Source organism: Oreochromis aureus, linkage group 1, assembly GCF_013358895.1.
Source record: "Oreochromis aureus strain Israel breed Guangdong linkage group 1, ZZ_aureus, whole genome shotgun sequence".
Classification (NCBI taxonomy): Eukaryota; Metazoa; Chordata; class Actinopteri; order Cichliformes; family Cichlidae; genus Oreochromis; species Oreochromis aureus.
In genome coordinates this window covers 28,685,137-28,820,253 of record NC_052942.1, presented here as the reverse complement: position 1 = coordinate 28,820,253, position 135,117 = coordinate 28,685,137, and the positions used below count along the sequence as shown (strand labels likewise).

Sequence of the window (135,117 nt, the reverse complement as noted above, 5' to 3'; positions counted from 1 at the left end):
CAAATATTGGGCCTGTCTGCAATTGACACTGAAACTGAGGTCAAGTGAGGAGAGCAGTTTTCCATTTATATTTGGAACAGATCAGATCCCAAGCCTACCGTTGCTTTTCAGCTTCTGCTTTGTTCAAATTATTTCCTGTTAAATATCCCACGAGGCATCATCTATGGTACTGGTTGATCAGTGTTAACTATGCACATAGTTGCGAAGCAGGTTAGCAACACTGACTTTCATTTCACAATGTCCAGAGGATAATATAGCCTATCCCAGGGGTGGTCATACTTCTGCAGACTGGAGCTCCAAATTAGTTTTTTAATCTTGCCCTGGGAGTCTGACTCATGAATTATTCTGGTAGTCTTATCAGGTGGGAATGAGACAAAAACCAGATTGCTGTAGTGCCAGATTTTTTTTCCCTGGACCCTTTTTCTAACACAATAGAGGCATTCAGCTGCTACAGATGATATATAACTGAATAATCCTAAAGCAACAAGCAGTGTTGGGTCCTAAAATGATGCATTACTTATTGGAAAAGCCTAGCTATACCAAAAATGCCATACTAAAATAATTAATGTTATTACATTTTTGAGTATATATTAAAACAAGTCTCAGTCAAAGTATATTGCATTTTCTTGCCTTTTCCTGACCTTCCAGGACCTCTAGCAAAACAAAAAAGCCTGAATGTCTAGAATATTGCAAATTACAAATAATCCTGTTATTTGTTGATTCTCTGTTCAATATGTTAGTTTTTGAATGCCAGTTTTAATTTACTTTTTAAAAACTATCTTTAGAAGACTGAAATACTTTGGATAAAAATGATGCTGACCAAATTTTGAAATATAGATATATATTTAAACCAAACAAAATAGACAGATCTTACACAGATAGAGAGAGATGTAAGGACAATAGGAATACAAGGCATGTAAAACCACCCAGGAGATTGTACCTAGCATGTGTTAATTGAGCACTACAATAAATAAGCACGTCTCAGATGAGGCGTTCGCATTCAGGCGTTGATCAGCAACGGGAGAGTGATGAGAATCGACTGAGAGTCTCAATTTCCAATAGCAATCACAGTGTGACATCTCTTTCTCCAATTAGGACTGGAGAGAAGGAGAGATGAATCTACTGGGAGCTGGTGCAGCTTTGAATAAGTTGTCTACTTTAATAGTCTCTCTCTTTATTTCTGTGACCTGTAAATGATCCAGACACCGTTGAGCCCATGAACACATTCTGCCAGCAACTATTCTCTGCTGCTGCGTGAATTACATACCACATGTAGTGCTACTCTCAAATAAGTCTTGCATTTATTTGACTTGAACTGTAAACAATTCGGCATCTTGGTGGGAACATGTCATCCATGAAGACTGGAAGCAGGTTTCTTTTTAGAACTAACTTTGAAAGAAGTTTCTGGGTTTAAATAAATGTGAAAAAAGCAAGATGTTGAGGACAAATGGTTTATTTTTTTATTTAATTTAATTCAATTTTGTTTTATTTATATGGCACCACTACACTAAAGGTAAGGTAAAAGGTAAAGACCCTGCAATAATAGAGAGGAAAATCCCAACCATCAACTGACTCCCTATGAGCGAGTACTTGGCAACAGGGGGAAGAAAAAAGTCCCGTTTAATGAGACGACACCTCTAGCAGAACCAGGCTCAAGGAGGGGCAGCCATCTGCTTCAACTGGTTTGGAGTGAAAGGAAAAGAAGAGAGCAGAGGGAGAAATTCCTTTTGTTTAACAATCAACTAACATTTTATGGTACCAACAGCATCCATATATATTACCGAAAGGGTGAAATTACCCTTTGTCATCACTCTTTGACATGATTTAGTATTCCTTTCTATTGCACGTTTGTGTGGGTTCTCTTCTTGGTTAAGACCAGTGTTGGTCAAGTTACTTGAAAAAAGTAATTAGTTACTAATTAATGATTAGGTGCTTGCTCAGATTTGAAGTTTAATTGTTGTCTTCCAACGCAGAGTCGACAGTGGACCCTAATGTTTTTGTCCCTTTTACGGAATCAAACTCAAAGTAATGTAAGTACTTCCAGGCTTTAAACGCTGCATGGTCGTACTCTCTCCCGCACTCCATATTATCCATTGTTGATCTACACATGTCTGTTGGTGCCGCGGACGTTACACGCTCGTATGTCATTGTCATGAGACACGCATATAAAATCACAGTTTAGTAATGCAGTAAGACAGCAGCAGCTTATGGGAACGTAACAATAATCTAATTAGTTTTTTGCAATAGTAATCCCTTACTTTACTCATTACTTGAAAAAAGTAATCTGATTACAGTAAAGTGTTACTTGTAACACGTTACTGCCTATCTCTGGTTAAGACATTTTCTTCTTACAGTACTCAGTGTTATTCTTCCATTGGGAGTTAAACGCATACACACATTTCTTTTTGGGTACATCTTGCTAGCGCTGGGTTGGACCCCCTTTTGCCTTTAGAACTGCTTTAATTTTTCATGCCACAGGTTGAGCAAAGTGCTGGAAACATCACACGATTGCTGCAGACTGAAACATCATGATGCAAGTCTCCTGTTATCTCAGAAGTGCTTGACTAGAATGAGATCTGGGTTAGACTGTGAAGGCCATTTAAGTGCAGTAAACTCATTGCCATTATCAGTTTGAGATGATTTTTCACAAAATCATCTCAAGCTGGCTGTTGAAAGCAGCCATCAGATGATGAGTAAACTTTGGTCCTAAAGGGATGGGCATTATCAGTAACAATACTCAGGTTGGCCGTGGCATTTAATGATGCTCGGTTGGTATTAAGAGGCTCTTATTACCAACTGGCCAGTCAATACCCCCCAACCACCACCACCACCATCTTGAGCCGTTGATAAAAGTAATGATCGCTGCATGTTTTCATTTCGTTTACACCAAATTCTAATTCTTCCATCTGTTCCAGCATAAATCAAGACTCATTAGACCAGGTGATGCATTTTCAATCTTCTACTTCTTCTATAGTTGAATCCATGCAAACTATATCTTCACTTTTCTGTTGTCAGCTTATAGGAGTGGCATCCAGTGTGGTCTTCTGCTGCTGTCAACCATCTGCTTCAAGGTTCAGTGTGCATTCAGAGATGTTCTTCTGCATTCCTTGCCTGCAACAAGTGGTTATGAGGTTTACTGATGATTTCTCATCAGCTTGAAGCAGTCTGATCATTGTCCTCGGAACTATGTGTTAAAAAGGGATTTTCACTAAGAGAACTGCTGCTCGCTAGATATTTTCTCACTTTTGGATGATTATTTGTAAACCCTAGAGATGGTTATGTGGCAAAATTCCAGTAGATTGACAGTTTCTGAAATACTCACACTAGCCCATCTGGCATCAACATTCTGATGCTCAGTCTTGACCATGTGCACATGCCTAAAAGCATTAATTTGCTGTGATGTTCTTGGCAGATTAGATATTGTGTTAACAAGCCATTGAACAGATGTACCTGTTGAAGTGTCCAGTGAGTGTGTATTACACTTATTACCTACAGTACAATCTTCTGAATTTACCACCTAAGTAAAAGTAGCTTCTTAAAATAAAGACACCCATTTAATAAGAAAAATCACTGAGGGAAAAACAACAAAATGTTTTATCACAACCAGAGTTGTGATAAAAACAGAGTAATAACAATTTAACTTCATTGATCAGAATATGATGGAAATTTTGAGAATTTAAAATGGAGATGAACCTGAAACAGTGTTAGCGCTGTAAACCACGGAAAAAATATGTGTTTCAGTCCAAATATCCTGAGGCATGGAAGTAGGTAAAAGCTGAACAGAAGTTTATTTAAGGTTGGAAAAAGGTTATCAAATTGAATGGTAGAATCAGGCTGGCAGATGAACATTGTGAGCATGGGAAGACATGATCCAAAACCAGGCAAGGAAAAAAACACTTACACTATAAAACAAGATCTTGACAACAAGGGTTACAATCCGTCAAAACTAAGGATGAACGTACTAGGGTTGTGGAATTTTTTAAAAAGTGTGATTAATTGGGAAACTGCAATAAAGTTTGAGAGGACAACCACAAAGCCAGCTACAAAGGTGGAACCTTTCTGCAGACTGGGTAGAATGCATGGGAGGATAGCAGCAAACCATACCTTACCCCAACTTACATATTGTATTTGTATGTTGTTTTTATGTCTCCTCCCCAGTGTTGTGTCATAGAAATGACAGCTCTGTAATTATTTTATTTTTCATTAGCACTTTCCATTCAGACTAAAAATGTAAGAGCAACTGCTCTTTGTCTTTGTCCTCACCCCTCTCTGAAAGACCTATTTGAGACAGACGAAGCATTGTGTAAGCCGCTCACTGCACTGTGTAAGAGGCTGCAGAGAAGGTTTTCAGGTGTTCTTCATTTTCAAAACAGCTATTCACTCACTCCCTGCTGACTCTATACTTACATGACGTGTATACACTTCTCACTGTCTGTCTCTGTGTGTGTGTGTGTGTGTGTGTGTGTGTGTGTGTGTGTGTGTGTGTGTGTGTGTGTGTGTGTGACCTACAAAAGAAAAAGAAGGGAGAGAGAACAGAGTTGCATCTGAGAGACATGCAGGTCACAGCAGCAGGTAGAAATCTTGTTTTCCTTTTTGAGTAGTCATTTAGTTTCCAAGGTAACCTTAAACTTGCTTTCTCTAAAAATTTTGTAGAAATCGCTCAACAGTGTCTCAGTGGGCATTAAAAATGAATAGACTATCCCAATCTCATAATAGGCTCATGGAAATATGTAGAAAATATGGGCTTCAAGTGTTTAGTTCAACATGCAGTGTTGTTCTGTTAGATAAGCATTTTCAGTTGTGCTACAAGAAAAAAAAACTGTGGAAAAAGAATTTGCCAGATGTGCCAGGGTTTCTTTAAGGAACTTTTGGTATCTGAATTTATTATGTTCTCAGTTGTGTCCCTGACATTGGCAATTCACTCACATAGCTCAATGCTACCATCATCATGACTCTATTGATGTATTAGCTGACGAACAATCGCTGGTTGTTCAACATATATGCTGACTGTAGTTCTGCCCAGAGTGGTCAGCTTTTGTCTCATCACATCAGAGAATCATTTTCCCCATATCCCGGGGATCTCATGTCTTTCACTGCAAGTTGCTTCCACTTAGCTGCTTTACCAAAAAAAAGCCTAAATGATGAAATGCTGGAGAGTTGTACCATCTTGTCTTCTTGCTTGTCACTCTGATCAAAGTTGTTCAGTTACTCAGTTTGGCCCAACAAACAACTCTTTGAGGAGTCCTGGTGGCTTCAAATATCTCTGATTTAATATTTACTGAGGTCACTGTGGTCCTGGGAACAGTCAGACCCTTAGAAGTGGTTTTATACCCATGTCTTGATCTATGCTTCACTGCATGGGGGTCTACAGACAGTTACTTAGACCCAATGGCATGTAGTGACTTTTACAGAAAGGCAAGCAGATGAAAAACAAAGCAAACACACACACACAAAATGAGAAAATAATAATAATAATTTTAAAAAAACATTTTCTTGGACCACATTAAAATACACCGTTCTGACAGCCTCCTATTGCACTCTTCGTGGGTGTCTTCACCTTTCTGCACTCCTTCTTGGCTGGATAATTATAAAATCTTATTACTCCTATAATTATCATCTAAATATTTATGTTAGCTCGTACTGATAGCCAGTAAACACATTTTTAGAACATTCCTATAGCAAAAGTAGCAATAAAACACTTTTTGGATCCGTATTACTGCTGTAGATGTCTGAGGTTAAGCTTACTATGAACATTTTATATTTGTTTTTTGTAGAATGAGAATTCTGCAACCAGATCAACACTTGCATTCATGTTTGTTTGGTTAAAAAATGACTGAGAGCAAGAATTTCACCTGTTGTCATGATGTCAGCATAGATACTTAAACTAATAACTACTAAGTTCTAGTTAATTTTTCACTAGATGATGACTCATCTGGTGATTATAAAGCTATTTCAAGCCTAACGCTGAGATCTACTCCAGAGTTCTGTTAAGCATAAACAAGTAAACTTTCAAACTTACAAAAGTAAGTTTACTTACAAACATATTTAGAGACCATTTCTTTTTGCACGGTGTTGTGAAATTAAATAATACGATTACAGTTTTTCCCTCTGCCCAGTCAGGTTCACCAAGCTACGACCACAAAGTGAAAAAGTTGGCAAATTTCTGCAAATGGAAAAAAGAAAACAATACTGAAATCTTCCCATCATATTCAGACTAGCAATGTTGTAATCTGTAGAAGTAAGTCCCTCTAGGCCTTACAAGCCCAGTTTTAGTTTATCCCAACTTTCATCAGTTTGCATGAGTAGCAATTGTAAATTGCCATTTTCAAGTCTGCCCACAGAAGTCATATGGGGTGGACTTCTCAAATAAAGACTTGCTTGTGTGCGCTCTGGGGCAGACTTTCTTTAAGGAACTTTTTGGTATCTGAATTGCTTACGTCTTCAGTTCTGACAAGTGTCTGTGTCCCTGACACTGGCAATGCACTCACATAGCTCAATGCTATCATCATCATGACTCTATTGATGTATTAGCTGACGAACAATCGCTGGTTGTTCAACATATATGCTGACTGTAGTTCTGCCCAGAGTGGTCAGCTTTTGTCTCATCACATCAGAGAATTATTTTCCCCATATCTCGGGGATCTCATGTCTTTCACTGCAAGTTGCTTCCACTTAGCTGCTTTACCAAAAAAAAGCCTAAATAATGAAATTCTGGTGAGTTGTACCATCTTGTCTTCTTGCTTGTCACTCTGACTCTGTTCAGTTACTCAGTTTGGCCCAACAAACAACTCTTTGAGGAGTCCTGGTTGTTTCAAATATCTCTGATTTAGTATTTACTGAGGTCACTGTGGTCCTGGGAACAGTCAGACCCCTAGTGGTTTAGAACATTCCTATAGCAAACGCAGCAATAAAACACTATGAAGCATCTTACTACACAAAAAACTGTGTTATTGGCAAATTGCTTTATCTACTGTTGCAGATGTTTGAGACTGAGCTCACTATAAACATTTTATATTCATTCTAATCCATGGTAATACATCAAGCGATATCTATACAATCATATGCTTGTAGTATGGTTGTCCTGTGAGAATTACATACGTCTAAAAACAGTTTTTGATGTTAAACTCTTTTGATAGTCTGTTGATCTTGAACAGTTCTACGCATTCCAGCATCCATGTGTGGAGCTTTGAGTCATGGGCTTTCTTATAGTCAATCCAGCCGCTGCACAGGTCGGTCAGTCTGGTCTTCCAGTCTCGAGCATCTGCTCAGTCTACCAGTAGCTGGTGTTTCGCACTTCTAGTATTCCTGCCAATTCCTTTCTGTGCTCCACTCATGTACTGAACCATGTTCATCTTAGCTGCTATGATGCCTGACAGGAGCTTCCATGTGGTACTGGCGCAGATTATTGGTCAGTAGTTGGATAGGACCAGTCTCTTTTGGGTATCCTTGGAGATCAGTGGTGTCCAACTCTTGTTTACTTGCTAATGTTGTTGTAAACAGGACACGGCATGCCCATGAGAATGCCTAACCTGTACGGATTTCGGCGGCTTCATTATCAAGCCACATTAATTGTGCTTCCAAAGACAACAGCCAATAGGGTTCAAAAGATAGCAGTGATGTAAAAAATGAATGTAAACAAGCACGAGTGAATCTTCATGACAGAATGTTGTTTGAGATGAAAGAAGAGAGATCATTTTACTTTGGTATGTTTAAATTAATTTTATGTATGTATTTTTATGTTTCACCTAAGCACTGCTTGCCTTGCTTGCCCTGATGGAACAACACTGCCTAGATCTGCTTTTCTAAACTTTGTGCATATCATTAAAGTCTAACCCCATCTATTTAGCACAGGTGAACTAAAATCAAGTTCTAGATACATATGAAGGGACCCTTTTCTTTTTGTTTATTTTATTGCTCCTCTCTCCTCCATTCTCCTACTTGTGACCCAGAGATCATCCTCTGTGTTTTGAAAGAGGGGAGGCTTGCTGGGAGCACTCTAAGTGGTGATGCACAGGTGTAGCCTTTGGAGAATTCTTTTTTAAATGTGACTTATAAAAGAGGTATATAACACATAGCTGCAACATTAAAAAAAAACAAAACAAATTATAGCAGCAGCAGGGCTCTGTTTCTGTCTGTTTCTTCCTTGCCTCTTTCACTCGAGTTTCAATTGGGAAGGACTAAGATGCAAGGCGAGAAAGAGGAGAAAGGTATCAAAGATATAAAAACTGAGAAATTGTACAGTAGAAACTAAGTAGACAGAAAGGATTTATCTGTATATATGTGAACTATATTTTGTGATTAATTTCAATACAATTCATTAAAAGTATTGTTCCCTATTTGTACTGCAATGTATGCTTTACTATAGAAAAGAAATGTCAGTCTCCTTTAGTCGCTGTATAAACTGGCGGTTTTCTCTCTTAAACCCAACCTGAACTGTCTAATATTATGGATCATCCTGGATAAATACATTTACTTTCACACTTGCTTCCCTCTCAGTCCTGTTACCAAACAGACAGAGCAAACATACCAGCAGTAGTGTAATATTACAACAATTAAGAATTCCAGTACTGCTACATTGAATTTATGTTTCTGTCTCTGCCTCTTGCAGATGCAATGGTGCTGGGTGTCATTGGGAAATTTTTATCACTGCCTCTGTAATGGAATCAGAAGCAAGGTAGGAGGGGTCTGAGAGATTGTGTTGTCAGAGTTTCCTGACAGACGAGCTCCGGTTTTCCTTGCAGACCCTTCACATTCTCATCCAATCCCCCATACTCCTGATCCCTACTCCATTTCAGATCAATGAGCTTTGTTGGAAGGAAATAATGATTAAAAAGCAATTACGTACAACAGAGCTATCATTCAGACAATGATTAGATCTTTTGAATTTCTGTCAGGGTTTAAAAAACATTTAAAAAACAGAACAATAAAAAAATAAAGCAAAATGACAATTTATTAAGAATAACTTTCATGTTTTGCTCAAACGGCTTTCTCTCTGGCTCTCTGGCATGTGCTAATATATTTTTCTGCCTTCCGGGCACTGAAATGATTTTCTTTTTTCTTCCAAGGTGCTATTGAATTATAAATTGGTCAACGGATGTATCAAATTCTTTGCATTTGCAGCATTATTGTACTAAGGAATTTGATCATTACTCTATTACATATTTTCTTGGAACAAAAAAAATTTGTATTTTTTATTTTATTTTATAGGCAGAAATGACTTTTTTTTCTTGCTTTTATTGGACTGTGTAATAAGGTTGTGGTTAATGAGTCTGCATAGTTAATATTTTACAGTTTAAATTAGCTCGCTGGTCTGGTAGTCTGTTCAATTGTCTTTATAGATGAATACCACTGAATTTTGATGAGTTTCTTACTATAATTTGGTGGAGGGCTAAGGGACCAACAAGCTTAGAAGACTTCTCTCATAATTAACTATCTGGAAAGAGAATTTTGTAATGTCTATAATAAAAAAAATATGTACAGGAACAGCATTGAGAACGATCAGATATGGAAATGAACAATAAATTAATTATTTTTTAAAAAAAAGAACAATAAATGATCTACTGTTATTGTAATATACAATGTAGTAACAATGTTTAAGAAAACTATTCAACAATTTGAAAGAGTGTCATTTGCTCTAATGAGGGTGGAGAGAAAGAGAACTTTTACCTATGTGCATCTCTTTGCTCTTCTTTATGGTTGAATTTTAGTTTCCTCTTAGTTCTGTGGCCTGCAACTTTACCATTTTAGTTTACAGTTAGCAAGGAAGATGATGAACATAGTGAAGAATTTAGCACCTAAGATGCCAGGTATTTTCCTCAGGAGTTGGTAAAGAACAAAATCAGATCTTTACCAACTCCAAAATTATGTCTTCATCTTCTCCTTTTCTCCTATCCATTTGTGAGGCTTGTTCTCTCATTTGTACCATGCTTGCATCAGAAAAAGTGAGGAAAAGGACCCAGCCCAAAAATACCCTGCAGTGTAATCTGCAGTGAAAACAATAGGCATATTGCCAAAGCACTTTAATATGCTTTAGCGATAATGTGTGGTCATAAATGGTACCTGCTCAGCTCACTAATTCCTGATGTGATTAGAGGGATGTTATTATTTATGACCTTCGATTATTCTCAAACATTTGTGCAGGCAGCTGATAAAGGACAATATATCAAAGACAAAAACCTACACTATACAAAAAAAGACAGAGATTTAGCAGGTTCATAAAGATGGTTTCCTAACATCACTGGTGAGGCACATGTCACCTATGTTTACTGTTGCTTTATCATGACAAATGTTTGCTCTGCTTAGTAGTTTTTAAAAGCTCAGTTTTTGTTGATCAAAAATACTAACTCGGTGTGAAGCTTTGTTTTCAGATCTATATTTTACTTTGTGTGTGTGTGTGTGTGTGTTTACATACAGAGAAACTCAGTGGTAGCCTCTCTGTCCTCTAAAGTGGTTAGATTAGCTCCAGATAAGGATAGCAGTGTGTGTGAGAGAGATTATGGAAATGCCAACAAGGGCAAAGAGATGGTGAGAGTGGAAACAGAAATAGTGCAAACAGAAAAGAGAGGAACTCTCTCTCTCTCTCTCTCTCTCTCTCTCTCACGCTCTGTGTGTGTGTGTATACGGATTCTTACTATCTTGGTAGGGACCAAAATATGACATTTACTATACTGGTGGGGACCAATAGCTCTTGTGGGGACCAAAATCCAGGTCCCCATGGGGTTGAAGGCATTTTTCAGACTCAAAATGTGGTTTTAGTGTCAGGGTTACAATTAGGTTATGGTTAGACATTCATTTTTGATGGTTGGGGTTAGGGTAAGTGGCTAGGGAAAGCATTATGTCAATGGGATGTCCCCACGAAGATAGCAAACCAGACGTGTGTGTGTGTGTGTGTGTGTGTGTGTGTGTGTGTGTGTGTGTGTGTGTGTGTGTGTGTGTGTGTGTGTGTGTGTGTGTGTGTGTGTGTGTGTGTGTGTGTGTGGGCACACAGCTTGGATGTGTTTAATTTTGCAAAATGTTGAATAGCATTTCTTATACCATCAAACTTATGATGTATTTCTTAACATTTACAAAGCAGTTTTCTGAATGTAGAGTGTAATTTTTAGTATCTGGCAATACCTACTATTAAAGGAAGGGGATAATGATTAGATGTGTCAAAGAAAGTAAACACACATTATACTTCAAGTATTTTAATGTAGTTTCCTTCATAGTATTGTAGATGCATTAAAAAAATCAGTTCATCGTTTCATGGTAATTACACAATACTTTTAGGAAGCATGGTGTAATAGATGTTAGTCATTGTATTGTATGTACAATTGTACAGTACATATACAGATCCCCTCCAAAGAAATGGAAGTGGGAGTCATGGCCTGGCCTAAAGTACAACATCAGTTCAGAAAAATGACATAGTAAAAGCTAGCAAATGACAGCATTGCTCATGAGCTATATTATGAAATGTCTAAATGTGTGCATGGTTGAGAACAGTGCAGTAAAGGTTGTGAGGTATAGTTTTAGGACAATTTTACATTTCAAAGATAGCAGAAGCATCTAAAAAATGAAACGCTCAAGCTGATATTTGCAGACATAAAAAATTTGAAGACCATATATACAAAAAGAGCACATGTGTTTACATACAACGAGACATCGAGGTGCACATACAATACGTGGACAAAGAGTCTGTGAAGTTTATTCTGGATAATGTAAGATCGCACTTGTTTGTTTATTTAACCATGATTATGGTTACCTATTTAATAGAGAAAGCAACCTAAGTCAATAATAATTAATAAATACCTACATATGGCTTCCTTAGCTAAAACTTTGTATTTCTGTTAAAGTATTTTTTATCAGTGTGGTATCTTGAAAAAAAAAATGCTGGTAATAGCAAAGAACTCTTGATTTAGCTGTGTCTGAGTGTATGTAGTCTGAGTCAAACTTATTGGATTTAGCTCTAAAGTAACATCATCTGTCTAAAGAAAGAGTAAAGAATTGCTTTTGTTTATTTCACAGCTTCACATGGGTTATGATAATTCGCAAAGGGACTTTTTCCCCTCTCAGTAGCTCCCCACACAAAATGCATGATTGTAATTTGACGTGAAAGTGCTGACATTTTGCTAATCACCAGCAGGATTCCCCAGACAAAGTAAAATGCAAAAGAGTTTTAATTTTTTAAGCTGTTATTTATTTATTAATATGAGATTTTTTTAAAAAAATGATTTTTGTGAATAACAAAAGTCAGAGAGGGCTACCACATTCCACCCGAAATAAAGACATTAACTTTTTGGTAAGCCAGAATCAAGATAATATTGAATAATATTTGTGTTTTGAGGATCTGGTAAATCGAATTTAAAGTGAAATTAATATTATAGCAGACACACGCTGTTTTCATATTTTATCAAGTAATATAATGACTCTGATAACAATAGTTTCTCCTCTACAACTTTTTCAACTTCTCATTGTTCTAAAGGAACGTGTTCCCTGAGCTGCATCCATTTATCTCAAATAAGAAACCTGGTATTTCTCTATCAAAAAGGAATGAATTTAAAAGGGATCTATGTGTGACTCAAATGCTGTACGCCAGTGTAAAAAGGAGCATGTTTTAAATGGGGGAAAAAAAGCAATGCTAATAAATAACTCCACTGTTTATCTATTTGTTTTTGTTGGAGGCTGTTGAATTTGAATTATGTGTTGAAGTTCAATGTATGAACAAAATACTTAAGTAAAATAAGAATGTAATGAATCTAAACTGTTTCAGTAGAATATGTAGGCGGAACTTTGTAATTCACACAGTCACAATCACTCACATAAAGTGTGATAGTGGTTACATAGATTTTGTATACAACTTGGTAACAAATGTCAAGATGTAACTCATGAACAGATGCATATTTGTAATGCATTTAGGAAATAGTAATCCTATTAAAAAAAGGGAAAAACAATTTGCAGTATGGGATCATAACCACACACATGACATTCATACATGTGTGTTTCCGTTATTTTAAAAAATCCAAGAATGTGGAGTCTGTGTGAAGTGTAGAGCCAGTATTCCCAGTCAGCTGGTGATGTTCTTTTAACAAGGCTATGGCTCTGTGTGCACTGCCACGCTTCCACTCTGAATATCTGTCATGCTTTCTCAAGGTTGTGAATTTGGACACCCGTGTCAGAATCAACAAACAGCATGATGTTTGTATCCTGCCCCTGTCAGAGCTCCACAACAAAGTGTCTTCTCTAGATATTGAACCCGGTACAGCTTAACTTAGCTCAAAGCTCGCAGGATTGTGTCTGCCTGGACTCTGCGGGTGTTTTTTTGTGTTAAAGTCTCAGACCCTACCAGTCTTTGTTTCATCTACAGCTTCTATTAAAGTTACTTTTGTTTATACTTCCTACCTCAGTGTCTGGCATCCTCTGTTTGGGTACACCTTCCTGATCTCAATAAAATGATGTTCAACAAATAACATTTCAAGGTTTAGTGCACTGATAAACCACTTAATTAAATTTAAGTGGATCATTTTCACTTGAATTACTTATTTGTTTTTTAATTATAGTCAGCTTGTTGGTGATGCAGCCATGGCAGGTCACTTATTTTAGTTTAGACTGGTATATCTCATCTATGGTGGGGTTGCTGCAAAATGTGGCTCCTCTTAATTGAATATACCAGTCATGCACGCTTGTCAAAAAAGGGGGTATTTCCCATTAGAAAAACACTGCAGTCCTAAATCCACTGAAGCACAAAATGGTCAGAATGCTGTAGATGTCAAAGCAGCTTCTCAAATCCAAACTGAAGTCAACCTCTGTGTCTTGGAAACAGACTCAGAAGTAGAGCAGAACACTACATTCCCCATCTGTGTTACACTGAGCAACAAGGAGTGGGAAAGGGATTGTTTAGAGTTAAAGGAAGACAAAGGATGGGTTATGGGACCGGGCAAGAGGCAGAACCAGAGTGGAGTGATGCAGAAAAGCTACTCAACTGGCAGTTTAAAAAGAACTGAGAAAGTGAAAATCAATATTGGTATAGCACAAATGATGAATGTATTAATAGCAAAAGAGCTGTTTTGAACTAAGTAGATGTCATCTTATGCTGTGGGCTATTTGTAGAACGAAAAGCAGGGATGCAAAAGAATGAGTGTTTGAAGAAAGAAAATATGAAATCAATTTCCAAGAGATCCTAAGCAGAATGTAGCCTTAAAACTTGTAGTCAAACTTATTTTTTCAACGGACACTGACATAGGTGAGTTGAAAGTTCTCAATAGAGTGCACACAACTCTCTCTGGGGCCATGAAACGCTCTTTTACATAGTCAGTACTAGGGTGCATTTTTTTAGCAAACCACTCTGTTTGAAAAACGTCAAATTGCAGGTAGTCATGTTAATAAATTTAGATTTGTGAAACTGAGCACACTGGAGGACATCATGGATTAATGAGTGTGTATGGCTATGATTAATGTTTGAGATCAGTTTAAAAATTTGAAACCCTCTCTTGCTTGCCATCTATTACAGGCTCTCAGTGTAATACAGACCTCCAAATTCACCGGTAATTTTTCATTAAATTCCCATCCTCTTACTCTTTACTTTTCTTTGTTGGAGTCAGCCAGCAATTGAAAAGAAGTGTGCTGTCAGCTTCTTCCTTAAAGGTCACATGGAAAAAAATGTCAGACAGACAGTTATGGCTATATTGGGATTGAATCTGCCACCGTTGCTGCTAATTTCTTCTTAAACCTGACCAAATGTCAGCAGCATGCCTGTTTGAGGTTTCTGCAGAATAAAGTCACTTTGTGGTGGTTAAAGATCATTGGATGGTGCTGGAGTCTATGGCTCGATAGGTATAGTGACTATAGAAACTTAAAAATCAAAGAATGAAAACATGTGCTTTCAATACATGGCCTATTCATGCTGATGGCTTACTGTAATAACATCAGCAGAAATATGGTGGGGGTGCTGAAAGGGATTGGTAATGTTGCCTTTTTAACAACAACAAGAAACTAGTTAAGTAGCACAGACATAAAGAGCACATACACACACATATGCTTTATACTGCTGCCTCAGACGCACATAACCACATTTTGTGTTTGTCATATTATTTTTAACTCTATAAGGCAAATGTATAAGCAAACATCTGTTATTTACCCTGCAGTAGAATATATAACACTGCCACACAATCAGTATTCGCTCACAGTTTTGCACTACTGTGCAGAGGCCTTGAGATTGCCCTAATTTCAGTATATTTTGCTACGAAAAGCGGAAAAAGCTGCAGCAATTTATTGGAACATGTGCAAAGATACATGGAAATAAAGTATATAAGGCAGAAAACCCTACTTTCATTCTTCTGCCAAGCCTGAAACACCTTTTTGGTGATAAATTACTAAATAATACTAAAATAATCCTAAAATGCTATTTTTTGTAGATTAGAGAAATGGGAACAAATTGTGTGTTGTTGCAACAGGCTGTTAGTAACAAAGTATAACAACATGCCAAAAGCTCCTATTTTAAAACAGGTTCTTTGCCAAGTTTCCCTTTTATCTGCAGACACAACAGTGGTTCATCTCTTGAGTTAGATTGATAGTTTGGTAATTAGTGGCTAAACAAACCTCTTCCTTCAGCTGCTCCCTTTATCAGTCGCCACAGCAGATTATTTGCCTCTTCTGTCACACCAACCCTCTGCATGTCCTTCGTTACCACTTTATCCTCTGAGTCTTCCGCTTTTCCTCCTGAAAGCTCCATATTCAACATCCTTCCACTGTCCCTCCTTTGCACATGTCCAAACCAACGCAGACTTGCCTCTCTTTGTCTCTAAATTAAAAAAAAAAAATGGCTAACCAAATAAACAAAATGACTAAAATAAATAAATAAATAAATCCTCTGAAAATATTGAGGTATAAGGGCTAGACCAATGACTGTAGAAAAGTCATGAAAAAGCAGCCAGCATCCAAAGAAACCACCAAAAAGCCTTCAGAAAGCCTGCACAACTATTGCACAGGAGCACTTTAGAAATTACAAGAAAGTCTGCATGAATCTCTGAATTCATCACTGTGAATGGCCATTTTCACATTAAGCATAGTCATTTCATTCAGTCTTATAAAAACATCCTGGACATATGGATTTTTTTAAAAACATGTTTTTAAAATTATATGAAGTATATAATCTGCTTCCTCAAAAATCTGTCATGAGTTGTCCGCCAGTATCATTTATTTGAATTATAAATAAGGAATCCTCTGTCTTTAAGTGGCTGTAATGCATCAGATGTAATTACAGACATGCTTTCACACCAATGAGTGCTCATCAAATGTAATCAGACTAATAAGTGACTTTACAATTATATTGAATATCCAGCTCTGCCTGGAAAACAGCCTCATCAGACATTAAATTCATTATCCTTTATTGCATTTACTGTATATCTGAGATTATTCTTTCACTAAACTCTTGTTCAAACTGCTGCCTGCTCTTTAAAGCAGGAACAAACACGTCAGCGCTTTCCTAACTTGTGAGTGCTTCTGAGACACAGAGAGAAAGTGATATCAGTCGAAACATGAAGACACAGGGAGAGGCGCGGAGAGCAAGCATTTAACAAGGCAATAGTCAATACAAGGATGGTGTATATAACAGTTGGAAGCCAATGGAGGTGGAAAGAACTGCAGGCTTCCTTGTTTGTTGAGCTGTAAGGAGATTACTTACCACCGGCCACAACATCTTATCCTCTAAATCCCTCTCTAACACCAGGCAGCCTGCAGCGAATACAGATCTTATGCTCCTTGTTGCCACCCAATCCAGGAACTTTATCCATCTAGGGTGCAGGATTTAATCAGCACAATATAAAACTAGAAGAAAAGTATAGACCCTGCCAAACTTAAATAAAAAAATAAAAAACATAAATATATAACAAGGCTTTGGGGGGGCTTAAAAGATTACAAATCAAAACAATGTACTTGAGCCAAATCCAAAAGAATGACAAGCAGCAAAATAACTATTAACTTGAGGCTCCTGCAATACTGAACTGAATGTAAAATTAACATTTTGGAATACTAAAGATGAGGTAAACTGCGAGTGATTTATAAAGTTTTTAAGCAGTTTTTTTTTTTAAAAATTCACTTATTTTGACAGAGAAGAAACTCCTCACACCTACTTCACATTAGGTGCTATCTCACATAGTTTTGACTCCCTTTGAGTGAGAGTAGGATAAGAGATTACACTCAGACTGGCGGCTGATCAACTTGAACATCTGAAGATTTCTTTTGATCATAGCGGCATGTTTTCTTTTTCTTAAACTACATTAATTAGTTCAGCCAACCCACAAGACTCACCGCTGCCATCAGAGGCCTCTTTAGTTAAAATTCTCCATTAGCCACACACAAGCGAATGTGCACAGATCTATAGCAGCTCTCTGTCAGCAGTAAACAGATATTTATATTATAAAAACTAGCAGCATGTTTGGAAGTGAAAGAGAGCTAACCTAACACATGAAGCCTTAACCAACTTCATCTCAAACAAGCACTGCCAGTTATCTATATATAGTGAATTCGAATTTCCTTTTACGATGTGATTACAATAACGTGATTCTAAAATATATACACTCACTGGCCACTTTATTAAGTACACCTAACCACATCAGCCAAAAAAAGCAAACTGAGGCTAAACAAGGGCTCACCAAAAGATTGAAAAACGAAATATTGGCTGGTCTGATGCATCTCAGTTTCTGCTGTGACATTTGGATGGTATGTAAGAATTTGGAGGAAGCATGAAAGCGTGGCTCCATCCTGCCTTGTACCAACAGGCTGGTGGTGTGGTGGATATTTTCTTGAGACACATTGGCCCCCTTAATACCAACAAAGCATCGTCTAAATACCACAGCAGTGCTGCTGACCATGTCCGTTCCTTGTTTTCGTCTGATGGTTGTTTCCAGCAGGATAAAAACACCATGACACAAAACTCAAATAATTTCAAACTGGTTTCTTTAACATGACAGTTCACTGTACTCGAATGGCCTCAACAGTCATCAGATCTCAATCCAATAGACCACTGTCATGATGCGGTGTAACCAGAGATTTGCATCTTGGATGCGGAGCGAACAAATCTGCAGCAACAGCGTGATGCCATCATGTCAAAATGGAACAAAGTCTCTGAGGAATGTTTCCAGCATCTTGTTGAATCTATGGCACAAAGCATTAAGGTAGCTCTGAAGGCAAAAAGGCAAGATGTACCTGATATATAACACTCCTAAGCCAGTAAAGACACCAAAGATTGCTGTATTTTGTCTAATCCAGTTTATTCTTCTTCAATAAAACAAAAAAGGGTGAAGAGGAGAAGCAAACAGTAAAGCAAAAGAAAAATTATAGAATTTTACATAAGTGACCTTCTCGCTTGATATCTTAACAACCAAAAGAAAATTCAGCTCTAAACTTCAGTGTAAGTTTGAAATGCAAAATGTTAACAAGGTTAAATAAGTTTTTATTTAGGATACCAAATATTCATTCATTACGCATTCTCTTTTCATTTTTTCTACACTCCATCTGGAAAACCTTTGAAAGGTAATTATTTACTGATTTTAACTTTCAGCACACTTACTCCAGACCTATGCCCTCCATCTACAGCACAACAGGAAAGAGGGATAACGAATGAAACGAGAGAAAATAGAGCAATCAATACAGGGAAGGATGAGAAAACCAAAGAGAAGCACAGGAAGAGGAGAATGCATGTGATCTCATCATGCTAGCTAGAAATCGCAACTTATAGTAAGGGATATTAAAGTACTGGTAAAAGGAATCAAATACACCCACACAAAATCTTGCTTCAAAGCTGGGAACAAAGATAACTAAAAACATGATGAGACCCAGACTGCCATCAGAAACCAAAAAAAAGAACTTTTTTGGTTTGCTACTGCAGCTTCAGATCAAATTATGTGTACAGCAATGTTAGATTTTACCTGTTTGTGCTCAATGTGAACAACAGCTGAGCGCATAAAATATCACCAGAGTCAAACTGTGTATGATAGCAAAAGTACAGTAATGTGTAACAATGCAGACATTCCAGGTCCAAGTCCAAATCATAAGACCGCTTTATCCCTCACATCCTGTAAATTTTGTCGTGCTGAAGTTTGTACACATCCTGAAAAAGATTATGGATGTGAAGAGGAAATGTCTTTATGTGGAAGGTTTGCACATAATAAAGAGATAAGAGAGACAAAAAGAGGAAGACAAAATCTTCAAGTCTTCCTCAGTCACATCCTGACACTGAAGACGGGTCTCAGTTATTCAAGGACAAACGGTTTACGGTTCCCACCACCACTGTGTGTGTCTGAGTCCAAGACACCCTGCAAGTTCTGAATATATGGACTTAGACTTCCACCAACAGTTTTATCATCCACAGTGGCAGAAACAGCCTCACACAATCCTAAATGAATGGAGAAAATTGTGTTGTGTAGAGTAGGAGAGAAGGATGGAAGTTGATGGGAGGAGGGAAGACTGAGCTTCAGTATCCTGAGGTGGATGATTTTAACAGGTGTTTGTGTTTCTAGAGGTTAAGGGTTATGGGTGATCGATGGCCAGGGGGTAAGACACTGAATTAAACTGAGGCTCGCTTGCTCGTTTGCTTCACAAAGTCCGTGCTTGGCGCAGAGTACAAAGCAGCTCTGGTCTGATTTTGAGGTAAAGAGCACAGTCTATAAACAGCGCCAAAGCCAAGGAGTACATGAAAGATAACCTTTTCTTTCTCCTCCTCCTCCTCAGTTTCTTCCTTTCCTTTTCTGAGGTAAAGAGTAAAGTCTGGCTTCCAAGAAAAACACTTGTATAAAGCATTGCATTTCTTGTCTTATTCATGTCATCTTACTTCATTCATTTTTATGAAGTCGAGAGTTTGCAACAAAAGGGAACAAACTGTATATTTCCTTTGCTCTTTATTGTTTTGTCTTTCCTTGGTTTGTTTTTTTCCAAAAGGCAGCAGGGATATAATCAAGCCAACAAAAGCAGAAAACAACCAAGATAGGTGATAGTGGAATTCAAAAAGAGCAAGCATAGTTTTAAGAGAAAAAAGGTGGAGGTTTGTATCTCCACTCTCACAAAAAAAAGCAAAAATCTCGAGGAAAAAAAAAAAGACAAGAAAATAATATCCCTGTTAAAGATTCTTCTGAGGGAACGACTATTCAAGAGCACTCTTCCCCGATGCGCTGGCATGAGCGGCCCACCTTGCGGTCTAGCTTAACCATTTTGAGGACGGCCTCCTGACGTCCACGGCCCATGTGGTCAAACAGACACTCGTGCTGCTCTGGAAGCCGATGGAGCATACAGAAGACATAACCTAAAGGACGGGTTTGGGGTTGTGGATAAAAGAGACAAGGAGGGATTAATTTGTTGCCTTAAGTAAATGCACAAATATTGCAGTTGTAACTGTACCCACTGCAGTTAATACATGAACTAAAGAAAAAAAGATTTAGCTACATAAAGCACACCTAAAACAATTTAACTAGAAAAAAAAAATCAAAAGAGTAGCACTACTTTTAGATGCCAGTAAAGGTCGATAAACATTTAGTCTTTAGATATACTTTTTAAATGGTCAAGGGCAGATAACATGTACTACTTGCCACAGTGCCTGTGTGTCAAAGAAGACATTCTACTTGATCGCTTCCTCTTTCGATGCCATTCCTTTTTCAGTAGATAACATTTCCTCCCTCTAACTACTGTACCACTTTCAACAAAAGGCCCTGCCAATGGTGGAGGCTCGTTAAGCTCAGGGAAGCTCGTTAGCTTTCATCATCTTAAATTCATTCATTAATACACATAATAACGCTGCTGGCATTTAATAAGTAGTGATTAAAGGCCCAGTTTAACATCTGGTTTCTAGGCAATTAAAACCTATACAATTACAGCACACGCGAGTGGATTAGAAGGGAGGAAAGTTGTGTCATGTTGGACAGAATATTCCCCCTATTAGAAACCACAAATCAAAAATTTTCTCCCCTGCTCACTGCTGGTATTCTCTAACAAAATGGTGAACTGAGTTCTTTTGTAAAATTAATGAGCTGGGAAGAAACGTTGTGACTTGAGAATGTTTTTTGCATCACAAAATACAATCTGTGAGTGTACTGTAAGTTTCAAAGATTTTACAGCTAAAATCCAACATGTCTAAAATATTTATTTTACGTAGAGGCAAAAATGAATACAGGATGAGGAAGAACTGATGTGTGCACACACGCTGTAAAGGAAACCCTTAAACATATCCAGTTATATGCCTGGAAAATGTCAGACTGCAGGTATAATAACAGCTTGTGTGTCTGGACCTGTCAATCCCTGCTTCTGTACACCAAAAACAGACCTGCACTGCCTCTTTACCAAGGCCCAACCTGTCTCTTGCACCCGCAGCATACCACCCTTGGTTAGAAACACAGCAGATGAAGACCTTCACCTGTGGGGTTCTTCTCTGGATAACATCTATGTTTTGGTCTAGGGTGCTTCCTCCTAATCTAACCTCTAAATCTAATTGCCAGTGAGTAAGTCACCAGTTATTGTATGGCAGACATTAATTAATAGGCTAATTATTTACAAAGTGTTTTCCCCGTTGCTTTACAACATGCAGCAGGATAGCAAGGTCAAACAAACTGTAGCCACTGTGTGATTAAACTGTGCTGTATGCCCAGATTAATAATTACTTAAACCACAGCTTACTGTCAGGTTTTGAAGTAAGGTCAGAAGGCCAACAAGAAATCAAGTTTTAAAGTTGTAGTACTCCCTGTTCTCATCATCTGTTGATTGTCTTTCTGACTTTAGAAGAATTTTACATTTTAGCCACACATATAAATAATTGAGAGAGATTTCCCATTTTCCCCATTATGAGAAAATCACAGAAGTAATGTTTAGAAATTAGCAGGACCACTGTTATTAGGGTAAAAGGAAATGCTTTGGTTCCTTCATCTGTTAGGTCTCCACATTAAAAGATATGATATAATTAGCTGTTCAATTCCAGTGCCTTCACTCTGTTATATTAACACCTAGTACGATAAATAGCAACTGTGTAAAAACAGAAAACTACTGAGACTGACAGCATCGGATCAGATTCACTACTTGAGCTATCTTTCCGCCCCCAATACAATCTGAAAAGCATTCATCCTTTCAACTCATTATCAGACCTTCTTGGCTTACACTGTGGAACATTCTGCAGAACCATTAGCAAAGTAATCTGCAATTACTGCAACAGTCAGAAATCACTATAATTGCCACCATTTTCCCTTTCAGTCTGTAAAAAGCATGTTTTCATAGTAAGCACTGGACTATTAAGGATGGATAGCCCGTGTATTAAGCAGCGCCTGGTGGGAAAAAAAAAGGCAAGTCAATTTCCAATTTAGAAATTATTGCATTGGTTTAAGCAGATTGGTCTTTAAGCAGTGAAGAGCTCTGACTTTTCAAGTACTTTAATTTGTATGCAAACAAGTTGATTAGCAAGCCAAGTACTGGTTTGAACTACATTAGTGTTTGTGGTAATTGGCTTATGTTTTATGTGCAATGTGAAACATTGAGGCTTTTCTGTAATGGTCCCTCAAGGCTTGCAAAAGCAGTCATATATATTTTTTTTTCAACACACAAAGAAATGTCCAGGTAACGTTGCTGTGCTGGAAACATAATTCACAAAACTATTACTAAGTTAACCGAAGTGTACTTATGCATGTATCTGCATATTAACATAAGGTAATAACATGGTCTAAGGTGAGATATTTATGAAGCTACCTGTATTATGCATGTACTTAATGATTATGCCCCTTTGTGTAAGTGTTCATGTGATGCGCATGTTAATACTGTATATATGAAAATGTGTCATCATACCACAGCGACAGGAACCCAGCTCTTGCTGTACCAGCTCCAGTTTGGTTTGGCAGCGATGGCAACGCTTACGGCTCCGCTGTTTAGAGCCACTGCGAGACGAGGATGAAGACGATGATGATGATGAAGACTCCTCACCCTCTGGGATCCCACCTACTCTCACTCGCTTTTCAGGTGAAACGTCACTTTCTGAATCTGAGGCTTAGAAGACAGAAAAAAAATTAGTTAAAAAAACCCAAAACATTTGGCTACAACTGTTGTGCTTAATTGTTGTTTTTGGGGGGGGTTTAGATCAGGCATTGCCAGTTAGAGCCCTGCAACAAAGGAATTGAACTTAAACTCAGCTTTTCATTTAGTGTGTATTTTGTAGCCATGTTTTAAATAGTGCTAAAGAAATAAAATTTATTATCATTTTAAATTTTATACATCTAAGAAAAATCGTTTCTAGAGATTCTCTTATTGCAATGAAACACTGAAAGTCTGGAGCTACATTAAACTGACTTTCAGCAAAATGAATAGCAATATTGTAATAGCTTAAGAGTATTTTGCATCTTTACTCTGCTTCTATCGAGTTAAATCAGACTAGACCATGATTACATTACATATAAAAATTCAATAAATGAAAATTAATCTGTTTTGTGCTGGAGACACAAAAATGCGAAGTGTAACAAATTTAAAATGGTTTGAAATAATAAATCTGACAAAACAACTGAAGCCAAAATCCTTCTTTACTTTTTATTACCATGAAATAAACAATACAAGACCTGAGGAACCTAAGGAAAACTCCAACACACCATTCTCAGAATTGGTCTATTCTGCAACTGGGATTGCATAGATGATGACAAACTGGAACTAAACTCTTCTTTGTGTTAAATTTTTTTTAAAAAGAAAAGAAAAAAAAGAGCAAGATTGATAGTTCTCCTGCATTAAATTACGTGCAGCCCAGCACCTGAGACAGCAAGAGAATGTAGCAAGGTTTCACTGGTTGGCTAGAATTTCAACTCAGCTTTTCTCATCAATCCTGCAGACTTTTTCACTGGCCTGGCCGAAATGCAGATCAGCGCTCAATAAATCTCTGAGAACTAGGCCAAGCTGAACAGTTAGATCCCCTCCTAGCCTGCTCCATCGATCCCTTTGTGTGTATGTGTGTCTGCACATGTGCAATTGCATGTTGTGGAAAAAAAATTCATTCTTGCCTGCTTTTTGTTATCCTAGAAGATCTCGGCAGCCAATTTAGCAAGCTGTAACATCAAATTTAAATGTAAGTGAACAACTACTAAGTTAAAGGAGGAAAATATGTGAAGGCAGGGCATTTGCACTGTAAACTGATGAGCGGTTGGTTGACTTAATGTCGTTTTAATTCAAGATTAAATATTGTACAAAAGGTAAAGTCAAAGTGTATCCAGTGTCTAAAATGAAATACAGATAGCCCCAATTTAGAGAGACTGTAAAAAGTGGAATGTCAACTCAACCAACAGTAAAAGGTTTAAATGACGCTGTGTGAGTATGTGTGTTGCTAGACATGATCCCACTTTTTTAGACAAGGGATCAGCATGTTCACGCACCTTTACTGAGCCTATCCTACTCTGTACTAGACATTGTCGTGTGTGAGTGTGCACGCATGAGTTTAGCAAGTTGTGCCACCTGAGGGTGAAAGGACAATAAAAGCAATCTGCAATAGGAAATAGTCTGGCTGTTTTATAGACCTCATTCAGTAGATTCCCATTAGTGCTAATGATAATGCTGTCCTTCACAGATGCACATGTGGTGTGCTACTGTGACCCATTTCCTCTTCATTAATCAAAATCTATGTTTTTAATCTATAGAATCAAATGAAGATGCTGCTAACAATGAAGCTACAATTCTCTTTCTATGTGACTTTTGCCATTTAAATCTCCATACTGCATGTCGATGTTATCATTCCGTGCAACAACTATATGTGGATATACTACATATTCATTGTGTTCATTCACTCTAGTACAGCATGATTGGCTTTACATTTGCTTTGGCATGTTCTGTTGCATCAGTAATATCCTGCTGTCCGCTACTTGTCCTGGAAGAACAATTAACCCAGCCATGTTGGATCAGTTCAATGCTGTTGATGCTAATGGGTGCTCCAATTTGAACTTTCTAAGTGCACATGACTAAAACATAGTGCAAAATACAACAGTGTATATTGTAGTAGTGTAGAACCGAGGTATACCTGACTCAAATGTACGTTTTGTCGGAGTGGAGAATGAACCCAAGACTGTGTCGTTGCTGGATGTTCCTGAGGCAGAAATGTAGTTAAAAAAAACAAAAGAAGGGAAAGAGATCAAAATGAGTAAAAGAACCAAAAAAAAAGGAAAAGAAGATTAGTTTCTTACTTTAATGTGATTTTTCAACTGAAAAATTATTTATTCAGCAATTTAAAAAAAATTGTAAATAAATCTGCAATTAAAGATCAAAATTACTCATTGTATCAATATCTTTCAAATGTATGCGCCCACACATAGAAAATCATACACACAAATAAATGCAGATGCCTAATATTTTAGCCCTTTAGACATGTAAATAAATGTTTAAACTGTATTAGTTTGACAGACTAGGTCATGTGTTACAGGGACACTGTTAGGCCCAGAGTTTAAAACCCTAAGAGGCTGAGGACAAAAGCTGTCGAGGAATCTGCTGGTGGTTGCCCAGATACTCGGGTACCATCGTCAATATGGAAGCAGGATGAAAAGACCGTGACTGAGGCGTGCGAAATCCTTTATTATGCAATGAGGTTTTTTTTTCCTCCTTGCAGCAACTATGATAGATATCTATGAAGGAAAGACCGCAGTGTGCATGTGTACAGGCTGGAGTCAGCCAAGAGGCAGTGTGGCTGTGGGTGGTAAAAAGATAAAGAGTTGCACCAAATATGTGTTATATGATCCACCTGTTCCTGATATAGTTTTAAAGAGTTTATAAAAAGTGTGTAACACTAGAAATGCAACCGAGTCAAATATCTTGACTTTTTCAAGAATGGTGACATTAAACACTTTCCTAGCTAGTAATGTGGTATTATTTACTCAGTCTAATCATCCAAATGATTTTCTGCTGTGAAGCCAAATATTTGAGCATCAGTTTCAGGCATTAAATTGAAATACATTCAGTCACTGGTCAGAAGAGTATAATTTGTTAATGGCAGATAAATAAGGGATCAAACCAGGAGTTTGTGAAGTTTTTAATAGCCAGATCGAAGAGTTATATGTACATGTTACATGTACAAATGTTTAGAAAAAAAAAAAAAATCATATATGCATGTGCTTTAGTATTTTATTAAAATACAATTAAAATGTTGGTCTTTTATTAAAATAATAAAAGAACAGGTTAATGTGGCATTGTTTAATACCATTTCTGCACATCCGTTTTGTAGCCACTTTATTTTTCTGTTATGAATTGGCCTCCACAAATAACCTTGTCACTGTATAGCAATGACTGATGCCCTGGCAATTGTAGGTGTCCTCTTAAAACCTTCACTTCTGAATAGATGCCCTTTCCTATCATTCTATCTGTGCCATGAGGACAAATATAGCCAGGGCAGGGATACTGCAGCTGCTGCTTGAGCTGGCAGAATCTACTAACAGTCTTCCACAGAAAAATGCTCTCATCTAAAAGCTCTGGTTTTGACAACTCAATTTTATAAAGGCACACATTAACTCACTTCTAAATTTGAAATCCACGAATCATAAATTGTTTCCATGTGTAGGGCGCACATTACAAATTACACACATTATATTACCAAGCCTTTAAGTTCATAATATTTTAAAGTGTAAATGTTCACTACCCACAGATCCAAAGGCAAAACTTGCTGATTGTCTTACCGTCCTGAACAGGTACAGATGTCACTCCTATCTCTCCGGGCAAAGGGTCTTCTGATATGAGGGACTGACTAATGCTGTTGTTTGTTTCATTACAGAACATGTCTGCTTGACTGGTGTTAGAGTTTGAAGAGGCCTTTGGAGCACAGTCGTCGTTTGGCTGTTTCTTTTGAGTGTCTATGGAAACATGGACATGAGGACATTTTCTTTGTGTGGAGGTTTTAAGACAGAAAAATCAGTCAACAAACTCCCACTAAAACAATAACTTACCTGCAAAACATTTTGAGCAGAGATTCATGGTTTTGCTTGACCTGAGGAAAAGGAAGGGAACACAATTGTGTTAAAAGAGCAGTCTGAGTGTTAAAAACAGTTTTGCAGTAAAAGGTATAAGATAAAACAGACAAGAGGCTAAGATAAAAGTGAGAGTGAGCGGTGAAATGTATCTTTTCGGCTATATATTTCTCATGTACACTTACAAAAATATAAATTCCAATTAGAAATCCTAGACTGCATTTTTATTTTTTTCTTGATTAATTCAATTTTAAACACATTTCATCCACCCATCCAATTTTCAAAACTCAAGAAAACAAACCTGTCACACATAGTGTCTGTACAATGTAAAATAAACTGATTTGTTGTAGTACAAACTAAAGAATGGATTATTGCTACAAGTACAGGGCGTATCAAAAAGAATCTTCTGATTTCAAAGTACTTTAATTCTGCAGACGTTCACCAGTAACAATCGAAACACGTACTGTTAGAAAGAGAGGCTTTCTGAGTTTCATCTGGTTCCCAGTATATAGCATAACAGCATCATCTTTGACATCCTTGCAAAAGTATGAGTTTGATGAGTTTGATTGTATGGACATAAGTGCGTCTGGGGGGGACATATTGAGCAGCTGTGAATACAAAACAGTATACAAGTTTTGTATGTAAAACTTCATATTTTTATGTTCATTACCTAAAGAAATTGGTTAATTCTTTTTGATACACACTGGACACGCCAGTCCTGCAACATATTTAGCATATTTAGCAGAACAATCTGAACAGTTAATGGGGATACAGACTCAAAGCTAGTGGTTAGCAGTAAGGCTTAAAGTATCAGTGTGGTAGTTTGAGTTTTCTAAACATACTTTTCCTTCCTGAAGGCAGATAAAGACTTTTGATATAAGTTATCTATTGTAATGGAGCCTTGCTGATTTCAGTGGCACAGCTCTTTCACAACAGATGGCTCTGGCTTTAGTCTGAGAAAAGCTCCTCTCATTTCCTCTCCAGCCTTCGTCCTTACTGTCTGTGCACTGAGCGTGACGGTCGCTGCTATCAGTCACATTCTATTTATTTTGGGCGCTCCATTGCACACCTTTGTCCTCATTTCTAAATGTGGGGTCAGCTGCAGTCAACCTGAGGGCTTTCTGTCAGTCTCCTGGTGTGTAGTCTCAGGTATAAAAGGGAAAGGATGAAGCAAGAAGTTAGGATAGAGGAGAAACCTCATCATTACACGCAGGCAGGGAGGAAGCCAATGCTGGGTAAACATCAAGTCATATCCTCTTATCAACCTTACAATCAGAGGTAATCAAACTACAGATTCATTAAGGAAATTAAAAGGATGAGGAAGGGTGAGAAAAACTATGCAGGAGAAAAAACAGCTCCATGGCTGTTAAGCTGACTGAAGCCTGAACAGAGTGCACACAACATGTCTATTTCATAGTTGGCCTACTGCTGTTACTAATGAGAATATCTGATTGGAACAGACAGGAAGACAGGCTCCACTGCCTCTGTGATTCAGTCTGAGTGACACAAAGGAGTGAGATATTGGAAGGGTGATAAATGTTTTGAAGAAATTAGTCTTTAATAAATGCTCCTGACATGAGCAGGTAAATGAAAGACAACATAAATACAGCTAGAACTCAGGCGATAGAAAGCAATCAAAGCATAGTATCACCAGTGCATGTGGCTCAATTACTTTTAAGATGATAGTATACCTTTACTGGGGGTAAAAGAGTAATGGCAAAGGACTGAACTGTTTTAGTTTTATGTTACTGGGGAAGCAGACATACCATGCAGTTCTTCATGTGCGCTAGAAATACCTATTTTAATTTTGTTTGTCGATGAGTTTCTCAAAAGAAAGTGTAAGGGTGGCACATTATCAAACAAACACCCAATTTGAATTCAAACGGTAATCTTAAATACACTAAAATTGAAGGTCATACCTTGGAAAGAATAGCTCTTAGGTTGCCTAAAGGATTTTTAATGTTTTGCTCAATGCTAATTTCCATAATTATGCTTTTTTTTCCTCCTCATCTTCTTACACACACAGAAAAATGCCTGGAGAGAACACTGACCTGAACAGTTTAAAAAAAACTAGCTTATTGACATTTCAAAAAAAAAAAAAACTTAGCATTACCCTTACAACTTACACAGTTGAGCAGTCAACTGGAACATAGACGGATAAGCAGATCAGGTGGCTGCTTGTGAGTAGATCTCACAAATAAGAAGAAAGTTAAATAGAAAGGGACATCTGATGCTAAACTATGGAGTTTGGATACATCATTGCTGACTTTTTTTAACATCCTATTATAGCACCGAACAGCTTGTTCTCTGCTTTGGCTTTCTTTCTGAAAATGACAAAATCTACTAACTACTGTGAGGTACACAATCGGTGCTTGTATTGATCCAAAATGTTTTGGTGTGGATAGCAATACAGCACAAGTTATTAAACTAAGTGACTGGATAATTACTTGACTAATCCAGTCATTTTGCACAGCCTTGTCAACAGCGATCGCATTATACATCTTTCCTGCTAATATGAAATCTTTAAAATGGGCTGGTGCTAACATGATTTTGCCATTCAGTTCAAATAAAATGTTTTAGATCCATGTGGGTACATGACGATATAAAATATTGATTCAATAAGTGAATTATTGTTCATGTGCAAGGCAACCTTGGGTTTAACTTAAACACTGCTTTCCCAAATCTGTTAAATTAAATGTGGCCAAGTTGAAGTTCACTCTGTCATTGCAGCCTCATTAAAATATGTTTCTCACAGCTTAAGTGCAAAATTTAGAAAATTATTCATTAGTAAAATAATAAAATGATCAAAAAGCACAAAATAAATGTGCCCTTTTTTGCATCTACTAACACACGAACTACAAGTGGAGGTCACGGAAATGGGTGAAGTGCTGACGACAACATGCTATGTTACCATAAATGTACTAAAAGCTTAAGTCAGTGTTGACTTATTCCTTGTCAGTTTAATCAAATACCTCGCACCTGACCTTCTCAAATTTGTCTGAGAAAAAAAAATTAAAAAAACTTTGAACTTTTTAGAAAGAGCAAGTGTCTGATATTAATTGTGACAGTATTCACTTTCATTTTCCCAATATGAACTTTTGGAATACTCATATTTATGTATGGCAGCCAAATATTTTCAGTGCAATACGTTTCAATCAATTTATGCATCCTCGCGACCCAGCAAACAGTTATTTCTGGCCACAATATATGGCTGTGTCCTTGGTGCCATTACAACGGATACCACCACTGGTAGCAGATAAGTTGTTGAGGATGGCATTTTAAAAAAAAAATAGGTCTAAATAAATAATACTAGCTATCCAAGTAACAGAACTTATGCAGTCCACACTCATAATTGTTGGTACTTATTAACTTGTTTTTAAAGCAAATCTGTGGTCTACTTAAAACACTGAAAAAAATTAAAGACATCTGATGCACTAAAAAATAAAATATTGAGTCATCATGCTTAGTTTTGGTACTGTAACAAACCCTTTTAAATGCTTCTCCCAAAGCCAAGGCGGTATGGATATGATTATTTGTGTGCCAACTCCACAGATATTTAAATGCTTCGTAAACTCTAGTCAGGTAGAAAAAACTGATGCCTTTGGTCATTTGGTCATCATTCTCTGATGAGATCTGGTGACTGACATTGCAGTGTCTTTTGTATTGTACGTCACTTCCATACTAATCCAAAGGTTAGTGAATAAAGTGGCATTTTTGTAAAATATACACAAACGGAATGAGGTACTTGTGAGTTCCAATAGCCTCATTTCACTTTGTGAGAACTAATTTTGGGATCCTCTGTTGTCTCGCTAAGTGCTACATTTCTCTGATTCTTTACCACTGAGCTGAAAACTGAAGACTACAAATGTTAATAAATGCCTATCATAAATACGTCCACTAAAGTACAATATTTTGCATCCATTTTTTCCTAAAATACAACAATGTGGGCTACTTTTTAAAATCCGACATTTGTAGAACTAGCCAACAAGTGATAATACTAACACATTTTTCAACCGGTCCATATTACAAAACCTAATTTGGGCTCATATGTGTTGCAAAGTGAACATATGCCTCAACACACATGAATCAAATTGTACACATCAGGATTATTGCACAGTGTCAGTTTGTCTGTGCAACCCCGGCACATTCAGTTTAGAGTACCAGTTGCTCGTTTCTTTCAGCTAGAGTCTGGTTCATGGAGACACTTTGATGTCTTTAACTGCTTCGTGCATGAACTTAACACGTTAACTATCCAGTTGATTAACACTGTCACACCTGTCGCGTTACCTGGAAGGCTTACCCCAGATTCCCTACCCTTCTTCCTTCCTTTACAGGAAAAGGTTACCGAGGCCAACTGGTGTTAGCTAGTAGCTAATGCTACAAAACAATGGGGAGGGGGTAATAAGGAGAAAAGCAGCTCATCCCTGTTTGAGCTGCTAATGCTAGTGGCTATCGACTCTGCTAGCTACTGGCAGAGAAAGAAAGCGTTAGAAAGCGAGACGTTTGACAGGTTATTCTGCTTACCCCCAGAACCCACAGGGGCAGCGAGGGGGTATAACGTTAACGTTACTCGGAGGCTTGCTGCCCTCGCTCCCCGTGTCGCCCATGTCTGTCTCCCGTGTCAAGCTGTCGGTGTAGCAGGTGAATCCGTGGATGGAGTGAGGGCCTCGTATTTGCGTTTAGATCCCCTTGGCTTTGATAAGCATACAACCGTCACTCTGCCCAAATAATTCTTCCGAGTTGCAGTGTAGGGTGGATAATTTGACGACACAAGCCGCCACCAAGTCCGTCAAATTAAAGTAGTTGAAGTCGACGTTAAGACGCTGGGGCCGTCAAAGCCAGCAACGGACGGAACCACCGGGGATCCTGGGCCGATCAGCTGGAGTGAGGAACGAACCACTAGCAGAGAGGGGGAAGTGTGTGAGGAACACGAAAGACAAAAGTTAGATTGACGTGTTTGTACAAACTGTTAAGGGATAAGGAATAACGACATAATAATTGTTAGCATTGTTCATACAGAAATGACATTTGAACTCGGTAAATGACTCATTTAAAATAATTCATTTTGGAAGCGTTATCATGGTATGATCCAGACAAAACCGCAGTTAAAAAGCCCAGAGCTCTGAAAGTGTAGTGTTTTGTTCACTTTGTTCACTTAAAAACAAAGTTATCCTCCCAGGATGTAGCTTAGAAATGTAAAATGATGTGACAGGCTGTGACAGACCCTTTTCACTGGACATATTTTGACGTGTCTCGGTAGCAGTTAAAAAACAAAAAAGGTAAACAAACCCCCAAAAAACATGTATAAACAAAATTAAAGCTGTAGTATACATAGTTATTAGAAAGGAATGTTTAAAACACAAACAAAAACAGCTGAATTTAAAAATCTACATAGATAAATAGATAAGGCTTTATTTTTAAGATGTTGGAATAGCACAAAATGTAAGGAAAACGATAATAATAATAAACAACTTAACTTCACATAAGAGAGAAAAAGAGGCATGCGGTTATTTAATCCCACCCTTTGCCACTTTTTAGTAAATAATAATCTCTATTATTAATTAATCTTTCTTATTTAGTAAATAATAATTATCGCTTTAACTTCCGGTTTGTGTCCTGTCCTATCATCAATCCTTATTTACATTTTGCAACATATATTTGGTTTTGTAACCCTTTAACATATCAAGGGATATATTGACATTAACAGATTTACATATATATGTACACATTGCTTCCACAGCTTCACTCCATATACAAAAGTACAAAAAGTTCATCAGATTGGTAACCTTTAATCTTTTTTGATTTCAAGAATAGTTAATTTGCATGATTTCTGTCAGAAGTATTATCGCTTCATATAGGCTAAAAGTAAGTCAGTGCTTCATGTGTACTTGAAACATGTGAGGAAAAAAAGTCAGTTCCTGATCAAAAATGTTGAGTCATTGGCTCCATTTTGTAAAGCATGAAAATAGAAGATGATGCTGAATTCCTTAAAGGTTAGTTTTTAGGGCCATGGTAATGTGCATGCTGGCTTAAAGTCATTCTTATACTCATATTGAGTACAAGGCAGAAACTGTTAGTATTAATAGTAACCACTGTTACTATTACAACAAGTTTTGAGATATATTGCTCAAAAATGCAATAAATGGCTACTACACCTAATTATTATCAAGTAACATGATATGTTTTCATCATAAATCAAAAGTATGCAGTGAGTCAAATTCAAGGTTTATAATTTCAAATGGTGGACAAAAATGCATGCCTCCCTGCAGGATTAATATTACAAATTATGTATTTAATGTTTTTCATTCTTTGTAGCATTACCTGAACATTAAGCTTACTTCTTAGCCATCATCAAAAATTATTTTCCCTGTCTGAAACCTTTTTTTATTAATCACATCTGTGTTTTATCTCTTTTTGGCAAGACACGGCACCTGTTGTTGTTTTTTATGCTGATGTTAGCTCATTAGCATGTGCACAACTTTATTTTTTCCTTTCAAGGTAATCTCAAGTAAGCTTTCTTTCTTTTTTTTTCTTTTTTTTTGCTGACATGAAGTATCATTGCAGACTTTGCTGGGAATTGAGTTGTTTTATGTACTCGTGACTTGATGGTGCCAAGAAGTAACATTACTGAATTCTTTTTCTCACTTTAAAGTGACTTTCAGAAAAAGACAACACTTTACTAGAGCCAGGAGGCTTGAATTCCCCTCAGCAAGACCTGCCAAGAAGTAGCTACTCTCTGCAGGGAAGGACAAGTGGGCCTTGGGTGGAATGAAGATAGATAGATGATAGTTCATTAGCTAGGTAGGCACAGGGAGGGTGATGCCGCAGAGAATTGCAGAATCTCGTTTTTCAGTGTTGCTTAGAGCATTTATTCCAGTGGAGAATGTAACAATAGCTAGCACGGATTAGTTGTTTGTTGTAGTTTTGTCTCACCCAAAACTAAATAGTTTTGACTGGCATTTTACTATCTTAAGACGCTGTATTTCCGATGGGATGCTTTATTTCAAATAAACAGGTAATAGTGAAAGTTCAGTGCTGCAAACATGGTCATGACAGGCCCCAGTTTTGGCCTCACAGGGAAAAAGCAGTTGTTGCTTCTCTCCAAAGCCTCAGTCCAGCCTCAAGCTTAGCTGTCCTCTAGAGATTTGGTGTACACCACATCAAAGAACGATCCCCTCTCCTCACATGCCATATATCCTCTCTCCCCTCCCCTGCAATAAACACAAGAACTTAAGGAATTAATTAGACACTAAATCAAGCATGGGTTAGAAAATTCAGCTCACTTAAAATATCCATAACAGTGAAGTCACATGTAAACCCTTGTACCCCTTGTTATGGATTATCTTTGATATGCATGTAGATCCAGTAAGATAACATGCATTTGTAGTCTCTTGACCCCTCTTCAATTCACTGAGGGATATGGATTGGGTATTTTGCAGGCTTTGCTCGTCACATAACATGATTGCCCTGTAAAAATGCAATGAGGAACGTCCTTGATACGGCTTGGCTCCTTGAAGGGCTGTTCTTTAAAGAAAGTTCTAGTCACAAAGGAAGTTTTAAAATGTATTTTCACTTCAAAGCAGAAGTCAGGATAATCTGTGAATCTTCACAGAGTTCGATTAGAGGTGAAGGTTCATTAATTTTGCAGTACATCTAATTTTTGGAATGTGAGTGTGAATGATTGTCTGTCACTCTCTGTGTTAGCCCTGTGACAGACGGGCAACCTGTCCAGGATATACCCTGCATCTCGCCCTATGACAGCTGGGACAGGCTCCAGCACCCTCATGACCCTGAACAGGATAAATAGTTAAGAAAACAGATGTGTTGGGGGTAAACCAGTATAATCTAATATCTCAAATTTCATACCCCTTGTGTAACCAATGTAATACCTTTGTTTATAGGTATAGTAACAAATCACTGCCATAACAATATGCTGATTAACCAGCTGGACTTGCATTAGCCCATGTGTCGATAAAGGGAGTTGATTCATGACTTCTATTATGAGAGACAGGCCCTCTACAAGATGGATTGTATGGGAAATCTATGTGAATACATTTGTACATAAATGAGTCTTTGTTATCTTTTAATGACATCCCCAGATAGGCAGGCTGGCTGTTACTGACTGGAGACAAGCAGCCTGTTAAGCTTGTAGTGTGAGGGGTGTATCAAAAAACACAATTACAGTTTAGTCAACAGCATTATTGATTTGTGTAAGCACTGTGCACCATCTTGAGTTTGAACACTGGTTCTTTTACGGGATGTCTGTCTGTGATATTTACAGTTGCAAAGTTTTGGGGAAGTTTTATAATTGCGCAATGACATAAACACTACTAACTAAAGATCTGTAGTGAAAAAGAGCTGGCGCACTCTTCCTATTATTTCAATGTGAGTCTGTCACATCATTCCTTGCGGTGAACTTTCAGCAAAACACTTGGTAATGCAGTGTAATATATTGCACTTGCTGTGTGCTGATTGAAGTCGGTCAAATGACACTGAGTGCAAATGCCTTTTTAGCAATGTGCAGTTTTCAGCTGCACAAACGCTCATTGACAGACGAGGAAAAACACCTTTGACAACAAGCTGAGAGATCAGAACTTGGCTGTGAAGCAGCGGTGACTGTAGGCAGTGTTTAGAAGTATACACAGCGAGGATAAACATCAGAGAGGACCCTGCCAGGCAGCCAGTAAAAACAATGCGCACTACCTATCCGAGTCCCCCACCCCACAATTGTTTTTCTTATTATGTCTCTTTTCCTCTCTTTCACTTACTGTCTTTCTTTAGTTAAATATCTCTTCCTCTTTCCTTTTCTGTCTCTGACACACATTCATTATGCCTGCACACACTCGCATGCACACACACACATGCTAAAAGTCCAGCCTCCCACTGTGTGCAGAATGTGTAGTGAAGCCACCCGTGTATCAGGCGGGGAATCCAGCATAGGCAGCCTTCCTACTATCTCATCTGTTGATCAAAGAGCTGCTAAACAGACAGAAACTACAGTGGGTGCAAAAGGAGAGCATGCACAGCAATACAATTAGCAAGCAGCTTTCCACTTTTTTTTTTCTTTTTACATGTTGAATTCCACTCCCTACCCCAGACACTTTCAGATGCAAACGCAGTTATGTGCATACAAATGTGGAAAATATAAACATGCAAATATGTCTGCTTATTCCAAATATTTTTAACGCACACATATAAGTATAATCAACTGTGGTTTCACCTTTGAGTGACTGCTCATGATAGCATCAGCCACTGATCTTTAAGTTGCTCAATTAAAGTGAGTGAAGAGCCTCAGCAGAGCAACGACTGGAGAGGAAGAAGAAGATCAAAGGAAATATATTTTAAAAAATCATTGCTAGAAAAACAGGGAGAGAAAAGGGACGTGTGAGAAAGTGCACAGAGAGAGATCATGATAGGAATAGGAGCTAAGAAGGCTCAGAAGAGGTTAAGGAGAGCACAGTGGAAAACACAGTTAGGCTATCCATCTTACCCATCTTATCCACTGTCGTCTTCTTATATTGATGGAAGAACAATAGCTTGCATGCAAAAACAGATAAGACATAGCAGTATGAAAAAAATAAGTTGAGAGGCAATTGTCTCTCTGCTGGCACCACATTTTTATCCCCAAATTGACAATCGTTTCTCCACTAAGTGATTTTTTTTTTTATCGTTTGACCCTGTTGAGCTGTCAGAGAAAGCAGAGGTCAGTTCATGTCATTAACAGCTGATTAACAGCAGCGCTCCCATCTACAGCAGAAACCGTATGAAGCACGAAGCAAATGGAAAACATGTCTTTATGAGATAAGAATGATGAACATGTGAAGGGCAACTCAAGATGCCAAGTGGTGCAGAGTCAAAACAATGCTGAGTGCCAGAGAGTTTAAATAATTACAAAACAGATATTTCAATTTAAATTTAGTACTGACTTTTATTAGGACTTCTTACATACAGTTGGACTAAAAAAATAGAGGAGAAACTCTTGTGCAAACCACACCCTGTTGTGCTTTTAATTGTATTTTGCTGCTTAAGTTTGGGTCTGCTTGCTCCTTAAAGGAAAGGGTCACTTAAAATCAATATAAAGTTGCTGATCACCTTTATCATGGGATTAAAGATTTATAGCCTGATGGGAATGCAAGGTTCCCATCTATAGGTCAGAAGAGGTATGAAAATTAATCATATGCTAAGCACTTATGGGAGATTTTGGACTGACAGCAACGTCTAACAGCATCATTAAAACAACAAATGAGGGAAAATCCTATAGAAGACCTGTGCTCCTGACAATCATGCCAAGATATATTAAAGCTGTTCTGGGGCCATCTTTTTTGTAAGACTCATTAGCAATGTGAAATATACTTTACTTTTGGAACCTTTTTACAGTACCTGACATTCAAACTACAGCCTCAATGTATAAGATATAAAACAAACACTTGACTGTAACAGTCTCACGTGGTTGCTAACATAATGTACGGCTGCTAAAATGATCAAACTTAATCACTGGTATTACTGTATCTGACATGACTGAGTTGATTCACTGGATTTAATAATCTTAGATACTTGTGCTGTTAAACTGCAAAATTACGAAATGACACTTGTAAGTAATCAGCAGCAGGATGGGAAAAAAAGAAAGACATCCATGATGACAAGTGAAAGGCTATTAAGCAAAGCTATTAATGGGACATTTGTAAGAGAATAATCATTTGAAACCTAATAATTAAAATGAAAATCTTGTTCTGAAAACTATGTTCTTAACATTAAAACACAGTCCTGGAAAATTTCTGGGAGCAGTGCCAGGTGGGGATAAGTCACAAATCTACAGGGATGTGTTCAAATGTGAATAGAACAAATATGTAAAAAGGTCGACATGTGCATGTTGTGGTTTGGGTTCCCTTCGCTGCCTCTGTTTATTCAAGTGTGCCCTCCAATGGAGGAAAACAGGTCATGTTGACATAATAGACTCCTATGCTGGCAGTTTAAGTGATACTTGGTTCTATTTCAGTGTTTCTCTGGCTTCTGTGTTTGGACTCTTCAGCAAAGTTAAATTTCACCGTGACTTTTCTCTGCCCGTAGGTGCCCAAATAAGTGAGCTGAGTGCATTTTCTAGAGGTGCTTTAGAGTTAAACTTGGACATTACTATCGGATCTAACCATTAAGCCACATTCAACATCACAAAATACTCTGTGAAGCAGATAGTGAATAAGTCAAGCCAGATATTATGAATAAATATCTGATAAATATTTAGATAAATTTAAACTCAAAAACTCAAAACTTTTTAATATTAAAATAAGCAACCAAATACTTTTCTCCCCAAATTCATAAAGTATTATTTCTGATAATCCAAAAGCCTTCAGAACAAGCACAGACTTCATTTGTAGCATATGTTCATTAGCAACACATTATAATGTAGTTTTTCGAAAGGTCGCTGGATGATTGCGAGGTTCTAATCCAAATGCTAATTCAGTAACTGATTGGAAAAGCACAGTAATGTGATGATAATGATATGCAGATGAGTTCTCATCAGAGCTGTCTATCCATTAATGAGATGATATTTGAGTGCAATGGGTGTGTGTGTGTGTGTGTGTGCGGGCAGTTGAATGTCTATGCACCAGACTTGTGTATATAACAGTGCACATTCAATTTCATCAGACTATTTGGCATATTAATGTTCAATCAATCTATCACAGGACTAATGCAAAGTTTGATTAAGACATGCCATAGTCGGCAATTAACAGACTGAAGAAACTGCACTTGAATATATCACTACAAGTTTACAGGACCAGAGAAACCCTTTTTTTTTATCTGCACAGAGTTTGAGCTCCCCCTTTTTTCCATGAGTACAAGAAAAACTATGTCGCTCAATGTGATGTACAGTGATCAGGTGCCCTACTTCAGGTGGAACTACAGCTTTTTTATCCCAACAATGTAATCAAAACACCACTTTCCAGTGTGCCCAAGTTTTAATTTGTTTGCCTCCTATATGTAAATCTAAAGTAGTGGGTGAAAAGTAAACATTTTAAAAATGTTGTACTTTGCCTGTTTTGTGTCTTATAACCCTTCTACTCCCCTACATTTTAATGCAGGATTATTTGTTACTTAATTTAAAAAAAATTCTAAAAGTCAATACACCGATAGAATTTAACCCAAGGTTTTCAGCTATTTTACTTATCTCCACTTATGAATACAATCTTGGATCTCTCTACTATGTTTTAAATGTCTAATATATTGGCACTTCCTTCAAAGAGACTAAAATTGGTTTTTGATAAATATCAAAATAAACCAGATACACTATGGCTCAAAAGGTTTATAACACTCCAATTTGTTACAGGTTTTTATTGAAGGTTATGCAGTTTAATGTCTCATTGCACTCTGAAATGAAAGCATACTACAAATAAGCAATTGGAGTTAAAAAAGAAAACATGAAATCAATTTATAGATCAAAATGTATTCTAAATTTTGGACTCATCAAAGTAGCTACCTTTCACTCTTCTGTCCAGTTCATCCCAAACCAGCTCAATGGGGTTTATGTCTGGAGACTGCGCTGGCCACTCCATGTTTTCAAGCTTACCATCTTGTTCTCATTTCCTGAGGTAGTTCTGGCATAGCTTGGACTTGTGTTTTGGGTCATTATCTTGCTGCAGGATGAACCCCTGACCAACTAGGTGCATATCAGAGAGTACTGCATGCCACCGCAGAATGCTGTGGTAGTGTTTGGTTCAGGGTGCCTCTCACTCTGGATCCAGCAAAACAGCCACAGACCATCACACTTCCTTCTCAGTGTTTGACAGTTGACCACGCACTGTGTAACCATCTTTTTGCCGACTCGACAGCATACAAAGATCCTGAGTGATGAACCAAAGATTTCAAATTTTGACTCATCAGTCCATAATACCTTCTTCGAGTCTTCAGTAGTCCGATTGTGGTGTTTCATGGCCGAGGCAAGCCTCTTTGTCTTATTCTGTCGTCTTAGCAATGGCTTTCTTGCTGCAACTCGTGCTGTCAAACCTGCAGCTCAAAGTCTTCGAACTCTTTTTTTAACCTCTGACAGCTCACCACTTACCTTTGTACCATTTCAGGCATTTCATTGGACTTGAATGACTTAAATTACAATAAATAACTGAAAAAATTGGGGAGTTCTAAAACTTTTTACCAGCAGTGTATATCGTTGTATTCCTTTTATAATAGAAGAAAAGGGTACATTTTGCTTTTTTGTTGTTGTTGGGGTTTTTTCTCCCCTACAATCCCAATTCTGAAAAAAGCAAGATTTCAAGACAAAAATTGCTCATTTTGAATTTCCTGGCAACACATCTCAAAAAGCTGGGAGAGATATACCATTGCATGGTAGCTCTTCATCTTTTAAGAACAGTCTGTAAATAAGGAGAACTGGACCTTGGGAGAGGACTGTTGTCCCATTCTCATCTGTATCTTGTCTTCTAGCTGATCAACAGTCTTGGGTCTTCTTTGTCATATTTTTCATTTCATGACGTGCCAATTATTCTAAAAATACAAAATGTCAATTAATTGTGCTTTTGTCTGCTGGACATATGACAATGTCAAAGCAGTAAAACACAATTTGTATGCAGTTGATCTTTTTAGTAGGCTTGTATTCATGACTTTGCACTGAGAAGTAAACTGCTTAATGTGTCTAGCCACCTTGCCAGCAGCATCATGATAAATGATGCTTTGTTTTGTCAGTTACACATATACAACAGAACCACAAATCAAATCTTTGTGTTATCTGAGGGAGTGTAGTATGGATGTCTCTTGATGTCACTTGACCCATTCTTTAATGGCGTCAAATCCCTAAACACCACTCAAACGTCAGCACCATTTCAAGCTCACTAACACTACATAAAGGCAGAACTTATTCTGAATTCAGATTGGTCAGCTTTACTTTTTCTGCCCATTACCCAAATGAAAAATGTTGTTTCTTTCACTCTGGGACCCCATGCCCATTAAAGAGTGATGAAACACAACGTAACTGCTCGTCTCTGCTTCATATTAGTTTCATCCCCCAAATTCAGGAAGAAAATATATGATGGAATAAGCCTGTTGAATTCTATTTAATGGCTATGTGCACTGAATCATAATCTTATCTATTTCCAGGAGAGTCATGTGTTTTGTCAACATTTATTTCTCTTTATGTGGAACCTGTTGAGTTGATTCTGCAGGATAACATCCTGCTGTAACATGTGCATTTAAACAGAGCCAAATACAGCAGGCTACACAGCCAGCATGCTGATCCTACAGTCAGTTCCAACCCGTCTTGGCAGAAGTTAGTTATCAGCTTCCCTGCAAAAATCCTACTGCCCAGAGCCAATTCAGATTTACCGGCCCTTCTGGAAAAAAAACAACTTAAATTTTACACCAAAAGACAGGACAATGTTGGCCAGTAGAGGGCAACAAAGACCAAACTAAGTTTCTGCATGAGCCTGTTCTTTCAAGTAATTCATACCTCATTAGTAAGAAACGCCTTTAACTTAGATGTCCACATCCTTTTATCTCTAATCACTACTTATTTTTTTTATCAGTTATTAAAATAACATTAACAATGACATGTACCATTCCTCATTCTTTTCACTATTAATGCAACTGTGCAGCTGACTATACTCCCAATATTTCAAACACACAAAATTAGTGGAAATATTCAATATACATAATGCATATGAGGGGTATTAGTGTCATGACACAGACCCTCTCTATAGTTGTAGTTATATAAACATATTAGTGCTGTACTGACATCTGGTGGACAATTAAGTGGAGACAGGCCAGTCACTCTGCAATCTGCTAATGATTAACAGTGAATGTTAGGGGAAAAAAGGATGTTTGATTTGCAATTCATTGGTGTAAAGTAATAGTTCTTAGTGTTGTTACTGGCATTCTCATCCATGTAATAATTCACAAGTTGCTTGCTTGACTTCCTTCCCTTGAAATAGCCATGAACTTTCATCTATCGATTCCTGGAATCAAATTTTAGTTATTTTTGGCTTTCCTCAACATTATTTTTATATCCTGGAAAACAATTACTCATCAGTTGGCTCTGCATAGATACTGATCTATGTACTGATCAGTGTCTGCGTACACAAAATAAAATACTTACCTCTTTTAAGAAACATTTGGACTTTGGAGGAGGGAATCATTTGGTTTAGACATTAAAATGTTGTTAAAGTTATGCATTAAAGCTATTAAAGGACTTGGCTTTTTGGGAAAATTTTTTGAGTTCTTAATGCCAAAGTGGGCCCAAGCCTGTACAAGAAAGTTTTACCTAAAAAAAAAAAAAAAACTGTCCACTGAACGTATTTTTCATATTAAAAGAAAGAAACACTTTTTCATGACCATCTGATGAGAACTGAAGGTTCCCACAAGGAGTCGACCAAGATGCAGACACAACATACCGGGGAACTATTTACAAGAGTCTTTATTAAAAAGTGGAGGTTAAAGGGAAGTGATGGTCTAGTTAGGTATGGCAATGGGGAAATGGCGACTGGAACAGGAGAAGGGGGGGCCCTAGGAACAGGATCACAGAGGGCGTCGCAGCGAGGAGGGAGGAAGGACTTCTATTAAATGAAAGGTGACTATATCTTAGAATCACTGTTTGCTATCCATCAACTGTAATTATGCGATACACCATATCAGACTATATTTATGCAGTTTCTCAAAAGACAGTTAGTTAAAGTAGCAAACAGATGAAAAAGATCAGAACAGGTATTTGCTGTAATCACAAACTGTTTATTTATATGTGTATTTCATGACCAGTAAGATGAAAAATTTAATTAGCCATCATGTAAACACAATACAGCCTCATTACAGTATAACTCAGGGGGGGAAGCACTGTTAAAAATGCATGCACAAACATTAACAAATCCTTGATGTTTTGGAACAACAAGAAAAGTTCCACATCTTTCAAGATGTTCATGCGCTTCTGTCGTTTACAACACAATTGAAATGTTTACAATTCCCTTTGCTCAAGTGCTGATTCAAACTGATTCACTGAGAATTCCATTAGGTTTACATGAAGTGATCTTTGACCAAATAAAAACACATTTTGCAGGGTGGCCAAATAAAACAATTGCTTGTACAGTGATTGCTCAGCGCAAGCATTGAGCAATCACTGTACAAGCAATTGTACACACACACACACACACACACACACACACACACACACACACACACACACATATATATATATATATATATATATATATATATATATATATATATATATATATATATATATATATATATATATATGTGTGTGTGTGTGTGTGTGTGTGTATATTTGAATATTTTTAAAGGTACCCTTTCATCTGTTTTTACTTTATATTTCATATACTTCTGAAATATCCTGCAGGTACTGCCACTGTGTCCTGCAGTGGGAGTCATTCTATATAAACACAATTTCTGAGCCCTGAACCAACAAATTTAAATTATTTCATTTTATCCTGCTTTTGCAGAGAAGTGAGCTCTAAAATGGCTCTAACCCTTTGAGCACACTTCCTGTTTCCAAAACTAGACAGAACATTTTTCATTACCCTGTAGACACCGAAACGTGTTATCCCTTCTCATTCAGTTTTCTCAGGAGGAGCTACATCCATTAGCAGCTGGAGATGCATAGTGATGGGCCCTATGAGGAAACAGAAGTTAGAGGTAAAATCAACACAAGCACTTAAGTAATCATTATTTCATATTCATATTTGATCATATAATTCTACGTTTCTTCTCAACAGATACATTTTAAATTTTTACAGTCAAAAATGTAAACTTACTCATGATTTTGCGCCCCCAGTTCACTTTTCGGTAGACAAATGGGTAGTAAAGGATAAGACCACTGAAGATGAAGATGGTACAGTAAAGGTATGCCAGCTCTGGCTTATCAATGATGGGTGCCAAGACCAGGTAGCAGGACACCAGGACCATTATGCCTGCTAAGACCACCGGTATCTTCAAGTGAACAGAGAAATACATAGGAAGTATTTGAGTGTCTAATATTTGATGTTGTAACACATCATAAAAATAATGACTTTTACTACTACATTTTGAGACAAAAGCTAAATATGGCTGACTAACAAACAAAACAGAAACTACTGTTGACTGCACAGATGAGTCAAAACTGATAAAAATGTTTTCTAAAAAACTGATAAAGCTTTCTAAAACCAAGTATATATTTGATTTTCTGTTACTGATCACAACTATTCTGTTAACTAGGTATTGTTAAAATAAATAAAATAAATCCTCATCTCAAGGCTTCATTGGGATCATTTTTGTATGATATGGTTTGTCAATCCAAATTAACAAGGAATCAAAATGAATAAAATGATCTTTTGTGCCAAACACCATAAAAGATAAACTAGCCTCACCTTAACTGGTCTGTCCAGGTCCTTTCTAGTGAAGCGCATGACTATGAGAGCCAATGCTGTCAGCCCATAGAAAAACCACTGAGCAAAGCTGAAGTAGTTAATGAGGGTGTTGATATCTGCTGGAATAGTGTAGAAAATAGCCAAAACACCCTAAAACAGAGACAAATTAAACAGTGAAATGTCATGTAGTGAAACAACACAGTGTATTGTTTATCTGAGAATCCATGTAAAATTTATAGGACTTGAAATGACACTAGTTTTTGGGCTCATTAAAACTTTTACAGTCTGTAATCAACACACCGTGAAATGATATATAAAGTTTTAAACAATAAATGGCTGATCATCTGAGGCCAAATTAGAATGCATACAGAATGAGTCATTAAATGCGTAAGACTCACATTGAATATAAGAGCAGGAGCAGGAGTGTAGCGTTTCACATTAATGTAGGATAAGATTTTCACCATGTGTCCTTCTCTGCCAGATGCATAGACCAATCTGTAGAGCAAAAAACATTAGGTTTACATTATTAATTTTTTTCTTTTTGCTATAAATTGGTTGCATTTTTTTTATTTGCTTTTTCGTTCCAGCCCCTTCAGGATTCTAACTTTCATTTTCAGATGTTGTTTCATTTTTACACATACACCGCTTTAAAGCTACTGACAGAAATAATCTAGATTACGCCAAACTATCAGCATGACATGCAATATGTAATAGATGTCTCTTTTACCTGCCAGCAGTGAAGCAGCTTCCATTGGCAGAACCAAATGTGGAGAAGACAACAAAGAGAGGAACAATCCAAGATGCTGGGTAAAGGACTCTGTCTCCGAAAGTCTAAAAAAATACAAACTAATGTTTCAGAAAATACAAGGTATGAAAACAAGGGGCTATTATGCTCATCTACAACTGTCATAAATAAATAAAATTTAGGCATACTACATGTGGATTAATAACTAGGTCTTTTGGGGATGTTCTCATTTATGTCTGTTAAAATTTGATATCAGTAATAAGTTATTACAGACTGAATTAAAATTTAAAAGTTAGCGCCTCTCAGCTATTTTAACTTTTAATGATTGACAAAAGATATTTGTATTTGCTACTGGAACTTCAGACCAGCTCTTTATCAGCTTTTTTTTTTTTTTTTTTACAGTAATTCAAGATATGAAGCTTGATTTTGACACTTTAATATCAATATTATGTATCACTATGTCTAATTTTCTCCCACCAAAATAAACATACGAACGTAATACAATCTCTTCCTTTTATTTCAGACGGTGTTGTAATAAAGCTCCTTGGTTTTTTGCATCCATCCTTTATATTACAGTTGTCTTGTTCCTGCAGTCAGCTATTGTTGCAGAAAGCTTGTTTTGTACTCAGAGAAAACTTAGCTGTTTCCATTTTACAAGCATGTCCATCTCCCATTAATGCTGACTTAAGCTGGGCAAGCTTAGAAGTCAGCAGCTTTTCAGGATTAACACAAAAACAAACCTTCTTTGATTTTCTCCAAAAGTTGATTCTGTTCATCTGGACGTAGCGTTTTGTGGCTACTGACCAAAACCCAAACCCCCAAATCACAAAATCAAATCACAGTGCTGTGATTGCAGCCATTCCCCAACTCTCTGTGAATGGTACTCATGGCCATTGATCAGTGGTCTTTGATCAGTGGGTTTTGGTCAGTGATTGTTGATCAATGGTCATGAGAATTTGCATAATTATGATTAAGGAACTGACCTCACAGCCCATTGTTCCTTCAGTGGGCTGGTTTCAGTCATTATGCAAATGTACTGTTTATAAGATTTGGGGAAACCTGCAGTCAGCTGAGACTGAAGAAGTCACTTGGATGAGTGACGAAACGTTTCTCCCACAAAACGCTACGTCCAGATGAACAGAATCAACTTTTAGAGATTTACTTTCCTGAATGATTGAGAATGCATCAAGACCTTCTTTGATTTTGTCTTCACTTTTCTCGAAACCAAACATTTTTTTTTCTTAAATTCTGAAACACATCACCCTTTCTGTCCAGTTACTGTAACTGTCAAATACTTGAAACATCATACCTAAAAACTAATATTACTAGCTAGATAAAAATGGTTATCAGATTTGCAGTGGCTAATTAAACATTTGTTAAAGTACAGGTGAGTGAATCCCAGTAGCAAGATGCTTATTGACCAGTGTTATCCTTACCACAGCAACCGCTGGAGACAAAAGCAGTTCAGTTGTGGTCATAACAGTGAAGTAAGCAACATTGACCAAAACATAGCACACAGTAACCAAAGGGATCCCAATAACAATCGCCAGTGGCAAGTTCCTGAAATTAATCAACAAAAGAAAAAATATTTTAAAAAATTCAACGCCTTCTGAATTATTGCTTAACACTAGAGTTTCTTTAGGGCAAGTTTTTACCTGAATGGGTTTTTTAGCTCCTCTGTGATGAAATTTAGTTGGTTCCTGTGAAAGTAATGAAATAGAAAATATATGACACATACTTCTCAGTAGAGCACTGGACTGAAATGTATATGCGCATACTCAGTAACCCATTTAAGTCCAGTTTTTCTGGCCTGATAAACAGGAAAAGAGTTAGTGCTACCAAAAATGCTGAAGAGGCTAATTTATTTTTTTATGTCTTTTATGTTTTATTTGCCCTTTAAATACAACCTCAGATGAATGACACTAAATAATGTTTTCCATGGAAATTAAAAGGTTTAATGTGCTGCTAATAAACTACACTGCAGTGATCACTGGCAGTTTTGGCAGTTTTCTAGTCTGGATCATTCAGGTGTGTGTTAACACAGAGGCAAGGAGGAAAGATAGTAAAGATAGAAGTTAGTAAAGATACTGGAGAAACAACTTTACTATTCATCAATCTCAGAAGAGTTGTAAGGCATGTAGACATTTAAAAGCAAGCAAGCAATTTGAACTTCATGAATCTATAGTGGGAAACATTCAAGACAAGTGCCAATATTCCCAGGATTACAGAAGTTGCCAAAAACCAAAGAGTTACATTTCAGACTCTGCAGGCCTTAGTTAGCATGTTCAATGTTAAAGTTGATGACAGTACAAATAGAAAAATACTGAACAAGTATGGTTTTGCTTGGAAGGGTTGCCAGAAAAATGTCTCAGTTCTCTAATAAAATATGGTAGCAAGGTTTGCAAATACATCTGAAAAAACCACAAGATTCCTGGAAGTTTTTTCTTCTCAAAGATGAGACCAAAGGGGAGATGTATTTGGCAAAAACAAAAGAAATTATATCAGCACAAACACCTCACACCAACTGCCATGGAAGGTGGTAGACGGGTAATGATTTGTGCTCGTTTTGCAGTCACAGGACCTGGGCACCTTGCAGTCATTGAGTTGACCATTAATTCCTCTATATATCAAAGTAGTGTAGAATCAAATATGAGACCATTTATCCAACAACTAAAATTGGCTAAATTGGATCATGCAAGAGAGCAGTGATCCCAACCACACCAGCAAAGCTACAACAGAATGAGTGAAAAATACAAATAAAAAATCTAGGTATATCAGTGACTCGGTCAAAATTCAGCCATTACGAACTGAAAAGCTGTGGTAGGAGCCGTGCATAAACAAATGCCCAAAGCCTCATTGAATTGAAGCAGTATTGCAAAAACAGTGGGCCAAAAATCCTCCATAATGATGAAGGAAACTGAGAGTCATAGAAGAAAGTTAATTTATTACTGCCAAAAGGGGTTTTTACAAACTACTGAATCATGGAGTGTATTCCAGTTTTTATACACTGCTCCTGCATTTTGACATAACTATTTCATCATGAGGTTGTAATTTAATGTTTTCAGATCTAGTAAGATCTAGATGATTTTTTGCTCATCTCCTGTTATGTAAAACCTTAGAAAGAGGGTAAACTTTTTCACATGGTTGTACGAGCAATGTAATGCAGAAATGCATAACTAAAAACAACATACTCAACCAGTGCATCATCTGTAATTGTATAGAAAGCTAAAATGGTTTCACAGATTCATCATCAAGGCCCACGTTTCTACCTTCAAAGGTTATGGTATCTGCTTACTAAAAATATTTTATTGTAATTTTTTGAATACTGCCTGATCTGGATACATCAGTAAGGTAATTTAAGATAAAATGCAAGCATTTTGAAATATATAATTTTTGAAAACAAAGATGTAAAACAGTTTTGTTCTTTTCTTTTCTGAATGCTGAGGATGGTTACAGTACCCCTTATTTGAATTCAGACGAGCAGTACTCATCATATTATCACAAATAACCTGAGAAAGTATAAAACCAAGTAAATAATTACCATCCATCATAAGCCCAAAGCCCATTATAAAATGCAAGTCCAATTGCCCCAAAAGATGTTGCAGTGCCATCAAAAGAATTTGAAAAATTCTCTGTTTTTCCTGGACACAAATACATAATATACAATAATGTTAGTGGTTAAAGGTTGGTTAACATTTATTAACACAAACATTTAAAGACAGAGTTGTATGTAAATATACTGATATCTGAAAGAAGACTGACCTTGTGCCAACATAACGATTCCAGCTACAACTATGACAAGAATGATTAAAAGTTTGGCTGCAGTAAAGAAGTTCTGCACATAACTTGCCAGTTTGACACTTAAACAGTTGATGGATGTGATGACCACTGCAAAAAAAAACAGAAAATGTAATCATATAATTTCCCACCTATACATTTAACATTAAATGGATTTTTCAAAGAAGACTTGGTATTAGGGGTTAGTTTAACTGATAATTCTAAATTGCCCACAGATGTGAATGTGAGTGCGAATGGTTGTCTGTCTCTTTGTGTTAGCCTTGCGACAGACTGGCGACCTGCCCAGGGTGTACCTTGCCTCTCGCCCTATGGTAGCTGGCATAGGCTCCAGCCCGCACATGACCCTGACAAGGATAAGCAGAAGAGAATGGATGGATGGACACAAACCGTGCAGCTGGTTTATCTGCTGGCACAGATGGTGGCAGCTGAAATGGCTGTGATGCACGTGGAGCAAGCAGCGGGGGGCAAAGAGAGCAGCTGTGGAGACTTCAGGACCAGACCGAGCATCAGACAGAGATGTTGGAGAGGTTGGTGAGGGTCACTTTGCCGCCGCCCCCTCGTCCACTGGCGGTGGCGATATACTGGATGGGGGAGGGTGACGACCCTTGGGTCTTCCTGGAGGCATTCAGAGCCACAGGTGTAACAGTGGCCAGTGGCAGAGTGGCTCAGAAGGCAGCTCTGAGCCTGCCGCCGCCCTCGCGACGGAGCTTCAAGGACATCTGCCGGGCTGTCATCGATAACTTGGGCCTCTACCCGGAAGACTATCACCAGCAGTTCCGGGACAGTCAAATGATGGCAGAGGACCAGCTGTTCACGTGGGCCTGGAGCAGTTCATGGACGGCCTGGAAATGGCACGATGGGTCCGCTGCCATCGGTCAGCAAGCTTGGAAGTCACGGTTACCCTTGCAGAGGACCACCTGGCTGCACGGAGCGAAGGAGCAGAGAGCCACAGCCAGCCAGGAGACCACAACTCATGCAAGCACTGAGATAGAGGCTCCCCGGCCCCTCCTCAGTGGAGAAGCCACTGCTACTTTGGGCCACAAACCATTGTGGTTACCTGGTCCGCTTGACAAGGCCCTGGAAGGAGCAGGGAATGTATCCAAGCCACGGTGGGTGGCACAGACACAATTGTTGGGCACTAAATCTGTTTCTACCTGCATCTATCACCTTCAAACTGACGGGTTGGTGAAGTAACTGAATAAGACTTTAAATTCCATGATTCGCAAGTTCATTTACGAGGATGAATGCAGTTGGGATCACTGGTTAAACCCTTTGTTATTTGCAGTGAGGAAGGCTTCCCAGGGCTCCACAGGACTTTCAGCCTTTGAGCTACTGCTCGGCAGAAAGGCAGGGGGGTGTTGCACCTGATTAAAGAAAACTGTTAGAAAGGTCCAAGCCAAAAAAGAGATTCAATACATCGTGGAGCTGAGTGCAAAGCTGCACACTTTGAGGAGGTTATCAGGGGAAAATTTGCTCCAGATACGGGAACGTCAACATCGTTGACTCAGGCAGTTTTTACCGAGAGACAAAGTGCTTGCATTACTTCCTTCTTTAAGCTGAACGTTGCTCACCAAGTGACAAGGACCCTTTGTGGTCACACGACGAGTGGGGGATGTTAACTATGAGGTGGTGCGGTCGGGTAGGAGCCACACAAATATGTCACCTCAACATTGTGAAAGCATGAAGAGAGGTGGAAACCGCTTCTCTGGTGAGCCTGGTTAAGAAAAGGCTCAGATGTTGCTGCTAGCAACATCAGTTTGCAGATGTGTTTTCCCCCTGCCCGGCTGTATGCCTCTCTCATAGAGCACCATTTTGAAACTCAGCCTGGTGTGACGGTGCGTTCACAGCCATACAGGTTACCTGAACATAATTGATTGAAATGCTGGGGTAATAGAAGACACTACGTGGTGTAGCCCCATAGTTCTTGTGGTGAAAAAAGATGGAACTATATGGTACTGCAAAGAGAACGAAGTGTCATGGTGTGATGCCTACTCCATGCCCCAGGACAACGAGCTTCTGGACCAGTCAGGCACAGCTGAATTTTTCATGCCACTGGATTTAACCAAGGGCTACTGGCAAATTCCCTTATCTGCAGAGTCCAAGAAAAATATGGCCTTCTCCACTCTATAAGGGTTGTACCAATTCGTCACACTTCCGTTTGACTTATTCAGTGCCCCAGCCACCTTCCAGCACCTCATGGATCCAACCTGAAGAAGTGGGAGGCAGCTGAACAGAGGGAGGTCTAGTATTTGGGGTACCACTTTGGGGGCAGAGAGATGCACCCAAAGATGGAGAGAACAGCATCCATCACAGCCTGCCCGTGTCCCAAGACCAAGAAGGAGGTGAAGCGGTTCAACCAGATCTGGTCCAGTGGATGGAGTGGTGTCAGGCAGCATTTGTGTAGGTGAAGAAGCCCTTCTGTGGGGAGGTCCCCACACCAAACTTTTCCCTCCCTTTTTGTCCTGCAAACGGACACCTCGAATGGAGGGCTGGCTGTTTTGTCCCTGCAGGTAAGGGGGGATAGACTGACCGATCTTGTACATCAGCCAGAAGCTGACAGAGCGAGAAGGAGCTGGTGACGGGAGAGTAGAGTCAGCTGGAAAGCTGACTCCTTTTGCCCCGAAACACTGTGGAAGCGCAAAAAACAAAAGAAACCCATAACAAGAATACTGTGTGGTCTGTGTCATGTGTAGGCATCAGAGTTGGCTTTATTAATTTTTAATTTCAATAAAAGTATTTTTTTACATCTGCACATTGGAGAGTGACATTGTTCTGGAAACCTTACAAAGTAAGGCACACATTAGCTTGAAATGGCTAATGTGGCCTGAAAACCGATTGTCTTCACAATCATTTTGTGGTTACCATTGTAAAGTATAGTCATGTATGAACTTATAAAGTGACTCTGTACTTGTGTATAGTTTATTGCTGTCAAGCATGAACTTACATATAGCCGCTGCTGCTAGACACTTGGTGACAATTAAAGGTGGAGAGCAGCCAGGGTAGAAAGGAGTGGAGGCATATTCTGCAAAGCTCAGTGTGATGATAGCAAAGGATGAAGGCTTTAACACCATAATAGTTGTCCAGGAGTAAAGGTAGGCAACAATAGAGCCAAAAGCCTCCATTAAATAGGGGTACTCGCCGCCTGATTTGGTGATCATGGTTCCAAGTTCAGCATAACACAGTGCTCCTATGCAGCCACACATAAAATCACAAAAACACAGAAAAGAAAGTTGTAAAACAACATATAAGAAGGGAATTTCAAAACTTGAGTCCATGCATTCAAAGCAGTGGTAAGAAACCTTGCATGTCTGTGACACTTATATATGCTTGGCACACTCAATCGCTGTCGTTGTATCTCCCTTGCTTCTTATGCTCTCATTTTCAATCCTGTTTACCTCTCATTTTAGTTTTAATAAGCTCAAAAGAAATGGTTTCAAATTTGTTTATTTCTAAATTTTTGTGTTACATTGCAGGTGCTTGTGCTTCCGGAAATAAATGTGATATATAAATGTAATATACATATATATGTATATATTTTTTATATTTATTATATGCATTTATATAGTGCTTTTCTAGTCTTTTCTAGTACGGACCACTCAAAGTGCTTTTAACTAACGCTTACCATACTGCATACAGTTATACAGCTGCACTTTATAAAGTGTGGTGACAGTCTTGACCACTTCACCAGTGCGCCACCCAATTTCAGGGCTTTCAAGTTAGGTTGACCAGAAAGTATATCCAGTAGATAATAGTTAGATTAAGGAATTCCAGATTAGATGCAACCCATCTTATATAAAACTCTGTCAAACAACTACAATAATCAAAATCTAAATACAACATAACTGAAATACAAACTAAAACCATACTAAATAGAATGTGCTAGTATAAATAGTACGAAATGACTTTGCATTTCAAATAGAAGAAAATCTCAAAAATTTAATTGACTTAGATCAGACATCTTTTGTTATTTTTTCCCCATTTAATTGTTTTCTCACATCAAACAGTTCACAGTGTCTGAGTGATAAACAACGATGTTCTTTACGCTTTTCGGGAACATCTCCTATGTATCTGTGAGCTTTGTGTGATACAGAAGTAATTAATCTGAAGACTATTAACGTGCACTAAAAATCCTCGCAATAATGATTTTGACTTCAACAGCCAGTAAAAACAGTTTCCACAATGAAAAATCATATTCCTGGCAGAAAAACAAAAGGTGATACTGTGTAGAAACATAATTGAACAACATTTCAAGTGAGCTCGTTCCTGTTTTGACCACCGTTATTTGCTTACATGACTAAAAAGAATATTAGATTCCTAATATAGCAACAGAACTGGATGCTGAATAAAATGAAATATGAGTTAAAATGTTGGTCTCACCAAGAGTAGATAACACGCCACAAGCAGTCCAGATTAGGAGGCAAGGTCCCACAGCTCCCGAGTACAGCAAAACAGACTTTGGGGAAATGAAAATGCCTGAGCCAATCATAGTCCCCACAATGAGACAAATGCCACTCAGCAGACCAACCTAAGCAAGCACATTGAAAATAAAAAAGGTTAATGTGTTTTTTTTTTAAGTCATTTAATGCCAGTAACTGTTTTCAGGAAACTATCATTCCCATGTGTTCTATAACATCATAAATATTTCAGCAACACTGGTTAAATGCATTGCTGTGCTTCAGCTCTTGGGATCTGAAATAATAGTGGAAATAGTTGATGCACCATTTCCGTGTCATATTTTAATTTTAAGTTGGTTAACAGCAGCAGTTAACAAACTCAAGAACTGGTTGAATCATACATCATTATGTTGCCACGCTGAGTGAGGCAGAGTAAGCTGCTAAAGACTAAATTAAAGATGAAGAAGTCCATTATCATTAAAGGCAAGATTCTCACATCTCACAACATGTGAAAACAAACAGCAATGCCACTTTTATAGGTAATTTCATTTTTTAGTCACTATAAATAGATCAGGCAAGAGATAAGGGTAAGAATGCACTAAACTCGTACTTTGTCTAAATCACTGCAAAAGTGTTCCAGATCTTTCTGTGGATCTCATACAGCCTTACCCAGTCATGAAAAAAAAGCAGAGCCGCTTGACATCTCTATACTTGTTTAGAAACTTCTCAAGTATCCTTGAGAGGAGTAAAGAGCTGGTTTTCTGTTCCACAACCAGAGTGAAGCCACATTCTTCATTCTGAATCTGAGGTCCAACAAAGGGGCAGACTCTTCTCTTTGTACCCTTGTATGCACCTTGTAAGGGAGACTACAGAGTATGGTCCCGTCTTCATAAAAAGGATGACCACCACCACTTTTGCACATTCAAAGACACCATCTTGACCACAATGTTTCAGAGGCATGTCAGCACACACCCTGATATCCCTTTGTTGGTGTTGATCTGATATCATCATAATAATTTTGGCCAAGGATCAACACAACAATCAATAACCTCTGAGTTTTCAGTTAGTATTTGCCAAGAATTTGGCTAATCCTATTAAATTTTCACAAGTAAACCAGCATGAGTAATGTAAACTGGCTAAAGGCAAACCTAACGTGATCATATATTTATTATATTGTGTTGATTAATAAAGAAATGCAGGAAGGACACCATCCTGGGGTTATTGAATCCAGGTCACTCACCAGCGTCCGTGGCACCAAAGAGATAATTAACTACAGGGAGTGCAGAATTATTAGGCAAGTTGTATTTTTGAGGAATAATCTTATTATTGAACAACAACCATGTTCTCAATGAACCCAAAAAACTCATTAATATCAAAGCTGAATGTTTTTGGAAGTAGTTTTTAGTTTGTTTTTAGTTTTAGCTATTTTAGGGGGATATCTGTGTGTGCAGGTGACTATTACTGTGCATAATTATTAGGCAACTTAACAAAAAACAAATACATACCCATTTCAATTATTTATTTTTACCAGTGAAACCAATATAACATCTCCACATTCACAAATATACATTTCTGACATTCAAAAACAAAACAAAAACAAATCAGCGACCAATATAGCCACCTTTCTTTGCAAGGACACTCAAAAGCCTGCCATCCATGGATTCTGTCAGTGTTTTGATCTGTTCACCATCAACATTGCATGCAGCAGCAACCACAGCCTCCCAGACACTGTTCAGAGAGGTGTACTGTTTTCCCTCCTTGTAAATCTCACATTTGAAGATGGACCACAGGTTCTCAATGGGGTTCAGATCAGGTGAACAAGGAGGCCATGTCATTAGTTTTTCTTCTTTTATACCCTTTCTTGCCAGCCACACTGTGGAGTACTTGGACGCGTGTGATGGAGCATTGTCCTGCATGAAAATCATGTTTTTCTTGAAGGATGCAGACTTCTTCCTGTACCACTGCTTGAAGAAGGTGTCTTCCAGAAACTGGCAGTAGGACTGGGAGTTGAGCTTGACTCCATCCTCAACCCGAAAAGGCCCCACAAGCTCATCTTTGATGATACCAGCCCAAACCAGTACTCCACCTCCACCTTGCTGGCGTCTGAGCCGGACTGGAGCTCTCTGCCCTTTACCAATCCAGCCACGGGCCCATCCATCTGGCCCATCAAGACTCACTCTCATTTCATCAGTCCATAAAACCTTAGAAAAATCAGTCTTGAGATATTTCTTGACCCAATCTTGACGTTTCAGCTTGTGTGTCTTGTTCAGTGGTGGTTGTCTTTCAGCCTTTCTTACCTCGGCCATGTCTCTGAGTATTGCACACCTTGTGCTTTTGGGCACTCCAGTGATGTTGCAGCTCTGAAATATGGCCAAACTGGTGGCAAGTGGCATCTTGGCAGCTGCACACTTGACTTTTCTCAGTTCATGGGCAGTTATTTTGCGCCTTGGTTTTTCCACACGCTTCTTGCGACCCTGTTGACTATTTTGAATGAAACGCTTGATTGTTCGATGATCACGCTTCAGAAGCTTTGCAATTTTAAGACTGCTGCATCCCTCTGCAAGATATCTCACTATTTTTGACTTTTCTGAGCCTGTCAAGTCCTTCTTTTGACCCATTTTGCCAAAGGAAAGGAAGTTGCCTAATAATTATGCACACCTGATATAGGGTGTTGATGTCATTAGACCACACCCCTTCTCATTACAGAGATGCACATCACCTAATATGCTTAATTGGTAGTAGGCTTTCGAGCCTATACAGCTTGGAGTAAGACAACATGCATGAAGAGGATGATGTGGACAAAATACTCATTTGCCTAATAATTCTGCACTCCCTGTAGTTCAGCTTACATTCCACTAACAGTAAGACAACAGGAGGAATGTCACACAGTCAAAGTAAAAAAAATTACACACTCTTTCAATTCTAAGGGGGTTTTTTTGTATCAAAACATAATAGAAAAAAAATCATCTGGTTTAACAAAACATTGCATTATACTTTTTCATGTATTTAACAAAAACTAAGCCAAAAGCAGTGTGTTAAAAAACAAAACAACAACAACAGAAAACTAAGTATCTCATTAAGTGAGAATTGAGTACCAGTCAATTGCCAGTAATCAAATACAGTTGATTAACTGATCATCAGTCATACGTATGACCACTTCTAAATGCAGACGCTTTGTCAAGTTGTGGGTCTGAAGCATTCAAGTGTCTGATAACACAATGCTAAGAAGGAAATACATTAGTAAAAATATTAAAGAAGCAATTATTATTGCCAATAAATCTTAAAAGGGTAATAGGTCCAACTTTCAAGACACTTCCCAATGTTCCCAAGAGTGAATATTCCAGAAAATTCACCCTTAAGGTCAGGCTTTTTAATGCTCGAAAAAAAAACTAAAACAAAAAAAACTAAAACAAGAGCTGTATCTCAGAATCCACAGGCCTCGGCTAGCATGTTAAATGTTGTGGATCATGACAGTGCAATTTGAAAAAGACTATACAAACATGGTTTGTGTAGAAGGTTTGGAAGGACAAAGCCTCTTGTATCTAAAAAGAACATGGCAGCACAGCTAAAGTTTGAAAAGTTGCATGGGTTGCCAAGCAAAATGGTTCGGTAACAATGTCCTTTAGGCACACCATATCAACACAAACAACTTATGCCAACTGTTTAGGAAACTATTGGAGGGGTAATGGCAACCGTTAGCTCCTGTATACCAAAGTATTCTAGAGTCAGATTTATCTGTCCAACAGCTAGCTTGGCCAAAATTGAGTCATGAGCCAGGACAATGATCCCAAAAACATCAGCAAATCTGTAATAAAGTGGCAAAAAAAAAGAAACTAATCAACGTCCTGAAGTGACCCAGTCTAAGTTGAACCTAATTGAAATGGTGCATAAACAAATACCTACAAATTTCAGAGCATTGAAGTAATATTGTAAAGAAAATTAGGTGAGAAATCTTCCACAATGATGTGAGAGACCAATAAGATAATGATTACTTCAAGTTATTGTTAATAAAAGTGGTTCTACAAGATACTGAATCATTGGGTGTACTTAGTTTGTGTTTGTTTGTGTACTGTAAAAAAAAAAAAACTGCTCCTGCATTTTGGCTCAGTTTTTGGTAAATAAATAATGAAACAGTATAATATGCTATGTGTTGTTGTTCATTTAATGTTTATTTAAATCATTTTAGTACCTAGTAAGGACTGGATTTTTTGTTTTTTTACTGTCTTGAATTAGAATTCATGGAGGGTTGCGTTCACCATGACTGTAATGCCGATATAATAAAAGAAGACATGCAGCACAATTAAGAGGCAATAAAAAAGCAATATCACATAAAAACATAAAAACTGATTTTCCAAGCCTTATCTCTTCAGGTAGGTCATTCCAAAGCCTAAGGTGTGGTCACCTTTTAGATTTATGCTTCAAATGTGAGACAGCCTCCCAGAAGGGCCCTACCTGAGGATATAAGGACGCAAACATTGGGTAAAAACCTTAAAAATCTATTAAAATAAACAGCGATCTGGTGGGGCTTGATATGAAGCCAGTGACTTCTCTTTATGCCACAAAGAGAATTACAGAAGTCTGCAGGAAAATATGTGTGAATGGATTTTTCCAGGATGAGAGCAATGATTATCATAATAATCCTATTTTAACCAGTGAAACTCTTTCAGTTCCCATAAGTTTATTTTAGGTCTTATGGAGCTTATTAGGGGTCTGGATTGCACTGCTGAGTGGATGATTGTGGAGTTAATCTGTAGAGACGCTTGTTGTGGTACTGCCTGGTACTCAGTTCAAGGCCCTATTATTGTAAAAAGGTAAGGATGATGATCCTTTAGTGTGAAAATTCAGTGAGACTTGTTCTCAGGAACCTGCATGTATATAAAAGTCAAGCACACTGGTTCATACTCACATCTTTTTGAAGAGCAATGGCCTTCACCACCTCCTTGTTGTCTTCGGTAAGGTCAGTGGAGCCATTCTGTGACTCCTTTCTCTTTCTTATTCCACTTTCATCCATAGCAACACACTGGTCTATGAGGTAACATAAGAATTGACACTCATTACAGACCACTTGCATTAACTTTTACAGGAAACACAGCTTTGTTGTCCCTGTAAAGGTTTTCATGACATGATAAGGGTTAGAGGAAAACTATGCTCTTCCATGGGCAGTAAATGTTCCCTTTCATCAAGATACACAGTGACTCTCAGAAACAAGAGCTCACTAAAATTACACTCAAAGCCAAATCAAAACTAAATTTGTTCACACATTGATTCCCATAATCTTACAGATTTAATTACATTACCAGGAACAGATATGGCTCAACTGCACAAATTTTGATTTTAAAGAGTTTCACTACAGTACACTACAGCACAGTATTAACCTCATCCAGTGATATCTTAGACTAATTATCAATAGAGCAGCTCAAGAACGGCCTTAAAGAGATCACTGAAATATCTTTATAAGGGTTTTGGGTTGATTTTAAGTTTATTATAAGGTGATTCAGCATGTAACGGCCATTGTTTGTGTGGAGCTTTTAAACAAATATAATAGCAATTTTAACACATGTGCCTTAGAGCTGTACTCTTAACTGTAATCCTTAACATTCATTAACTATTTGAGAATCAGTGGGTTAATTTTAGTGACTTTTTGTGATTTGTAAAATACAATTTAAAAGTAGAACATTTGGATTTGGTGCTCTTTAGTGCAGTAATGATCAGTTCATATGCTTCATATGCTTTTAACTGGGAAAAACTGTGAATATATTAGTATTGTAAACATAGACCCCAACTTAAAGTCATATTAGGAGAACTGGTACAGACTGGCAGTAAGTCAAACATTAGAAAAAGACCTGAAATGTCTCTTACTCTGACACTCAGTGATAATATTGAACTACAAATTATAGTATTAATACTTAACATATATCAAATAACAAAAGACTTGTTTAAGAAAGAATTGCTTGAATGTAATTACATTTAACAGTAGCTCTGCATCACATATTACTATCACATACTATGTGATACATGATTATAAAGAAATGCACATTTCAAAACATGGTTTAACTTACTTAACTTACTTGAAGAAAATAAAAACCTTAATGTTGGTCCATGAACCTTGAATGCAGCTTTTTCAAATCCAGGTGCAGTGTTGTGAACACACAAATTATGAAGTTCAGTGAAGTAGAGCAGAAATGTCTGATGAAAATTGAAAAAAAAAAAAAACTCCATGAGACTGAGCAACCCCTCTGGTGGGAGGTTCCCGAATGCGATTGGACAGCTCTACATGAGAAGGGGGATGGGTTAAGGCGAAGTTCTCAAAGTTACACAGCAGATTTTCTTAACTCATGATATTGTGCAATAGCAAAATTTTAAACATATACAGCTCCCCAACTTTGTAAAACAGTAACTAAGAGTAAGAATAGAGTGAGAGTCTAATGGCGATACTATAACCATAAAAAAGAAAATCACATGATAAGTTTTTTTCATTGAATTTATACCTTTTTATTTCTCAAGGGAGATCACTTAATCTGTTACTAAGTGAGCACTCCAAGTAAGAAACTACAAGTGACAGAACCAAAACACCTATTATGTTTTTTTTTGTTTTGTTTTTTGATACTCTGAAAGAATTCCTTCCTTCTGAGTTTACCTAGCCTGACTTCCTTCACAATGCCTCTTTGATAAGGATATGTGACACCCCTGCAGTTGTGTGCTTGAACATTTGTGAGTTTGTGTGCTCATGTTTGACATTCCCTTTCCACTCCTGCTTTCCTCTTTTCTCTTGAGAAAGCCCCGGCCTCTGAAAGAACATGTATTTTAGGCTGTAAAGTTATCTCTGAGCAGGTCACCTTTAAATATACCTACAGATATTATTATACACATCTTTGCTTCAGTATGACATCCACAGATTCTATTACAGACATTAATGGTAAATGGTAAAATGGTAAATGGTCTGCATTTGTATAGCGCTTTACTCAGTCCCTAAGGACCCCAAAGCGCTTTACACTACATTCAGTCATTCACCCATTCACACACACATTCACACACTGGCAATGGCAAGCTACAATATTCAATGAAATGAGAGAATCAAGCTAAAAGTGAGAAAGCTTTGTCTATAGGATCATATTATGTGTTATGTGAATAATCTTGTATGATCTGTGATGTTAATACAAGTGCAAATTCAAACAAATGCTTTAACAAAAGTGCACACTGCAGAACTGTTGTGCCCAGTGATAAGGGCAGACAATGATTTTATGATACTCTAACCTGTTTATTTATCTCGTTTCATACGCATCTGTTTTAAGAGATGATGGACTATGAGTCTTAGAGGATTTGCACACTGTAACAATAATGATAACTGTGGTTCAGATAAGATATGATAAGATCAAATAATCCTTTATTAGCTCCACAGGATGGGGGGGGGGAGTCTTAAAGCGGCACAGAGATAGCCGCATAGAGTCAAATAAAAAATACTAGTACCTGTAAAAAAATAAAATGTGATTGTAGTTGTTGTGGTGGTTGTTGTGGAGGTTGTTGTGGTGGTGGGTGCCATCTCCCTTGAACTTTTACCACATGCTGACTCATTGCATAAATGAATGGGGAAATGCACGTGTTTACGTCAGGCATTCAGTTTTACTGGAATTGTGTCGTCGCCTTGGGAAATGTAGATCCGTGATTCATGACTAAACATCACTTTTATCCGATCATCTGCACTCTGTGACTGTGTTTCTTTAGCCCATTACAAACTTGTTTTCTCTTCTTTAGGTGTTAGTACTGGTTTTGTTTGGCTTTTTTGTATGTAAATCCCTTTAGCCCAAATCTTTCAGTTCTCTCACAAATGTTGAGTACAATTTTTGCGCATTCATTTTTCATTTTTCTGTTGTGCTTGTTTTTCTATTTTCAAAGCATATTCCCATGTCCTACACGACTTTTAGATACAGCTAACTGAGAATTACCAACATATCCATGTTGAATTTTCTTCTTGAAGGACTTGTATATTTAATTTCAATGTTTAAACTGACAGATCTCTTGTTGGAGCAGTACTTCCTTTCATTCAGCGAAGTACAGAAGCTTGTTAAAGTCTGCAAACACTCTTTTTTTAATTTTTATTTTGAGTGGTTTGATTTGTGCAGGCATTGATGCAAATTCAAAGATGACTCCATATTAAATAATTTCATTTTTGTTTTTTGTTTTTCTGTATGTGATCTAGAAAAATATAAGCCATTAATTAAAATGCTTTATCAAGTATTAAATCCATTAACCTCAATCAAGGAAGAGTTGGAGGACTTGTGTCTTCCACCAACAGCACTCCCTGATTGGACTACAGGGAGCCATTTCAACCTTGTTACGTATAAGCCTCACTTTGTTCACGCTTTGGGTGTGTTTATGGGTGTCATCAACATCTCACATAAATAGTAAATTATATTGATGGAGATCACCTAATCTGTTACTCAGTGATAATGATAAGGTAGATTAAGGCATTATAATCCTAAAGTTCCAATTAAACACCTAAAAACCAATCAAATATACTCCCACGTCTCTAATCTTTAGTCCTTCTTAGAACATTGAAGTTTCTCATTTGAGCCCTGTCCACATGTATTTTATTAGTTGTATCTTTTGTGTGTTTTGGCCTGTCGATCCATCAGTGAGATGGAATGATTTTATGTCATTTTTGAGATTTTGTTTGAAATAATAATAACGTGAAAAACCAAACTAACTTCAGATCTGGTTAGAATTATATTTGGTTTTGAGTGAGTTACAAATGTGTATATTTATACTGATTGGGATCCATTATGTGTCTCAACAACTTTAGAAGTTAACACAGGACCAATTATTTATACAAGTTCACACTTCACTGGGTCTTACCGGGAAGGCCAGTATGTGCTTCTTTGTGGTTTATGCAGCACATTGAAACACACTGAAACAATGCTGGTCTGAACATTCAGTCCTCCAGGAGATGTTTAACTCTAACACCGTCAATGTGTCAAAAAACAAAGGTGAGGAGGATTACTGCAACAAGTACAAAGGAATGTACCCTCTAATGACTGATTAAAAATTGTGTTGTCTTCATTGTTCCTGGTACTTGTTGTAACTTTGAAATTGGCAGGATATTAAAAAGGCCTATAATGTTCAACAAAGTTGAGTTGAGCTGAGTTGAGTTGAGTTGGCTCCGCTTGTATGTGATTAACCACATTTTTGGGAAAGCTCAGTTCAATATCACTGCCAAACCTGTTGAAAAAAGAAATCACATAAATAGAACCTGTCTAACAAACTAGTAATTTAAAAGATATCAAAAAGCAACACACCATGCCATGATCTAAAGAATCCCGAGAACAACTGAGTTTTGCATTTTGGGCTACTTTTTGTGAAAGCTTTTGAATTTATCAGAGAGAGAAAAACCATCCCCATCTCAATAATGTTTAATATCTAAGCAAAAATATCTTCAATAAAAGGACTCAACAAATTCCTGGAGGAAGATTGCTGAAACTATCAGAATGGAAGTGAGGGAATTAACCAAGAGGGAAAAACTAGAGAGACAACTATGTTTGCATCTGCAAAAAAATGACCACATAAAAGAGTCCCAGGATTTTATTTCTTTCTATTAGCTGCCACTGCATATAAAACACTGGGACATAACCACAAGGTAATTAACATATCACTAGCAGGAGCAACAGTGTCTGCCAACAACATAGGCTGTAACCCTAATTTCCTTTGGGATTAATAAAGTATTCTGATTCTGATTATGTCCTAATTCTACAAAGATTCCAAGCACAAGGGTAAATCAGGCCTTAGAAGTCAACTCAGAGTATATAGTACTTACATAAACCATTTAAAATGCAAAGAGGGAGAAACTATAGGACAACTTCAAACACTGGCGTCCTCTAGTTCTTGCAGCTTTTGGAGTACCTACGAAATACAAAGGAAATATTTAAAACGCTTCTAGGAGAATTTGAACCTTTGCCGCCGACACAGTTATAATCTGCTAACACAAAAACACACTGGCATATGAACTCAGTAACCCTGAGACCCAGAACTTATGACCACGTTTCAGACACATACAAGGGGGAGGGGGTTTAGGATCTGACTGAGTGAGTTTTCACCAACAAAGTTTAGAACAATTTGTGAGAAAGTAAGAATATTTACTGCAGTGAGACCTTTCAGTTTGACAGACTGGCAGACACTTTCATTCACTGAAACTCCAGAAACAGTCCCTTACTCTCATAAACCTTTATTGGAATACTTGGAAAATCAAAGTTTTAACTCTAAAGTGTTATTGGCTTTTTCATTTTTATGTTGCAAACCCAGATCAGGTAAGTTACCAATATATGATTTACGAGTAGAGCTATGTTGAAAACAAATATTTACAGATATATATGGTTTAAAAAACATTAAAGCTACACAATTCAATAAAAGCTTAATGATTACTAAAGAAGTAAAATGGAATAAAACCACTGTATTGCAGTCTAAAAAAGTACCAGTATATGCAATTTATTGATAATAAAAATTGCTAAAGCAAAAAAAAAAGTGTTTGCATGTGCTGAACGAGAACACCTAGAGACAGTTCCTGTCTTAACCTTTTCAGGGACTCAGTGTAATTTTGAACTAAGCATCACATTAAAATGGCCTGTAATGTTCAAGCTGCTTGAGTTGAGTTAAGTTGGCTGCCCTCCTATGTTCCTCAGCCTGATACAGTTTTTACAGAAAAAAAAAACATAATTAAGTACGGTTCATCGTCCTGGTCGCGGAACACTGGACCAGCTCTTTATCCTCTCAAGGATACTTGAGGGTGCATGGGAGTTTGCCCAACCAGTCTACATGTGTTTTGTGGACTTGGAGAAGGCATTCGACCGTGTCCCTCGGGGTGTCCTGTGGGAGGTGTTGCGGGAGTATGGGGTGTCTGGCCCACTGCTACGGGGGATTCGATCCCTATACAACCGTTGTAAGAGTTTGGTTCGCATTGCCGGCAATAAGTCGGACTCGTTTCCGGTGGGTGATGGGCTCCGCCAGGGCTGCCCTTTATCACCGATTCTGTTCATAATTTTATGGACAGGATTTCTAGGCGCAGCCAAGTGGCGGAGGGCTTTCACTTGGTGGCCTCAGAATCTCATCTCTGCTTTTTGCGGATGATGTGGCTCTGATGGCTTCATCGGTGGGGGCCTCCAGCTTGCACTGGAACGGTTCGCAGCCGAGTGTGAAGCAGCGGGAATGAGGATCAGCACCTCCAAATCTGAGGCCATGGTTCTCAGCCGGAAAAGGGTGGAGTGCCCACTCCGGGTCGGGGATGAGTTCCTGCCCCAAGTGGAGGAGTTTAAGTATCTCGGGTCTTGTTCGCGAGTGATGGGAGAAGGGAGCCGGAGATCGACAGACGGATTGGTGCTGCGGCTGCAGTGATGCGGACGCTGCACCGGTCCGTCGTGGTGAAGAGGGAGCTGAGTGTAAAAGCGAAGCTCTCAATTTACCGGTCGATCGTCCCGACCCTCGCCTATGGCCACGAGCTGTGGGTAGTGACCGAAAGAACGAGATCACGGATACAAGCGGCGAAATGAGCTTCCTCCGAAGGGTGGCTGGCCTCTCCCTTAGAGATAGGGTGAGAAGTTCGGCCATCCGGGAGGGGCTCAGAGTAGAGCCGCTGCTCCTCCACATCGAAAGGAGCCAGTTGAGGTGGTTCGGGCATCTGACAAGGATGCCCCTGGGCGCCTCCTGGGTGAGGTGTTCGGGCATGTCCCACCGAGGAGGCCCTGGGCAGACCCAGGACGCGCTGGAGAGATTATATCTCTCGGCTGGCCTGGGAACGCCTTGGTGTTCCCCCGGATGAGCTGGAGGAGGTGGCTGGGGAGAGGGAGGTCTGGGCTTCTCTGCTTAGGCTGCTGCCCCCGCGACCCGACCTCGGATAAAGCGGATGAGGATGGATGGATGGATAATTATTTCATGTGATTGCCCACATCTTTATAAATAAATACCAGTATTTGCAATATATTTGTATATTTTGTATATAAATTTATTTATTATTATTTATATTTTTTAGAGATTTGCATATTCCGCTATTTGTAGCTTGAAAATGTAGGTAAAACGTGTCACTGGATACTGCATGTGTTTTCTTTTTGTTGTTTTTTGTTTGTTTGTTTCAGAAATAATGCAGTTAGTGCTACATAGTCTATGTGCATCGTGTATGTGTCTAAAAACGGACATAGCAACACTTGCACCAGCTTTATACTTTATACTTTATACAACCACATTTGTGGGAATGGGGGGCGGGGCTATCCAGAAGGACACTGAAGCTTGAAATACTCCAGGCCACTGCTGATTGGTCATGCAACAATGTCACTGTCTGTCGCACAACCTGATCTTTGCTACTTGGCTGGGAGAAATCCATGTGGCGCTGAGAGTACCAGTTTTGGCTCCTTTCCTGTTACGGCCTCTGGCCTCAGGTGGCCCCGCCTTCCTCTATGGAAATCAAAGTGTTCCAGGACTCACGGGGGATTGGCTGGCCCGGACCTATGCCCGCCCCAACTTCATGCAGATCAGAGTGTGCCAGACCACTCACACCATTGGCTGCTGCAGGAGCCTTGAACACGACGGACCAGTGACACGGCTGCCTGCATTTACCGGGGAATATAAAAGGCTGAGGAGCCTTTGTTCGTGGGGGACTTGTTGATTTGAACAGACGGTGCGGATTGTCCCTCCTGCCTTTGCCTTTGTACTGCTGCCCATTTGAGCCTTTGTTTTGGAGTAGCCACCTGTGAGATGTTTAGGTGATTGTCATTAGATGACTAGTTGTGTGGATGCCCTCAAAGGCATCCACACTATTGAGTTCCTGTTTCTCTTTATACTTTATTCTTCAAGTTGCTCCATTCTTTGCCGCTTAACTACTTCCACAATTTTTGTGCAATTTTCACCATTCAAATTTCACAAGATTCTATTTCTGCTCATTCCTGCTATATCTTTTTGTACTTTGAACTATTATACTTTTTAAAATATTAAGCTTTTTATACAATATTTTTGCCCATTGAAATGAATGGAACACATTATCAATGTGGTCGCTTGTTTCTGCTCGCCGGGCTGAGCTGTGTTTTAGCTCAATGAAATGAGCAGCCGTTCTCAGACTGGGAGGCCCGGGTTCAAATCCCGCTTATGGCAACATTTCTTTCAGTTAACAATTAAACTTTTTTAACTCTTTTCGACACAAATTTCAGCTTTTTCACCCCTTTTCAGCAGAATTTTCAGTTTTTTCACCACTTTTGATCACAAATCCGAGCTTTTTCAGCTGTCTTCAGCAAAAACCTCTTTTCAGCAGAAATCTGCTCATTCACCTCTTTTCAGCACAAATTCTGCTTATTCACCTCTTCTGCAAAATTTTCAGCCTTTTCACCTCTTATCAGCACAAATCTCAGCTGTTTTCAGAAAAAAAATCTTTTGAGCAGAAATTCTGCTGATTCATCTCTTTTCAGCACAACTTTCTGCTTCTTTACCTCTTTTCAGCAGAGATTCTGCTAATTTACCTCTTTTCTGCAGAATCTTCAACCATTTCACTTCTTATCATCGTAATTCTGAGCAGCTTCTGCTCATTTCAGCAGAATTGTCAGTCTCTCCATCTCTTTTCTTGTGAGAATGAGTTTGGCTCAGTGAGATGACTAGCCCCCTTTAGACCAGGAGGGTCAGGTTTGAATCCTGCTCAGGGCAAAAAAAAAATTTTCACCACTTTTTAGCAGCAATTTCTCCGTCTTTACCCCTTTCAGTAGAATTTTTGGCTTTTCACCGCTTTTCAGCAAAAAGTCCTGCTTCTTCACCTGTTTTCCGCAGAATTTCCAGTTTCTTCACTGCCATACAATTTTTGCAACTTTTTGTCTTTTTCAGCAGACAGCTTCAGCGTTACGGCATCCACACAGCATTTTCGCAGGAAATGCAAATTTTTCTAGTGTTATATTAGTGTTATTTGAATACATGAGCTGTTTGTTATGTTCGTTTAAAGCCCCCTACTGCCTAGTGAGTTTCACTCACGGTTTTCAGTTGTGTTAATAAACCTTGTGTTTTTCTTTTTATCTAAACCCCTGGTCTCTGGGCTCATTTATGTTACGTCCACTGTCGCCTAGCAGAGCCGGGTCGTAACATTTCCCAATAAAGGATGATGAGTTAACATAGAGAGGAAAAGATTTAGGGCATTACATGTAACATTACATATTTGCTTCTATTTAAAATCATGTTACATTTTGCAATTTAGTTTCCTTTAATCAAGAGACTTTTTTCTAGTTTTACAGCAAAGTAACAACGACACATCATTATAAATGAGATAGATAGATAGATAGATGCTGAAAACTGTTATAAATTGTATTTAAGGATCGTGTTATTTGTTGATCTTCCAGCCTGTAGATGGCGATAACGGCTTCTGTCCCCAGCTCCCCGAATCATGTGACTTCCACCAAAACAAAGCTACCAGCCAGCTGACGGTGAAAGTACAGAGGTCAGTGACTGCAACTTTTAGACTTTTAGACTGAATGAAACCGCTGCTGTTTTAGGATGAACACGACACTGAAGCACTGGAAAGAGGCGGCCACTTTGATTTTAGCTGCAGGACGCGGGCGTGGTTTCACCCCGAGACCACCGCTGACAGGGGAAAGCAGCTCTGGACAGTCACATCTGCACCACAGGTCCCTCTTTGACTACGACGTTTTGCTGCTTAAAAGAAGCGGTAAAAGCGGATTCATGCCCAATGCTTATGTGTTTCCTGGGGGCGTGGTGGACGCGTCGGATTTTTCCAGTGAGTGGCTGGACATTTTCAGATCTTTCACTAACTCCCCCACTTTCGGGTTAAGAAGTGTCAAACAGCATCTGGAGACCAGACCTCCGATCTTTGCTACTGACCGACTGAAACTAGGCTCTCCCATCCCGGGAGAAGTCGCCCTCCGGATCTGCGCGTTGAGGGAAACATTTGAGGAATCTGGCGTACTTCTGGTTGCTCCCAAAATAGAGGAGAAAAAAATGTTAAAAAACATAAAGGACTTTGGTTACATTGAGCACTACGGGGTGAATGATCTGTGCAGCAGTGAGCTCACCAAGTGGAGGGCTCTGGTTAACCAGAACCCTCCAACTTCATCAGGATGTGCAGAGAGCTGCAGGTGTTGCCTAACATCTGGGCTTTACATGAGTGGGGCAACTGGCTGACTCCAGCAAGCCGATATGGGACGACGAGGTTTGACACAGCTTTCTTCATCTGCTGCTTGCAGGAGATCCCGCATACGCTACAAGATGATAAGGAAATTGAGCGTTTTCAGGTAATTACATATATCCAGCCATATTAATTGATGTTATTTATAGACACATGAAACGCACATGTGACCATCAAAACCTGCTTACCAATTCATTAAAAAAGGGGTCAGTAATATAATCCAACAGTATCCCAACTAAAACCCGAAAAAACCATAGGTGGTAAAACACGGGTCATTGCACTGCCCTACAAATGGTCTCACCAAATATTAAAAAGCACTGCAATAATCTCATATGGATACACAACCAACAAACAGCAACAAAGGAGCTGGGACTGTTAGGAATTAGAATTTTAATCAGAATATGAAAATCCCACACTTGCCTTGCAGGTGGCCTTGTATCCTTAAATTTCAGGACCTTTACCAAAGTTCTGGGAGCTTGAGGGTCCTCTGCGGTATCTTTGCTCTTCATAGAACTACGCTCTTCTAGACCGAGATCGCAGATGTTGTTCCTGGGATCTGGTAGAGCAACTCACTCCTGAGCTACAGCCAGTGAGGGGTGGCTCCTTTCTGATTTTTCTATTTCTTGGTATGGCCATATTATATAGCAAAGATATAATATAGCCATACTTGGCACAGATGTCCCTGTATACTATGCCAGGCACTTGGTTATAGGGTTCCATGTATCCCCTGCCTGCTAGCATCTTGCACGCTACTGTTATGTGGTCATCTCAGGAGCATCTTTGCACAACTTACACCGAGGGCCTTGCCTGGTGTGGTAGATCACAGCCTCTATCGACCTTTTGCTTACAGCTTGTTCCTATGCTGCCATGATAGAGAAGTGAGAGAAGCAAATAAAAAAAAACCCCCAAAAAACCCAAAAGATGTTCATTTATTCTTCTTAGACAGACCTGCGGATCTTTTTGTCCACAGCCCATGCCATGCCAGAGCACAAAGTAAAGCAAAGAAATGCCCCAAATGAAACAAGAAATGAATTCGGAGAGCAAAATTAAGATCTTTCAGTAATCACTACTAAATACTTTATTGATCGCAGAAAGGAAATGATTGTTTTACAACAGCAAATTAATGTATAAGTGCCACAGGCGCACAGTAAGTGCACAAAAATTTACATAGATTACAAAGAGAGTAAAACTGAAGCGAGTGCAAGAGAATAGTGTAAATTGCATTTACAAAAAATATGTACACTATAAAAGTAAACATAAAAGGGTATAATACAAAAATGTGTGTTTTAGATCTTATTCCTGACAGGTATGTTCACCTGTGACAGAACAAAACCTTATTGTACAGTTTTATAGAGAAATATAGGATTGATTTCCACAATCATTCTTTATGGCAGTGTGTTTGAATCAGTCTGAAGGAGCTCTGCTGCCTCAGTAGTCCAGAGTGGAGTGGGTGAGATTGTCCGTGGTGGAAAGCAGTTTGTTCAGTGACTTCCTGTCCCTCACTGACGGAAACGCCTCCAAATTCTGGATAGTGATGCTTACCGCCTTGTGAATCAGTTTCTTGACAATCATGATTTCTGTTTTACGACACAGAGTTTGGTTTTTTTTGTTGGTTTTTTTTTTTTAAAGAAGCACAGTTGGAAAATGTCATAGACCTAAGAAGCGGCTCGATACTTGTTCCTTTTCAAATTTTCCCAGTGCAGTCAACTTGCCTCTTAAATAATGTTCCTCATAAAAAAAAGTGTGATCTCAGAAAATCACACTGTGAGGCTAGCATCTTCTCTGACCTCCCAAGATAAGAACTGATATCACCTGACACTGAACTTCTTCATACAATTCCTCTACCAATCATTAAAATCTTCCAGGTGCCACTGATTACACACGGATAAGTCAGCGTGAGTAATTCAAAAATGAGATTTTGCAGCTGAAATTACACAGAAAATGTGGCTACACACTAGTTTAAGTGGGTAAATGACACTAGCTCTTTCGGGTGTCTTTGCACCAGCTGATCGATATTATGTACCAAATCAAAGGTAAGATCACAGTGCTGCAGTTCTAAAACACTAACCCCATCTGTGTGTTTCAGTGGTCCACACCCTCAGAGATCTTGCAGAGCTACCAGGCACAGAAGTTGTGGATTGCGCCTCCACAGTTCTATGAACTCAGCCGCCTGTGCCGCTTCCCTCTACTAAATGATCTCCATAACTTCGCCAGCCAGCGTGCAACAGCGGGCTGTGAGCAGTGGATGCCCGTTGTTGTATCAAATGATGAACACCTTATATCGCTGCTGCCAGGTGCAGATTTTATCATTATAGAGTCACTGATTTACACCTATCTATGGTAGTTTAATCTTTTTTTTTCTCTCTCTCTGCTTTTTTCTCTTGGACTGCTTACTCATCCAGGTGATAAACTTTATCCAGTGGACAGCCCAAGAGACTCTGAAGCTGCGAAAAACACAGTCCCTCCATCAAAGGATCATCAGGATGCTTCGCCGCTCCACCGTATTGTCATATCAGATCGATACACTTTAAGGCTACAGATCACCATCACTCCAAAATACAACCACGTCCTACCTGTTGCACATTCAGCAGTGTCACATGACTCAAAAAGTCAGCTTTGACAACCCTGTGATCCTTGTCCTCCTGTGCCTATGAAATAAAAAGTCACAAAACCAGACAAATTTACAGTCATATTTTTATATCGGTCTCAGTCATGTCGCTTCCATCACTGTATATTTTATGTTAATTTAAATTAGAAATATTGCAGTGCTTTGAGAGTTAATGTTGTTCAGATGGGTTTGTTTTGGGTAGAAATTCCTAGTACATGAAGCTGGAAGAGAAGAAGAAGACAAACATGGACAGAAGAAAAAGGACATTCAGTCTTCAGCTCGAGCCAAACTTTGCAGGACCTGCCAGGAAGCTCATTTAAATCATGGCAGTGATCGTGTCTGTTTTACAGTGTGTAGTTGCTTTTACATCAGGACCAAAAGCAACTTCAAAAATTGTATATGCAGTTTAAAGATTAGATCAGAGTTATGGTTATTAGCAGCATAATAATTTTCATTGTGAAAACATGCATTTTTATGATTTTATTTAAACTGCTGCACTTATAACAAACTAAATCAGCTACCATTTTAGCAAGTTGTGATTTTTATTTGTACAGACCTGCCTGCACAGACACAGATGCATTAAGAGGTCAGGTTTTTGTTCCAATAAAAATTTATATATGGTTATTGTGATCCCAAGACATGTTCTTCATGACTATACAGAGGACCAGAGTGTCCTCAAACTTCGTCGCAGTTGTTGTAATGAAAGCTGAAGGCTGTGTTTGATCAGTTGTGCTTATTACTGGAAATATAGATTGAAAACAGCAATGCTGTTAATGAAATGTGTTAAACCTGATTAATTTAAACATAAAAGCTGCTGACAAACATGAGTGTCTTCTTGTGTGTGTTCATGGTTGTCCTTGTCTAGATGAGTGCATAAGTGGAAGTTTTCCAGAACGGTGTCCTTCAGGACAAATTGAAGCCTTGTGAGAAATACTTTGTGTAAATGCCATGCAGGGCCATGCAGGATGTTTGCCAATATAAATGAATTTATTATTGAGCATATTTAATCATTATTCATATTAACTTTTCAATAACGCAGTTTTAACCCGCCTTTTTGTGCTATATCTTATGATTATTTGTGATGGGCATAAGTAATGAGCCAAATGGTTTGTCCTATTAAATTTGAGGCTCTCAATTCAGTTCAATCATCACAGTATAACACAATGTCAGTTAACTTTCAGGCATATTGTAGGGAACATAGAGACATAGACTGCTTTAAATCAATTTCATTAATTTTGGTGCAAATCAAAGTGATAACACATGCATTGGAGGGGCAATAACAAAAAAAGGTGGTGGCCACAGATGAGTGCTTCCTCTCCTTTGCTGTGATTTTTCAGTAGTGTCCTTGTCAATACTGGTAGTATGAAACAGTACCTAAAGTACATTCAGGTTGCACAGGTAGTCCAGCTCCTCCAGGATGGCATACCTGTTTATACTGTCTAAAAGAATTTCCTGTATCTCACAACTATCAACGTCAAAAGTGTGGAAGAGCATCAATCCAGCAGCAGGATTGGTATCTGCTTCTTTATATGAGAAAGAAACAGGAGAAACACTACCAGAGCTCTGGAAGTGTTTCTTCTGTTCTTTCAAATAGACTTCAAAAGGGCTAATCATGCATGTTTCTTATCAAACAGCCAGACACAGGCTCCATGAGGGTGGTGTGAGGTAGTTTGTTAAACCATCTGAGAAAACAGTTCCTATTAACCAGGATTTGAAGTAAAAGTCTGGATATGATTTGTCATGTCCGAAATGAAATCAAGACATGACAAATTTTGTTTTTGTGGAACATGAGCATCCAAAGATTTTAAAAAATTCTTTTAGCTTTCAGCTTTCACTTAACTGTCATAACAGCAAGCTTTGTACAGATACAAAATTAATTTGAGATAAAAGAGGCCATTGGTTGAACTCACCCCCAGAGTTCCAGTACATTATGCACCAGTCACCATTTTAGAAAAGGTGCAATTCAGAAGTGCACCTTCACTAATTCAACCTCAAAATTTAAAATGTAAATAAAGTATATTACCACTTTATTCATAATGTTCTTTCTTCTGTATTAAGTTGAAAAAAAATATCTATGGCTCCCGAAAAGGTTGCCGGTTCGATCCCCCTGCTCTCTCTGTCCTGGTCGTTGTGTCCTTGGGCAAGACACTTTACCCTACCGCCTACTGGTGTTGGCCAGAGGGGCCGATGGCACGATATGGCTCAGCGTACCCATAGCCTCGTCTCTCACATCTCTCCAGTACAGTATTTTAAGACAGGATTTTTTTTTCCGTAACTGTTTTTGGTATCAACTCTCAAAAACACAAAGTGCACTTTAAATGTGACAGACCACTGTCTGCTGGACTGCTGAGACGACCAGAACAAGTGGGAAGAGTCTGAACCAGCACAAGAGATAGATCTAAATATGCTGTCATAATGTCGCCTGTGTTCATCAGAAAAAGTACTTTAATGTCACTCTGATCTGATTGAAACATTTCTCCCAGAAAAAAAATGAAGAGACACACTGTAGCGAGTCAGCAGCCCTGTCTGTTTTTTATCTTTCTGACATATTTTACCTGTCAGCTTGATAAAAGATGCAGAACTTCTGTCCCCTTTTGCCCTCCCCTGTCCTCACACCTCATCTCTTTCTGCTTCAGAGTGCCGTGTGTGTAGGATGGTGGTGGCAGAAAGCGGGTGAGTTGAAATAACGCTGCTCAACCTTCTGTGCTGTTTGCAGAGTATGTTAAGGGTTTCTATGGCAACTCACAGCCTTGGAAACCCACCATCTAAGTCCAGATGAAGTGATGATGCAGTGGTCTGTGTCTGCCAAGTGTGTAGCTCACCTCTTTGTGAACCAGTCTGCTTAGTGTGCTTGTATCCAAGCGAGCGAATGAAGCAAATACATGGTTTTGTTGTGCATAAGTTAAAATAAAATACCTCCAAACAGATGTTGAGAAACCTGATTTACTCACCTGTAAAGGTGAGTGATGGAGCACTCTAAATATTTGATGCTGTGGCTATTTTCAGGAACATCTTGCATAACCGAAATTTTTAAAAAGCAATTTAAAAGTGAAACAGTCTCTGAGTTGCATGTTGCATAAATACTCCTCTTCCTCTGGAAGAGAGTGGAACTAATTTTAAAGGGCAGCGTTTGAGGATGCTTCATCTCATTCTCTACTTAAATCTCCTCCTCTCATCCTCATGTTTTAATAATCGCTTTTATATTTTTAGATTTCGGATGACAATGTAAGTCTGTCATGAGTTTCGAGATTCAAGGTCCATGACTCACTGTTAGAAGAGCATAGTGCCTCTGTGAAATGACAGCAACGATAAACAAGATGTCAGAAAGCCTACTGTGAATCAGATGTGAGTAGAGCATGCCACTGATTTTCACACATCAAAGTCTTGCCAAAGAATGCTTTCAGCTTTTTTGCTAGAAGATGAATTATCTTGCATTTTATCTACTTTGTTTACTTTGTTATACTATTTTCTTTTAATGTTTCTCCACAGGATTTCTGTATTGAGAGGTGGAGAAGAGAGATTCATTTCCTGGAAACAGGAAATGAATCTGAATCTGAAACTTGAATACCTTTACAAGGTTTTACATATCCTTAATAGTGAAGAAGCTGATCATTAGGGTCCTATCAGGGCTCATGTGATGTGCAGCTTTTCATGTGCCAGCATTTAAACAGACTTTTCATTATAATTTGCATCAAACTGTGTAAATATTTATCTTGAATTATTATTTTTAGTTAAATTGGCTCTTTTGTCAATCTAAATGGACCCACTGCTGATTTGACTGATGACCAGAGTCGTTACTTTCATGACTGTTTGTTGTTTCGCTCATCAAATGAATGAGAGTTTAGTGAACATAAGTTAACCAACTTGCAATGAAGATGAGGAAACTCACAGGATGAACACGGTGGTCTGTTGGGGAAAGAAAATTAGACACCTACTTACATGAATTGGCTTGTTTTTTAAATGAATAATAATGATAACACACACACACTCTGACACAAAAATGCAATGTGTTTGTGCATAAATCTGGTTTTCTATTTCACTTACATAGACATTATGGCTATGTACGAAATGGAGTCGTGTGATACCATCTTCCATATTTTAGCCTGGAAGTATCAAACTACAAGTTACTGTGATTTTCAACCCAAATTATGACAAAGTTTCAATGACCATTGTTATTTTTAGACCAACATTTTTCATCATTTAAAATTTTACCCACATGTACCTTTCTGAAAATATCTACATGCATGCTTATACCAACAAATTTGCTATCTTTGTTTTTAAGTGTACTTTTGTCTTTTCGACTTTTTACATTTTTTGTCAAACCTTCTGTGGAGTTTAAAAGTGGAAGATGCTTTCAATCCTTGCATAATATTATTTTATGAATTTTAGGATGGTTTGATAAGCATTAGATGCATTATCTCTCTATATGTTAAGGTTGTTGTTTGTAGCCTAATGTACCAATGTATGTGACTTGAAAATATTTCTGGAGCAGCACTTGTTTCTGTTCTGCAAATTAATAACTAACTTGAATTCATATTTATGTTGGGCTAAAGAAGACTGTCTTAGTGTGCATCTACCCTTAACTAACAACCACTTGCATGGAAACTTTGACTCTGACTGCTTCCAGTTCAACTGGATGCCAATCCAGGAATACCCTTAAAGGCTCTTAGATGTAAAACTATTAGGGAGTTAAAGCATAGTCTCCTTTCCATTTAAATTAAGTACTATTTTAAACCTAAGGTGGTTAAGTCTAAGATAATTCCCTCTTAAAATATCTCTATGTGTGTTAGATGTATAGATCTCTAGCTTAGCTTTGCAGTGATTACAAACTAGGCCTGGTTATGAGTTACCAGGTACACAACTTACCAAACCTTCACACAAAGGGACCTTACAAGCATGCCTGGTCATTGTTTGTAAAGCACCTATCAAACTACAAGCATATTTTCAAGTGTGTTTCGAAGTTTTATTATAATAAATATACTTGATCGTATGTACATTATCTGAAACAGCAGTATATACAAACCTTCTATTCATGTTGCAATGTACATTCAACACTGTGCAAGAAAACCCTGAAAAGGAACATGAGCAGGCTTACAGTGAATGGGTGCGTTATTAAAAGACTGTGAACATCTCTTCGGTCCCAAGGCTCTCATCAAGCACATTGTGATTTGATGCAGTAAAGTAAGATGCAGGCCTATTACAATCTGGCTATACAGATTATTATGACGCATTTAAACGGTGCTGACAGGAGTGTAGAAGAGTGCAGATTTGATAACATCCAACCAGTGTGGTTTGAGGAGCAGAGATTAACTGTGCTGGCTTCCACTATAGTTTCAATAAGACAACCGTTCTTTAGATGTTTTTCCTGTTTGTTTGAGCAGATCTAACTTTTCTGAATGCAAAGCATCAATCCACAGAACATCATGAGAATAGTTACAGGCTACATTTCTGCTTGAGCTTTTCCACTAATCCACTTGGATTACGTGTTGTTTATATCATCCTGATGGCTAGACTCTGTCACGTAATTTTATGACCTTTTTCTCCACCCTCTTCCAAAAATAAATGGCCCACTGGCCCTCCCCCCAAAAATACTTTTTGTGCCTCACTCCCATTATTTTCACACTTTGGCTATATTCTTCTAGTACATTTTAGCTTATCTAGTGCAATTTCTCACCTCCGCCAAATACATTCACAAATCCAGGAAAGCTTAATAACTTTTCCGTGTCCACATTATTTTTCAAGCCCAAAAAGACGCTCTTTCTCTTTCTTATGGGCCTGCAGAGTCTTACCGCTCCCTGGGCAGCTTCACAGGATGTCCATCAGGGTGGGCTTTTGGTTAGAAAGTTCACATATTGACAACCAAATAGCCTAGAACCAAGGCGACTATAACGATGACAAAGAATCCAATCACAGCGCAGATTGACGCAAAACCAGCCTCCCTGCTCCCTCCGCCACCTTCTTCTTCTTTGGGCTCCTCTTCGCAGATCGAGATGACACCCACGGAGGAATTCCCTACACTCATGTTGGACTTGAGCTCAGCGCCTGCCTCCTGCTTCGCCTCAACGGCCCACGGCGCCACCTGCACCTTCATCTCCATCTCTTCCATCATCTGGCTCACCTGGGTGATCTCGGCCTGCAGGTCTCTGAGGTCTGCCGTGTCGATATTGCTGTCCGCCTCGTACTTCATATTCTGCACGCTCATGGCCCGGGCCGCCACCGTAGTGGTGCTGCCGGTCATCCCTGTCTGGATGAGGTGTCTTGTGGGCACCTTGAGGGGGAAATCCTGTGCTATCTCTAAGGACCTTTTCATGTCCACCTCAAGAAGCTCCATGCAACTAGAGAACAGCACCCACAGGCGTATGGGGCGCCGTTTGTAAACTGAAACATGCCGAAATTAACGGCAACATTTTTCCACATTTAGCTCTAAATCTTACAAAAACATGTTTTTTCGAGTCATTTTTTACAACATTTAGTGAAATTTTAAATGTTAAATCTAAATGCTAAATGTTAAATCTAAATGTTAAATGTTAAATCTAAATGCTAAATGTTAAATCTAAATATTATATCTAAATGTAAATGTTAAATGTTAAATCTAAATGTTATATATAAATCTAAATGTTAAATGTTAAATCTAAATATTATATATAAATCTAAATGTTAAATCTAAATATTATATATAAATCTAAATGTTAAATCTAAATATTATATATAAATCTAAATGTTAAATGTTAAATCTAAATGTTAAATGTTAAATCTAAATATTATATATAAATCTAAATGTTAAATCTAAATGTTAAATGTTAAATCTAAATGTTACGGAAACTAAATATTTAGCTAATATGCAAATTTATTGTACGGGTCAACGGAAATACCAAAATAAAAGCTTCAAGAAAACCTCCCGCTAAAGTGTGCGGTCGTGGTCAGGTTGTGTGTCTGCGCTCCTCTCAGGGTCACTTTTGACTGCCATGAGCTGCTTCACCTGTTCCCTACCAGCATGTCCAGCGATTTAGCTGAAAACATTGGAAGAGCCGTTTTGTCGGCCATCCAACGATTCAGCGGTAGTGCACCCTCAACCTCACAAACGCCGCAGCACTTGGTAAGTTCATTGTATAGCATTTTGGACGGGTTGATAGCAGTGTTAGCAAAACTAGCAAAGCTAAATTACTTAGCTAGTCCTCAATTATTTCATTTGGTAGGCAGCAGACAGAGATCGAACATCATACAACTCTATTTATTTATTTGGTAGGTAACAGTCGTTCTTGATGTAAATGTTTCCTTAGGAATCCAGCAATGCACCTGGACCAAGTAGACCTGCCGTCTCCACTGGGATACTGTACCGCTCGGTAGGCCTTCTTACACATATCATTTAGCTGACTGGTTTTTGTTTTTTCTTTAGTGTAATATGTCACCTTAAATTAAATCCTGTCAAAGTAATGATTCTGATTCTACATACATTTCATCTTCTTAGGGGTCCATCATTAGCAGTGTCACATCACCACCAACAACAGTGCTTCTCTGGCACGAGAATCGAGAGAGGTAGTTGACACGGCCTTCTACTTTGAAGCTATTCTTGAAAGCGGTGTCAACACGACCTGTTTCTCTCTTTTCACCAGTACTTGGGTGGCCAACAGCAAACAAAATAGTGGAATAGTTCAGCCTCCTTATTGTGCTGTAAAATCAACTCATTCCACCAACAAAAATAAAACAACAACAATACCTTTTCAACGCGTACTACGTTTTATGGACGAGGTTTATCTAAAAATGCTTCCAGCCCTTTTTCAGGCGAGCCTTTACTTCTAGAAACCCTTCTAAAAATGCTTCCAGCCCTTTTCCAGGCGAGCCTTTACTTTTAGAAATCCACCTAAAAATGCTTCCAGCCCTTTTTCAGGCGAGCCTTTACTTTTAGGAATGCTACCAGCCCCTCTGGGCGAGCCTAAACGTTTTACGCGAGGTGTCTGAGTGTTAATATTCACCTGGTTGCTGATTCACTGCCGGTCTCTCAGGTCTATCTCATCGACCCCCACCGCCGTGGACCACTTATAAGAACGCCGGCCAGGACCCGAATGTTACGTCTCTGAACTTTATATCCTCTACCTAGAGAGGAGCTGTTGACAGACTTCAGCGCGGGCTTCTCACGACGTCAGGGCTCGATGAGGCTTTCCTGTGGGGTCACACAAAAATGCTGTGTCTCATCCGGCTCGAAGGACCAAGAAATGTCAGGAGTTTTCCTGTATTGCAACTCAGGTCGGAATAAAACGCTCAGACAGGTTTACGTGTACACGGGTGAGACTCAGGGAGAGACTCGCACTGTGCAATAAAAAGAAACAGTCTTTATTCAGAGAGCACATACAGGAAGAGAGAAAATAGAACTGCAGGCTTCCTGTGTAACTTCCCCATTTAGGAGTCTGCACAGAGTTGCAGAGTTTAAGCTGAATACTGAAAAGCGCAAACACATTTAGATAATGAAACGTACCTTTAAGCATAACATAATAAAAATCCCAAAATCCTAAAAAATCTCTTATCATACGTGTTTTGGAGTTTGTACGTGCTTTGCAGTTTGTACGTGCTTCAGAATTTGTACGTGCTTCGGAGTTTGTACGTGCTTTGGAATTTGTACGTGTTTCGGAATTTGTACGTGCTTTGCAGTTTGTACGTGCTTCGGAATTTATACGTGCTTCGGAGTTTGTACGTGCTTTGTAGTTTAATATAATATAATGCTGATAGTGACTAATCAACTTCAAAAATGCAAGGCGAAAGTTGGAGCCACTGACATCAGCAGCTGCAGTTTAGTTTACTGCAAAAAAGTCAGATTCTGTCCATCATTATAAAATGTGACCAAAAAAAGTTTTCTTTTGCATATTTGTCATACTTAGATGTTTCAGATAATCAATATTAATATCAGACAAAGGTCATTAGTTGTTAAGTGATGATTTTTTAAGAAAAATAGTTATCCAAATCGCTCTCACTCTATGTGAAAAAATAATTGCCCCCTAAACCTATTAACTGATTGTGCCACCCTTGGCAGCGGGGAATGAGTCTTTCACATCACTGTGGTAGAATTTTGATCCAGTCTTATTTACAGAATTGTTTTAATTCAGCCACACAGAAACGTTTTCAGGGATCAATGGTCATGTCATGTCAACATATCCCAATCTGATTTAAGACTCACTAGGCCACTATGAAACCTTAATTTTGTTTTTGTTTTTTTAAACCATTCAGAGGGGGACTTGGTGGTGTGTTTCAGCTCCATCGTACCCAGATCATCACATTACCACCACCATGTTTGACTGCTAATATGATGTTCTTCTTATAAAACTCTGTGTTCGCTTTACATCAGATGTAATGGAATGCAAACCTTCCACTCTACAAAATATTTTCCCAAAACTTCTGAGAATCATTGAGATGTTTTTCTGGCAAATTTGAGGAGAGCCTTTGTTTTTGAGTTTGTACGTGCTTTGTAGTTTGTACGTGCTTCTCCAAACTCCAAAACACACGTACAAACTCCAAAGCACATACAAACTTGAAAACACATTTAAACTCCAAAAAGCACGTACAAACTCCAAAACGCACGCACAAATTCCAAAATACCTACAAACTCCAAAGCACATACAAATTCCGAAGCATGTACAGACTCTAAAACAGTGCTTTAAGTGGCCCAAAAGAGGTGCCGGTACTCTATTTTTTTTCCGCCTCCCCTGAGGTAACAACAACTATATTGAATGGGTTTTATATACAACAGTCAACAGACAACCTTATACAAAATAATAAATCATTTTATTAGTTTGTGGATTTGCTTGAGCTAGAAAGAGCTACTGAACATAAATAAAATGTGCACAAAGTTATTGAAAAAATACCCTTAGAAAGAGCTACTAGAAAGAGCTACTGAACATAAATAAAATGTGCAAAAAGGTATTGAAATTTTTTTTTAACAAAATGTACATAAAATAAATTATAAACTAATTTGTATTTTGCTCTCTCTTGAGTCACTGCTGGTATCAGCAGCAGCACTTGTAAAGTGTACCTGCAGAGCTTGGTAGTTCTCCCATACTGCTTTCACTGTTCTCTCACTTGAAGCAACCCAACGCACTGATAAAACACGGCCTATCACAAGGAGACGTTGTCCAACATTGTGAGCACTCTCGGTTAACTCCCTTTGGTTTTTTGGTGATGCATGGTAGAGGGAGTAAAGCTGATCTAAGAATATTTTAAAGTGGTTGATTCCTCCTACCTCCTTCAAAACATCACAAACTGCCAGTTCCAGTCTGTGATTGGAACAATGCCAGACAAACAGGTAAGGGAATTTGGAACAAAACTGCGCAGCAACTCCTGCTTTCCTCCCAAGCATCACTGAGGCTCCATCACAAGCAAATGCCAACAAATGTTCCTGTAGGTAGTGAGGGTCAAAGCCATTATTATGAAGACATCCTAACAGTGCTTCAGTGATGTCCTTTGCTGTGGTCCCCTGCAGCTCAATCAGTTCAAAAAATATTGTGTCTGGATTTTCACTGGAAATAGCTGACCGCAGGCACACGACAAGCACAGACTTTCCACTTATTGTAGTGGATTCATCAATGAGCACACACAATTTTCTTTTTCATTCATCACTATGTCATTGACTACCTTCTTTTCATTTCAGCTGCAATGTGATCCAGTATATTTGCACATGAGTTATTAGAGTGCAAAACTCTGCCCATCTTGACACCATTTAAGACTTGCAACTGGACATCTATTGGCATGTCTGTAAAGGGACGCCCATGCTTGCCAATCTTATAAGCTGTTCTAAACACATTGCAAGTTGAAGCGTAGTCAGCCTTTCTCATATCTTCAATGTGTTTTTGCATTGTATTTTGTGTTGCCTTCTCTTTTATTTCAACTGCTTTCTTGTGATAAATTGAGTCTCTGTGCTCTTTTATTTTCTTTCGTAGTGAGTTTTGTTGTGCAGCCTTGTCCTTCCAAAAGACGAGAGATTAAGCACCCACTCCACTGCTGCGACACTCTCTGCCCTTGCTGCATGTCCACGCGAGCACAAACTTGACTACACACACTACAACCCAACTTTTGATTTCTGCTGATCAGCCACTTGTAATTTGTGGAGAAATACCGGACTTGTGCTATTTGTTCCAGATGTGTCACATGGAGAAGGTCTTCAACTCTAATGATTTCCTTTTTTCCCCCTCAGTACAGGAAAAAAAAAGTGAAGGTAAGAAAAACTATTGCAAAAACTTCTGCAGTGTCTTCTCATCATCTGCTTTAAGGTTTATTGTTCTAAAAAGTAAGTAATAATCTTTACTTTTGTGTTGACAAAGATAATTTTACTGTGTAAAATTAGTCAAATGAAGATTTTTTTAAGCTTTACTATAACTGAACTCGCATTTAAAAAAAAAAAAAAAAACTTTTTTGCTCTTTGGTCAAAGGCTCAGAAATGAGCTGCATGTTTCTGGGCCTTTAGCCATGAAACATGCAGCTTTGAATAATAATTTACACCTGAGTTGTCAATCCATGTTGTATGAAAACATTGATGACATATATGACAACATATAAAATTTCCATTTCCAATGCAGGAATAAAATTCCAACCTCACATTAATTGTAAATTGAATTCTGATTTGATATGGAAAATCCTGCTTGCAAGCTCAAGAACACGGGTTGATTATGTTTTCATTTTCTTTTCTGCCAATTTGAGCAGGAAAACTTTAATATTTATACATGTATTAACACAGACTTTGCTACTCTATTCAAAGTTGCTAAGAATAAAAAGTAAGTCAATAATAAACCACAACACCAATATAAAGATTTTTCTTGCTACAAACTTTAGATAATCTGTCATGTGAATTTTCATTTCAGCAATAAGACGAGCTGCTCCCCGTCCTCCCAAAAAGAAGACCCGGCGGTCAAGTAAGTTAAATGCAGAGGATCAAAAGTTCTGTTTGAGACTCACGCTGGAAATAATGTGGAAATATGATTCTAGAGGCTCTTGATAGGTTTCATCACTCTCCGACTTCACATTTGATAAATATCGTCAGTTATTTCCTCTTACCTTTGCTGTTTTGCTTCGACCACGATAAACTCATACTTCCTGCACAGCTCTCTCTCTCTCTCTCTCTGTGTACTCAAAGTTTCCCATCTCAAATCTCTGTTTTCTGCATTATTCGCTTGCTAATTATGTACCAGTCTACTGTTGTGTACAGGCTGTTGTTTTTGTTTTTTTTCAAAATGACCCTTGACAAGAAAGCCTCATTTCTGCTGTTCAATACCAAAGAAATTTAATCTTTTAAAATCTTTTTAAAATGATGCCACATTGCAAAATGCTAAGCTGTGTCTCTAATAAAACCTCTGTAACTTTGCTCTGCTTCATGTCAGCAGCATCAGGTAATGTTCACCTGTTGAGTCATGGTTTTCTTTGGTTTTTCTTTTGCTTTTCTACTGTAAAAGATTTCTTTAAGGTAAAGCTCCTTCATGTTTTTCTGTGTTTTATCCTGAGTTACTTTGACACAAACGCATCTGCTGTGATTTTTACACATCTGATGAAATCTGACAAGTGTCAGAACTGATAAATGATCATAATTATAATATTTCTGACTGACTGAGGCTAAATTTCCCTGATTCAATTTGATTCGAATCGGGGATCGAATCGATTGTAGAAATCAGTGATGAGACCCAGCTCTATTTCATACATAACTAGAGTTACCCACTGATGATAACTGATGACAGTGTGCTCAGATTGTTCTTGAATGTGGAGCTTGTAAGTGTCTATTCAGCACTAAAAGGTTTTTGTCAGCTTAATTTAACTTGCAGTACTTCCTGTAACTTCTGTCAGTTAGACAGTAATTATGCCAAATAAAGGACACTAATTTGAATTGATTACTCTCATGCTGTATAACAGTTCTGTAACATTCTGTTTGCACTTCCGTCAGTCTGGAAAAATCACACCCATCAGATTCACATTGATGTGATAGTTACATGTTTGCTCACTGGTTTTTCTCATGTCTGCAGATTACAAGAGTACCGCCGGGCATGGAAAAACAGCCCCCGCCGGTGAAGCGGACCGGGCGGGGGCTGAAGACCAATTCAGGTATGTGTGGGATGAGAAAAGAAGTTATTACACCATCAGTTTCATTGTCCTGGGCAGCAATGTTTGTTGGAAGTACTTATGTGTTTTTTTAATGTGTTTTTTCAGAAGCAACTAAGGAGCGGGGTGACCCCAAAAACAACAGAAAAACATCCTGCACCACCAAAGTAAGTACCTTTGCAGTAGTAGCACCCAGATTGTCAGCATAATGGTATTTTGCATTGCATTGCTGTTTTGATGCAGTTTTCTGTCTTCATTTATGTTGGAAGTGATAAGTAGAGCCGTGCGTTTTAATTTTTTTCAGAAATCTCTCAGTCAGACCGTGGTATATCATGTTTAGGTGGAAACTAGTGAGCTAACTTCACGAAGCTCCTGACTACTTAATTAAGTATTCTTTTTAAGATTCAAGATTAAGAATCTTGAATCCTCACCCTTCTTGAGCTTCTTGAGTGATGTTGCTATCACTTGGTATACAGTGGCTTGCAAAAGTATTCGGCCCCCTTGAACTTTTCCACATTTTGTCACATTACAGCCACAAACATGAATCAATTTTATTGGAATTCCACGTGACAGACCAATACAAAGTGGTTTACACTTGAGAAGTGGAACGAAAATCATACATGATTCCAAACATTTTTTACAAATAAATAAAGTGGGGTGTGTTGATTTATGTTTGTGGCTGTAATGTGACAAAATGTGGAATAGTTCAAGGGGACCGAATACTTCTGCAAGCCACTGTAGCTATATCTGTCACTTCTTCCTCTGCTTATCCACCACTGCTATATATATTCCAGTTTTCACGGTGGCACGTGGACCTGTAGTTCACCAGGTTCCTTCGTCCTCTCCTCCCGCCGAGCTCCTATGGTGAGTCTAGTTGAACCAATAGAAGTGTACTATTTTTTTCATACCTATATCTTTACACGTAAAAGATACAAAGTCACTGAAGTCACAGAAGTCACTAGAACTGTAATTATGCCAAATAAAGGACACTAATTTGAACTGATTACTCTCATGCTGTATAACAGTTCTGTAACATTCTGTTTGCACTTCCGTCAGTCTGGAAAAATCACACCCATCAGATTCACATTGATGTGATAGTTACATGTTTGCTCACTGGTTTTTCTCATGTCTGCAGATTACAACAATACCGCCGGGCATGGGAAAAACAGCCCCCGCCGGTCCGCTTCACCCGGCAACAGGGCGATGCTGGGGAGGCAGGTGAGAGCAGCTGGTGGCGTTTGGTCTGATGACAATCTTCTTTCCCTTGTTTTAGTGAGACGGGAGGAGAGGATGGACAAGGCCCATAAAAAAAAATAAAAAACCCCATATCAAGCCATGTGTGTGTGGAGTGCATTCTACAAATACGTACAGAGAAAAACCCAACAGTCATACGACCCCTTATGAGCAGGCACTTTGGTGACAGTGGGAAGGAAAACTCCTTTTAACAGAAAGAAACCTCCAGCAGAACCAGGCTCAGGGAGGGGCAGCCATCTGCTGGGACCAGTTGAGAGAAGGTATTGCGTGCAGCAGCAACCACAGCCTCCCAGACACTGTTCAGAGAGGTGTACTGTTTTCCCTCCTTGTAAATCTCACATTTGATGATGGACCACAGGTTCTCAATGGGGTTCAGATCAGGTGAACAAGGAGGCCATGTCATTAGTTTTTCTTCTTTTATACCCTTTCTTGCCAGCCACGCTGTGGAGTACTTGGACGCGCGTGTGATGGAGCATTGTCCTGTATGAAAATCATGTTTTTCTTGAAGGATGCAGACTTCTTCCTGTACCACTGCTTGAAGAAGGTGTCTTCCAGAAACTGGCAGTAGGACTGGGAGTTGAGCTTGACTCCATCCTCAACCCGAAAAGGCCCCACAAGCTCATCTTTGATGATACCAGCCCAAACCAGTACTCCACCTCCACCTTGCTGGCGTCCAGTGCTTTAAGTGGGCCAGTACGCGCGGGTACTCAGTACCACCACTTCTCAATATAGCTCTTGAGAGTACCGCCACCTCTCCATGCGCCCAGAACGTGCTTTTAGCGTACCGGTACTCTCATTTGCACATCTGTTATAATCGTTTGGCTGCGCTGCCGCTTTTCAGAGCGCCCTTCACAAGCACGCTTCCTAATTCGTCCCACCGAGAGCAGAGACTACATTACCCATACACCAATGTGTTTTACAAGTGAAAAGCGCATGCGTCGCTTTTGCCGTTGTCATGTCAACAGCTCAACGTGGTCCGGAGAGGGTGTGTAAAACGCGCAAACAGCTGCTCGGTTAAAATACAAAACAATGAACACTTCGAATTTGTATGTGCTTTGGAGTTTGTAGGTATTTTGGAATTTGTGCGTGCGTTTTGGAGTTTGTACGTGCTTTTGGAGTTTAAATGTGTTTTCAAGTTTGTATGTGCTTTGGGTTTGTACGTGTGTTTTGGAGTTTGGAGAAGCACGTACAAACTACAAAGCACGCATAAACTCAAAAACAAAGGCTCTCCTCAAATTTGCCAGAAAAACATCTCAATGATTCTCAGAAGTTTTGGGAAAATATTTTGTAGAGTGGAAGGTTTGCATTCCATTACATCTGATGTAAAGCGAACACAGAGTTTTATAAGAAGAACATCATATTAGCAGTCAAACATGGTGGTGGTAATGTGATGATCTGGGTACGATGGAGCTGAAACACACCACCAAGTCCCCTCTGAATGGTTTAAAAAACAAAACAAAAAATTAAGGTTTCATAGTGGCCTAGTGAGTCTTAAATCAGATTGGGATATGTTGACATGACATGACCATTGATCCCTGAAAATGTTTCTGTGTGGCTGAATTAAAACAATTCTGTAAATAAGACTGGATCAAAATTCTACCACAGTGATGTGAAAGACTCATTCCCGCTGCCAAGGGTGGCACAATCAGTTAATAGGTTTAGGGGCAATTATTTTTTCACATAGAGTGAGAGCGATTTGGATAACTATTTTTCTTAAAAATCATCACTTAACAACTAATGACCTTTGTCTGATATTAATATTGATTATCTGAAACATCTAAGTATGACAAATATGCAAAAGAAAACTTTTTTTGGTCACATTTTATAATGATGGACAGAATCTGACTTTTTTGCAGTAAACTAAACTGCAGCTGCTGATGTCAGTGGCTCCAACTTTCGCCTTGCATTTTTGAAGTTGATTAGTCACTATCAGCATTATATTATATTAAACTACAAAGCACGTACAAACTCCGAAGCACGTACAAACTGCAAAGCACGTACAAATTCCGAAACACGTACAAATTCCAAAGCACGTACAAACTGCAAAGCACGTACAAACTCCAAAACACGTACAAATTCCAAAGCACGTACAAACTCCAAAACACGTACAAATTCTGAAGCACGTACAAACTGCAAAGCACGTACAAACTCCAAAACACATACAAACTCCGAAGCACGTATAAATTCCGAAGCACGTACAAATTGCAAAGCACGTACAAACTCAAAAACACGTACAAACTCCGAAGAACGTACAAATTCTGAAGCACGTACAAATTGCAAACCACGTACAAACTCAAAAACACGTACAAACTTCGAAGCACGTATAAATTCCGAAGCACGTACAAATTGCAAAGCACGTACAAACTGCAAAGCACGTACAAACTCCAAAACACGTACAAATTCCAAAGCACATACAAACTGCAAAGCACGTACAAATTCCGAAGCACGTACAAACTCAAAAACACGTACAAATTCCAAAGCACGTACAAACTCCAAAACACGTACAAACTCCAAAACACGTACAAATTCTGAAGCACGTACAAACTGCAAAGCACGTACAAACTCCTAAGCACATACAAATTCTGAAGCACGTACAGACTCTAAAACACGTACAAATTCCAAAGCACGTACTTTGCAGTTTGTATGTATTTTGGAGTTAGTACATGCTTTGGCGTTTGTAGATATTTTGGAGTTTGTACGTTGTACGTGCTTTGCAGTTTGTACGTGGTTTGGAATTTGTATGTGCTTTGGAGTTTGTACGTGTGTTTAATTGACGAGAAACAGCTAAAGACAATGCCACGTTGTGATTTTTGTGGCAAGTCCGTGAGGACACTGAAGGGTTATGTGCTTCATTGCAAACTTCATCGAAATGAGCCGCGATGCACATTTAAGTGTTTTGGAGCCGACTGCAGGCAGACATTTTGCAAGTATGGGGCTTTCAAGGCGCATTTTTATCGAAAGCACATTTCTCCCACTCCTGTTACCGACAAGATTACGCTTAGCACTTTTAAATGCGCAGTGGCATTGTGTGAACGTCAGTTTACAGACTCTTTACAGACACTTCTTCTCCTGTCCTATTTTGATGAGAGAGAGGAGAATCTATTCCATCATGTTGAACAAACATGTCTGGGACACAAGATTCAAATGGAAAGCCTGCCAGTAACCATGTATCATTGTGTGCGGTAAGTTGATATTCAGTTATCTGACTTCTTATTCTTTACTTTTAAGTAAAGCTATTTGGATTTGTTTTAGTGATTTACAGTTTTAGACTACTTTAGTGAGAAAAAAATGTTTATCTTTTTTTTTTTTTGTAAAATAATGACTGATGAAGAGTTAAGTATTTCTTTCATTTATGTTCTTTGCAGGATCTTCTTGCTATTCTTCAACCCGATTCATGCTTGCTGTAGACCATAAAGTTGTAAATGACAACATTCCCACCTTCATTTCTGCCATCTGCTTGATGTTTGGAAGTTACTACTGCCTCAATATTCACTATCCTGTAGACCTTTGCTCAACACTCGAGTTTCTTCAGAGGTAAAAAAAAAAAAAAACACAAACACACAAAAAAACATACTTATGAGTAGCACATTGTTTATGAAGAGATTGATAGTTGAATTTGTGCTTAAACAGATGCTGTTTCAACATCAATCCAGAAAAGGGCACAAAGGTGAAAACAAAGAAGAACAAGAAGCAACTGTCTGTGAACCCAAGAGTGATCACTCTTATTGCAGATCTTTCAGACCACGAGTGGCGAGAGACATGTTAAAAATGGACTTGTGCAATGTTGTTAAGTCTCAGCTCTCACATCACCGGCTGTGTGACATCTTTATTTTAATGTAGCAGTTAGCCACTGGTTTTAAAGGTTTTTCTCCTTTTCGTTTCTGAAATCAGTTCTGTGTTTTTATAAGAACAGTCTTTTAATTTTATTCTGATTTGCATCAATTACATACGTGGTTTCAGATGTTTAAATTTGTGGACATTTTTCCCTTAAAGTTTAAAACACAACTAACATACTGAATATTTGGAGAAATTAATGGATCTTGAAGCATTGACAACAATTCTTACATTTTAGGTTCAGTAAACTTGAAATAGGTCAATGTTTAATTTTGTTGAATGTATATTATTCACGGACAAGGTCAATTTTTTGTAATTTTTGTAATTATCATTTTTGTTTTTTGACACTGTTATGAACAAATTTATTAATCTGAGCAATAAATAAGAGGTTTAAAAAAAAGAGTAGAAATTTATGTGCATTGTGGTACACATGAGTCCTAGCACTTTTTCTTCAGAAAACTGAGCAGGTCTGGTTTTTCTGACAGCAGACAGGCCCTTTCTTGGCATATGGTGTCCGCCAGCAGTTGAAAGGCAGAGTTGTGTGGGAAAGAGCAGCATGAATTAGTGACTTTGTCGCTACAATTAGTGACTTTTTCTGGTGTTATTGGAGACTTTTGGAGTGTCTGACATGAAGCATCTATCATTCTTCTACTTCTACTTCGTCTCTAATCTTCTCTCCAAGCAGTGGAGCTTCTGTGGGCTCCTCTCCCATCCCAGAGAGCTGACAGGCGGTCAGTACTCATGCTGTAGTTGGAGTGGATGTTTACCTCACTGCATCCAGTACCAACCTAATGAGGTATCTTTATGTTCACATTGCAATGCATCATAGTCATTGTATAATCATTATGCAATGAATAGTGTCAGCTGTATTAAATGTGAGATTGTAAATTTGCTTGATTGAATGTACATGTTTATTTTTTTTAAATGGCCAGTTTGCTTTATTGTGCTTTGTATTTGCTTTCAGGGTGCAAGGAAAGAACGCCAGAACATCAGAGACTGGTTTCCATGTTGAAAGCCCTCTACTATCAAGTCTGGATAAAAAGAAACATTGTCAGACACCACCGCAAGTATCAAGTGTTATGAATTTTATTTGACTGTTTATTAAGTACTTTTTTGTTTTTGGTGCTATTAAGTTTAATATTAGTTAGGTTAGGTTAATGCATTTGTAGTCGTTGATTTGATTATTTAATATTAACAGTTTAATGTACTCATCATTTCTATTGGTCTTTATTAATGTTTCTATCAAAATATAACAAAAAGTGTAAGTACAGGTTATGCCAATCAGCAGTCTTATGTTTATTACCTCATTTGTTGGACCTTAATTTTTTAGGCAGTGTTCTGGCTGCAACAGCTGCACATAATTTAATGTAAATCTGAACTTTTGAATTAAAAAAAGGATTGTATTATACAGCTGTTCTGTGCTTTTTCAATAGATTTTAACATTTATTTCAATGGTAATTATTGTGAAAAAAGCAGCAGTTCATTGTGAATTTTACATTTGTCAACAAAGTATACCGTTATGTATTCTGCATTATTGCTGTATTTTCCACGGTGAAATTCTGGCAACCACAGCTGCCAGTAATTTGCCGTAATATTGAACTTTTTTATAGTTATTTTATACAGTTTCACTGTATTTAACAATACAAATCTGTAATCAGGTTAACGGAATTTCTGCTGTTTTCACATGAATTACCATTAACAGGTTTATGGTTCTATATTGTGAATTTTACATTGATCAATGAAGTATACCGTTATGTATTCTGCATTATCACTATATTTTTCACGGTGAAATTCTGGCAACCACAGCTGCCAATAATTTACCGTAATATTGAACTTTTTAATATTATACCGTATTATTTTATACAGTTCCACTGTATTTAACAATGCAAGACTGTAATCAGATTAATAGAATTTCTGTTGTTTCCACTTGAATCAACCATGAACAATTTCACAATTAATTTTTTTAATTAATAGTTATTTACTGTGAATTTTATGGTTACAAGAATTGTATACCGTTTTGTGTTCTACATTTAAAATCTATTTTTTACGGTGAAATTCTGGCAACCACAGCTGCCAGTAATTTACCGTAATAATAACATTTTTAATATCATACCGTATTATTTTATACAGTTTCATTATATTTAATAAAGTAAGACTGTAATCAGGTTAACGGAATGTCTGTTGTTTTCACATGAATTACCCATAAACAATTTTACAATTTACAGTTATTTACTGTAAAAAAAATATTATTATTTACTGTGAAATTTAAGGTTACCAAAATAGTATACCGTTTTGTGTACGTATTTGTAGAATGCACTCCACACACACATGGCTTGATATGTGATTTTTATTTTTTTTTAATGGGACTTATGGTGTCCGTCCTCTCCTCCCGTCTCACTAAAACAGGGGAAAGAAGATTGTCATCAGACCAAACGCCACCAGCTGCTCTCACCTGCCTCCCTTGCAGCCGAGCTAGGGACCACACCTCCGCCACAGTATTGTTGTAGGGTCTACTTTACAATATAAAGCACCTTGAGGCGATTGTTGTTGTGATTTGACGCTGTATAAATAAAATTGAATTGAATTGTGTCAAGTCCATGTTTCTGTTCCCGCGTTCAGTTCTTTCCTGTTTTATTCTGGTAGCCTGTGTCTCCTGTGTCTAGTGTTAATTACACCTCAGCATTTTTTTGTTCTCAGATTTAGTTCAGCTGTGTGTTTTTCCTCAGCTGTCTCCACTCTGCCTACATGTATTTAACCCCTCATTGCTGCTATCCAGTAGCCCCCGCATGATGCTGAGGTGAAGAAATGGGGGTGAGATAAAACATTTTTTCAGCATGCAATTTATTTAAAAAAACAACAACAACAATTAAACTGAAACGGGCTGTTTTTACAGCTGATCAAAAGTTTAGGACCACCTGTTAAACCCAACAGAAATCAAAGTTTCAAACATGAACTCAGTAATGAGTAGCTCCACTGTTATTATTGGTCACTTCAATAATTCCTTGTGATATGCTTGATGCAAGCATTTCCATGAGGTGAGTGGGAACAAGTGGTGAAGACGGTCGCACAAAGGGCATTTACTGTCTGGAACTGTAGTCCATTTTTGTAAACTTCCCTTGCCATCCATCCCCAAAGGTTCTCAATTGGATTTAGATCAGGGGAACATGCAGCATGTTCCAGAAGAGTGACGTTATTCTCCTGGAAGAGGTCCCTTATCCTGCGGGGATTGTGACTACATTTTTGCACAGATTTGACCTTTTAGGCATGTGGTCCTAAACTTTTAATCAGCTGTAAAATAGCCTGTTTCAGTTTAAGCTTTTTTTTTTCCAATAAATTGCATGCTCATAAAAAAATGTGTTGTCTCACTCCTATTTCTTCTTGTTGCATGTTGAAGATATACTTCAAACCCTGCTAAGACTCAACCATGCAAAATAAGATTTTTTTTTTTTGCCATTTTTCAAGTGCTCTTAAGCTTTTGATCAGGACTGTACATTTACCGAGAGAACTGCTGGGTAAAGATATCTTGGAACTGGATAACTGGAATTTTCTCATTTCAGACCATTCCATGTAAATGGCTCAGGCTGTGTGAGATTAATGATACCACATTCAATCCTCTTTCTTCCTTATTCTGATGCTCAGTATGAAATGCAGCAGGCTGTCTTGACCATGTCTACATGCCTAAAAGGCTTTGAGTTGCCGCTGATGTGAAAGGCTGATTAGACATTTGGATTACTGGGATGAGCAGTGGAACAGGCGTACCTAATAAAGTGGTTGCAGAAGGTGTGTAGCGTGGCTTTATTTGACTGTACAGTAATTGGTGCTATGTTCTCAGATTTTATATATTTTCTTTTTTCTTTTCTGATGTATACAGTTTCACGAGTATCTTTTTGATTTTCTCCATTTCATCAGTTTTGTAAGCTGCAAAAAATCCTTCAGATTTAATTTTCGTGTCTGAACAATTTTTACTCTGTATTAGGCCTCCATTTTTGTCAGTAAGGTTATGAGAGAAAAAAAAAACTGTAATAAGCACACAATGCACCAACCATGGATGGGGTTAGTATCATTTACAGTTCTAGTGACTTCTGTGACTTCAGTGACTTTGTATCTTTTACGTGTAAAGATATAGGTATGAAAAAAATAGTACACTTCTATTGGTTCAACTAGACTCACCTTAGGAGCTCGCCGGGATGACACACAAAACGACCCATGTGCACCACAGGCAAATGTCCCACTGTGAAAACTGGAATATATATAGCAGTGGTGGATAAGCAGAGGAAGAAGTGACAGATATAGCTACAGTGGCTTGCAGAAGTATTCGGCCCCCTTGAACTTTTCCACATTTTGTCACATTACAGCCACAAACATGAATCAATTTTATTGGAATTCCACGTGAAAGAGCAATACAAAGTGGTGTACACGTGAGAAGTGGAACAAAAATCATACATGATTCCAAACATTTTTACAAATAAATAAAGTGGGTGTGCGTAATTATTCAGCCCCTTTGGTCTGAGTGCAGTCAGTTGCCCATAGACATTGCCTGATGAGTGCTAATGACTAAATCGAGTGCACCTGTGTGTAATCTAATGTCAGTACAAATACAGCTGCTCTGTGACGGCCTCAGAGGTTGTCTAAGAGAATATTGGGAGCAACAACACCATGAAGTCCAAAGAACACACCAGACAGGTCAGGGATAAAGTTATTGAGAAATTTAAAGCAGGCTTAGGCTACAAAAGATTTCCCAAGCCTTGAACATCCCACGGAGCACTGTTCAAGCCATCATTCAGAAATGGAAGGAGTATGGCACAACTGAAACCTACCAAGACAAGGCCGTCCACCTAAACTCACAGGCCGAACAAGGAGAGCGCTGATCAGAAATGCAGCTAAGAGGCCCATGGTGACTCTGGACGAGCTGCAAAGATCTACAGCTCAGGTGGGGGAATCTGTCCATATACTATTAGTCGTGCACTGCACAAAGTTGGCCTTTATGGAAGAGTGGCAAGAAGAAAGCCATTGTTAACAGAAAACCATAAGAAGTCCCGTTTGCAGTTTGCCACAAGCCATGTGGGGGACACAGCAAACATGTGGAAGAAGGTGCTCTGGTCAGATGAGACCAAAATGGAACTTTTTGGCCAAAATGCAAAACGCTATGTGTGGCAGAAAACTAACACTGCACATCACTCTGAACACACCATCCCCACTGTCAAACATGGTGGTGGCAGCATCATGCTCTGGGGGTGCTTCTCTCTAGCAGGGATAGGGAAGCTGGTCAGAGTTGATGTGTGGATGGAGCCAAATACAGGGCAATCTTGGAAGAAAACCTCTTGGGGTCTGCAAAAGACTTGAGACTGGGGCGGACGTTCACCTTCCAGCAGGACAACGACCCTGAACATAAAGCCAGGGCAACAATGGAATGGTTTAACACAAAACATATCCATGCGTTAGAATGGCCCAGTCAAAGTCCAGATCTGAATCCAATCAAGAATCTGTGGCAAGATCTGAAAACTGCTGTTCACAAACGCTGTCCATCTAATCTGACTGAGCTGGAGCCGTTTTGCAAAGAAGAATGGGCAAGGATTTCAGTCTCTAGATGTGCAAAGCTGGTAGAGACGTACCTTAAAAGACTGGCAGCTGTAATTGCAGCAAAAGGTAGTTCTACAAAGTATTGACTCAGGGGGCTGAATAATTACGCACACCCATGGTTACATGGTTACTGGCAGGCTTTCCATTTGAATCTTGTGTCCCAGACATGTTTGTTCAACATGATGGAATAGATTCTCCTCTCTCTCATCAAAATAGGACAGGAGAAGAAGTGTCTGTAAAGAGTCTGTAAACTGACGTTCACACAATGCCACTGCGCATTTAAAAGTGCTAAGCGTAATCTTGTCGGTAACAGGAGTGGGAGAAATGTGCTTTCGATAAAATGCGCCTTGAAAGCCCCATACTTGCAAAATGTCTGCCTGCAGTCGGCTCCAAAACACTTAAATGTGCATCGCGCTCATTTCGATGAAGTTTGCAATGAAGCACATAACCCTTCAGTGTCCTCACGGACTTGCCACAAAAATCACAACGTGGCATTGTCTTTAGCTGTTTCTCGTCAATTAAACACACGTACAAACTCCAAAGCACATACAAATTCCAAACCACGTACAAACTGCAAAGCACGTACAACGTACAAACTCCAAAATATCTACAAACGCCAAAGCATGTACTAACTCCAAAATACATACAAACTGCAAAGTACGTGCTTTGGAATTTGTACGTGTTTTAGAGTCTGTACGCGTGCTTCAGAATTTGTATGTGCTTAGGAGTTTGTACGTGCTTTTGCAGTTTGTAATGCGTTTCAGAATTTGTACGTGTTTTGGAGTTTGTACGTGTTTTGGAGTTTGTATACGTGCTTTGGAATTTGTACGTGTTTTTGAGTTTGTACGTGCTTCGGAATTTGTACGTGCTTTGCAGTTTGTACGTGCTTTGGAATTTGTACGTGTTTTGGAGTTTGTACGTGCTTTGCAGTTTGTACGTGCTTTGCAATTTGTAACGCGTGCTTGAATTTATACGTGCTTCAAGTTTGTACGTGTTTTGAGTTTGTATGTGGTTTGCAATTTGTGCGTGCTTCAGAATTTGTACGTTCTTGGAGTTTGTACGTGTTTTTGAGTTTGTACGTGCTTTGCAATTTGTACGTGCTTCGGAATTTATACGTGCTTCGGAGTTTGTATGTGTTTTAGAGTTTGTACGTGCTTTGCAGTTTGTACGTGCTTCAGAATTTGTACGTGTTTTGGAGTTTGTACGTGCTTTGGAATTTGTACGTGTTTTGGAGTTTGTACGTGCTTTGCAGTTTGTACGTGCTTCAGAATTTGTACGTGCTTTGGAATTTGTACGTGTTTCGGAATTTGTACGTGCTTTGCAGTTTGTACGTGCTTCGGAGTTTGTACGTGCTTTGTAGTTTAATATAATATAATGCTGATAGTGACTAATCAACTTCAAAAATGCAAGGCGAAAGTTGGAGCCACTGACATCAGCAGCTGCAGTTTAGTTTACTGCAAAAAAGTCAGATTCTGTCCATCATTATAAAATGTGACCAAAAAAAGTTTTCTTTTGCATATTTGTCATACTTAGATGTTTCAGATAATCAATATTAATATCAGACAAAGGTCATTAGTTGTTAAGTGATGATTTTTTAAGAAAAATAGTTATCCAAATCGCTCTCACTCTATGTGAAAAAATAATTGCCCCCTAAACCTATTAACTGATTGTGCCACCCTTGGCAGCGGGGAATGAGTCTTTCACATCACTGTGGTAGAATTTTGATCCAGTCTTATTTACAGAATTGTTTTAATTCAGCCACACAGAAACGTTTTCAGGGATCAATGGTCATGTCATGTCAACATATCCCAATCTGATTTAAGACTCACTAGGCCACTATGAAACCTTAATTTTGTTTTTGTTTTTTTAAACCATTCAGAGGGGGACTTGGTGGTGTGTTTCAGCTCCATCGTACCCAGATCATCACATTACCACCACCATGTTTGACTGCTAATATGATGTTCTTCTTATAAAACTCTGTGTTCGCTTTACATCAGATGTAATGGAATGCAAACCTTCCACTCTACAAAATATTTTCCCAAAACTTCTGAGAATCATTGAGATGTTTTTCTGGCAAATTTGAGGAGAGCCTTTGTTTTTGAGTTTGTACGTGCTTTGTAGTTTGTACGTGCTTCTCCAAACTCCAAAACACACGTACAAACTCCAAAGCACATACAAACTTGAAAACACATTTAAACTCCAAAAAGCACGTACAAACTCCAAAACGCACGCACAAATTCCAAAATACCTACAAACTCCAAAGCACATACAAATTCCGAAGTGTTCATTGTTTTTGTATTTTAACCGAGCAGCTGTTTGCGCGTTTTACACACCCTCTCCGGACCACGTTGAGTTGTTGACATGACAACGGCAAAAGTGACGCATGCGCTTTTCACTTGTAAAACACATTGGTGTATGGGTAATGTAGTCTCTGCTCTCGGTGGGACGAATTAGGAAGCGTGCTTGTGAAGGGCGCTCTGAAAAGCGGCAGCGCAGCCAAACGATTATAACAGATGTGCAAATGAGAGTACCGGTACGCTAAAAGCACGTTCTGGGCGCATGGAGAGGTGGCGGTACTCTCAAGAGCTATATTGAGAAGTGGTGGTACTGAGTACCGGCGCGTACTGGCCCACTTAAAGCACTGGACGCCAGCAAGGTGGAGGTGGAGTACTGGTTTGGGCTGGTATCATCAAAGATGAGCTTGTGGGGCCTTTTCGGGTTGAGGATGGAGTCAAGCTCAACTCCCAGTCCTACTGCCAGTTTCTGGAAGACACCTTCAAGCAGTGGTACAGGAAGAAGTCTGCATCCTTCAAGAAAAACATGATTTTCATACAGGACAATGCTCCATCACACGCGTCCAAGTACTCCACAGCGTGGCTGGCAAGAAAGGGTATAAAAGAAGAAAAACTAATGACATGGCCTCCTTGTTCACCTGATCTGAACCCCATTGAGAACCTGTGGTCCATCATCAAATGTGAGATTTACAAGGAGGGAAAACAGTACACCTCTCTGAACAGTGTCTGGGAGGCTGTGGTTGCTGCTGCACGCAATACCTTCTCTCAACTGGTCCCAGCAGATGGCTGCCCCTCCCTGAGCCTGGTTCTGCTGGAGGTTTCTTTCTGTTAAAAGGGAGTTTTTCCTTCCCACTGTCACCAAAGTGCCTGCTCATAAGGGGTCGTATGACTGTTGGGTTTTTCTCTGTACGTATTTGTAGAATGCACTCCACACACACATGGCTTGATATGGGGTTTTTATTTTTTTATGGGCCTTGTCCATCCTCTCCTCCCGTCTCACTAAAACAAGGGAAAGAAGATTGTCATCAGACCAAACGCCACCAGCTGCTCTCACCTGCCTCCCCAGCATCGCCCTGTTGCCGGGTGAAGCGGACCGGCGGGGGCTGTTTTTCCCATGCCCGGCGGTATTGTTGTAATCTGCAGACATGAGAAAAACCAGTGAGCAAACATGTAACTATCACATCAATGTGAATCTGATGGGTGTGATTTTTCCAGACTGACGGAAGTGCAAACAGAATGTTACAGAACTGTTATACAGCATGAGAGTAATCAATTCAAATTAGTGTCCTTTATTTGGCATAATTACAGTTCTAGTGACTTCTGTGACTTCAGTGACTTTGTATCTTTTACGTGTAAAGATATAGGTATGAAAAAAAATAGTACACTTCTATTGGTTCAACTAGACTCACCATAGGAGCTCGGCGGGAGGAGAGGACGAAGGAACCTGGTGAACTACAGGTCCACGTGCCACCGTGAAAACTGGAATATATATAGCAGTGGTGGATAAGCAGAGGAAGAAGTGACAGATATAGCTACAGTGGCTTGCAGAAGTATTCGGTCCCTTGAACTATTCCACATTTTGTCACATTACAGCCACAAACATGAATCAACACACCCACTTTATTTATTTGTAAAAATGTTTGGAATCATGTATGATTTTCGTTCCACTTCTCAAGTGTAAACCACTTTGTATTGGTCTGTCACGTGGAATTCCAATAAAATTGATTCATGTTTGTGGCTGTAATGTGACAAAATGTGGAAAAGTTCAAGGGGCCGAATACTTTTGCAAGCCACTGTATACCAAGTGATAGCAACATCACTCAAGAAGCTCAAGAAGGGTGAGGATTCAAGATTCTTAATCTTGAATCTTAAAAAGAATACTTAATTAAGTAGTCAGGAGCTTCGTGAAGTTAGCTCACTAGTTTCCACCTAAACATGATATACCACGGTCTGACTGAGAGATTTCTGAAAAAAATTAAAACGTACGGCTCTACTTATCACTTCCAACATAAATGAAGACAGAAAACTGCATCAAAACAGCAATGCAATGCAAAATACCATTATGCTGACAATCTGGGTGCTACTACTGCAAAGGTACTTACTTTGGTGGTGCAGGATGTTTTTCTGTTGTTTTTGGGGTCACCCCGCTCCTTAGTTGCTTCTGAAAAAAACACATTAAAAAAAACACATAAGTACTTCCAACAAACATTGCTGCCCAGGACAATGAAACTGATGGTGTAATAACTTCTTTTCTCATCCCACACATACCTGAATTCGGGTCTTCAGCCCCCGCCGGTCCGCTTCACCCGGCGGGGGCTGTTTTTCCCATGCCCGGCGGTACTCTTGTAATCTGCAGACATGAGAAAAACCAGTGAGCAAACATGTAACTATCACATCAATGTGAATCTGATGGGTGTGATTTTTCCAGACTGACGGAAGTGCAAACAGAATGTTACAGAACTGTTATACAGCATGAGAGTAATCAATTCAAATTAGTGTCCTTTATTTGGCATAATTACTGTCTAACTGACAGAAGTTACAGGAAGTACTGCAAGTTAAATTAAGCTGACAAAAACCTTTTAGTGCTGAATAGACACTTACAAGCTCCACATTCAAGAACAATCTGAGCACACTGTCATCAGTTATCATCAGTGGGTAACTCTAGTTATGTATGAAATAGAGCTGGGTCTCATCACTGATTTCTACAATCGATTCGATCCCCGATTCGAATCAAATTGAATCAGGGAAATTTAGCCTCAGTCAGTCAGAAATATTATAATTATGATCATTTATCAGTTCTGACACTTGTCAGATTTCATCAGATGTGTAAAAATCACAGCAGATGCGTTTGTGTCAAAGTAACTCAGGATAAAACACAGAAAAACATGAAGGAGCTTTACCTTAAAGAAATCTTTTACAGTAGAAAAGCAAAAGAAAAACCAAAGAAAACCATGACTCAACAGGTGAACATTACCTGATGCTGCTGACATGAAGCAGAGCAAAGTTACAGAGGTTTTATTAGAGACACAGCTTAGCATTTTGCAATGTGGCATCATTTTAAAAAAGATTTTAAAAGATTAAATTTCTTTGGTATTGAACAGCAGAAATGAGGCTTTCTTGTCAAGGGTCATTTTTGAAAAAACAAAAAAACAACAGCCTGTACACAACAGTAGACTGGTACATAATTAGCAAGCGAATAATGCAGAAAACAGAGATTTGAGATGGGAAACTTTGAGTACACAGAGAGAGAGAGAGAGAGCTGTGCAGGAAGTATGAGTTTATCGTGGTCGAAGCAAAACAGCAAAGGTAAGAGGAAATAACTGACGATATTTATCAAATGTGAAGTCGGAGAGTGATGAAACCTATCAAGAGCCTCTAGAATCATATTTCCACATTATTTCCAGCGTGAGTCTCAAACAGAACTTTTGATCCTCTGCATTTAACTTACTTGACCGCCGGGTCTTCTTTTTGGGAGGACGGGGGAGCAGCTCGTCTTATTGCTGAAATGAAAATTCACATGACAGATTATCTAAAGTTTGTAGCAAGAAAAATCTTTATATTGGTGTTGTGGTTTATTATTGACTTACTTTTTATTCTTAGCAACTTTGAATAGAGTAGCAAAGTCTGTGTTAATACATGTATAAATATTAAAGTTTTCCTGCTCAAATTGGCAGAAAAAGAAAATGAAAACATAATCAACCCGTGTTCTTGAGCTTGCAAGCAGGATTTTCCATATCAAATCAGAATTCAATTTACAATTAATGTGAGGTTGGAATTTTATTCCTGCATTGGAAATGGAAATTTTATATGTTGTCATATATGTCATCAATGTTTTCATACAACATGGATTGACAACTCAGGTGTAAATTATTATTCAAAGCTGCATGTTTCATGGCTAAAGGCCCAGAAACATGCAGCTCATTTCTGAGCCTTTGACCAAAGAGCAAAAAAGTTTTGTTTTTTTTTTTTAAATGCGAGTTCAGTTATAGTAAAGCTTAAAAAAATCTTCATTTGACTAATTTTACACAGTAAAATTATCTTTGTCAACACAAAAGTAAAGATTATTACTTACTTTTTAGAACAATAAACCTTAAAGCAGATGATGAGAAGACACTGCAGAAGTTTTTTGCAATAGTTTTTCTTACCTTCACTTTTTTTTTCCTGTACTGAGGGGGAAAAAAGGAAATCATTAGAGTTGAAGACCTTCTCCATGTGACACATCTGGAACAAATAGCACAAGTCCGGTATTTCTCCACAAATTACAAGTGGCTGATCAGCAGAAATCAAAAGTTGGGTTGTAGTGTGTGTAGTCAAGTTTGTGCTCGCGTGGACATGCAGCAAGGGCAGAGAGTGTCGCAGCAGTGGAGTGGGTGCTTAATCTCGTCTTTTGGAAGGGACAAGGCTGCACAACAAAACTCACTACGAAAGAAAATAAAAGAGCACAGAGACTCAATTTATCACAAGAAAGCAGTTGAAATAAAAGAGAAGGCAACACAAAATACAATGCAAAACACATTGAAGATATGAGAAAGGCTGACTACGCTTCAACTTGCAATGTGTTTAGAACAGCTTATAAGATTGGCAAGCATGGGCGTCCCTTTACAGACATGCCAATAGATGTCCAGTTGCAAGTCTTAAATGGTGTCAAGATGGGCAGAGTTTTGCACTCTAATAACTCATGTGCAAATATACTGGATCACATTGCAGCTGAAATGAAAGAAGGTAGTCAATGACATAGTGATGAATGAAAGAAAATTGTGTGTGCTCATTGATGAATCCACTACAATAAGTGGAAAGTCTGTGCTTGTCGTGTGCCTGCGGTCAGCTATTTCCAGTGAAAATCCAGACACAATATTTTTGAACTGATTGAGCTGCAGGGGACCACAGCAAAGGACATCACTGAAGCACTGTTAGGATGTCTTCATAATAATGGCTTTGACCCTCACTACCTACAGGAACATTTGTTGGCATTTGCTTGTGATGGAGCCTCAGTGATGCTTGGGAGGAAAGCAGGAGTTGCTGCGCAGTTTTGTTCCAAATTCCCTTACCTGTTTGTCTGGCATTGTTCCAATCACAGACTGGAACTGGCAGTTTGTGATGTTTTGAAGGAGGTAGGAGGAATCAACCACTTTAAAATATTCTTAGATCAGCTTTACTCCCTCTACCATGCATCACCAAAAACCAAAGGGAGTTAACCGAGAGTGCTCACAATGTTGGACAACGTCTCCTTGTGATAGGCCGTGTTTTATCAGTGCGTTGGGTTGCTTCAAGTGAGAGAACAGTGAAAGCAGTATGGGAGAACTACCAAGCTCTGCAGGTACACTTTACAAGTGCTGCTGCTGATACCAGCAGTGACTCAAGAGAGAGCAAAATACAAATTAGTTTATAATTTATTTTATGTACATTTTGTTAAAAAAAAATTTCAATACCTTTTTGCACATTTTATTTATGTTCAGTAGCTCTTTCTAGTAGCTCTTTCTAAGGGTATTTTTTCAATACCTTTTTGCACATTTTATTTATGTTCAGTAGCTCTTTCTAGCTCAAGCAAATCCACAAACTAATAAAATGATTTATTATTTTGTATAAGGTTGTCTGTTGACTGTTGTATATAAAACCCATTCAATATAGTTGTTGTTACCTCAGGGGAGGCGGAAAAAAAAATAGAGTACCGGCACCTCTTTTGGGCCACTTAAAGCACTGCTGGCGTCTGAGTCAGATTGGAGCTCTCTGCCCTTTACCAATCCAGCCACGGGCCCATCCATCTGGCCCATCAAGACTCACTCTCATTTCATCAGTCCATAAAACCTTAGAAAAATCAGTCTTGAGATATCTCTTGGCCCAGTCTTGACGTTTCAGCTTGTGTGTCTTGTTCAGTGGTGGTCGTCTTTCAGCCTTTCTTACCTTGGCCATGTCTCTGAGTATTGCACACCTTGTGCTTTTGGACACTCCAGTGATGTTGCAGCTCTGAAATATGGCCAAACTGGTGGCAAGTGGCATCTTGGCAGCTGCACGCTTGACTTTTCTCAGTTCATGGGCAGTTATTTTGCGCCTTGGTTTTTCCACACGCTTTTGCGACCCTGTTGACTATTTTGAATGAAACGCTTGATTGTTCGATGATCACGCTTCAGAAGCTTTGCAATTTTAAGACTGCTGCATCCCTCTGCAAGATATCTCACTATTTTGACTTTTCTGAGCCTGTCAAGTCCTTCTTTTTGACCCATTTGCCAAAGGAAAGGAAGTTGCCTAATAATTATGCACACCTGATATAGGGTGTTGATGTCATTAGACCACACCCTTCTCATTACAGAGATGCACATCACCTAATATGCTTAATTGGTAGTAGGCTTTCGAGCCTATACAGCTTGGAGTAAGACAACATGCATGAAGAGGATGATGTGGACAAAATACTCATTTGCCTAATAATTCTGCACTCCCTGTAGTTCAGCTTACATTCCACTAACAGTAAGACAACAGGAGGAATGTCACACAGTCAAAGTAAAAAAAATTACACACTCTTTCAATTCTAAGGGGGTTTTTTTGTATCAAAACATAATAGAAAAAAAAATCATCTGGTTTAACAAAACATTGCATTATACTTTTTCATGTATTTAACAAAACTAAGCCAAAAGCAGTGTGTTAAAAAACAAAACAACAACAACAGAAAACTATCTCATTAAGTGAGAATTGAGTACCAGTCAATTGCCAGTAATCAAATACAGTTGATTAACTGATCATCAGTCATACGTATGACCACTTCTAAATGCAGACGCTTTGTCAAGTTATGGGTCTGAAGCATTCAAGTGTCTGATAACACAATGCTAAGAAGGAAATACATTAGTAAAAATATTAAAGAAGCAATTATTATTGCCAATAAATCTTAAAAGGGTAATAGGTCCAACTTTCAAGACACTTCCCAATGTTCCCAAGAGTGAATATTCCAGAAAATTCACCCTTAAGGTCAGGCTTTTAATGCTCGAAAAAAAACTAAAACAAAAAAAACTAAAACAAGAGCTGTATCTCAGAATCCACAGGCCTCGGCTAGCATGTTAAATGTTGTGGATCATGACAGTGCAATTTGAAAAAGACTATACAAACATGGTTTGTGTAGAAGGTTTGGAAGGACAAAGCCTCTTGTATCTAAAAAGAACATGGCAGCACAGCTAAAGTTTGAAAAGTTGCATGGGTTGCCAAGCGAAATGGTTCGGTAACAATGTCCTTTAGGCACACCATATCAACACAAACAACTTATGCCAACTGTTTAGGAAACTATTGGAGGGGTAATGGCAACCGTTAGCTCCTGTATACCAAAGTATTCTAGAGTCAGATTTATCTGTCCAACAGCTAGCTTGGCCAAAATTGAGTCATGAGCCAGGACAATGATCCCAAACACATCAGCAAATCCTTAATAAAGTGGCAAAAAAAAGAAACTAATCAACGTCCTGAAGTGACCCAGTCTAAGTTGAACCTAATTGAAATGGTGCATAAACAAATACCTACAAATTTCAGAGCACTGAAGCAATATTGTAAAGAAAATTAGGTGAGAAATCCTCTACAATGATGTGAGAGACCAATAAGATAATGATTACTTCAAGTTATTGTTAATAAAAGTGGTTCTACAAGATACTGAATCATTGGGTGTACTTAGTTTGTGTTTGTTTGTGTACTGTAAAAAAAAAAAAACTGCTTCTGCATTTTGGCTCAGTTTTTGGTAAATAAATAATGAAACAGTATAATATGCTGTGTGTTGTTGTTCATTTAATGTTTATTTAAAACATTTTAGTACCTAGTAAGGACTGAATTTTTTGTTTTTTACTGTCTTGAATTAGAATTCATGGAGGGTTGCGTTCACCATGACTGTAATGCCGATATAATAAAAGAAGACATGCAGCACAATTAAGAGGCAATAAAAAAGCAATATCACATAAAAACATAAAAACTGATTTTCCAAGCCTTATCTCTTCAGGTAGGTCATTCCAAAGCCTAAGGTGTGGTCACCTTTTAGATTTATGCTTCAAATGTGAGACAGCCTCCCAGAAGGGTCCTACCTGAGGATATAAGGACGCAAACATTGGGTAAAAACCTTAAAAATCTATTAAAATAAACAGCGATCTGGTGGGGCTTGATATGAAGCCAGTGACTTCTCTTTATGCCACAAAGAGAATTACAGAAGTCTGCAGGAAAATATGTGTGAATGGATTTTTCCAGGATGAGAGCAACGATTATCATAATAATCCTATTTTAACCAGTGAAACTCTTTCAGTTCCCATAAGTTTATTTTAGGTCTTATGGAGCTTATTAGGGGTCTGGATTGCACTGCTGAGTGGATGATTGTGGAGTTAATCTGTAGAGACGCTTGTTGTGGTACTGCCTGGTACTCAGTTCAAGGCCCTATTATTGTAAAAAGGTAAGGATGATGATCCTTTAGTGTGAAAATTTAGTGAGACTTGTTCTCAGGAACCTGCATGTATATAAAAGTCAAGCACACTGGTTCATACTCACATCTTTTTGAAGAGCAATGGCCTTCACCACCTCCTTGTTGTCTTTGGTAAGGTCAGTGGAGCCATTCTGTGACTTCTTTCTCTTTCTTATTCCACTTTCATCCATAGCAACACACTGGTCTATGAGGTAACATAAGAATTGACACACATTACAGACCACTTGCATTAACTTTTACAGGAAACACATCTTTGTTGTCCCTGTAAAAGGTTTTCATGACATGATAAGGGTTAGAGGGAAAACTATGCTCTTCCATGGGCAGTAAATGTTCCCTTTCATCAAGATACACAGTGACTCTCAGAAACAAGAGCTCACTAAAATTACACTCAAAGCCAAATCAAAACTAAATTTGTTCACACATTGATTCCCATAATCTTACAGATTTAATTACATTACCAGGAACAGATATGGCTCAACTGCACAAATTTTGATTTTAAAGAGTTTCACTACAGTACACTACAGCACAGTATTAACCTCATCCAGTGATATCTTAGACTAATTATCAATAGAGCAGCTCAAGAACGGCCTTAAAGAGATCACTGAAATATCTTTATAAGGGTTTTGGGTTGATTTTAAGTTTATTATAAGGTGATTCAGCATGTAACGGCCATTGTTCGTGTGGAGCTTTTAAACAAATATAATAGCAATTTTTAACACATGTGCCTTAGAGCTGTACTCTTAACTGTAATCCTTAACATTCATTAACTATTTGAGAATCAGTGGGTTAATTTTAGTGACTTTTTGTGATTTGTAAAATACAATTTAAAAGTAGAACATTTGGATTTGGTGCTCTTTAGTGCAGTAATGATCAGCTCATATGCTTCATATGCTTTTTAACTGGGAAAAACTGTGAATATATTAGTATTGTAAACATAGACCCCAACTTAAAGTCATATTAGGAGAACTGGTACAGACTGGCAGTAAGTCAAACATTAGAAAAAGACCTGAAATGTCTCTTACTCTGACACTCAGTGATAATATTGAACTACAAATTATAGTATTAATACTTAACATATATCAAATAACAAAAGACTTGTTTAAGAAAGAATTGCTTGAATGTAATTACATTTAACAGTAGCTCTGCATCACATATTACTATCACATACTATGTGATACATGATTATAAAGAAATGCACATTTCAAAACATGGTTTAACTTACTTAACTTACTTGAAGAAAATAAAAACCTTAATGTTGGTCCATGAACCTTGAATGCAGCTTCAAATCCAGGTGCAGTGTTGTGAACACACAAATTATGAAGTTCAGTGAAGTAGAGCAGAAATGTCTGATGAAAATTGAAAAAAAAAAAAACTCCATGAGACTGAGCAACCCCTCTGGTGGGAGGTTCCCGAATGCGATTGGACAGCTCTACATGAGAAGGGGGATGGGTTAAGGCGAAGTTCTCAAAGTTACACAGCAGATTTTCTTAACTCATGATATTGTGCAATAGCAAAATTTTAAACATATACAGCTCCCCAACTTTGTAAAACAGTAACTGAGAGTAAGAATAGAGTGAGAGTCTAATGGCGATACTATAAAAAAGAAAATCACATGATAAGTTTTATTTCATTGAATTTATACCTTTTTATTTCTCAAGGGAGATCACTTAATCTGTTACTAAGTGAGCACTCCAAGTAAGAAACTACAAGTGACAGAACCAAAACACCTATTATGTTTTTTTCTGTTTTGTTTTTTGATACTCTGAAAGAATTCCTTCCTTCTGAGTTTACCTAGCCTGACTTCCTTCACAATGCCTCTTTGATAAGGATATGTGACACCCCTGCAGTTGTGTGCTTGAACATTTGTGAGTTTGTGTGCTCATGTTTGACATTCCCTTTCCACTCTACTCCTGCTTTCCTCTTTTCTCTTGAGAAAGCCCCGGCCTCTGAAAGAACATGTATTTTAGGCTGTAAAGTTATCTCTGAGCAGGTCACCTTTAAATATACCTACAGATATTATTATACACATCTTTGCTTCAGTATGACATCCACAGATTCTATTACAGACATTAATGGTAAATGGTAAAATGGTAAATGGTCTGCATTTGTATAGCGCTTTACTCAGTCCCCAAGGACCCCAAAGCGCTTTACACTACAGTCAGTCATTCACCCATTCACACACACATTCACACACTGGCAATGGCAAGCTACAATATTCAATGAAATGAGAGAATCAAGCTAAAAGTGAGAAAGCTTTGTCTATAGGATCATATTATGTGTTATGTGAATAATCTTGTATGATCTGTGATGTTAATGCAAGTGCAAATTCAAACAAATGCTTTAACAAAAGTGCACTGCAGAACTGTTGTGCCCAGTGATAAGGGCAGACAATGATTTTATGATACTCTAACCTGTTTATTTATCTCGTTTCATACGCATCTGTTTTAAGAGATGATGGACTATGAGTCTTAGAGGATTTGCACACTGTAACAATAATGATAACTGTGGTTCAGATAAGATATGATAAGACCAAATAATCCTTTATTAGCTCCACAGGATGGGGGGGGGGGAGTCTTAAAGCGGCACAGAGATAGCCGCATAGAGTCAAATAAAAAATACTAGTACCTGTAAAAAAATAAAATGTGATTGTAGTTGTTGTGGTGGTTGTTGTGGAGGTTGTTGTGGTGGTGGGTGCCATCTCCCTTGAACTTTTACCACATGCTGACTCATTGCATAAATGAATGGGGAAATGCACGTGTTTCGTCAGGCATTCAGTTTTACTGGAATTGTGTCGTCGCGCTTTGGGAAATGTAGATCCGTGATTCATGACTAAACATCACTTTTATCCGATCATCTGCACTCTGTGACTGTGTTTCTTTAGCCCATTACAAACTTGTTTTCTCTTCTTTAGGTGTTAGTACTGGTTTTGTTTGGCTTTTTGTATGTAAATCCTTTAGCCCAAATCTTTCAGTTCTCTCACAAATGTTGACTACAATTTTTAGCATTCATTTTTCATTTTTCTGTTGTGCTTGTTTTTCTATTTTCAAAGCATATTCCCATGTCCTACACGACTTTTAGATACAAATTTTAGATACAGCTAACTGAGAATTACCAACATATCCATGTTGAATTTTCTTCTTGAAGGACTTGTATATTTAATTTCAATGTTTAAACTGACAGATCTCTTGTTGGAGCAGTACTTCCTTTCATTCAGCGAAGTACAGAAGCTTGTTAAAGTCTGCAAACACTCTTTTTAATTTTTATTTTGAGTGGTTTGATTTGTGCAGGCATTGATGCAAATTCAAAGATGACTCCATATTAAATAATTTCATTTTTGTTTGTTTTTTTCTGTATGTGATCTAGAAAATATAAGCCATTAATTAAAATGCTTTATCAAGTATTAAATCCACTAACCTCAATCAAGGAAGAGTTGGAGGACTTGTGTCTTCCACCAACAGCACTCCCTGATTGGACTACAGGAGCCATTTCAACCTTGTTACGTATAAGCCTCACTTTGTTCACGCTTTGGGTGTGTTTATGGGTGTCATCAACATCTCACATAAATAGTAAATTATATTGATGGAGATCACCTAATCTGTTACTCAGTGATAATGATAAGGTAGATTAAGGCATTATAATCCTAAAGTTCCAATTAAACACCTAAAACCAATCAAATATACTCCCACGTCTCTAATCTTTAGTCCTTCTTAGAACATTGAAGTTTCTCATTTGAGCCCTGTCCACATGTATTTTATTAGTTGTATCTTTTGTGTTTTTGGCCTGTCGATCCATCAGTGAGATGGAATGATTTTATGTCATTTTTGAGATTTTGTTTGAAATAATAATAACGTGAAAAACCAAACTAACTTCAGATCTGGTTAGAATTATATTTGGTTTTGAGTGAGTTACAAATGTGTATATTTATACTGATTGGGATCCATTATGTGTCTCAACAACTTTAGAAGTTAACACAGGACCAATTATTTATACAAGTTCACACTTCACTGGGTCTTACCGGAAGGCCAGTATGTGCTTCTTTGTGGTTTATGCAGCACATTGAAACACACTGAAACAATGCTGGTCTGAACATTCAGTCCTCCAGGAGATGTTTAACTCTAACACCGTCAATCTGTCAAAAAACAAAGGTGAGGAGGATTACTGCAACAAGTACAAAGGAATGTACCCTCTAATGACTGATTAAAAATTGTGTTGTCTTCATTGTTCCTGGTACTTGTTGTAACTTTGAAATTGGCAGGATATTAAAAAGGCCTATAATGTTCAACAAAGTTGAGTTGAGTTGAGTTGAGTTGAGTTGAGTTGGCTCCGCTTGTATGTGATTAACCACATTTTTGGGAAATCTCAGTTCAATATCACTGCCAAACCTGTTGAAAAAAGAAATCACATAAATAGAACCTGTCTAACAAACTAGTAATTTAAAAGATATCAAAAAGCAACACACCTTGCCATGATCTAAAGAATCCCGAGAACAACTGAGTTTTGCATTTTGGGCTACTTTTTGTGAAAGCTTTTGAATTTATCAGAGAGAGAAAAACCATCCCCATCTCAATAATGTTTAATATCTAAGCAAAAATATCTTCAATAAAAGGACTCAAAAAATTCCTGGAGGAAGATTGCTGAAACTATCAGAATGGAAGTGAGGGAATTAACCAAGAGGGAAAAACTAGAGAGACAACTATGTTTGCATCTGCAAAAAAAATGACCACATAAAAGAGTCCCAGGATTTTATTTCTTTCTATTAGCTGCCACTGCATATAAAACACTGGGACATAACCACAAGGTAATTAACATATCACTAGCAGGAGCAACAGTGTCTGCCAACAACATAGGCTGTAACCCTAATTTCCTTCGGGATTAATAAAGTATTCTGATTCTGATTATGTCCTAATTCTACAAAGATTCCAAGCACAAGGGTAAATCAGGCCTTAGAAGTCAACTCAGAGTATATAGTACTTACATAAACCATTTAAAATGCAAAGAGGGAGAAACTATAGGACAACTTCAAACACTGGCGTCCTCTAGTTCTTGCAGCTTTTGGAGTACCTACGAAATACAAAGGAAATATTTAAAACGCTTCTAGGAGAATTTGAACCTTTGCCGCCGACACAGTTATAATCTGCTAACACAAAAACACACTGGCATATGAACTCAGTAACCCTGAGACCCAGAACTTATGACCACGTTTCAGACACATACAAGGGGGAGGGGGTTTAGGATCTGACTGAGTGAGTTTTCACCAACAAAGTTTAGAACAATTTGTGAGAAAGTAAGAATATTTACTGCAGTGAGACCTTTCAGTTTGACAGACTGGCAGACACTTTCATTCACTGAAACTCCAGAAACAGTCCCTTACTCTCATAAACCTTTATTGGAATACTTGGAAAATCAAAGTTTTAACTCTAAAGTGTTATTGGCTTTTTCATTTTTATGTTGCAAACCCAGATCAGGTAAGTTACCAATATATGATTTACGAGTAGAGCTATGTTGAAAACAAATATTTACAGATATATATGGTTTGAAAAACATTAAAGCTACACAATTCAATAAAAGCTTAATGATTACTAAAGAAGTAAAATGGAATAAAACCACTGTATTACAGTCTAAAAAAGTACCAGTATATGCAATTTATTGATAATAAAATTGCTAAAGCAAAAAAAAAAAAGTGTTTGCATGTGCTGAACGAGAACACCTAGAGACAGTTCCTGTCTTAACCTTTTCAGGGACTCAGTGTAATTTTGAACTAAGCATCACATTAAAATGGCCTGTAATGTTCAAGCTGCTTGAGTTGAGTTAAGTTGGCTGCCCTCCTATGTTCCTCAGCCTGATACAGTTTTTACAGAAAAAAAAAAAACATAATTAAGTACGGTATAATTATTTCATGTGATTGCCCACATCTTTATAAATAAATACCAGTATTTGCAATATATTTGTATATTTTGTATATAAATTTATTTATTATTATTTATATTTTTTAGAGATTTGCATATTCCGCTATTTGTAGCTTGAAAATGTAGGTAAAACGTGTCACTGGATACTGCATGTGTTTTCTTTTTGTTGTTTTTTGTTTGTTTGTTTCAGAAATAATGCAGTTAATGCTACATAGTCTATGTGCATCGTGTATGTGTCTAAAAACGGACATAGCAACACTTGCACCAGCTTTATACTTTATACTTTATACAACCACATTTGTGGGAATGGGGGGCGGGGCTATCCAGAAGGACACTGAAGCTTGAAATACTCCAGGCCACTGCTGATTGGTCATGCAACAATGTCACTGTCTGTCGCACAACCTGATCTTTGCTACTTGGCTGGGAGAAATCCATGTGGCGCTGAGAGTACCAGTTTTGGCTCCTTTCCCAATAAAGGATGACGAGTTAACATAGAGAGGAAAAGATTTAGGGCATTACATGTAACATTACATATTTGCTTCTATTTAAAATCATGTTACATTTTGCAATTTAGTTTCCTTTAATCAAGAGACTTTTTTCTAGTTTTACAGCAAAGTAACAACGACACATCATTATAACTGAGATAGATAGATAGATAGATGCTGAAAACTGTTATAAATTGTATTTAAGGATCGTGTTATTTGTTGATCTTCCAGCCTGTAGATGGCGATAACGGCTTCTGTCCCCAGCTCCCCGAATCATGTGACTTCCACCAAAACAAAGCTACCAGCCAGCTGACGGTGAAAGTACAGAGGTCAGTGACTGCAACTTTTTAGACTTTTTAGACTGAATGAAACCGCTGCTGTTTTAGGATGAACACGACACTGAAGCACTGGAAAGAGGCGGCCACTCTGATTTTAGCTGCAGGACGCGGGCGTGGTTTCACCCCGAGAGCACCGCTGACAGGGGAAAGCAGCTCTGGACAGTCACATCTGCCCCACAGGTCCCTCTTTGATTACGACGTTTTGCTGCTTAAAAGAAGCGGTAAAAGCGGATTCATGCCCAATGCTTATGTGTTTCCTGGGGGCGTGGTGGACGCGTCAGATTTTTCCAGTGAGTGGCTGGACATTTTCAGATCTTTCACTAACTCCCCCACTTTCGGGTTAAGAAGTGTCAAACAGCATCTGGAGACCAGACCTCCGATCTTTGCTACTGACCGACTGAAACTAGGCTCTCCCATCCCGGGAGAAGTCGCCCTCCGGATCTGCGCGTTGAGGGAAACATTTGAGGAATCTGGCGTACTTCTGGTTGCTCCCAAAATAGAGGAGAAAAAAATGTTAAAAAACATAAAGGACTTTGGTTACATTGAGCACTACGGGGTGAATGATCTGTGCAGCAGTGAGCTCACCAAGTGGAGGGCTCTGGTTAACCAGAACCCCTCCAACTTCATCAGGATGTGCAGAGAGCTGCAGGTGTTGCCTAACATCTGGGCTTTACATGAGTGGGGCAACTGGCTGACTCCAGCAAGCCGATATGGGACGACGAGGTTTGACACAGCTTTCTTCATCTGCTGCTTGCAGGAGATCCCGCATAGCTACAAGATGATAAGGAAATTGAGCGTTTTCAGGTAATTACATATATCCAGCCATATTAATTGATGTTATTTATAGACACATGAAACGCACATGTGACCATCAAAACCTGCTTACCAATTCATTAAAAAAGGGGTCAGTAATATAATCCAACAGTATCCCAACTAAAACCCGAAAGAACCATAGGTGGTAAAACACGGGTCATTGCACTGCCCTACAAATGGTCTCACCAAATATTAAAAAGCACTGCAATAATCTCATATGGATACACAACCAACAAACAGCAACAAAGGAGCTGGGACTGTTAGGAATTAGAATTTTAATCAGAATATGAAAATCCCACACTTGCCTTGCAGGTGGCCTTGTATCCTTAAATTTCAGGACCTTTACCAAAGTTCTGGGAGCTTGAGGGTCCTCTGCGGTATCTTTGCTCTTCATAGAACTACGCTCTTCTAGACCGAGATCGCAGATGTTGTTCCTGGGATCTGGTAGAGCAACTCACTCCTGAGCTACAGCCAGTGAGGGGTGGCTCCTTTTCTGATTTTTCTATTTCTTGGTATGGCCATATTATATAGCAAAGATATAATATAGCCATACTTGGCACAGATGTCCCTGTATACTATGCCAGGCACTTGGTTATAGGGTTCCATGTATCCCCTGCCTGCTAGCATCTTGCACGCTACTGTTATGTGGTCATCTCAGGAGCATCTTTGCACAACTTACACCGAGGGTCTTGCCTGGTGTGGTAGATCACAGCCTCTATCGACCTTTTGCTTACAGCTTGTTCCTATGCTGCCATGATAGAGAAGTGAGAGAAGTAAATAAAAAACCAAAAAAAAACAAAAGATGTTCATTTATTCTTCTTAGACAGACCTGCGGATCTTTTTGTCCACAGCCCATGCCATGCCAGAGCACAAAGTAAAGCAAAGAAATGCCCCAAATGAAACAAGAAATGAATTCGGAGAGCAAAATTAAGATCTTTCAGTAATCACTACTAAATACTTTATTGATCGCAGAAAGGAAATGATTGTTTTACAACAGCAAATTAATGTATAAGTGCCACAGGTGCACAGTAAGTGCACAAAAATTTACATAGATTACAAAGAGAGTAAAACTGAAGCGAGTGCAAGAGAATAGTGTAAATTGCATTTACAAAAAATATGTACACTATAAAAGTAAACATAAAAGGGTATAATACAAAAATGTGTGTTTTAGATCTTATTCCTGACAGGTATGTTCACCTGTGACAGAACAAAACCTTATTGTACAGTTTTATAGAGAAATATAGGATTGATTTCACAATCATTCTTTATGGCAGTGTGTTTGAATCAGTCTGAAGGAGCTCTGCTGCCTCAGTAGTCCGGAGTGGAGTGGGTGAGATTGTCCGTGGTGGAAAGCAGTTTGTTCAGTGACTTCCTGTCCTCACTGACGGAAACGCCTCCAAATTCTGGATAGTGATGCTTACCGCCTTGTGAATCAGTTTCTTGACAATCATGATTTCTGTTTTACGACACAGAGTTTGGTTTTTTTTGTTGGTTTTTTTTTTTTAAAGAAGCACAGTTGGAAAATGTCATAGACCTAAGAAGCGGCTCGATACTTGTTCCTTTTCAAATTTTCCCAGTGCAGTCAACTTGCCTCTTAAATAATGTTCCTCATAAAAAAAAGTGTGATCTCAGAAAATCACACTGTGAGGCTAGCATCTTCTCTGACCTCCCAAGATAAGAACTGATATCACCTGACACTGAACTTCTTCATACAATTCCTCTACCAATCATTAAAATCTTCCAGGTGCCACTGATTACACACGGATAAGTCAGCGTGAGTAATTCAAAAATGAGATTTTGCAGCTGAAATTACACAGAAAATGTGGCTACACACTAGTTTAAGTGGGTAAATGACACTAGCTCTTTCGGGTGTCTTTGCACCAGCTGATCGATATTATGTACCAAATCAAAGGTAAGATCACAGTGCTGCAGTTCTAAAACACTAACCCCATCTGTGTGTTTCAGTGGTCCACACCCTCAGAGATCTTGCAGAGCTACCAGGCACAGGAGTTGTGGATTGCGCCTCCACAGTTCTATGAACTCAGCCGCCTGTGCCGCTTCCCTCTACTAAATGATCTCCACAACTTCGCCAGCCAGCGTGCAACAGCGGGCTGCGAGCAGTGGATGCCCGTTGTTGTATCAAATGATGAACACCATATATCGCTGCTGCCAGGTGCAGATTTTATCATTATAGAGTCACTTATTTACACCTATCTATGGTAGTTTAATCTTTTTTTCTCTCTCTCTCTGCTTTTTTCTCTTGGACTGCTTACTCATCCAGGTGATAAACTTTATCCAGTGGACAGCCCAAGAGACTCTGAAGCTGCGAAAAACACAGTCCCTCCATCAAAGGATCATCAGGATGCTTCGCCGCTCCACCGTATTGTCATATCAGATCGATACACTTTAAGGGTACAGATCACCATCACTCCAAAATACAACCACGTCCTACCTGTTGCACATTCAGCAGTGTCACATGACTCAAAAAGTCAGTTTTGACAACCCTGTGATCCTTGTCCTCCTCCTGTGCCTATGAAATAAAAAGTCACAAAACCAGACAAATTTACAGTCATATTTTTATATCGGTCTCAGTCATGTCGCTTCCATCACTGTATATTTTATTATGTTAATTTAAATTAGAAATTTTGCAGCGCTTTGAGAGTTAATGTTGTTCAGATGGGTTTGTTTTGGGTAGAAATTCCTAGTACATGAAGCTGGAAGAGAAGAAGAAGACAAACATGGACAGAAGAAAAAGGACATTCAGTCTTCAGCTCGAGCCAAACTTTGCAGGACCTGCCAGGAAGCTCATTTAAATCATGGCAGTGATCGTGTCTGTTTTTACAGTGTGTAGTTGCTTTTTACATCAGGACCAAAAGCAACTTCAAAAATTGTATATGCAGTTTAAAGATTAGATCAGAGTTATGGTTATTAGCAGCATAATAATTTTCATTGTGAAAACATGCATTTTTATGATTTTATTTAAACTGCTGCACTTATAACAAACTAAATCAGCTACCATTTTAGCAAGTTGTGATTTTTATTTGTACAGACCTGCCTGCACAGACACAGATGCATTAAGAGGTCAGGTTTTTGTTCCAATAAAAATTTATATATGGTTATTGTGATCCCAAGACATGTTCTTCATGACTATACAGAGGACCAGAGTGTCCTCAAACTTCGTCGCAGTTGTTGTAATGAAAGCTGAAGGCTGTGTTTAATCAGTTGTGCTTATTACTGGAAATATAGATTGAAAACAGCAATGCTGTTAATGAAATGTGTTAAACCTGATTAATTTAAACATAAAAGCTGCTGACAAACATGAGTGTCTTCTTGTGTGTGTTCATGGTTGTCCTTGTCTAGATGAGTGCATAAGTGGAAGTTTTCCAGAACGGTGTCCTTCAGGACAAATTGAAGCCTTGTGAGAAATACTTTGTGTAAATGCCATGCAGGGCCATGCAGGATGTTTGCCAATATAAATGAATTTATTATTGAGCATATTTAATCATTATTCATATTAACTTTTCAATAACGCTGTTTTAACCCGCCTTTTTGTGCTATATCTTATGATTATTTGTGATGGGCATAAGTAATGAGCCAAATGGTTTGTCCTATTAAATTTGAGGCTCTCAATTCAGTTCAATCATCACAGTATAACACAATGTCAGTTAACTTTCAGGCATATTGTAGGGAACATAGAGACATAGACTGCTTTAAATCAATTTCATTAATTTTGGTGCAAATCAAAGTGATAACACATGCATTGGAGGGCAATAACAAAAAAGGTGGTGGCCACAGATGAGTGCTTCCTCTCCTTTGCTGTGATTTTTTTCAGTAGTGTCCTTGTCAATACTGGTAGTATGAAACAGTACCTAAAGTACATTCAGGTTGCACAGGTAGTCCAGCTCCTCCAGGATGGCATACCTGTTTATACTGTCTAAAAGAATTCCTGTATCTCACAACTATCAACGTCAAAAGTGTGGAAGAGCATCAATCCAGCAGCAGGATTGGTATCTGCTTCTTTATATGAGAAAGAAACAGGAGAAACACTACCAGAGCTCTGGAAGTGTTTCTTCTGTTCTTTCAAATAGACTTCAAAAGGGCTAATCATGCATGTTTCTTATCAAACAGCCAGACACAGGCTCCATGAGGGTGGTGTGAGGTAGTTTGTTAAACCATCTGAGAAAACAGTTCCTATTAACCAGGATTTGAAGTAAAAGTCTGGATATGATTTGTCATGTCCGAAATGAAATCCAAGACATGACAAATTTTGTTTTTTGTGGAACATGAGCATCCAAAGATTTAAAAAATTCTTTTTAGCTTTCAGCTTTCACTTAACTGTCATAACAGCAAGCTTTGTACAGATACAAAATTAATTTGAGATAAAAGAGGCCATTGGTTGAACTCACCCCCAGAGTTCCAGTACATTATGCACCAGTCACCATTTTAGAAAAGGTGCAATTCAGAAGTGCACCTTCACTAATTCAACCTCAAAATTTAAAATGTAAATAAAGTATATTACCACTTTATTCATAATGTTCTTTCTTCTGTAGTAAGTTGAAAAAAAATATCTATGGCTCCCGAAAAGGTTGCCGGTTCGATCCCCCTGCTCTCTCTGTCCTGGTCGTTGTGTCCTTGGGCAAGACACTTTACCCTACCGCCTACTGGTGTTGGCCAGAGGGGCCGATGGCACGATATGGCTCAGCGTACCCATAGCCTCGTCTCTCACATCTCTCCAGTACAGTATTTTAAGACAGGATTTTTTTTTCCGTAACTGTTTTTGGTATCAACTCTCAAAAACACAAAGTGCACTTTAAATGTGACAGACCACTGTCTGCTGGACTGCTTAGACGACCAGAACACGTGGGAAGAGTCTGAACCAGCACAAGAGATAGATCTAAATATGCTGTCATAATGTCGCCTGTGTTCATCAGAAAAAGTACTTTAATGTCACTCTGATCTGACTGAAACATTTCTCCCAGAAAAAAAATGAAGAGACACACTGTAGCGAGTCAGCAGCCCTCAGTCTGTTTTTTATCTTTCTGACATATTTTACCTGTCAGCTTGATAAAAGATGCAGAACTTCTGTCCCCTTTTGCCCTCCCCTGTCCTCACACCTCATCTCTTTCTGCTTCAGAGTGCCGTGTGTGTAGGATGGTGGTGGCAGAAAGCGGGTGAGTTGAAATAACGCTGCTCAACCTTCTGTGCTGTTTGCAGAGTATGTTAAGGGTTTCTATGGCAACTCACAACCTTGGAAACCCACCATCTAAGTCCAGATGAAGTGATGATGCAGTGGTCTGTGTCTGCCAAGTGTGTAGCTCACCTCTTTGTGAACCAGTCTGCTTAGTGTGCTTGTATCCAAGCGAGCGAATGAAGCAAATACATGGTTTTGTTGTGCATAAGTTAAAATAAAATACCTCCAAACAGATGTTGAGAAACCTGATTTACTCACCTGTAAAGGTGAGTGATGGAGCACTCTAAATATTTGATGCTGTGGCTATTTTCAGGAACATCTTGCATAACCGAAATTTTTAAAAAGCAATTTAAAAGTGAAACAGTCTCTGAGTTGCATGTTGCATAAATACTCCTCTTCCTCTGGAAGAGAGTGGAACTAATTTTAAAGGGCAGCGTTTGAGGATGCTTCATCTCATTCTCTACTTAAATCTCCTCCCTCTCATCCTCATGTTTAATTAATCGCTTTTATATTTTTAGATTTCCGGATGACAATGTAAGTCTGTCATGAGTTTCGAGAGATTCAAGGTCCATGACTCACTGTTAGAAGAGCATAGTGCCTCTGTGAAATGACAGCAACGATAAACAAGATGTCAGAAAGCCTACTGTGAATCAGATGTGAGTAGAGCATGCCACTGATTTTCACACATCAAAGTCTTACCAAAGAATGCTTTCAGCTTTTTTGCTAGAAGATGAATTATCTTGCATTTTATCTACTTTGTTTACTTTGTTATACTATTTTCTTTTAATGTTTCTCCACAGGATTTCTGTATTGAGAGGTGGAGAAGAGAGAGAGATTCATTTCCTGGAAACAGGAAATGAATCTGAATCTGAAACTTGAATACCTTTACAAGGTTTTACATATCCTTAATAGTGAAGAAGCTGATCATTAGGGTCCTATCAGGGCTCATGTGATGTGCAGCTTTTCATGTGCCAGCATTTAAACAGACTTTTCATTATAATTTGCATCAAACTGTGTAAATATTTATCTTGAATTATTATTTTTAGTTAAATTGGCTCTTTTGTCAATCTAAATGGACCCACTGCTGATTTGACTGATGACCAGAGTCGTTACTTTCATGACTGTTTGTTGTTTCGCTCATCAAATGAATGAGAGTTTAGTGAACATAAGTTAACCAACTTGCAATGAAGATGAGGAAACTCACAGGATGAACACGGTGGTCTGTTGGGGAAAGAAAATTAGACACCTACTTACATGAATTGGCTTGTTTTTTAAATGAATAATAATGATAACACACACACACTGACACAAAAATGCAATGTGTTTGTGCATAAATCTGGTTTTCTATTTCACTTACATAGACATTATGGCTATGTAAGAAATGGAGTCGTGTGATACCATCTTCCATATTTTAGCCTGGAAGTATCAAACTACAAGTTACTGTGATTTTCAACCCAAATTATGACAAAGTTTCAATGACCATTGTTATTTTTAGACCAACATTTTTCATCATTTAAAATTTTACCCACATGTACCTTTCTGAAAATATCTACATGCATGCTTATACCAACAAATTTGCTATCTTTGTTTTTAAGTGTACTTTTGTCTTTTCGACTTTTTACATTTTTGTCAAACCTTCTGTGGAGTTTAAAAGTGGAAGATGCTTTCAATCCTTGCATAATATTATTTTATGAATTTTAGGATGGTTTGATAAGCATTAGATGCATTATCTCTATATGTTAAGGTTGTTGTTTGTAGCCTAATGTACCAATGTATGTGACTTGAAAATATTTCTGGAGCAGCACTTGTTTCTGTTCTGCAAATTAATAACTAACTTGAATTCATATTTATGTTGGGCTAAAGAAGACTGTCTTAGTGTGCATCTACCCTTAACTAACAACCACTTGCATGGAAACTTTGACTCTGACTGCTTCCAGTTCAACTGGATGCCAATCCAGGAATACCCTTAAAGGCTCTTAGATGTAAAACTATTAGGGAGTTAAAGCATAGTCTCCTTTCCATTTAAATTAAGTACTATTTTAAACCTAAGGTGGTTAAGTCTAAGATAATTCCCCTCTTAAAATATCTCTATGTGTGTTAGATGTATAGATCTCTAGCTTAGCTTTGCAGTGATTACAAACTAGGCCTGGTTATGAGTTACCAGGTACACAACTTACCAAACCTTCACACAAAGGGACCTTACAAGCATGCCTGGTCATTGTTTGTAAAACACCTATCAAACTACAAGCATATTTTCAAGTGTGTTTCGAAGTTTTATTATAATAAATATACTTGATCGTATGTACATTATCTGAAACAGCAGTATATACAAACCTTCTATTCATGTTGCAATGTACATTCAACACTGTGCAAGAGAACCCTGAAAAGGAACATGAGCAGGCTTACAGTGAATGGGTGCGTTATTAAAAGACTGTGAACATCTCTTCGGTCCCAAGGCTCTCATCAAGCACATTGTGATTTGATGCAGTAAAGTAAGATGCAGGCCTATTACAATCTGGCTATACAGATTATTATGACGCATTTAAACGGTGCTGACAGGAGTGTAGAAGAGTGCAGATTTGATAACATCCAACCAGTGTGGTTTGAGGAGCAGAGATTAACTGTGCTGGCTTCCACTATAGTTTCAATAAGACAACCGTTCTTTAGATGTTTTTCCTGTTTGTTTGAGCAGATCTAACTTTTCTGAATGCAAAGCATCAATCCACAGAACATCATGAGAATAGTTACAGGCTACATTTCTGCTTGAGCTTTTCCACTAATCCACTTGGATTACGTGTTGTTTATATCATCCTGATGGCTAGACTCTGTCACGTAATTTTATGACCTTTTTCCCCACCCTCTTCCAAAAATAAATGGCCCACTGGCCCTCCCCCAAAAAATACTTTTTGTACCTCACTCCCATTATTTTCACACTTTGGCTATATTCTTCTAGTACATTTTAGCTTATCTAGTGCAATTTCTCACCTCCGCCAAATACATTCACAAATCCAGGAAAGCTTAATAACTTTTCCGTGTCCACATTATTTTCAAGCCCAAAAGACGCTCTTTCTCTTTCTTATGGGCCTGCAGAGTCTTACTCTCCTGGGCAGCTTCACAGGATGTCCATCAGGGTGGGCTTTTGGTTAGAAAGTTCACATATTGACAACCAAATAGCCTAGAACCAAGGCGACTATAACGATGACAAAGAATCCAATCACAGCGCAGATTGACGCAAAACCAGCCTCCCTGCTCCCTCCGCCACCTTCTTCTTCTTTGGGCTCCTCTTCGCAGATCGAGATGACACCCACGGAGGAATTCCCTACACTCATGTTGGACTTGAGCTCAGCGCCTGCCTCCTGCTTCGCCTCAACGGCCCACGGCGCCACCTGCACCTTCATCTCCATCTCTTCCATCATCTGGCTCACCTGGGTGATCTCGGCCTGCAGGTCTCTGAGGTCTGCCGTGTCGATATTGCTGTCCGCCTCGTACTTCATATTCTGCACGCTCATGGCCCGGGCCGCCACCGTAGTGGTGCTGCCGGTCATCCCTGTCTGGATGAGGTGTCTTGTGGGCACCTTGAGGGGGAAATCCTGTGCTATCTCTAAGGACCTTTTCATGTCCACCTCAAGAAGCTCCATGCAACTAGAGAACAGCACCCACAGGCGCTCGTACTCGGCCCGGTCCTCTTTGCTGATGGTCTTATCTTTGAGCAAAGAAGTCAGTTTAGTCCTGTTGGCCACCGCCAGCTCCTGGGCCTTTTTGCGGGTCTTCTTCAGCTCCTCTCGCAGGTTTTGCGAGTCCGAAGTGCTCCCAAGAGCGATGACCAAATGCCTGTAGCAGGCGGTCACTTTGTTCAAAGCGTCCAGCATTGTTTTGCATTCCTCTTTCCCCATGACTGATAAAAAAAAAATCTATATCCTTCTTAGAAAATATGAAATGATTAAAAAAGAGGGCAGCTGCAAACAGCGCGCTTATTCGAGCAATGCTTTAGCCACTGACCTCGGTTTAGTTTCCACGGGAGCTCACCAGCCGCTCTCCAAATCCACTCAACGCGCTGGTGAGAGAAAATTCCTCTCTATCCATGCTCCTTCCTGTGCAAGCAGATACAGAGAGTGGCTTAGAAATTAATGCGTCCGTAGCCTAAAAGGCTTTAGATTACCTTTGTGTTTTCCCACACGAGATCAAACGGCTCCGGAGCCCGTCTCCTGCAGGACGGATGCGAACGTGAAACAATCCAACCACCCTTTTATGAAATTGCGATCCCGATTCAGCCACAGGTGTCACAACATCCGCCAAACCGTTTGCGTAGAGAGCTCGGTGCCTTTTCCCTTCAGCAGCTTAAAATGTTCAAAGAAATTGCGCTGCCGGACAAGTTAGGTTCGCCATTCAGCGTCCGTGAGGAGCAAAGCGAGCCATTGTTGTTTTGGTTTGTTTTATCTGCATGAGGAGCTGTCCACTTCAGCACCCGATCGATGATTTTTAAATACCAGTAAGCGCCTTCTGTAGTCACATGTGCACGCACAACAGTGCTATTCAGCGACAGGCAGAGGCAGGCTGGGAAGCAAACAGCTTCACTCCCATTGGTTTTTTTTCACACAGGCGTTTGATTTACATTCTTCATGCTATTGGCTGCACTGTCCGTGATGTGGGCAGAACTGCGATGTCTATCAGCAGAGAAGTCAAATCACAAACACCTTAACTCTCTGACAATACCATTGTCATCAGGGTCCCTGCTTATAGTCGGCTGCACGAGGAAAAATAAAGACTGGTCATCCCAGAGAGGAATATAAAATAAATAAATAAAAAATAAGATTGTTATTTATATCATTTTTACTTAAGTTAAACAATCTATACTTTTAGTATGAATTGTTTAAATGAATGGTTCTTTTCTTCCTCTTCATCCCAGATGGAACTATCCTCAGTCTGTTTCAGTGTTGCCTATTACTTCATCTTCACTGCTGGAGTCTAGACTAAAGAGCTTTCACTGGTACTCTCTCTCGTTCCCACAGTTCCCTTTCCATGGCCATAAAATAATCAAACTCTGATGCCCTGCAGTGTATATATATGTGGCTTGTAGACTTCCTGTGTTAATAGAGGTTATATTGCCATCAACATCAAAATGCACTGTAGTTTCAACTAAGCTGCAATAGGTAGCAGCACAGTGATAAATCTACCCTAATACATAATGTATGCCTGCCATCACTATGTTAGGAACTCTCCAACTTCTTGGTAAAGCCAATAACTAATCAGTCAATCCCATGGCAACAACTCACTGCATGTAGACATGTAGACATGGTAAGGATGACTTGCCTTAGTTCAAACTGAGCACCAGAATGAGAATAAAGGGTATTTAAGTGGTTTTAAATGTGGCATGGTTGGTTGTGTCAGATAGGTTCCACTGAATATTTCTGAAACTGCTGGTCTACTGAGATTTTCCCCACATAATCATCTCTAGGGTTTACAGAGAATGACCCAAAAAAGAGAAATTATCCAGTCAGTGACAGTTCTGTGGGTGAAAATGCATTGTTGTTGCTGAGGCCAGAGGTGAATGACCAGACTACTACGGGCTGATAGGAAGACAACGATAACTTGGTGGTAACAAATAAACACTTGTTACCACCAAAGTATGCAGAAGAGCATCTTTGATATTGAACCCCAAACAAATAGGCTACGGCAGCAGACAGAGCACACTGGGAGCTATTCATATTAGCTAAGGACAAGGAAGCAAGGTTAAAATTTGTGTGGGCTCAGGAAAACAGAAAACTCAAAAAACATCGTCTGGTCTGATGATTTGATTTCTGCTGCAACACTCAGAGATAGAGTCAGAATTTGGCATAAATAACATGAAAGGATGGATCCATCCTGCCTTGTATCAGTGATTCAGGCTCTTGATGGTGGTGTAATGGTGTGTGAGATATCTTTGGCACACTTTGGGCTCTTTAGTACCAGTTGAGCATTGTTTAAACGCCAACAACTTACCTGAGTATTTCTTCTGACCATGTCCATCCCTTAGTGACCACAGTGTACCTGTCATCTAATGGTTGCTTCCAGCAAGATAACAAGCCATGTCACAAAGATCAAATCAAAGTGGTTTTATTTTATTTTATTTACATATATTTTACATGACAGTGTGTTCACAGTCAGCGGACCTCGGTCCATTAAATCACCTTTGGGATGCATCATGGATGTGCAGCTGACATCTGCAACAACTGTGTGATGCTATCATGTCAATATGAACCAAAATCTCTGACACCTTAATCTGTGGAACAAAGAATCAGACAATTCTGAAGGCAAAACAGGCTTCCAACCCAGGATTAGCAACGTGTATCTGATAAAGACGAGTGTAGAGTGCAGTGTAGGGTGATACATTTGAAAAGCTGCTAAAAAAACCCACTACTGACGATGCTGCACCACCTTTTCATCAGCATATCAAAAATTTATAATTTTACAATACTAAAAATAACAGAATAAAAAATTACCATCAGTTTAACATGTATTGCACCATTGACCGTCACAGCTATGTGTAATCAGGTTCAATGAACACTGAAAGGAAACTCAAAACAAACTGATGATACCCTGATACCAAAAGATCTTTCATAAACTGACTAAACCTTCAGTCATATGTTCCTATAAAAAGATAAAACACTTTGTTTCTCCTGGTGTGTTATTCCATCTGATTTTGCAGCTAAGCTGATGTGATTATGAGACACAGGTTTGCAGAAATAGTATTCAGTTTTTCTCTCATGTGACTACTTGCTATTTTTTTCAGTTTCATAAGTGTGGTAAAAGTGGATAATTTGTGGGTTGTCACCGCAGCTGCCTGCACACTGGGAGGAGGCCTGTTGTTGCACGCAGTACTGGATGGATAATGTGTTGTTTAGTTGGCTCCTGCTGTGTTGAGAGATGAGAGGCACATAAGGCTGAGTGGTATTTGCCTGCTTTGCTCTTTTTGCATTATTCAAGCGGATGGGGCCTAATGATCCAGTGACTACAGTGCAAAGCTAATGGACTGGAGTGCAGTGAATGCCTGAGGAACTGAGTGAGAGGCTTATTGTTCGTTTCACATAAAATGACATCTGCTGTGGCATGGGAATTGATTTCTTCTGTTCAATTTATTCCTAGTTTGAAAACCACTTTTGCTCATATCACTCATTAAAAACATTATGCATACCCACGCCTCATATTTGATGGTTTATAAGGTAACTGTGGACTAACATCTGCAGATCCCCATCTTAAGATTACAATATGTGGCTCTGCTGTAAACTGCACTGTTTAATATATTTAAAGTGCTGGTAGCCATTTCAGCACTTTCTGACTAATAACAAATATCTTGGTTGAGTCAGATGATCTTGGCAAATGGATCGTCTTTCCTTTCATGAATATGTTTCCATGGCTACCTCTCACCTCTTACTACTCTTCGGTTATTTTTCTCCAAGGTATTTAATTGCTGACATTGCTCTGAGATGTCATCTTTCACTTTGTGCATTTAAAGTTACAAATCAGTTGTTTTCTGTTGTTTATTTCATGTTCTCATGAAATTGCTTAAGGAGCTAACTTTTACATAGACTAAACAAATAACTCAATTTCCATTTTCATTTCATGGGCTTTCATTAACTTATTTTGAGCTTGAATTTAAAGTGTAAAAAAATAATCAAAAATATCGGAATTCATTAAAAGATTAAAGACCATATGAATTCCCAAAAAACGTATAACTGGGCTAATGCAGACTTTATCACCTTTATAAATAACTGATGGCACGGTAAAGTAAGTCGGACTTGCAGGATTAGAAAATTGGCCATGGTCTCTGTCTGTCTACCTATCTGTCTTTCTCCTCTCCTGTAAAAAGGTTGCTGATAAGCTGCTGTGTTAGATTCAAGTGATGAGTCAGACATGCAGTGATCTGATTGCTCTCAGTGCCAACACATGATGGAAAACTCAATTTTTGATTTCCAATTTTTGTTTGCACAGGACAATAAAATGATATGGAAGCTCTCCAGATATTACTGTTGTTTTTACACAGATTATCTCTGTTTGTGTAACAAATGCAGTATCAGTAAATCATTAGATTATTTACACTGATATAGATCCCAAAGAAAAAGACACATATAGCAATTTTGTTTTGCCTGGAAGAGCTACACTGATGCACTAAGTACATACCATGATTCAGTAGCTTATAGAACTACCTTTAGCTCCAATACACTGAGTTGCTTTCTGTGTAACTTTATCTCTTGGATCGTTGTGGATGAATTTTGACACACTCTTCTTTAGAGTGTTGCTTCAGTACATTTATGCAGAGCTCTCTCAAGGTCCTGCCACAACATTTCATTCAGGTTGAAATCTAGACTTTGACTGGGCCATTACAACATCTTGATTGTTTTCCTTTTCCAGTCCCTCTGTTGTAGAGTTGATGTTTTGTTTGGGATAATTGTCGTGTTAGATGACCTAATTTTGAAACTGCTTTAGGCTGTCAGAGAGATGACCACACATTTGACTCTGTAATACTTAGGTGCACAGAGGACTTCATGGTTGACTCACTGACTGCGCCGTGCCCAGGTCTTGAGGTGTTTGTGCTGACATGCTGTGTTTGGTTTTTGCCAAATGTGGCACTGTGCTTCATGGCCACAAATCTCCATTTTGGTCTCATTCTTTCAAATGATATTTGAATAGATGTATGAGTGTGTATTTGCCAGAGTATTTGGCAGGAAGGTTGTTCCAGGCTTTTTTTTAAAAAATTGCCATCTTTCCTTTTTGGATTCATGCTGCCTCCGGTGCTTCTGTCTTTTTATGTAGTCCAAATATCAATCTTTGATGTTGAGTTCAGGGTATTGTGGAGTCTTGTTCTTCTTGTGATTCTTGTGTTGCTGCACAATGAATTTAAACAGAAAAAAAAAAAATACCCCAAAGGTATTACACTGAATAACATTATAAACAGCTCAAAGCACAAATAATATTTGCAGTAGCTTTAAAGAGAGTCTCAACCTTGCAGCTATCTTCATGTTATATGCTTATGTTCTATACTTCAATTAAATAAGTAAAACTGGCATATTTGACATGATTTTTATCATTAAAAAGTAAATACACCAAAATGTCTTATTACAAAAGTATTTAGTCACTTACATCAGTACTGGCAGCTTTGAGTGTGGTTTTGACAGCTGGGTTTAAACAAGAAGTGCCTCTTAGTTTCTCTCTTCAGAGTTCTGCAGTGTTGTTCTACAGGCTGTAATTGCGGGCTCTGACTAGGTCAGTCAGGGACAGTATGACAGTTGTCCTGAAGTCACTCCAGTATTGTCTTGGCTACATGCCTCAGCTCATTGTGGTGCTAAAAGCTGAACCATTGCCCCAGTCTTAGGTCCAGGCTCTCTCTGTGCTGCACTGAGCCTTTGATGAGTCCCTCTGTCTCCTGCTGCTGTTGAGGCGTGGCTGTGTTCACAAATATTTGGGAAATTTGCCTCTTCTGCTTCCTCTCTGGCAGGCTCTGTAAGAAGTCTAATTTATCTTTTCTTAAACCAAATCAAGTAGCCAATACAAACTGTGAAAGGAAAAAAAACACACACATACACAACACATAACAAACTTCCATAAGGGAAAATTATTATTCCATTAGCAGAATTCACCAGAAAAAAATCTGACTAACAATATCAAAATTCTTTTCCATGGAGATTATTAGATTATAGTATATGACAGCATCAGATGCTAAATTACTCCAGTTTTAAATTTTCCCGAAATAAAATATTAGCGGTTTTCTACAGGTCCTGGGATTAGCAGTATAATGCTCACTAATGTATCTTTTAAAGAATGCTGATCTGTCTCTCTTGCATTTTCATCATATGGAATCAATGGTTTTAGGGAGGAAATGGAGGCCTCTGGTGCTCACTACACTTTGTGTGAGATGATGGTTAAAAGAGGACAGACATAAACACGGTTCCCCCCTGAGCTCTGATACTCTGACCAAACACATTAGAAGACTCTAACGTCTGTAAGCCCTTTGATAATCCCAGTAAAAAGCTCCAGCACTAACTGATATTTCCCAAATGACCAAATATGCTTTCTAGTTATGGCCCGCTTTAAGTTTGCACTAGTGCAGTCATCAATGTGACTACTTTTGTTAACATTTAAGTGACATCCTATTCTTAGTCCGTGGGGTTAACCCTTTGCAGATATAACAGTTTCAGCTCTTCTGAGAAGTCTTTCCACAAGGTTTAGGGGTGCGTTTATGAGAATTTGCATTTGTGAGGTCAGAAACTGATGTTGGACAAGGACTGGCTCCCAGTCTCCTCTCTAATTCATGCCAAAGGTGTTCTCTCGGATTGAGGGACTCTGTGCAAGCCAGTCAAGTTTTTCCACACTAAACTCACGCATCCATGTCTTTGTGGGCCTTGCTTCCTACGCTGGTGTGCAGTTCCCAGTTCCAAAACTGTTCCCAGAAAGATGTAAGTGTTAAATTGTCCAAAATGTCTTGGTATGCTGAAGCATTAAGAGTCCTTTTCAATGGAACTAAAGGGCGAAGCCCAGTACCTGAGAAAAAACTCCATTGTCATGGTTCCCTTCTCTTCCTGGTTTGAGATGTCCTTCTCTCTTTCTCTCTCTCTTTTTTCTTTCAGTTCTGCGTTGTCTTTCAGACGTAACGTGTTTCGTTGCGGTGATCACATACCTGAATTTAGCACCCAATCACACACCTGCGGGTTGCCGGACCAATTACACTCTGGCAATTGGAAACTGGAGATTCTTCTCAACTGACACCAGATCACTGCATCGCTAGCAGTTGAACAATACTTTTAATCAGTATTGCAAGAATCAGTGTTTGTGCGTTCCTTTACGCCTTTCCCTCTCTGTCCAGAGCACTTTCAATGCAGAGTGGAAAAGGGGATATTGGACCAGCACGGGAGAGTAGCTCAATGGAGACAAGAATGCTTATGGGGTATAACTTTCCAGCCTCCACCTAAGAACCTGTGTTGAACGCTGTATCATAATAAAAAAAAATTATTCAACTTATTTCTGTGCTCTCCACTTTATACCGGGATACCCACGGACTTAACATCCACACCACGATCCCCTCTCAACCAAACCTTACTTTTAGCACACTATTACTGTTCCTTTGGCAACCACCAAACCCAGACTCATCCGTTGGATTGCCAGATGGAGAAATGTGATATGTCACTTCAGAGAGCACATCTCAACCACTCTACAGTCCAGTGGCACCAAACTTTATACCACTCCATCCTAAACTTTGGGACAGTTGTTATTGCCCATTGAATTGGCACTATACAAATAAAGTTGAACTATATATATATTTAAGAAGATATTTATAATCCTTTTCCGATAATATCCTTACAGAAAACCTCAGGAAAAGTCTTACTAAACTGTAATATCCCAGTGAGCTTGTATGTCGTCACAATATCATCTCTAAAATCCACTAAACCACCACTCATTTCATTGCTTTTTATAATGACAAGGGTCTTACACACCCATGTAGCCCTATACTCACTTGAGCTTCTTTTTTTTCTTAACTTTGCAGCTTGGTCTTTTAATAGCTTCCAATGTTTGGCATAGAAGAAGGTGGAAAATAAAAGCTGTATGTAGAATTAGGAAGATTCAGTCACTTAGAAAAAGAGGCAGAGCACAGAGGGGAATAAAAACCAGAGAAAAAGGAAGTCTGTCTTTGTTGAATTATAGATGGACCTTATCCACTATGTGGCCTCTTACACGCACAGCATGCAGCAGTGGAGTGAACTGTGAGTCATGCCTCAACTCCACAAAGGTCCAAACTGACAAAGATCTCCACTCAACCTTGACTTTCAGATATACACACACAAAGACTGAGTGTCTGAGGACACTATATTGATTTGCAGTGATGTAAGGCAGACTTACCCCAGCCCCTAGCTCTAACCTAAACATAACCTAATTAACCCATGTAGGCTTTGGGGTGGGTTTTGTTTTGAACATATGGTAAATGGACACATTTTGAGAAACTGAAAGAGCTTTCCCATGATATACTGGTGAACACCATGTATAAAAGTATAGATGGATGATGGATGGATGATTTGGAAGAACTTAAGTTCTTCTAAATCAATGTTCCAAAGAGACAAGGTGGATGTTAACTTAACCCAGACCCTATTTCATAACACCCTGATGGATGCTACAAAATGAAACTAAGCCACACCCTTGCAAAGACTTTTTTAAAACTCTATTATATTTCAGTAATCATGTTACATGTGTTTGTATCTGGTTGTTTCTCGTTGCTTTTTATAGGCGCATTTCTTCAGTATATCAAGTTTGTTTTAATGATTTTCTTTGTTGCATATATTTATGATATCGCCTGTCAAATACAGTAATCCAGTACTGCTGTTTTAAAATGTGCTGTATGGTAAATCTGATTAGATTTTCATACCAAAAAGAAAGATGAGTCCCTAGAAGCCATGTGCACATGCGCCCACACACACACATACACATAAACACACATAAGCCATCTTACTCACTCCCTATGAAAAGGATAGCCAAGCTTACCTTAAAAGCCCTCATACAAAGTTTGCATTGATCGCTGCCAGTGTAAAGCAACACTTAGGAAAGAAGGGATATGTGTGACTATACGAGGCTGTGGCTGAAACTGACTAAACTTTAAAAGAAAAAACTGCTTTTTCTATCCTAAAGATGCATTCATCATTCAAACTAGTTGCAGTCTTAACAGACACACACTGGGGAGCTGCTGATCTTATCATTTAACTTTCCATTACAAAAGAAGTAAGCGTGTTTCCTGTGAAGTGTTTTACCGCATAGACTCTGAGAAAAAACAGGCCTACATTCCCTTGGCCAGAAAATATAATAAAATGGCTGCCTTTAAAGGACAAGTATCTTTTTTAAGTCGGGGGCAGTAAGCCTCACTAATTTGTAACACAACATGACATGTTTACCTGGACAACTGAGATGAGCCAGAAGATCCAATAGCATTTGCCGCGTCAAAGCTTAGACCTAATCCTATCACATCAAGGCAAACTTCAGAAAACTCTGCGGAGGTGTGGCAAGATTTAAAAGTGATATATTTGGAGAATAGTGTCAGCAGAGCAAATGAAGATGCAGGTCATTTGCTTTGCATGCTAAATATTTGAATCAGTTTCCTAAAATGTATTTTGCATCAGCCCTTTTTCCATTCGTATTGCTTCTTGTCATTCTCCACTTCATAGTATCTGATAAAAAACATATTAAAACAAGCGGTCCGTCCAGCATGTCATCCCGTGGCTTGCATGTGAAGGAGGGACTTGTTTATCCTTGGCTCCCCTCTCTGCAGCATTAATGTAATCCATTGTACATGTGTCTTTTTGCAGAAAATAGAAAAGTACGATGAATGGAGGAAACAACAGGTGCATTAATGAGATGTCCTCCACTGGGCTCTTAAAAGATATTCAGCTCTGCAAAAACATACTATAGAAGTTTTACATAGTTAATGAGAGAAATACATTAGTGACCTTTAAAAAAGCCAAAGTGTTACTTATTTATAACACTCCTCTTGGCATCATTTACTGAATGTGCGCATTCCAAATAGACCATACGAGCAGAGCTGATGGCCTGCAGGGGGAAAAAGGTCATGACCTGTTTGTGCTCTTGCAGTTTTAGAAATGCGAACAGATTTCCAGAGTCAGAAAATCCCTTCTAAAAGGCTTCTAGGATTTGTGTGGCGAAGGTGGGTGCAGCAGAGATAAGCCTTTGGAAAAGTCAGAGTCCATTCCATCTAAAGACTGTGTATAAAGTCTGTGTTTCACCTTGACCTGGGTCACTTTATATGATATTGTAGAGCATTTAATGTTCATTACTATCTATGTTTCAATCATATTTAGAAGAAGACCTCATACACTTTTCTGTTGTATATTTATTTACCGTGATACTTGTGTACACTCACAACCAGATTACCTACTGACAATTTTACATATTCAGATTAATAAACATCCAATGTACTCTCATGCATTTACTGAAACAGAAAAAAAGAAAGATAAAGGTATCTTAATTTATTTTATGTGGTCGCTAATATAATAAAATTGACCGTACATTCATTAAAAAAAAAAAAAAAAAAATGAGGCCAAACCCATTTCAGAAATGGTTCCAGCAGTTTTATGGTGCTAAAAAGATTACTTTGCTTCATTCAGGGATGCTTCACTGGGGTCATGAGAATGACCAGGTCATGGGAAATGCATTGAATTGTATTTATCTCCTTTACCTCACTTTGTTGAGCGAATCTTGTTCTTTTCATTTCATTAAGCAGGCTAATCTACCCCTTTAATGGAGGGCTAAGCTGGTCTCCTGTACTGGAGACTGAATATAACCAAGGTGGCAATATTAGTTTTCTTGAGATTAGCTAAATCAAGTCTTACTTCATCTAGTACTCTAGCATTTTTGCTACAAATATTACGATCCAGCATTTTATTACACCGTGCATTGCACCAAAACGCAACTACATCTACTCTCCACTGTATTTTCCTCCTCCTTTTCTACCACAGGTAGATTGTTGACCATCTACCATCAACACCAAAGTATTTTCCTCTGAGGGTTCTCTCTTTAAATATTAATGAATACTTTTTTCTTAATAAGACATTAATCTTCTGTCATGAGTCTCTTCTCTTACGGTAACTCAGGGTCAGTTGCCTTGGCACAGAATAAGTTTTGCAATGAGAAAATGTCCAAACAATGATTAGGAATGTGGAGTTTATATCTTATACAAGAGGTGAATGTATAGCCATGGGACATCACTAAATGTGATATGAAATGTGACAGAGAAACTGAAACACTCATAAAGTAGCAATAAGCACAAAGTAGGTCCAACATGAGGAAGCTTTATTGCCCCTTTTCACTCTAATAAGGTCTATACGTTGGAAAAATCATGCTGTCCTCAGTAAGATGTTAAAGTTGGAAAAAATGTATTGAGCTCATAGGTCAAGGAAGTCAATAAGCCATTTTCACATAAACATCTACATATAACTTTTTTGGGTTTTTTGCAGCCAAAGGATTTGCCTCCTGGCCAAAAGAAAGAATGCAATTTTCAGGTTTCACTTTTTGGACATAGCTGTTATTATAAATGGTCCATTGTTTGCATATTTTCTACAAACATCTTAGACTACAAAATTAGCATCATTCAGCTCAGTTACAAGATGATTAAAATGTTATATTTATTTCTGAAAATACTGACCGGCAACCAAGCAAAACAAAAAGAAAAGAAAAAAAGTCCAATATAAAACTAATCCTCTTTCTGTATTTTTTTTTTTTCCTTAAACACACAAGATATACTGTGCTAAGTACTGAGTGTGGGGCAGAAAACGGACAGATTTCACCTTGAAACAATGAAACAAAGCAGGTTTTGTAGTTTTGTGTGTATATGTTCATCTGAGACAGCTGGCTGCTGCTGGTAACTTTCTGTAGGAATGAGAGCAGTCTTAAACTTCCTCTTAATGCAGCAAGAAACAGAATAAATATAGTTGCAAGCTGTTGAATTATTCCCTTAAGAAATGCGATTAAAGTGATTTCCCTCTGGTTTTCAGAGGAATTTCCTTCATTGTGTCATACTGTGCTGAAGTATTTATATGCACGACTATGCTAACTTAATCCTTAACCAACCACAAAAATTACTATATAATTTGGATGCATCTGGGAGAAACCCACAAGTGAGACTACCCAGATGGGGCTTCTTCTCCAGGACAAATCTAAATAAGGTTTTTTCAATGTCTGCGTAAATGCATCAGTCTGGAGCTCTTCCAGAGACTCTTGTTTCTATTCTCTGTTTTGCTTGTTCCTTCTTTCTCTCTCTCATTTGCCTTTTTCTCTCCTCTCACCCCTTGAGAAGTAACTCAAGCCTTCAATTCTGTTTTCCTCTGTTTATTCCTGCAGCAATATACACACACACTGACAAGAGGACCACCTAGAGTCACATCACGCACTCGCTTCAAACCACTCAGGGCTCCACTCGTCTTTGCTATACTTCATTTCACTCGAAAGTCAGCATGTTAACAAAGGACAGCGGAGGCGACTGCACCAAAATAATAATGGGTACTGCAACCCATAGGCTCCCATTGGGAGAGTTTATTTGTTACATGAGCACTTGACATTCATTATTTAATTGGATACAAGACTCCTGATTACATCAAGAGTTCAAATCAAACAACCCCCTCTCCCCTCAGTTTCTATTCACAGTCTCTAATGCCTTGATAGGACATCAATGTTTTGTGAGATCCACATGAGGCCTGAAGAGCCGTTTGGAGAATGCAGCACACTGTTTAAATATATCCACAGTAGCTGCTCCTTTGGAAGTCAGTCAGATGCTCATCTAGCCGTAATGGAGAGAGAAGCAGTTCTGGAAATGGAAAGAGCTTCAGTCCCCAGATTCAGCCTTTAAGCTGCTTTAGAGGATTGCTGGGTATTTTTCTCTCTCCCTCTCTCTAAAACAGACTGCCAATATTGGCTCTAAACCAGAACAGGAGAGGGCAGAAGCCCTGAGCTTTCACTGCGCAGTTGCACAGGGCAGAGAAGGGCCAAGCTGCTTTGTCTTGGCTTTATAATCCACTCTTGGGTGACACGTGACAGCAGAGACTGCTGCCAGTAAGGTGTTGCCTCTCCCTGCTGTACACCCTGCTGCAAGAAGGGTGCACCTGACCTCAGCTGACCAGAAGGGATTTCGCTCAGTATTTCACTGAATTAGATCATAAGTGTGCCTTCATCTATATGCACTGAGTAAGATGTTGAGCTGCTATGAGGCAAACGCAGAGGACAAAAATCTTCCATAAGTATTTGACTTGGATGGGATTTTAAAGCTGCAAGGGGTTTAGCTTCATCACAGTGAAAAGGTTGTCACTCAGAACAGTTTTGTATTGATTTGCAGTGATCTTTCCCTCAATAGGTCCAGTGCATGGATGTAATTGAGGTTCAAGGTTATGTAGCACAAACCACAAGATTTAGTGAGTTTGTTTTGAGAGAGATTT

General features: G+C 38.6%; 6 protein-coding genes and 2 long non-coding RNA genes across 11 annotated transcripts; 4 read left to right on the top strand and 4 right to left on the bottom strand.

Annotated features, from left to right (window-relative positions):
• Positions 1-18,230: 18,230 nt before the first annotated feature.
• LOC116313249 (AN1-type zinc finger protein 3-like) lies at positions 18,231-31,820 on the bottom strand. 3 transcript variants are annotated; one of them, XM_031730866.2, is made up of 6 exons: positions 31,443-31,820; positions 26,898-26,938; positions 26,631-26,804; positions 24,989-25,054; positions 22,789-22,986; positions 18,231-20,272 (listed from the first exon to the last, which is right to left on the bottom strand). In XM_031730866.2, exons 1-6 carry the CDS (start codon positions 31,523-31,525, stop codon positions 20,118-20,120), a joined length of 717 nt encoding a protein of 238 aa, XP_031586726.1. In that variant the 5' UTR covers positions 31,526-31,820; the 3' UTR covers positions 18,231-20,117. The 3 variants fall into 3 exon arrangements, with proteins under 3 accessions (XP_031586726.1, XP_039467978.1, XP_031586727.1); XM_039612044.1 differs by lacking the exon at positions 31,443-31,820 and adding an exon at positions 27,383-27,500; XM_031730867.2 differs by lacking the exon at positions 24,989-25,054.
• Positions 31,821-43,174: 11,354 nt separating this feature from the next.
• slc7a9 (solute carrier family 7 member 9) lies at positions 43,175-59,580 on the bottom strand. 2 transcript variants are annotated; one of them, XM_031730929.2, is made up of 13 exons: positions 59,266-59,580; positions 58,113-58,231; positions 53,190-53,337; positions 51,757-51,999; positions 48,777-48,902; positions 48,556-48,655; positions 46,670-46,714; positions 46,451-46,574; positions 44,997-45,100; positions 44,668-44,764; positions 44,270-44,419; positions 43,679-43,853; positions 43,175-43,536 (listed from the first exon to the last, which is right to left on the bottom strand). In XM_031730929.2, exons 1-13 carry the CDS (start codon positions 59,423-59,425, stop codon positions 43,475-43,477), a joined length of 1,653 nt encoding a protein of 550 aa, XP_031586789.2. In that variant the 5' UTR covers positions 59,426-59,580; the 3' UTR covers positions 43,175-43,474. The 2 variants fall into 2 exon arrangements, with proteins under 2 accessions (XP_031586789.2, XP_039466030.1); XM_039610096.1 differs by having other exon boundaries at positions 59,275-59,580.
• Positions 59,581-67,681: 8,101 nt separating this feature from the next.
• On the top strand, positions 67,682-71,033 carry LOC116313251 (nudix (nucleoside diphosphate linked moiety X)-type motif 19). The gene is given in 4 exon segments (XM_031730868.2): positions 67,682-68,261; positions 68,264-68,463; positions 70,444-70,651; positions 70,760-71,033. Coding segments are annotated over 4 exon segments (1,179 nt in total). The 5' UTR covers positions 67,682-67,708; the 3' UTR covers positions 70,978-71,033.
• A 4,827-nt stretch (positions 71,034-75,860) lies between these two features.
• Positions 75,861-77,415, bottom strand: LOC120439196 (regulator of G-protein signaling 9-binding protein-like). The gene has a single exon (XM_039609993.1). The coding sequence runs from the start codon at positions 77,294-77,296 to the stop codon at positions 76,811-76,813; it is 486 nt and encodes a 161-aa protein (XP_039465927.1). The 5' UTR covers positions 77,297-77,415; the 3' UTR covers positions 75,861-76,810.
• A 6,721-nt stretch (positions 77,416-84,136) lies between these two features.
• On the top strand, positions 84,137-85,369 carry LOC120439508. The gene is made up of 3 exons (XR_005612674.1): positions 84,137-84,200; positions 84,828-84,897; positions 85,169-85,369. It is a non-coding gene; the product is annotated as an uncharacterized LOC120439508 (long non-coding RNA).
• Positions 85,370-87,904: 2,535 nt separating this feature from the next.
• LOC120439135 lies at positions 87,905-91,901 on the top strand. The gene is made up of 5 exons (XR_005612406.1): positions 87,905-88,469; positions 88,653-88,821; positions 88,918-89,917; positions 90,086-90,188; positions 91,528-91,901. It is a non-coding gene; the product is annotated as an uncharacterized LOC120439135 (long non-coding RNA).
• Positions 91,902-112,027: 20,126 nt separating this feature from the next.
• Positions 112,028-116,288, top strand: nudt19 (nudix (nucleoside diphosphate linked moiety X)-type motif 19). Its single transcript, XM_039612032.1, is given in 4 exon segments — positions 112,028-112,925; positions 112,928-112,962; positions 114,937-115,144; positions 115,253-116,288. Coding segments are annotated over 4 exon segments (1,179 nt in total). The 5' UTR covers positions 112,028-112,207; the 3' UTR covers positions 115,471-116,288.
• A 5,006-nt stretch (positions 116,289-121,294) lies between these two features.
• LOC116313281 (regulator of G-protein signaling 9-binding protein) lies at positions 121,295-122,516 on the bottom strand. Its single transcript, XM_031730910.2, has one exon. It carries the CDS (start codon positions 122,053-122,055, stop codon positions 121,315-121,317), a length of 741 nt encoding a protein of 246 aa, XP_031586770.2. The 5' UTR covers positions 122,056-122,516; the 3' UTR covers positions 121,295-121,314.
• Positions 122,517-135,117: the final 12,601 nt, after the last annotated feature.

Excerpts from the sequence above, each read along its gene's own strand:
- LOC116313249 (XM_031730866.2), bottom strand. The coding sequence starts at position 31,525 with ATGGGCGACACGGGGAGCGAGGGCAGCAAGCCTCCGAGTAACGTTAAC. Across the intron at positions 22,987-24,988 it reads AAAACGTACATTTGAGTCAG|CCTCAGATTCAGAAAGTGAC; the intron begins GTATACCTCGGT and ends CTGTCTTCTAAG. Across the intron at positions 20,273-22,788 it reads GCTGGGTTCCTGTCGCTGTG|GTTATGTCTTCTGTATGCTC; the intron begins GTATGATGACAC and ends CCCGTCCTTTAG.
- slc7a9 (XM_031730929.2), bottom strand. The coding sequence starts at position 59,425 with ATGGAGTTTTTTTTTTTTTTCAATTTTCATCAGACATTTCTGCTCTAC. Across the intron at positions 48,656-48,776 it reads AATCGTTATGTTGGCACAAG|GAAAAACAGAGAATTTTTCA; the intron begins GTCAGTCTTCTT and ends ATTTGTGTCCAG. Across the intron at positions 46,575-46,669 it reads GAGCTAAAAAACCCATTCAG|GAACTTGCCACTGGCGATTG; the intron begins GTAAAAACTTGC and ends GATTAATTTCAG.
- LOC120439196 (XM_039609993.1), bottom strand. The coding sequence starts at position 77,296 with ATGGAGCTTCTTGAGGTGGACATGAAAAGGTCCTTAGAGATAGCACAG.
- LOC116313281 (XM_031730910.2), bottom strand. The coding sequence starts at position 122,055 with ATGGGGAAAGAGGAATGCAAAACAATGCTGGACGCTTTGAACAAAGTG.